Below are 144,179 nucleotides of genomic sequence, written 5' to 3'. Positions count from 1 at the left end.
GAAGGGAAATAGACAATTTATAAGTAGCTTATAAAGTAAAATACATGGCAAAGAAATTTCTGTTAGGCAACCCAAAAACACAGGGACAGAGGGGAGAATGCAGGAGAACATGTTTTTACATGGATCCTTCCTTTCTGCTATACTTAATTCAAACAAGGCTAAGATGGAAATCCTAAAGTGAATATGATGCTAAGGTGATTATGCTAAAGTTATCTTACTGAAACCGGATATTCTATCTGAATTCCTTTGAGCAGGAAGGAGGGTCAAAGGTTTTATTCTTAATCTTGTTTCTTAATAACCAGCTTAAAATTAATATTTCAAAAGGTACATTTTGGGAAGGCAAAATTTTGGTCTCCTTCAATATACAATTTAATCTTAACTCCACCCATGACAAGTTTATGCAAGAACTTACTTACTCAAAGAGGGTAAACCATTTTAACTTCAACTCTTTCATGTCTCACAGGTTTTAGCCTAGCTCCTTTCTGAGAATGCTGCAAATAATTCTAGGGGGGGGGGTTCATTTTTTCTCATCTGCCCTTCATTTCTATCTCTGTTCCTGATTTGTCATCTAAGCTTATTTCCTCTGATGTTCCAAAATTCTAGTTTTTAATTCTTTTTTTTTTAGTTTTCTAATTATCTCCAACTTGAATTATTGGAAACAAAGCTGTACATAATCTCAAAATCCTTTGACAATGAAACCTTACAAGTCAAGTTTGGGACAATCAGTTGAGAAATTGAACACATTTCAGACCAACAGACATGGAATGACACTTAAAGGCTGATAGAACTTGATACAATTAGAAAGCTGTAGGAACAGAAGCTTGTGTTTTCACTCATTGTTATAACATTGTGTGATTATGAATTTAAAAAGACCTAAATATTTTAGATTATTTTTAATTATTTCTTCTTATGCTATGAAATGAGTCTATTCAATCTGTTCAATATGCTATTGAATGAATCCAACCAATAGGTTACCAGCCTAATTCAATATTGTTATTGGCCACAGCAAAAGTACACTCAGGACAGTGAAACAAGGAAGGGATTAGCGTAGAAGAAGCAACAGGAGAGCCTAGGCTGGTAGGCTTTGGCTCACTGGGAAGTCAGAGAAAATGGGCGACCTTGTAGACAGGTTCTTGGGGTTAGCCCAGGGTGAGCTGTTACTGCCCATTGCTCCCCTGGTTGCAAGTCTCATGGGATCCCTTAGAGTTTAGGGGGTGCATGACCGTGGAGGAAGAAGAGGAGGGAAGGAATGGCACTGGCATGCTCCCCAGTGAGAGATTTGTGCACTGGGTCCTATGTCTTGAGGGTTTTTATCTCTTGTCAGCAAGAATATTAGGGGAAGTCTCATGTGAGTGTCTCAGTGGAATAGTCATCAGTTTTCCAAGTGTGTTTTTTCAAGGATTTGGTCTTTACCGATTGGTTGGTGTCAGAGCAGGAGGTCATTAGTCACTTCAGAGGGTCCTGATGTCAGCCAAGGCATCACTTATCTGATTTTGCTGCTTTTCTGGGCCTGGAGTTGAAATAAAACTGAGGCCTAGATGTTATTTTTAGGGAGGAAAGGTTAGTGGGTATAAACTGCATGACCAGAAATATGCTAGGAGAGGAAGTTACCCTGGGGATAAGGTGCTTATTTTCCCAGCTCTGCCCATTGCCAGGCACCTGGGGCTTTCAGTCCTGGTGACCTTTGGTACCTGACCCGTTGCTACTGCTCTGTTCATGTCTGTGTAACTGCCTACTGCAGTTTTACTGTGCCCAGTTGACACTTGTTTTCTCTTAATAATTGAAAATAATCTGTGTGACGTTTCTGTTTCCAAATTAGATATTTCACATCAGACAATGAATTACAGTGATCCTTGGGAGATGAGAAACAGTGATGTGAGTCGCACTTCTGTTTAGTGTCATGGGACTAAAGGAGTGGTGGTGCCTGTGTGCATCAAAGGCCAGTGAGGCACAAACAGGAGATTGCAGCAAAGAAAGTAAGGGTTTATTATTCCCAGAGTCACAGTTGAGTAAGTGCTAAAAGCACGGGCTCCCTGATAGTTTCCATGGTGTGGGTTATATAGAGGAAGAATCATTAATCATGCTGACTAAGGGAGTTAGGATTATGGTCTCTACTGATTGGGTAGGAGAAACTTGATCAGTGCATCTGGATATGATTTCACCACTTTTCTGGATCTGGAGTGGAAACACAACTAAGGCCTAGATGTTATCTTTAGTTTGACTGAAACTCTGTTTCTGTGGTCAATAGACCTGAGGCTCTGTTACTAAGATTATTTGATGCCAACCAGAACATCACTGTCTTGAGAGCTTAAATGATTAAGGGGGTGGATGCACAAAAGAGAAGGAAACAGGTGAGTCAGGGTGCTGCATGACACTAGCTTGAATCAAAGGGAAAGAAAGGAGAAAAGGTTGTATTAAAGAAATGAAGTTCCTGCAGTTACACTAGATAATTTACTTTATCAAAGCAAAAATTTGTCATATACAAAGTTAAACAGGCAATGATAACTTTATTCAAGGTTGCATCAATAGGGAATACAGACTTCAACTCAACTCTGCTAAATAAAAAATCCTGAAGAATTTTTTAACACTGGGATGAGCTAATGAAAAAGTACAGTCATGTGCAACTCAGTGACAGAGATACATTCTGAGAAGTGCATTGTTAGGCAATTTTGTCTGTACCAATGTCAGAGTATACTTACACAAACCTAGAAGGTACAACCTACTACACACTTAGACTATATGGTATAAGCAGGGAAATAATAAGCAGGGAATATATGAAGCTGCTACTTGATTAACACAGTACACTGTCTGACAGCTTTATAAGTAAAAAAAGTACACTCTAAAATAACAATAAAAAGTATAGCATGCTAAATGCATAATCCTATAAAATAGTTATTTCTTATGGTTATCAGTATCATGTACTACATGTAATTATATGTGTTGTACTTTAATATGACTGGCAGTGCAGCATGTTTACACCAGCATCACCACTAACATGTGAGTAGTATGTTCTGCTTCCATGTTGCAATGGTTGTGATGTCACTAGGTGACAGGCATTTTTTAGCTCCATTATAATCTTATAGAACTGCCATTGTAGATAGGGTCTATCATTGATTGAAACATTATGCTGTAAATTATTGTAAAGAGGAGGACATTAGTGAGAAGGTTGATCGATGGGATATAACTTGTGAGTTAATGGGAGTTATTTCTGAATATGCTTTTTTCTCTGTGATTAGGCCATTTATATCTTCTATTTGGTGCCCATTGGCTCCTACGCTCCAACAGAGACTGGGGCAATGGGGTACTATATACTTTGATGATTATATTTCAGAGAGATAATCTTCAAGCCCTAGTGAAAGATATTCCCTGGGTCCTAAAACTGCCAAGAGGCTCCTAAGGAGGTTTATATGCATTTCAAAGAGGCAGATAAAGAGTTTGCAGTTACACATTTTCTAAAGTAAATGCTCTACCAAAAGGGTGTCAGGGCTATAGTCAAGAAGAAACCTCCATAAATTTTAATTCAGCTGAGAGAAACTTTCAGATCATCTTGGTCACTGCCTTGAGTTTCCTTGCCAAGAAGCAGCGATGGAGAATCCATGCATATGCTTAACGATGTTGAACTCTGTCTGATCCTTAATAAGGTGAATGGAAAAATACAACCACAGACAAGACTACTAGTGGCCCAGATCCTTCAGGAATGAAAGTTCAGGTGTCTTTCTAAGGTTAAGACCCACAAGCAGCTGAGATGTTTGCTTATGGCAAAGGAAATACAAACTGAGGAGGTAGTTAGAAAAACCAGAAAAAACAGTTATGGAAATGGGGGGTGTAATTGTCATGAATACTTCTTGTTTTGTAAAGAATATGTTTGTGTATGTGTTTATATGTCAAATACCTTCATTTTCTTCTCTCCTTAATTCATTTATTATGTGACATAGCATTTATTGACCTTATATCATAGTATTTATTATTAATTTTAATTGATAGTATTTCAGTTATAGAATATCAAAAAGAAGAGTAAGTATCATGCCAAGACTTTACCTCCTTTTCTGGGGAAGGGGTTAATGTGTTTTGGTTGTATGCAGAATAGCTGTATCATGTTAGGCAGAATTATGACTTTGTTATTGTCTGTATTTGAAGACTAAGTATGCTTCAATGAAATGTGTATGTGTGAAGAGTTAAGGAGAGGTGGAATTGTGGTGATCAATTTTGTCAACTTGACTGAACCATGGGGTGCCCAGATATTTGGTGTGTCTATGAAATTGTTTGATTTAAATCAGTAGACTGAGTAAAGCAGATTACCCTCTCCAAGGATAGTGGGACTTCTTTAATTCACTGAAAGCCTAAATACAGTAAAAAACAGTAATAGAGAACTGTATTTTTCTCTGCCTCATTTTTTTCAAGCTAGAATATCAGTTTCAGCTTCTGGACTCAGACTTGGACTATAGCTCATACCATTAGCTGTCTTGGTTATCAGGTCTTTGGACTTGAACTAGAACTGTATTACTAGCATTCCTAAGACTAGTTTTCTCACTTCAGATTTTGGGACTTCTCAACTTCTATAAATGCATGAACCAATTTCTTATAACAAATTATATATATCTTTATATATTATAATATATATATAATCTTTTGATTATGTTTATCTGAAGAACCCTACTATATGTTGTCATTTATTTCAAAATAAAATAAACCATGCTCAAATTTAGGAGAATAATATTTAAATATAACAGATATAAAAAAATTTAAAGAAAATCTCAAAATGTGAACATATTGTGGTGTTTCAAGGCAAAATAATTCAATCCATTTAACAATATTTAGCTATGTTAGAACTGTTAGGTTATTTATGATAGTCTAACAAAATAAAATAATTTTATTTAGATAAAATCTATACAGTCTGCTTATGTCATGTCTGAGTTAATTATATTAATGTTTTTTAGATAAGTATAAGGAAAAACACAACTATTTGAAAATCATTAATAAATGCTTTTTAGCTGAACATTTACCAGATAATGGAAGTAGACAAAGGTATGAACAAACAAGTCCAGTTAGCTTACTTTACATTGAGGAAACTAAGACACTCTATTTCACACACACACACACACACACACACACACACCCCAGGCTTCTACAGAAAAAGGAAATATATAGATATATATGAGGAGATTTTAATAGGGATAGGCTCATGTTATGGAAACCGAGAAGTCCTATGATCTGTCATGCAACTAAAAACTAGAGAATTAGAAAAGCTGGTGTAAGTTAGTCTGAGCCCAAAGGCCTGAAAATTGAAGTACTGATGGTATAAGTCCCTATCTGAGTCTGAAAGCCCAAAAGCTATGAGTGTCTATGTCTCAGATCAAGAAAAGATGGATGTCTCAGCTCTCTGGCCTACTCAAGTTGACACGTAAAATTACCCATCTCATGCATATATTACGAAATGCATTGGAAACTTTACCATCTCTTTAGCTAAAGGGTTCTGTGGAATGCCTGTTGTAATATACAAGGTCAGTTGGGAAAAAAGTCCAACCATTGTTAATGAAATGAGAAAGATTTGTGCAACATCGATGTAATCTGGCAGCCAAGGAGAGTGGCCTATAATGCACATGTGTGAACAATGACAACTTCGATGTACTACTCAGTGGGGGTGGTAGACACCATTGAGGGAACATGTGTACTGTGTGGCCATTGCATTCTAAATGACTGTCCGAGTAGAGCAATGAACCTGCATGAAAGTTTGCATTAAACTTGAACATTCCTCCACAGAAACTATTGGGATGTTTCAGAAGGCCATAGCCATAGGTAACTGGTGATTGGCAGCTTCGGCATGACAACGCGTCCACTCATGCATCACGTGTCCACTCATGCATCATGTCTCATGCAGAATTTCCTGGTGAAACATCAAATCACTCAGGTGATTCAGCCCCCCTGCAGCCCATATTTGGTGCCATGGATTCTCACAAAACTAAAATCACCTTTGAAAAGGAAGGATTTCAGACCATCAGTGAGATTCATGAAAAGTACAATGGGTCATCTGATGGTGATTTGGAAAACTGTATGAGGTCCTAAGGTGCCTACTTTAAGGGGACAGAGGCATCACTGTCCTATGTACAATGTTTCTTGTATCTTGTATCTTCTTCAATAAATGTCTCTATTTGTCATAGTACATGGCTGGATACTCTCCAGACAGACCTCTATACTTATATTTTTATAAAATATGTCCACTCAAAATAGAGACTAGAAACAAATATAAAAACACTGACATTATTTGTCTCCAGGTGTTAAAACAATGGGCTAATATATTTAAATATTTCTACTTCTATATTATTCAACCGTTTAAAAAGTTAGCACATTATAAAATTTAAGTTTCAATCTGAGTATGAGTCCAATGGTATGAGAAAACCAATGTTTTAGCTTGGAGATAGGCAGGCAGAGAAAGTAAATTCTCCCTTACCCAGCCTTTTATGCTCTATTCGGGCATTCAGTGGATTACATGAGGCCCACCCATATAGGAGCCCTGGCTGGTTTAGCTCAGTGGATTGAGCGTCGGCCTGCGAGCTAAGTGTCGCTGGTTCGATCTTCCAGTCAGGGCACATCAGAGAAGGAAAACTCTGACTCCAAAAAACCTCCGCTGCCTTGCGGCATACCTCTTCAGGGCAAAGGCTAAGGGAGTAAACCCCGACAGAAAATCCGGAGCCAGAGTCCCTAAGGCGGTTTGATGTTGTGGTCAACACCGGCAACTCCTGCGGCGCACCTGAACCCAAGCTGTATTGACTCCGTCTTTCCCTTGGACCCTTCAGCTGCAAAGAGAGGGGGGGCTCTGCTGCATGGGCAACAGCAGACCCTCCATATTACCCTGCCCAGGCTCCGTAGCTTCAGCATCATCGCAAGATGTCGATTCAACACGGGAGGAGACAGATACCATGTCACTCCTAAGTCGGACTGCACAGCCATTCTCGGCGGTGCAGATAGACTCTTAAGAAGCTACACCATCGTCTCTTGAGACGGACGGCTGCCGACGACGACGACCCATATAGGATAATCAGCTTTACTCAGACTACTGATTCAAATGTTAACCTCTTCTAGAGACACCATCATAGATACACCCAGAATAATACTTAACTAAATATCTGGGCAACACTTGGCCTAGTCAAATTCACAAATCAAATTAACTAACACATTATATCATCTTTTACTTTCTCTTCAATAATCTATTACAAAAAATATTGTATTTTATTTGATTTAGTACATTTTTACTTTACATGCTTTTGGACTAATGTTTAAAATTATTATTATAATTCACATTTTTAATTTAAAAATTCTCTTTATAAACTAGGGTGTATTTACTGAATTCTGAGAATTTATCTATGACTTTATGTCCTAAAGCTTAATACATATATGATGAATTTAATCTTCTGAAGTATAATCAAAAGTCAGTTTTTATTCAGTGTGCATATCTGAAACAGACACCGATAAGGAAGTATATTTTGATATTCTAGAAGGAAACACTAAGGGGAGGCTATTCTCAGCAGGATTGTCTTCAAAAATGATTAGGAAGAAGTCGTAAAAATGAGTAAGTATTGAAGATAACTTTTCTTTAATGGTAATAGTTGTTGAAAATTCATTTTAGTTATGAGAAATGAAAACCAGTATTTTTAGTTTAATAGTCTGATGTTAATGTGACTCTAAGTTTACTCCATGGTGAAGGAAATTAAATGAAAAAAAAATTTTAGTAACTAAAAGTGTGCAAAAGCAAGTTATACCACTAAGAGGAACATGGACAGAAACCAGTTGGAAGTTTAGGTTATAATATAAATTTAGATTGGCTAAATATTAAAATACTCATGTGAGTATTCATTATTTTTCTTTCCTGAAGAAAAATTAATGGGTAAACTATGTTCTTTTATTTATTAAAAAAAAAAATTCCTGATGCAGAAATCATTATGTCTTAGAAATTACCAAACTGGTGACTCACATCTTTGAGACTGCCTGGACCTCTCTCCCATGTAATGCCACAAAAAAGGGACTGAGCCTAGAGCAAACCTGTGCTGGGCCAGCTGGTGTGTGTGGGTCCTTGACCCCATGCAGGAAAGATATCACAATTCGAGTCCAGGTGATTTTGAGAGTATATTTATTATAGTGGAGGGTAGTGAAACAAAGGAAGGGCTTAAGGGTAGAAGAAGGAACAAGAGAGAGCCTAGGCAGGGCTCCACTTTGGTTCCCTAGAAATGTTATCAGAAAGAAGTGAGCCAAGGCCGGGCTACTTTAACTCACTGAGAAGTCAGAGAAAAGGGGGCTTTGGAGACTCATTCAGGGTGTTAGCCTGAGACACTCTGCTGCTGCCTGTTGCTCCCCTGGTTGCAAGTCTCATGGGGACCCTTAGAGTTTAGGAGAGACAAGTAAAGATGCACACCTGAGAGGGAAGAAAAGAGTGAGCACACTCTAGATAGAATCTTTGTCTTGAGGGTGCTTATCTGTTTCCTAAAGGTGGGAATTTAGGTGAGGTTTTAGGAGAGGATCTCAATTGAATATCCGTCAGATTTATGCTGATGTGCCAAAATGAGATTTATTTTCCTGACTTTATGTCATTGGATGTGGTTGGCACAAATGGCATTAACTGGATTTCTGTTTTCTATCTCCCTGAGTAGGGTCACTTAGGCTATTTACCCTCTGTCAAGAAGGATAAGTGTAAACCTTTTAAGTGTCCTTGGTTAGGGAAGATAGGATTTTTCAATTTACTAGACGGGTGTAAATTGCTTAGACATATAACTATCTGTCTCAGTTTCCCTATTCAAATTGTCCTGGCTTACTAACCTGTCTCAACAAGAGATTCTAAATCAAGTTCACCTATAAAACTCCTGTACCCCTCAGAAAAGCCAAAATGTGGAAAGATGATAAGGAGTGTTCCCTATACTTATCATGATAGTGCCCCCTTACCCCCTAAAGTCTTCCTTACCATGCTTTAATAAGTGGCATTGAATTTTTTTCTTTAACAATGAATAATAAATAGAATTAATTTTTCAAAAAGGTTTTGTATGAAAGAATAAGGTGTTACTGTGTACTATTTGGAAAGAATGTAAAAGGTTAAGAAACTTCTGTTTAATTTTTTGGTTATGGCCTTTAAATACTAAAGAGAAGGTAACATTTAAATGGAAAATTAGAAATGTGTATGAGATGGCAGGGAGACTCAATAGTTCAAAATTTGCCAGAGCACCAGAGGTCTTTCCTAGGAGCTTGCCAACAATAAGGAGAAACTTGTGTTTTCTATTATGATGGCTTCTGTTTCTCAGGGAAGCAGAGATGGTGAGGTGGGGTGTTGAAAATAGATGAGGAAGGATTAAAGTCTGGGAGTTGTGAAAAATTTTTAAACTAACTTTTGAAGTGTTAATCAAGAAAGAGGTTTAAGCTAAAAGAGAAATAAAAAACATTTAGTGAGGGTCAGAGATTGCAACCTGGAGACACAGACTCGTGTAATGATTTAAATTGTACTCCAGGGAGAGCAAAGAAAGACAGGGCTTAGAAAGGCTCGGGCTGCAGATGCTGTATGTCCTCAGGCTGGTCCTCTTTATGTAAATGAAGAATTCTGCTAGGTTAATAGGGATTGGTTTAGCTCAATATGCAAACTAAGGATGCTGACTGGTAAAAGGGAATGACTCTTTAAAAGTAAGAAACACAGATGGCCTGGTTGTCATGGTGAGGAAGAGATAAGGTTCAGGCACAGCTGAAAAGTTCAAAAGTTCATGGAGAAACATGCTGGGTGGAATCTGTGTGAGACATGGCTTCCTGGCTCTATTTCAGTTCCCTCAACATAAATAACTCCACCCTGGCAATCTCCATTCACAAAAATGGCTTGAAGAGAAAGTCAGTTATGATATGTAACTAGCTTGGAACAGAACCAGAATTAGTAGCTGTCTCTTGAATTGAAATACAAACAATATTATAATTGCCCTCAGATCATAAGCTTAAATATCAGCAAAAGTGTATGTGTTAGAGATAGTGATATATCTTTTGTTTGATATATATAATGAGGCATTAAATGAGTAAAAATTGTGTACTATTGATGTCTTACAAAAAGGGACATTCTAAAATTTAGATATTGCTCATATTCACTTGATTCAAATAAAAGAAGTAAAATCTATTGAACTATCTAGAAGATTCTTAAAAATTATTTGACTAATTTAAAGAGATAGAACATGAGCTTAAAAGTCAAAGATGAAGATAGCTCCAAGTCCTGCTTTCCATTCTAGAATAATATCTTAGTCATACAGCTAATATGGATATATCTGGTTACCAAATTAAGGCTAATGTACTTGTATCAACTTATACTCTCATAAGTAAGGTGTGAGAGTGCCTATAACACTTAATTCTTGCTAATCATATTAATATTTTAAATGTTTTTTGAAAGATTATAAAATTAATATAGAAAGAAAAATTGATTTGTTTCACTTCTTTAAATTTGTATATTCTTTTTTATATAGTGTTTACTCTTTTGAGCTTAATATAATTTTCACATATATTATCTCAACTTAATTTTTAATAGTCCCATGATATAGGAAAGAGATTTTAAAAATAACTATGGTACCGACCAGCAATTTTCAACTAATGCACCACAAGAATTTTTTTCCAATATAATTAATAAAAATTTTTAAGTATATTTGATTGACTGTGTTGTTTCAGTAGTCCCCAATTTTTCCCCTTTGCTCCCCTCTGCCCAGTAACCCCCTTGTCCCAGCAATCCTACTCCCCTTAGTTCATGTCCATGGGTCATGCATATAAGTTGTTTGGCTTCACCTTTTCCTATATTATTCTTAACTTCCCCCTATTTTGTACCAACCAATTATGCTTCTTAATCCCTGAACCATTTCCCCATTTCTCCCCCTTCCCCCGCCCAGCTGATAACCCTTCAAATGATCCCCGTACCTACGATTCTGTTCCTATTCTGTTTTGCTTAGTTGGATTTTGTTTTTATTTTTTAGATTCTGTTGTTGATAGTTGTAGATTTGTTGTCATTTTAATGTTCATAATTTTGATCTTCTTTTTCTTAAATAAGTCCCTTTGGCATTTGATATAATAATGGCTTGGTGATGATGAACTCCTTTAGCTTTACCTTGTCTGGGAAGCACTTCATCTGCCCTTCCATTCTAAATGATAGCTTTTCTGGATAGAGTAATCTCAGTTGTAGGTCCTTGGTTTTTATCACATTAAATACTGCTTTCCAGTCTCTTCTTGCCTGCAAAGTTTCTTTTGAGAAATCAGCTGATAGTCTTATAGGCACCCTTTTGTAGGTAACTCTCTGCTTTTCTCTTGCTGCTTTTAAGATTCTCTCTTTCTCTTTAACCTTTGATATTTTAATTTTGATGCTTCTTGGTGTGATCCTCTCTGGGTCTAGCTTGTTTGAGACTCTCTGTGCTTCCTGGACTTGTCTGTCTATTTCATTCACCAAATTTGGGGAGTTCTCCTACGTTTTTTTTTTTCACATGTGTTTTCAATTTCTTGCTCTTCCTCTACTTCTGGCACCCCTATGATTCAGATGTTGGCATGTTTAAAGTTTTCCCAGAGGTTCCTAAACCTCTCCTCATTTTTTTAAAATTCTTATTTCCTCATTCTGTACTGGTTCACTGTTTTCTTCTTCCTTATGTACCAAATCATTGATCTGAACCCCATTTGCCTTCCCTTCACCATTGGTTTTGTGTGGATTTTCCTTCGTTTCACTTAGCATACCCTTTTCTTCTTCCCTTATGCGTTTGCCATACTCAACCATATCTGTCAAGCCTGTGAGTGTCTTTATCACCAGTGTTTTGAATTCTGCATCTGTTAGGTTGGCTATCTCCTTGTCTCTTAGGTTAGCTATGTCCTCGTCAGTTCTCCCACTGGAACCTTGATCAATTCCCATTTTGGGGCCATACCTCTCTGTCTCTTCATCTTGACAGGCTCCTGTGTTTGTTTGCCTCTGTGTCTTAGGAAGAGCTGTTGCTCCTGTTACCTTGTAAGGGGCGGACTCTTAGGGATTCATCAGTACAGGGCAACCCATTTCACCACATTGTGGTGGTATATATGGAGGAGGGGTCAGAGAGGGAGCAATGCCGCTTGCTCCGCACTTATCCCTTTTCCAGGCACTTCTCCCACTTTTGTATGGGCCTGGCATCTTTCTAGCTGTTGTCCTGGCTGTTATTCCCAGGATGGGGGGTGTTTGCAGATGTTCTGGGACCTTGGAGGACCTTTAAACAAGTGGACTCTGCTGAGAGACTGGCAGTTTCTTTCTCCGCCACAACCCCCTCTGGTTTGCACATTCATAATCAATGAGGGTTGATTTTCTCTGGCACTGGAACTATGAGCTGCACAGTCTGGTCAGAAGCTGGGAATGCTCCCCAGGTGTCCCTCCCCACTTTTTAAAATGTGTGATTGCACTTTCCGCTGGCCTGCTGCTGCCGCCACTGCCACTGCTGCTGCCACCACAACACCACATCTTCTCTGTCCCGGCTCCAGCCCTCCTACCTGTCTAGATGATTATTTCTTCTTTATATCTTTGTTTGCTGGACTTCCATGCAGCTTGGTTTTCTGGAACTTCTGGTTGTCTCTAGTTTTGAGGTAGTTGTATTCCTTCTTAGTTGTGGAAGGAGACACAGCGTGTCCATCTAGGCCTCCATCTTGACCAGAAGTCCTGAATTTGTATATTCTTTTGCTGTGTATTTATCTGAACATGTATGTACCACACAGCCCATTTGTCTATTGAGTTTTTGGTTATCTTTTAATTTATTTTAATGAGCTTTTATTATACTGAAGTATTTATCTTTTGTCAACACAAATAGACTACTTAATAGTATTGCTTTTTAACCATAATTCCTAAGAATATGGGACAATTTGCACCAATGTATCAGTATTGTTTATTTATGCAGTGAGAATCATGAATTGCACCTGGCCCTAGTAAGGCCCCAGAGGACTTTGCTTTTGAGGCTGGTTACATGCAAATCATTTGCCTAAGTAACCAGCAGGGTTCAAGAAATCCTGTCCTGGTTCCAGGATGTCCCATGCCCATGTCAGTGGTTCCCGATTTGAGAGAAAATAACACCTAGTACAGCCCTTACAGATATTTGGCAATCAGGAATCACACCATATCTGTCCAGACTCCTTGCTGTGAGGCAGTCATTGGTTGTGATTCATGTCCTTCCAGTAATGTTGCTGCTATGTTGTAATTTTTTTCTCCAGTAAAACTGTAGATTTGTAAACAATGTTTTCTTGGGTTCTATGAATCTTGATTGGCAATTGAACCCTGTATAACTGTCAGCATGAGTGCAGATTAATTTAAGAATTCAATTTCTGTATGCCAAAATTATTTATTTATTTTTGTAATTTTCTTCGTAGACATCACCTGAGATAATTGAAGAAGCAGCCCACTGCTACCATACACGTACACTTAAAGTGTGAAGGTGTTGACTGTACTTAAGGATTATGCATTGCTATTTTCAGATGACTAATGCTCAGAATATAGTACCTCGTCTATGAATTTATTTAGCTAAAGTTACCTTATTTTAATTACTTTGAACAGAAGTATAAAAAGATGCCTTTGAGTAGCTACATTTCAGGTATTAAAAGTTAGATATTTCTAAAAGGGAGCTTATTTTTTTTATAACTTATGACGTATTCTGATAGCTGGAAGATAAGACACAATGAGGTGAAATGTTTTCTCGAAGTGCACAATGGTAGAAATAAGGAACAAGGAACAGGTAAAAAAGTTTTTCTTGTTCTTAATGGAAAATAATGACAATAACTATTCTGTGTTCAGAGCTCACCTTGTTCTGGGCACTATACGTGCACCATCTCAACTAATACTTGCAGGTAACCAACTCAGGTAAACAATCAGATTCTAGAAGCCTAACTTTTAAGTATTCTCCATATAATATGTGCTTACTATGTTCTAACTATTTGTTAAATATAACACAAATTGAATTTTCATAATCATCCTATGAGGAAGATGGTATTATTATCCCATTTTATAAATAAGGTAACTTCACACTTTCAGAAAGTAGAGGAATTGGGTATTCAAATCTAGACTGTTTCAGAGTCTCACCTGTTTGTTTTTTTTTTTAAGATTTTATTTATTCTAGAGAGAGGGCAAGGGAGGGAGAAAGAGAGAGAGAGAAACATTAATGTGTGAGAGAAACATTGATCGGTTGCCTCTTGCATACCCCTAACAGGGGGTTTGGGGACCTTGCTTGCAACCCAGGCATGTACCCTGACCAGGAATTGAACTGGAAGCCTTTTGATTCACTGGCCAGCACTCAATCCACTAAGTCACACCAGCCATGACCAGAGTATTGCCTCATATATTGAGCTATGATGCTTCCCATTGACTGCACTGACCAGTAAAAACTCACTTTATTGAACATTCTCTGTATACTAGGCACAATGCTAAAAACTTTTACATCATGTCTTGAGAATGGTTAAAAATTACTCTTTTTTATTGATGCATTTTAAGGGATAATACAGAAACAAAATTACAATTAAAGCTCATATATAAGAATGTGTATTCCCTAGTTTTGTTCCTACAACTCTTGTTATTTTAGTGATTTATTATGCTGAAGGAAACAATTTTATAAGCATAATTATGGTACATGCAAGAACATAATAAGTGTTCAAAGATAGTTATGGAGGACAAAGGAGAAATTGATTAATTTAATTTGTGAAGAGTAGGGAGTAAAAGTACTACATAAACATGAGGTGGCTTTTGAAACAGAAACAAGAGTTGCCTTTTTTTTTTTAATTACATGATTTTTATTTTTAAATATTATTTATTTGTTTTTAGAGAGAGGAGAAGCGAGTGAGAAAGAGAGGGAGAGAAATATCGATGTGTGGTTGCCTCTCACATGCCCCCAACTGGGGACCTGACCCACAACCCAGGCATGTACCCAGACTAGGAATTGAACCAGCAACCCTTTGGTTTATAGGCTGGCACTCAATTCACTGAGCCATAGCAGTCAAGCCAAGAGTTGTCTTTATATTTTCTGTGAGAAGGTGCCTTGACTCAAGTCATAAAGATCAGAAATTATAGAAAATTATGAGTGATCTCATGTAGTTGAACTTGTTCTGTTGAGCATTTATGTGTGAGAAGAAGGGGAAAAGATATAATAGTAAGTTAAAGCAAAGAAACGAACATTTTAATAATTTGTCAGATAGGCTTGTTAGGTGCTTTAAATATTCCATCCAATTTATTCTGACAACTCTATGAGATAGATGTTATGTTTTGAACTTTACAGATGAAGAAACTGAACCAGAGAGAAGTTACATTTTCTGTCCAACATGACACACTTTTAAAGGACAGATATAGGTTTCAAAGACAAGACTGTCTGTTTCCAAAGCACACACACTTTTAACTGAAAGGTAATGCCCACTCTGATTATACAAGCAGTTAAATTGTTTGAACCTCTGTATGTAATGGCATATATATATGCAAAAGTAGGTTTACAGTTAGTATGCAAAACACAGTTTATTCTTGTATTATTACTTATTATTATATTATTTTCCATACAAACAACTGAAACCTACTTTTGCCCCACCCTATATGTATGTGAAGCAGGACATGATTTAAGACAGGAGTTTCTCATTTAATCATTAAGGCAAGAACATAAATTGTTTCAAACTTTTCAATAAAAAAATAAAACAATAGATAACTTTAAATAAATCACTGAAAAAATTTATAGCATGATCTGCACATGGTAAAACTCTTCAAATATAATAAATCATGGTAGTCAAGCAGTTTTAATGACAAACATATCATTCTCTAAATGCATGGATAAAAGCACTCTTCTAAATTGAATTATGTTGTATATTTATGTTTCAATTCATTCAACTGGTTACCATCTCATGCCTTCTTTTTCATGAATAACAAACTTTCATGATTCTTATTTATTGACAGAACAGCTCTTGGGAATAAACATGTACTTGTAAATAAAATAGAATGTAATATATTTTGAACTTTAAGTCCTTATTTTTTTTGTAAAAGAAAATTAGTGATTAAGTATATTGGAGATAAGGCTTTGTGTATAACTTCACATGGATTCATTTCAAAAGAAATACAAGTGAATGTAAAGGGTTTTTTGTTGTTGTTATTACAATTTTTTTGGTTAGAAGCAGGAGAAAGGATAATGGCAATTTTGTTGTTTGATTGACACTGTATTGCCCCCCTTCAATTTGAATTTAATTTTTCCTTTTTAATAATCACTATTCATATCACATTGATCTATGTGATATTGAATGATATCCACCCCACCTTCTAGATTTCTGAGGCGGGCTCATAACCTAGACTTCCTCAGAGCCTTCCTTCACCCTTGCTCTTGGATGCAAATACTTTATTTTCACTAATGAGATCTTTAATTTTCTGGTTTCAGCTGGAAAGACACATTCTGTCCATTTGAAATTTAGGTCATGCCAGAGCAATGGAGCTGTAGGCATATTTCTTAATGACTGTGTAAAGATGCCTAGAAATGAAGTCAACACAGAGCAGGTTACCACTGAGAGAAAGGTACAAAAGGTGTGCAGGGAAAACTCTTTGATACTGGTTCTGGCAGTGATTTTTGGGTATGACACCAAGAGCACAAGGAACAAAACCAAATATACAAGTGGAACTACATCAAAGATAAAAAACTTCTGCACCATGAAACCATCAATAAAATGATCAGGCAACTTATGGAATGGGAGGATGTATTTGTAAACCATTACATCTGATAAGGATGTGATGTCCTAAATATATGAGGAGTTCATACAACTCAACAGAAAGTTTTTTAAAAATTGATAAAAAATGGCATAGGACTGAAATAGACATGTTTTCATAGAAGATATAAAAATGGCAAAATAAGTACATGAAAATATACTTAACATGACTATCCTCAGAAAAATATAAATCAAAACCATAATGAGATATTATCATGCTCCTGTTAGAATGGCTACCATTAAAAAGACAAGAGTATCAAAGGCTGGCAAGGATGTGTAGGAAAGGGAAGCCTGGTTTGCTGTAGTTAGGAACATAAATTGTTGCGGCCATTATGGAAAATGGTAAAGAGTTTTCTCATAGATAGGTAGATAGACCCAGATATAATAAAGAGAATGTGATGGAGCATATTCAGAAGATAATGACTCAGAATTCACCGATAAATACCAATAAATAATTTAAAGGCAACTCACACTTTCACATGTAGTAGAACACTGAAAAACACTAAAAAAGGGAGAAAATACCTGCCAGAAAAATAATAAATTTTCTGTAAGTGAAAATAGGGGGACTTCCGGCCAAGATGGAGGCTTAGACGGACGCTTGGTCTCCCTCTACAACTAGAAAGGAATACAACTACTTCAAAACAAAAGATAACTAGAAATTCCAGAAAATAAAACTACACGGAAGCCCAACGTATGAAGTTATAAACCAGCGATGTCCTTTGGGCAGGTAGGAAGAGCGAAAGTGGGTGGTGCTGTTTGTGGTAGCACCAGGGACAGCGGCAGGGAGAGAAATCCCAGCGGCAGGGAGGACAATCCCGGCTGCAGTCGAACCCCAGCAGCTTGCAACCCCAATGCTGGGGAAAGCAGCCACCACATCGCCTTGAACAGTGAGGTCCAGAGGGAGGGAGGACAGATCCCGGTCTCCTAGCAGAATAACTGTGTGAATCCATCTTGGACCCCCACCCCCACACAAAGCGCCACAGCGCTGCGAAATAGGTTGCGGATCGCTGGTCGCTGGGTGGTGACCACAAAGCACCACAGCATGGTGGAAAAGGTTGCTGGACCACCGTTGGTCGCTGGGTTGTGACAACAAAGGGCCACAGTGCGGCGAAAAAGGTTGCGGATCGCCGCTGGTCGCTGGGTCGTGAGGAGTACACAGGCACTGCCCCCTATAGCTGGCCCAAGAAAAAAAACGCATCTGTCAAAATGAGGCAGACAACTATAGAAATCCCGGTGGCGCAGCTCACCAGGCAACAGATGAAGAATCTGACAGATGAACAAATAAGAAACCTGTCAGAGGCTCAGTTCAGGGCCATTGTTATCAGGTGGCTTACAGAATTAACAAAAGATCTGGAAAAAGATGAGAAAGAATTGAAAAACACTCATAATGAAAGGGACAAAACCACATACGAGACAGATGGTGAGGAAATAAAATCCAGAGTTCAAATCAACAAACCAGAACACAGAGAAGGAACAAACAGTCAACCAGTGCAGAGAGAGGAAACGGGAAGCAAGTAAAATGGTGAGAGGATCAGAAACCTCTGGGACAACTATAAAAGGCCCAACATAAGAATCATTGGTTTGCCAGAAGGCAAAGAAGATGAACTAGAAGTTGAAAAATTAAGTGAAAATATAATAAAGCAGAACTTCCCAAACTTGGGGAAGGAAATAGACTTACAGGTCCAGGAAGCACAGAGAGTTCCAAAACAACTGGACCCAGGGAGAACCACTCCAAGACACATTATAATCAAAATGTCAAAAGTTAAAGATAAAGAGAGAATCTTAAAAGCAGCAAGAGAGAAGAAAAGAATCATGTACAAAGGGATCCCAATTAGACTATCAGCTGACTTCTCAAAGGAGACCCTGAAGGCAAGAAGGGACTGGCAAGAAATATTCAAAGTAATGAAAATCCAAAACCTACAACCACGAATACTCTATCCAGCGAAATTGTCATTCAGAATAGAAGGACAGAGAAAGTGTTTCCAGGACAAAACAAAACTGAAAGAGTTCATTAGATCCAAACCACTGTTATATGAGATGTTAAAGGGACTGGTTTAGAAAAAGAAGGATCAAAGCTATGAACACTAAAATGAAAACTGCATCACAAGAACAACAACAGAAGCTAGGGAATTGAAACAAAGGCAAACTAAACAGGCAACGAGAGTGGAAAAAGAACTATAGGTATGGGGAGCATATTGGGGGGAGGTCAGCAGGGAGGGGGAAGGGGGAGAGGGAGGGAGATGATATAGGAATTAAGGATCATGGTAGGAGGGAATGGAATAGACAGAGGTTGAGAAGAACTATATGTACAACTAATGCACATGGTCTAAAAGGGGGGGATAACTGGAGGGAGGGCGGCCACCGGGTGGAGGGGAGAAGAGTGAAGGGAAATTGGGACAAATGTAACATTATAATCAATAAAACACATTTTTTAAAAATATGGTGAAAATTGACATATCATTAGCAAATTGATAGCCACATGAGGACAATATAAAAAATATTAGAAATTGGCTCCCGAATACCTCTCATGTAACAAAATGACTTAGTTGGAAAAGTGTTAGATTCACTCTCAGTAAACTTTCCTCCATTGCTATTTCATTATTTCATTATTTATTTATTTATTTTTGCACTTTATTTTTCATTGTATTTTTTACCATTACTATGTAGTCCCCTCATACTCTCCCCACACCACAATCACCACACTGTTGTCTGTGTCCATGAGTCCTTTTCCTTTGTGCTCAATCCCTCCACCCCCATTAACCTCCCCCATGCCTTAGCTGTCATCCTGCTCTCCATCTATGAGTCTGTCTCTATTTTGCTTGTTTGCTCAGTTTGTTCATTACATTCCACATATGAGTGGAACATAAGATATTTGTCTTTTTCTGGCTAGCTTATTTCACTTAGAATAATGTTCTACAGGTCCATCCATCGTCGTCGTCGTCGGCAGCCGTCCGTCTCAAGAGACGATGGCGTAGCTTCTTGAGAGTCTATCTGCACCCCCGAGAATGGCTGTGCAGTCCGACTCGGGAGTGACAATCCCTGCCGCACTTGTTACAGGTGAAGGCAGATGGCTGTTGTTGCTGCTGTTGACGCTGCTTCCGCCTCGATCTTTTCTGGACCGCCTCCTCCTTGCGTGCAGCCTCTGCGCGTGACGTACCTTGCCTGACCACGAGCCTCCAGGCTAGGCAGTCGTCTGCTTGAACTTCCCATGTGTTGAGATTGATGGAGCATTGTGTCATGTCCTTTTTGCAGATGTCTTTGAACCGCAGTTTTGGGCGCCCTGTCATCCTCTGGCCTTCTGCTAGCTCGCCGTAGAGGAGGTCTTTGGGGATACGGCCTGCATCCATTCTTTTGACATGGCCGAGCCACCTGAGGCATCTCTCATTAAGAACTGCATGCAAACTGCTCATGTTGGCTCGCTTCAGCACCTCGGTGTTGGGGACCTTATCCTGCCAGGCGACATGCAGGATGCGTCGCAGGCATCTCATGTGGAAGCTGTTGAGTTTCCTTTCGTGCCTTGCGTAGGTGGACCACGTCTCGCTGCCATAGAGGAGAGTGCTGAGTACGCAGGCTTGGTAGATGCGCAGTCTGGTTTTCTCAGTGAGGCTGGAATTGTTCCATGCTCGCCGGTTCAGTTTGGCCATAACTGTGGCTGCTCTGGCGATTCTCCAGTTTACCTCCAAGTCAACTGACAGAGAGCTCGAGATGGTGGACCCGAGGTAAGTGAAGTCGTTGACAACCTCCAGGGTGTATCCGTCGATGGTGATGCATGGGGGAGTCCCCGTGCCTTGAGCCATAACGTTCGTCTTCGTCAGGCTGATGGCTAGTCCAAACTCCTTGCATGCATGGGAAAGGCAAGTGACTAGCTGCTGGAGTCCCTCTTCGGAGTGTGATGTCAAGGCTGCGTCGTCGGCGAAGAGCATCTCACGGATGAGCACCTCTTTGACTTTGTTCTTGGCTCGTAGACGGGCCAGGTTGTAGAGCTTGCCATCGGATCTGGTGTGAATGAAGACACCCTCGCTGCAGTCCTTAAAGGCGTATTGGAGGAGCATGGAGAAGAAGATTCCGAATAGCGTAGGCGCGAGGACGCAGCCCTGCTTTACTCCGCTGCTGAATGGGAAGGCCTCAGAGGTTGCGCCGTTGTAGGACACCGTGCTGTGCATGTTGTCGTGAAAGGACATGACCACAGCAAGCAGATGTGGTGGACAGCCAACCTTCCGTAGCAAGCTGAAGAGTCCGCTTCGACTGCCAGATCAAACGCCTTTGTGAGGTCGATAAAGGCGAGGTAGAGTGGTTTATGCTGCTCATGACACTTCTCCTGCAGCTGGCGTAGGGAGAAGATCATGTCCACTGTTGATCGGCCAGCTCTGAAGCCACACTGGGATTCTGGGTAGATGCGGGAAGCAAGGGTCTGCAGGCGGGCAAGAGCGACCCGGGCGAATACTTTGCCGACGACGCTGAGGAGAGAGATGCCCCAGTAGTTGTTGGAGTCGCTGCGGTCTCCTTTGTTCTTGTACATGGTGATAATGTTGGCGTCTCTCATATCCTGAGGGATGTAACCCTCCTTCCAGCAGAGACAGAGTAAATGGTGGAGCGGCTGTAGCAGGACTGGTTTCCCGCTCTTTAGGATTTCTGGAGGGATTCCGTCGCTTCCTGGTGCTTTCCCGCAAGCAAGGCGGTCGATGGCTTTGCTGAGCTCTGCCGCAGTAGGTGGGGTGTCTAGCTCCTCCATGACTGGTAGGTCTGGGATGGCGTTAAGAGCAGTGTCTGTTACGGTGTTCCTCGTTGCGTACAGCTCGAGGTAGTGCTCGGTCCACCGCCGCAGTTGCTGTTCCTGGTCAGTGATGACCTCACCTGTCTTGGACTTAAGGGGGGCGATCTTGGAGGGGATTGGGCCTGTTGCCTTCTTGATACCCTCATACATTCCTCGTGCGTTGCCTATATCGGCGACTTCCTGGATGCTTCTGCACAGGTTTAGCCAATAGGTGTTGGCACAGTGGCGGGCGGTCTTCTGGACTTTGTTCCTGGCAGCCCGTAGAGCTTGAAGTGTACTGGGAGTGGGCGTGGCCTTGTAAGCCAGTAGGGCCTTCCTCTTAGCCTCGATCATGGGTTCCATTTCTTCCCAGTGAGCCTCGTAGCAGTCAGCATTCTTCTGCTCTTTCTTCCCGTAAGCAATAATGGCGGAGTTGTATATGGCGTCGCGGAGACGTGGCCAATTGGATTCGATAATGTCATCTGTCGCCATTCCCTCGCCGAGTGCATCTTTCATCCTGTTGATGAATTGCTGGGTCTTAACTGGGTTGCTGGCACAACTGGTGTTGATGCGTGGGCGACCCTTCATCTTGGAGTGGTGCAACCTCTTCGGCATTATGCGCACCTTGCTTACCACGAGGGCATGGTCCGTGTCGCAGTCTGCACTGTGGTAGCTGCGGGTGAGGAGGGTGCTGCCAATATCCGTTCTTCTGGTGATGACGAGGTCAAGCTGGTGCCAATGGCGGGAGAGGGGGTGCCTCCATGACACCTGGTGGATCTCTTTGCACTTGAAGAATGTGTTTGTCACGCACAGGCCGTGGTGACACAAAAGCTCAAGCAGTCGCTGACCATTCTCATTGATCTTTCCTCTCCCAAAGTTTCCGAGGCAGGTGGGCCAGGCCATGTGGTCGGCTCCTACTCTTGCGTTGAAGTCTCCAAGGAGATAAAGAGCATTACTTCTGGGGATCTTGGATAACGCTTCGTCCAGTGCATGGTAGAACTGTTCTTTCTCTTCAGTGGTGGCGCAGAGGGTTGGGGCATACGCGCTAAGAATGCTGACTGGGCCGAAAGTTGTTGACAATCGGAGGGTAAGTAATCTCTCTGTGCCTCCTGTGGGTGGCTCTATGGAGTTAACAAGCGTGTTCTTCACAGTGAACCCAACACCGTGCTGTCTTGGTTAGTCCGGAGACTTCCCTTGCCAGTAGAAGGTGTAGTTGGTTTCTCTGATAGTTCCGTTATCGGCCAACTGGGTCTCCTGTAGAGCCGCAATGTCGATGTTTAGTCGTGCCAGTTCCCTGTCAATGACGGCGGTTTTCCTGGCACCGTTGATCCACAGAAGGTCTGCAGTAAGTCCGGGACACATGGTCCTGATGTTCCAGCTAGCGAGGCGAAGAGCTGGAGGCTTCTTTCTTGTTGTTTGCTTGGAATTGCCTGGTGCGAGTGTTTTGTGGCCCACTTTTCAAGAGACGCCTCTCTGATCCCCACGCACCCAATGGTGCAGGCGAACCATGGCGAGACGGCACCTAATTGGCTGGGGGCTGCCCAGCTTGAGGCGGGCGGTAGCTGTCCAGTGAGGTGCGATGACCTCTCCCACCATCAGAGGAGACCCCTGGCACTCGTTTCCTTCGCCAATCGGATGAGCTTATAACCGGTATCTGTCTCCTCCCGTGTTGAGTCGACATCTTGCGATGACGCTGGAGTGTCCTCTCCAGTGAAGCTACAAAGCCTGGGCAGGGTGATATGGAGGACCAGCTGTTGCCCATGCAGCAGACCCCCCCCTCTCTTCGCAGCTGAAGGATCCAAGGGGAAAGACAGAGTCAATACAGCTTGGCTTCAGGTGCGCCGCAGGAGTTGCCGGTGTTGACTACAACGTCAAACCGCCTTAGGGACTCCGGCTCCGGATTTTCTGTCGGGGTTTACTCCCTTAGCCTTTCCCCTGAAGACGTATGCCGCAAGGCAGCGGAGGTTTTTTGGAGTCAGAGTTTTCCTTCTCTGATGTGCCCTGACTGGAAGATCGAACCAGCGACACTTAGCTCGCAGGCCGATGCTCAATCCACTGAGCCAAACCAGCCAAGGGCACAGGTCCATCCATACTGTCACAAAGGGTAAAATTTTCTTCTTTTTTATGGCTGAGTAGTATCCCATTGTGTAAATGTCCCATAGTTATTTTATCCACTCGTATGCTGATGGCTACTTGGGATGCTTCCATATTATTATTTATTTTCTTAAAAATCACATTTTCTGGCCCTGGCTGGTGTGGCTCAGTGGATTGAGCTCCAGCCTGCAAATGAAAAGGTTGCTGGTTCAATTCTCAGTCAGCGCACATGCCTGGGTTGCCAGCCATGTTGGGGACATGCAAGAGGCAACCACACACTGATGTCTCTCTTCCTCTCTTTCTCCCTCCCTTTCCCTCTCTCTAAAAATAAATAAAATCTTTTTTAAAAACCACATTCTCTTTTATTTAATTATTGCAAATTTATTTTCTTAGGAAGTAATATTCATATATTATTAAAAAACCCTTCCAAACCTATTGGCTTTCTTTTGTGTATGTCATATTAATACTAATAACGTTAAAACTCATTGGTCACATTTTGTGTCAAACACTTTTTAGAGTGTGATCTTTCTGCTCAGAATGTGCTAATTGACTATATAATGTTAAAAACTTTCATTTAACTGTTACTGTTCTTACATCTATGTCTAGGGAGTGGTTTTTAGAGGTTGCAGTGACAGCTTTGTACACAGATGTGGAAATGAAGAGCTTTTTGTTAAAGAAATATATTTAAGAAGAATAATTAGTCAAGTAGAGTTTAAGCTGGTGTGAAATGCTGTACTTTTTAGTATTTATAATATTTTGAGCTAAAGTGTGCATTATGCAATAATGTGTAAAATAACAATTGATTACAATTCCCTTGAGAATATCCTTCTAAAATGGACATTATCATTTGTGTTCTTGATATGAGAAGATGGTTTTATAAAACCCCTCATAAATCAAAGATTTCTTCCAGAGTACATAAATACATTAATATGTTTTTCTCCTAAATTATTATCTAGAACAAGTTCATGTAACCTTTGTTATCTTTATAACAACATAAATGCTTCACCTCCATGGTTCTAAAGTGGTTGTATCTGTTTACTTTTAATGAGACACAGAGGAATCACTCCTTTGATTTATAACATTCTGATAATTCCAGGAATTTCTTAAGTAGTCTAATAGTATTATTAACATTTTATCAATAATTTAAGAATGGAGCTCTATTTTCCTGACATTATCAAGCTCTATATTGAAAAACAAATTTTTTGTTAGAACCATTTAACCGTTTCCATAATTTTAATTGATTATGATATCAACATTTTGCTAAATGTTATATATTGTGAAGTTAAATGTGTGACATTTCTAATCTATACTTCTTTTTTCATACATTACCTTGCAGTCAGTGAAGTAACAAGAATTATTCACTGAAGCTTATTAAAAACAGGTGTTCAAGTGGATTATATTAAGCCTATTGGATAACATTATTTTTCTTTTAATTTTTCAAGCACCCTATTAAATAATTTTATTTCTAATGAAATAGAGCATGCAGAATCACTTCTGCCGCTATTATTAGGTAGCTGTTTATTTGTGAAGGGGAAAAACTAAATCAAAAACAATTAAGTAGGAAAAGTTAAAATTTAGACAAGACTAAATAGGAAAGAATGTAGGAAATGATAGAAGGAGGAGGAAAATAGAGATTAAAGAGAAAGGAGAAGAGGAGTGTAATCAAGCAAATTATTGGAATAGTGGTTAGAGTTAGAAAGCAAATGAGGATAAAGTGTGTGAGTACGTAGGTTGATAGGTGAGGAAACAATGAGGCAGAGTTGACCAAAGAACCACAGGTCAATTTAAACTCAAAAATATGACAGAAACTGCAGGCCTGGGAAGTTGAGTTTAACTATGGGAGAGAAAACAAGCTTATAAAACTTGTATGGGCAGTTGGAGAATTAGAAGTTCCACTATTCAACACTCATAAGCATATTTGGAGGAATCTAATTTTAAAAGGCAGTTGGTTAATAATTTGTTTAAAATTGTCTTTTGGGTGAGAGTAGCAATTAACTATTATGCTAATGAGGAGAATTCAGAGACCTGTATATGACAACATCAAATGTCAGGATTACCTAAACTCCCAAAATAAAGTTCCACATTTATATTAGTGTCTCTGTTAATGTAGGCACTCTGTGTAGAGTATCAAATAATCAGCATAAAAACTGAGCTGACGGTCTGTACTCAGTAAAATTACTGTTCTTATTACAAAAGCTTTCATTACAAAGATAATCTACAGCTACATATGTAGCATTATTAGCAAAATTGCCATTCTTATTTTCGCTGACTTCTAAAAGGACTGCAAACTGAATACACTGTAATATTTTACACTGAATATGTTCCTCTACTATCCCCAAAGGACATTTTTAATGCCTTTTTTATTCATTAATCACTTATTCTTCCACCTACCTTCATAATATTTTTTATGCATCAACTGTGTGTTAAGCATTGTGATAAATCCTAGTGGAACAGAAATAAACAGAATTGAGAAGGGTTTCTTATCATTAATTTACTTGAGGTTAGAAAGCTGAATTAAGAACTATGCTCACTAGCCCTAAGAGGTGTGGGTTAGTTGGCTGGAGTCTCATTCCATAAACCAAAAGGTCACGGGTTCAATTCTCGGTCAGGGCACCTGACTGGGTTGCAGATCCAGTCCCTGGTCAGGGTGCATAGGAGAGGCAACAGATCAATGTTCCTCTTTTTCATTGATGTGTTTCTCCTTCTTTCTCTCCTTTCCCTCCCCTCTCTCTAAAATCAATACTCATGTTCTCAGGTGAGGACAAAACAAAACAAAACAAAATCAAACAACAACAAAAAATAACTATGCCCACTAGAAGGAAATTTTACTGGGTAAAAATTCTAACTGGTTCACATTAAAGTTCATTTTCCTTAAGTAACTCCCTTTGGTTAGGGAAGTATTTTTTGTCTTTTATGAATTCAAACTGAGAATTTATGGACATGAGATGTGAAAAGATAATAAAATTTTTAGCTAAGTTGTCTACTATAAAGTGAATAAGCATATCAGGATATAACATCAAAAATGAGAAAAAAATAGTGATACATATGTGGGAAGAGGGAAGAAAGCAGAATAATAGGTTTGGAATCTGGTGCCTCAGTACACAGGGCTAAATACTTTTCTTAAGTCTTTAGCTTGGGATTTGGGTGTCATTTGAAAATTGTCTTCCATAGAATGCCGTCATTTAGCGTCCCTTATAGTTATATTTGAATCTCCAGCTCATGATATTTCCTTTCAGTAGTACTATTTGTGAGGCAGAAAAGAGGAAAGAAAGGGAATTGTATGTACCCATACTGGTCAGCACTACACCACTGCACAGAAAAGGAGTATAAGAATTCAGCAATGGATGCAAATTGCAGCCAGATGTGAACAAAGAATAGCAATCAAAAAAGAATTCTCAGTTTCACAAAGGACTTGTGACATGACTTGAACCAACCTTATCTGGAAGTTAAGGTGCACTTGCCATGCAGGCTGCACTAAGCATATTAGTATATCTGTTTTACTTCCAACTTTTATGTCTACAATAAACATTTTATAAAGTCACTGGTAAATACTCACTTTGGCATTCTTCTAGAAATAATACTTTTATCTCCTAAGTGGTCCCATTTTCCTTCCCTTCTAGATCTTCAAGGGTTCCATCTACTTTTAATTCTTTTTCTTGTCAATTGACAATAATAAAAGTCTTTCAGAATCAGGTTGAAAAGTTCTCCTCTTAAATGTGAGCTTCCATTTCCTTAGAGCTGTGATTTTCAACCTTTTTCATCTCGTGGCACACATAAATAATTACTAAAATTATGCGCCACACTAAAACATACATATTTTTAATCCATTCACACCAAATGGCTATTGTTTTGTTGGCTGTTGTGGTTTCTTTAATTTGACAATCTGAGGGAAAAAAGGTCAGTGCCCCAACTAAATAGTCTTGTGGCACGCTGGTTGAAAATCACTGCCTTAGCCGTGGCTGGTATGGCTCAGTGGATTGAGAGCCAGCCTGAAAAGCAAAGGGTTGCCAGTCTGATTCCCAGTCAGGGCACATGCCTGTGTTGCCAGCCAGGTCCCCAGTTGGGGGCATGTGAGAGGCAACCACATATCAATGTTTCTCTTCCTTTCTTTCTCCCTCCCTCCCCTTTCTTTTAAAACAAATAAATCATTTTAAGAAAATAAAATCACTGCCTTAGAGTAACATTTAATCAGTAATATGGAGTGAAATTCTTCTTGGCTCCCAGCTGTCCATACAATGGTGCTCAAGCCGTCAGAATAGGCATTGGCCCACCCAGGAGATGATTCTTTTACTGGGTTTATGGCATTTCTCCACTTGCATTATGCTTTAGAGTAAACTACTTTTGATTCTTCTCTTTTTGAGTAACTTTTCCCTCTTGTCACAGGGTTTGCCTATTAACTCTTTCTTTTAAAATATTGTAGTGAGCTCTATAGGAAATTATTAAGTGTTTTACTTGAGAAACAGCTCTGAGAAACTATAAAAACTGGAAACTTTCTACACATGCAAGATTTGTTTGGTTTTAATTTCTTTCAGACAAACATTTAACTGCTGCCATTTATCAATTCTGAACTATTTTTATTAAAAACATGATCAGTCTAACATACAAAAGCCTATGTTTCATTCGCTGAGGTCAATTATCAATAGTCTCTGCTCCTGAAACATTTTACAGAACATTTTCTAAAAAAACAAACAAATACGAATTATATAAAAGTCTGTTCCCAAGACTTTAATTGCCATGTGTATGTAGCATTACAGATATCAACAAATCCATATTTCCAGCCTATCCATTTCTCAGCTTGAAACCTCTGAAACTCACCTATTGGATATCTTCACCTGGAGGTCAAAAATATGTTTCAAACTCAGCATGTTTAACAACAATTAAATCCTTTTCTGGGCCTGAGACCTGCCCCTTTCCTTTTGTTTTTTTGTCTTATTATGTGGTATTGACAGTTTCCTAGTTGTTCAAGCCACAGACCTGAACATTATTAATTCTTCAATTTCTTTTTTTCTCTCTGCCCTCCCTCCAATGCCTGTTAAATCCATCACCAAGGCTGGCTGATTTTATCTTATTCTATCTGATTTCCATCTGTATTTCTCCATCCCCCTGCCTCAACTTCAGTTCACATCAATAGTGTCTCTTTCCTTGGTTGAATGATCTCTAATCAAATCCATTCCTCGCGCTACGGTCATAGTGACCTTGATAAACAATAGATCTGATCATAGCAATTTCTTACTGAATGGTAGTCAAAGACTCTCATTATCCTGAAATGAATTTCAAAACTGGCCTTATGTCTCATACATTGCAATCATTACTGACCTTCTATCCTTCTCTCTTTCCTCTTAGTTTGGATGTGTATATATATTGTTTGTTTCTATACTTGAATGATTCTGCGACCCTCATACCCATTCCCTCTTAATATTTGTCAGGCTAATTCCTAGCCTTCTTTCAAGTTCCACCTTAACTCTTAACTATAATTTTCCTCAGAAAGCTTTATTTCATTGTTATATACTACGTTAGGAATTTTACCTGTATATATCTGTAATTCTTTCATAGATCTAAAGTACATTTAATTATAATTGTTTACTCAAATGAATAGGTCTGTTTACCTTGCTCACTATTTTTGCAATTAAATATTTTAAATATAGTTTTAATTAGATTTAATATTTTTAATTTGAGTTAATTTTATTTCAACTTAATTTTCATACTATACTTAATCTTTATCTCTTGTCCTCATTTTTTGGGGGGGATGGGGGAGGGACTTTGCTTTAGGCTCCAGACTGTACAGTATTAGAGAGAACAATTCCAGGTGTTTTTACACCCTTTATTTATTCCTTCCCATTGATAGATTGGTGAGATATGAAGAGCTTGACAGGCTAGCATAACCCCATAAAACTAAGTTAACCACTTGCTGCAGTCACTGTATTGAAAAATATAATATATGTTTGTCTACTATTTTTTCAGAATTCTCTTTACAACATTATTCTATTGATTCATGAAACAGGCCTTGCTATTCTTTAATGTGGCTGGCTGGAATAGCACACTTTAGAATTCCCAAAGGTCCTCATAGATAGTTCTGAGTATCCTCAATTTGTTATTAGTTCAAAATCATATCCTTTAAAAGAGTGTTCAATAAAGACATTTCTTAATATAAATAGTTGTTTGTTACCTAAACAGAAGGAAAGCAAATGTTATGCCTTGATTTTTACTTAACATCACATATTTGTAGGTGAAGAACCTAGAGTCTATCATAGTGAATAGCTTTCACTAGCCTTTAATCAAAAATAGCAATTGGCAGCAGTTTAACCTTTAAAAGAGAATCCCCTTAGTTGCCAATATAAATCATAGTTGATGATCAATTATATAGTCTAATAACCTTATTATGATAGGATAGTTTCAGATTTACAGAAATGTTGCAAACATAATACAGGGACTTCCCATAAAACCCTCACACAATTGTCCCTACTTTTAATATCACTATATTGAATAGGAGAGGTAAAAGAGAATATCCCTGTCTTGTTCCTGATATTAAGGGGAATGCTTGTAGTTTTTGTTAATCAAGTATGATGCTGGCAGTGGGTTTGTCATACATGACCTTTGTTATGTTTAGATATGTTCCCTCTTTGCTCAGAGTTTTTATCATAAATGAATACTGGATTTTATCAATGCTTTTTTCTTCATCTATCAATATTAGCATGTGGTTTTAATCCTTCATTTTACCTATGTGGTGATTCACATTCATTCATTTGTGAATGTTGTACCAACCTTGCATTCCTAGAATAAATACAACTTGATCATAACATATGATCTTTTTGATGCATTGCTGTATTCAGTTTGCTATTATTTTGTTGAGTATTTTAACATCTATGTTCATCAGCTATATTGGCCTATAATTTTCTTTATTTTTTTCTTTTGAGTTTCTAATTTAATTTAATTTTACATGTAGTTATTAAATACCTATTGTATATCCAGAATTGTTGGACATATACATACAAAAGGAGAGACAACTAGGGAACAGTCTAAGGTGACATGAAATAAAATGTAAGGACAGGTGATGAAAGAATTCAGAGCAAAGACAGGGCCACTGTGGGTCTTCATGCAGTAAGAGGTAAGGCTCCTATGCTCCTAAGAACCAGGAACTAAGAAGGAGTTAATGGAATCATTCTGCTGAGTTTCTTCCTGCTGAAAAGTTGCAGAAACTTGTCTGCTGCAGGTTGTTAATTTTTTTTTTGTATATTTTTATTATGTTGTTACAGTAGTCCCAATTTTTTTCCCCTTTGCTCCCCTTTGCTCAGTACCCTTCTTCCCTCCAGCAACCCCTGCCCCCTTAGCTCATGTCCGTGGGTCATGCATATAAGTTCTTTGGCTTCACCCTTTTCTATATTATTATTCTCTTTCCCCTGTCTATTTTGTACCAACCGATTATGCTTCTTAGTCCCTGCACCATTTCCCCATTTCTCCCCCTCTCCCTCCAAACTGATAACCCTCCAAATGATCCCCATACCAATGATTCTGTTCCTATTCTGGTTTGCGTATTTGGATTTTGTTTTTATATTTTATATTTAGTTGTTGATAGTTGTGAGTTTGTTGTTATTTTAGTGCTCATAATTTTGATTTTCTTGTTCTTAAGTAAGTCTCTTTGACATTTCATATAATAATGGCTTGGTGAGGATGAAGTCCTTTAGCTTCATCTTGTCTAGGAAGCCACGATCTTATTTCAATCTTCTTAAATTTATTGAGACTTGTTTTGTGGCATAACATGTGGCCTATCCTAGAAAACACTCCATGTGCACTTGAAAAGTATGTTTATTCTGCTTTAGGATGAAATGCTCTGAAGATAACAATTAAATCCATTTCATCCAGTGTGTCATTTAAGGACACTATCTCCTTGTTGATTTTCTGTCTGGAATATCTATCTATTGAAGTTGATGGGGTGTTAAAAATCCCCAAGCATTACTGTATTTCTTTTGATCTCTCCCTTTATGTCCATCAAGACATGCTTCACATATTTAGGGACTCTTTTGGTTGGTGTGGAAATGTTTACTAGGGTTGTATTCTCTTGTTGGATTCTTCCCTTTATCATTATGTAGTGTCCTTTGTCTCTTACCCTAGCCTTGATTTTAAGTATATTTTATTATATATAATTACTGGTACCTAGATTTTTTTCTTTTCTATTTGCATGAAATATCCTCTTTCTTTTTCTTTTAGTATGTGTTTATCTTTCAATCTGAGATGTGTCTCTTGGAGGCAGCGTATATATGGGTCTTGTTTTCTTATCCATTCAGCTAACCTGTATCTTTTGGTTAAAGCATTTAAACCATTTTCATTTAAGGTGATTATTGATGGATAAATATTTACCTCCATCTTTCTTTTTAAAAAATATTTTATTTATTTATTTTTAGATACAGGGGAAGGGAGGTAGAAAGAGAGGGAGAGAAACATTGATGTGTGGTTGCCACTCACATGACCCATTCTAGGGATCTGGTCTGCAACCTAGACATGTGCCCTGACTGGGAATCAAACCAGCAACCCTTTGCTTTGCAAGCCAGCACTCAATCCACTGAGCCACACCAGTCAGGGCAAGTTCCATCTTATTGTTAGACTATTTTCCTCTGTGTTTTTTTTTTTTTTTTTCTTCTTCTCTGTCTCTTGTTCTTAGATCAAGGCCTTTAACACATGTTACAGTACTTGTTTGATGTTAACCAACTCATTTCACTTTTTCTCATCTGGGAAGCTCCTTATTTTTCCTTCAATTTTAAATGATCACCTTGCTGGGTATGGTAGCCTTGTTTGTAGGTCCTTGCTTTTCATCACCTTGAATATTTCACACCACTCCCTTTTGGTTTGAAATATTTTGGGTTGAGCAATCAGATAACAGTCTGATGGGTTCTTCCTTGTAGGTAACTACCTGTTTTTCTCTTGCAACTTTTAGGATTCTCTCCTTGTATTTATGCCTTGTCATTTGAACTATGATATGTCTTGGTGTAGGCCTCTTTGGGACCAAGTTGTTTGGGACTCTATGAGCTTCCTGGACTTGTGGGTCTATTTTCTTTACCAGATTAGGGAAGTTTAAAGTCATTATGTCTTCTAATGAGTTCTTGATCACTTGCTTGATCTCTTTCTGGTATTCCCATGATGCTGATGTTATTATGCTTCATGCTGTCCAAAATGTTTCTTAAGCTGTTCTCATTTTTTAAAATTCTTTTTTCTTTTTGCTGTTTTTCTTGGGTAATTTTTCTACCTTGTCTTTCAAATCAATGATTCAGTCCTCTGTTTTATCTAAGCTACTATTTATTATCCCACTGTATTATTTCAGATATTGCATTATTTATTTCTGACTGGTCCTTTTTAAAAGTTTTTGTCTTTTTTCATGCTGTTGAGTATCCTTATAATCACTATTCTATACTTTCTATCTAATAAATTGCCTCCATTTCATCTAGTTCTTCTGGGAATCTTCTTGTTCTCTCAATTGTGGTCTATTTCTTTGTCTTCTCATTTTAACTGATTCTTTGTATTTTCTGTCTTATTTGTTAAACTAATCAATTATATAGCTTCAAACTATAATCAGCTGCCCAGCTTAAGCACCATGGATAGGGAAAAGCAATTCCTGTGGGCAGGGCTATTGCTTTTCCTCAGGCTGATGCCACTTGGGAGAGAAATGTTCTGAGAAAGATGGCTTCTGCAGTATTAGAAATGACACAGCATAGGGATCTTTGTGACTATTCATTCAGTTCTCTCCTCAGAACCACCAGCCCCAGACTCTCCTCAGTTGTTCAAGTCCACTCTTCCCTTTCTCTGCTAGAATCCAGGTTAAGTGGCTGCAAGCAAAATTTTGTGCATTGGCCATTTAAGAGGCTCTTTGTATCTCTAGCTGTCTCTCCCTCACAATCAAAACCCTGCTACTTTTGACTACTGAATGTTATCTGGGTTCTTTTCTGGCTCTGGTACTGTAGGCTGGGGAGGTCATCTTGGAGATTAGACCCCCTCTTCTCAGAGGTAACCCCGTCTTCTGAAATATCACTCCAGAACTTCAGCTGCCACTCGTGGGGGCCCAGCCTGTCCTCTCGCACCTACTTCACACTCAGTACCAGACTCATTGTGGTGAAGTGGTTTCTTCTGTCTATACTTGGTTATAAGGCTTTTCTACAGCTACTGTTCTGTTGGTTATTCAGGATTATTGCTCTTCCATTTAGTTTTAATGCCAGATTGGTCCTGGAAAAAGGTTAGTGTACCTTCCACTTACTTCTTCACTATCTTGCATCTCTCTAGGCATTTTAACCTATGTTTAAATCTCGGGCTCAGCACTATCTAGACCTCTCATTTAATTAAAAAGTACTGTGGTGCTAGCAGGGATAGTCATTAAACCATACAGTTTCTTTTGTGCATTGTTGCTGGAATTTTTTAAAAGTATATTTTATTGATTATGTTGTCACAGGTGTCCCAATTTCTTTTCCCTTTACTCCCCTCTGCCCAGTATCCCACTTCCATCCAGCAAACCCACCTCCCTTAGATCATGTCTAAGGGTCATGCATATAAGTTCTTTGGCTTAACCCTTTCCTATATTATTCTTAACTTCCCTTTGTCTATTTTCTACCAACCAGTTATGGTTCTTAACCCCTGCACCATTTCCCCATTTCTACTCCTTCTCTCTCCCAGCTGATAACTGCCGAAATGATCCCCATACCTATGATTCTGTTCCTATTCTGGTTTGTTTAGTTGGATTTTGTTTTTATTTTTTAGATTCAATTCTTGATAGTTGTGACTTTGTTGTCATTTTAATGTTCACAGTTTTGATCTTTTTCTTTTTTTGTTTTTAATTTTAAAGTAGAAATTATTTTTGTAAGTAAAACTGAGAAACAGTTTCCTCTCTATAACCAATTTTTTAAAAATCATACATTAGTCCATGTTTTAAAATAGAGCATGATATCAGTTTTTCTTGCTCTACCTTTATATAGCCCTTGTTAATAAAAGACTGGGAATCCTATCCACCATTCTAATCATAAACCCCTCCTCTAATTTGATAACTATCAATTGAGTCAGGTGCATGATTACAAAGTTGGAGATGACAGAGTGACACAATAAGTGAAGATGCAAACTTTGGTTCTGACAGAATAGGTGTCATTCATTGTCATGAGCATTTTGAACATGTGCAAATAGGCTTTTTGGTAAAGACAGGGCTTTGTAAATATACTTCAAGAAGTCTTATTGAATATTTTTCCCCACATTATTGTAGGTGTTAATTTTTAATTTTTGATTTTTGATATTTTTGATTTTTTTAAATTCTTTTTCAATTACAGTTGTCTCATTTTCCCCCCATTGCTCACCCCAACCCAACCCACCCCTTCTCCCAAAGTCATACTCCCCCATTGTCCATATCCATGAGTCATTTATGCATGTTCTTTGACTAAACCCTTCCCTTACTTATCCCCCATCTCTCCCTCCCACCTCCAACCTGATAACTGTTATTCTGTTCCTTGTTCAATTTTATTCATTTGTTTGTGTTATTAGTCTCCTGTATTAGGTGATATCATACGGTATTTTTTTAATTGCCTGGATCATTTCACTGAGCATAATTCTCTCTAGTTCCATCCATGATGTTGCAAATGGCAGGTGTTCCTTCTTTCTTTCTGCTGCATAGTACTCCATTGTGTAAATGTATCACAGTTTTTTTATCTACTCATCTACAGATGGGCACGTAGGCTGTTTCTAACACTTGGCTGTTGTAAACAGTGCTGCTATGAACGTAGGGGTGTATAAGTTCTTTTGAATTGGGGTTTCAGGATTTTTTGCATATAATCCTAGCAGCAGAATCACTGGTTCAATAAGCAGTTCCATTTTTAGTTTTTTGAGGTAATTCCATACTGTTTTCCATAGTGGCTGCACCAGTCTGCATTCCCACCAGCAATGCACCAGAGTTCCCATTTCTTCGCATCCTCTCCAGCACAAGTTGTTTGTTGATTTGTTGATGATGGCCATTCTGACTGATGTGAGGTGGTATCTCCTTGGGGTTTTCTTTTTGCATCTCTCTGATGGTTGGTGATGTTGAGCATTTTTTCATGTGTCTATGGACCTGTGTATCCTCCTTGGAGAAGTGTTTGTTCAGGTCTTTTGCCCATTTTATAATTGGGCTATCTGTCTTCTTGGTGTTGAGATGTGTAAGTTCTGTATATATTTTGGAGATTAATCTTTTGTCTGAGGTATCATTGCCAAATATGTTTTCCCATATGGTTGGTTTCCTTTTCATCTTGCTAATGTTTTATTTTGCTGAGAAGAAACTCTTTACTTTGATATAGTCCCATTTGTTTATTTTTTTCTTTATTTCCCTCACCTTAGGAGATGTATCAGTGAAAATATTACTACATGGGATATCTGAAATTTTCCTGCCTATGTTTTCCTCTAGGACTATTATGGTGTCATGGCTTACATTTAAGTCTTTGATCCATCTTGAGTTTATTCTGGTGTGCAATGTAAGTTGGTGGTCTAGATTCATTTTTTTGCATGTCCCCATCCAGATCTCCCAGCACCATTTGTTGAAGAGGTTCTTCTCACTCCATTTTATTCTCCTTCCTCCTTTGTCAAATATTAGTTAACCATATAGGCCTGAGTTCATTTCTGGACTTTCTATTCTGTTCCATTGATCTATGTCTCTTCTTTATGCCAGTATCAGACTGTTTTGATCACAGTGGCTTATACTATAGTTTGACGTCTTATATTGTGATTCCTCCTACTGTATTTTTCTGTCTCAAGATTGCTTTGGCTATTCGGGGTCTTTTTTGGTTCCATATAAATTTTTGAAGTAATTGTTCTAGGTGTGAAATATGTCATTGGTATTTTAATAGGGATTGGGTTGAATCTGTAAATTGCTTTGGGTAGTATGGACATTTTGATGATGTTGATTCTTCCAATCCATGAACATGGTATATATTTCCATTTATTTGTATCTTCCTTAATTTCTTTCTTCAGTGTTACATAGTTTTCCAAATACAGGTCTTTTACCTCTTTGGTTAAGTTTATTCCTAGGTACTTTATTTTTCTTGTTGCTATAGTAAATGGGATTTTTTTTTCTAGTTTCTTTCTCTGATATTTTATTGTTGGTGTACAGAAATGCCTTATATTTCTGTATATTTACTTTGTGCCCTGCTATTTTGCCAAATTCTCTTTTATGTGGAGTAGTTTTTATAGTGGAGTCTCTAGGGTTTTCTATGTACACCATCATGCCATCTGTAAATAATGACAGTTTACTTCCTCTTTCCCAATTTGGATGCCTTTTATTTCTTATTTTTGTCTGATTGCTGTGGCTAGAACTTCCAACACTATGTTGAATAGGAATGGAGATAGTGGACATCCTTGTTCCTGATCTCAGGGAGAATGCTTTCAGTTTTTGTCCGTTGAGTATGATGTTGGCTTCAGGTTTCTCATACAGCTTTAGTTATGTTGAGGTATGCTCCCTCTATTCCCATTTTGCTGAGTGTTTTCATCATAAATGGGTGTTGTACTTTATCAAATGCTTTTTCTACATCTATTGAAATGATCATGTGATTTTTTTCTTTTATTTTGTTTATGTGGTATATTATGTTTATTGATTTGTGAATAATAAACCACCCTTGCATCCCTGGGATGAATCCCACTTGGTCGGGGTGTATTATCTTTTTAATGTGTTGTTGGATACTGTTTGCCAATATTTTGTTGAGGATTTTAGCATCTATGTTCATCAGTGATATTGGCTTGTAGTTTTCTTTCTTTGTTGTATCTTGACCTGGTTTTGAAATTAGGGTAATGCTGTCTTCATATAAAGAGTTTGGAATTCTTCCCTCTTCTTGGATTTTTTGGAATAGTTTGAGAAGGGTAAGAGTTAGTTCTTCCCTAAATGTTTTATAAAATTCACCCATGAAGCCATCTGGTCCAGGGCTTTTGTGTGCCAGGGGATTTTTTATTACTATTTCAATTTCCTTCTGTGTTATTGACCTGTTCAGGCTTTATGCTTCTTGATTCAGTTTTGGAAGATTATATGTCTCTAGAAGTTTGTCCATTTCATCTAGGTTTTCAAATTTCTTGCCATACAGTTATTTGTAGTAATTTCTTACAATTCTTCAAATTTCTGTGATGTCAGTCATGATTTTTCCTCCTTCATTTCTGCATTTGTTTAATTGGGTCCTCTCCCTTTTTTTCTTGATTAGCCTGGCTAAAGGTTTGTCAATTTTATTTATTTTTTCAAAGAACCAGCTTCTGGTTTTGTTGATCTTTTGAATTGTTTGTTTAGTCTCTATATCATTTAATTCTTCTCTGATCTTGATGATTTCCTTTCTTCCACTCGCCCTGGGCTTTGTTTGTTGTTGTTTGATCTTCTTTTTCTCAAATAAGTCCCTTTAACATTTCACATAATAATGGCTTGGTGATAATGAACTCTTTTAGCTTTACCTTGTCTGCATAGCACTTTATCTGCCCTTTTATTCTAAATGGTAGCTTTGCTGGGTAGAGCTATGTTGGTTGTAGGTCCTTACTTTTCATCACATTGAATACTGCTTGCCAGTTCCTTCTTGCCTGCAAAGTTTCTTCTGAGAAATCGCCTAAAAGTCTTATAGGCATCCCTTTGTAGGTAACTCTATGCTTTTCTCTTGCTGCTTTTAAGATTCTCTCTTTCTCTTTAACCTCTGGCATTTTAATTATGATGTGTCTTGGTTTGGTCCTCTTTGGGTCTAGTTTGCTTGAGCCTCTCTGTGCTTCCTAGACTTAGAAGTCTATTTCCTTTGCCCAGTTAGGGATGTTTTCCATTGTTATTTTTTCACATAAGCTTTCAATTTCTTTCTCTTCCTCTTCTCCTTCTGGCACCCCTATTATTCAGATGTTGGCACATTTAAAGTTGTCCCAGTGGTTTCTAAGCCTCTCCTTATAATTATTTTTTTCAATTCTTGTGTCATTCTGTACTGGTTCACTGTTTTATTCTTCTTTATGTTCCAAATCATTGATTTGAACCCTAGTTTTCTTTCCTTTACCTTTGGTTTTGTGTGGATTTTTCTTCATTTTATTTATCATAGCCTTCACTTCTTCCTTTCTGCATTTGCTGTACTTAAGCATATTTGTCAAGTCTGTGAGCATCTTTACCACCAACATTTTGAACTCTATGTCTATTAAGTTGGCTATCTCCTTATTTATTAGATTGGCTATCTCCTCCTTTCTCAGTTCTCTCACTGGAACCTTGATTCATTTCCTCTTTTGGGTCATAATTCTCTGTCTCCTCATCTTGACAGGCTCCTGTGTTTGTTTGCCTCTGTGTCTTAGGTAGAGCTGTTGCACTTGTTATGTTGTAAGGGGCAGAGTCTTAGGTATTCATCAGTACAAGGTGACCCATTTGACCACGTTGTGGTGCTGTATGTGGAAGAAGGGTCTGAGAGAGAATAATGCTGCTTGCTCAGCACTCGCTCCTTTTGCAGGCACTTCTCCACTTACCTTATGGTACTGGTGCCCGCGCTAGCTGTTGCCCTTGCGGTTGTTCCCAAAGTGGGTGAATCTGTGGACGTTCTGGTACTGTGGTGCCCTTTATACAAGTGGACTCTGTGAGAGACTGGCAGTTTCTTCCTCCACTACAACTGCCTCTGGTTTTCACTGTCAGAAGCAATGAAGCTTTATTTTCCCCAGTGCTGGAACCATGAGCTGAGAAGTCTAGTCTGGTGCTGAAGACACTCCCCTGGTCTCCCTCCCTACTTTCTAAAATGTGTGACTGCACTTCCTGTTGGTCTGCCACCACTGTTGCTGCTGCCATCACCACGCTGCCCTTCTTACCTGTCAGGATGAGTATTTCTTCTTTATATCTTTGCTGGACTTCCGCACAGCTTGATCTTCTGGAACTTATGGTTTTCTCTAGTTTTGAGATAGTTGTATTCCTTCTTAATTGTGGAGGGAGATTCAGCCTGTCTATCTAGGCCTCCATCTTAGCCGGAAATTTGTTGCTGAAATTCTTAAAACTGGAGACACATTTTGGGAGCCTACATTATGTTTGTAATGTGAATAAAGATACAAAGTAGATATGACAATGGTTATAACTAGAACAAAACCTAATTGCTGAAATAAACCTAGATATAATCATGCCTTTTCTTTAGGAGTTCAAATGGGAATCAGAAAGACTGAATCAGTTTAATTATGGTGGCTGTACTGGATGTAAATATCAAGTTAGCCATTCAATTCATGAAAGTGGGAAGAATATTATTTTTTGGTATTAGGGAGAATTAAACTGAAGGAAAGAACTTCATTGGACAAACTATGATTATATATATATATATATATATATATATATATATATATATGATAATAAGCATGACACTTTGGACAAGGTCATAGTAACTAAAAGAGTAAAAACCTATCTCTAACCCAAGAACTTGAGCATGTGTGTATTAACATGTTCTTCATGAGATGGCTACAGCAGTACTCTTCTTTAAAAAGAGTCAAGTTTAAGTTAAGTTTAGGCACTTGATGGAGCTTGTTTACCATAAAATGAGAGTTATAAAGAGTGTAAAATTCTGGAAGATATCTTCTATGCAGATTTCTTAATAAGAAATGTTTTAATGAATTCTGAGATAACCCCAAATATTGCATGGAAGACTTGGTTTAGTAAGAGGTCTATGTAAATTCTTTAGATTATAAACATTTGAAACTGGTTTCCAATGGAAGGAATTATTCTGACTATTTGAGGCACTTTACCTTGCCTCTCATTATTTTTATTGTGCTTTAATTCACATACCATAATAGTCACTTTTAAAGTAAATTATAATGATGTTTAGTGTATTCAAAATCTGTACACCCACCACCAATATCTAATTGCTGAATATTTTCATGACCCTAGAATAAATCTCATACTCATTACCAAGTGACTCCCCATTAATTCTTTTCTGCAGCCCCTGGTAACCACTAATCTACTTGGTTTGTATGAATTTGTTCATTCTAGACATTTCACATAGGTGGAATCATTAAACATTTGTCTTTTTATGTCTTCCTTATTCTACTTAGTACAAAGTTTGTCCATGTTGTAATGTGTATCAGCACAATGTTACTTTTTCTTGTTGAATGTATTTCCTTGTATGGTATATTTGTTTCCTAAATGGCCATTACCAAGTGCCACACAGTGGGTTACTTAAAATGACAGAAATGTATTCCCTAACTGTTCCAGAGGCTAGAAGTCCCAAATCAGGGTATCAGCAATGCCATGGTCCATCTGGGGCCCTGGGTAAAATCTGTCCTTGCCTCTTCCTAGCTTCTGTAGATCCTTAATTTCCCTTGGCTTACAGTTGTATATCTGCAATCTCTGCCTCCTTCAACACATGGCCATCTGCCTGTGTATCTCTTTTTATACACTGTTTCTTCCTTATATGGACACCAGTCATATTGCATTAGGACCTCATAATGATCTTATTTTTACTTGATAAAATGTGCAAAGATCCTATTTCAAAATAAGGTCATATTCACAGGTAACTTGGGTTAGGATTTCAACATATCTTTAGGGAGATATAATTCAACCCATAACATATAATTTATCAATATTTTGTTAATCTATTCATCAGTTTATGGACACTGGAGTAGTTTAAATCCCTTGGCCATTATGAATTATGCTTCTGTGAACATTCACATACAAGTTTCTATATGGACATAAGTTAATTTGGTATATAACTAATACCCCTACCTTGAAGTGAAATTGATGGGTCATATGGTAACTATGTTATGTTTTTTAGTAACTTCCAAATTTTTCCAATGTGACTATAAAATTTTAAACTTCCACCAGTAGTATATTAGGTTTCTAATTTCTCTACATTGTTGTCCTCACCAGTTATTGTCTGGCTTTTTAATTATAGTCATCAAGTGGGTGAGAAATGACATCTCATTGTACTTTAATTTGTATTTCTCTTAGCATATGATGTTAAGTATCTTTTTGCATGGTTATTGGCTACTGTTGTTTGAAGAAATGTCTATTCAAAGCCTTTCTCCATTTTAAAATTGAGTTACTTGTCTTTTCTCATCCCTTAATTTACTCACCAGGATGAGTGAGTTGTTTTGTTGGTGAGTGAGCTAAAACAAAGAACTGCAGAGATCTCATTACCAAGCTTCACTAATACATGTGCCTCTTCATGTGTATCTTTGAAATTGTTAGTGAAGCTTCCTAGTGAGTCACATCTCTAATATGGGAAGGGAGGACTTGAGGAAATACACGTGTCTCCCCAAGTCCTAACTTCTTACATTAGAGAACCTAGGTAATAGATATGGTCTCTAATGAGGTCTTTAATCACTCACATAAAAGAAGTAACATTTAGGTAATTACAATTTCATATCATACTCTAGAAGATCACTTATTTACACTATCTTTTCCAAGTATTTACTTCCATAAATCCATATATCATAGATTTATTTAGCATAAGCAATCCTGAATTAGAAATTTCTTACTAAGGTAATTCTTTTGATATGGGATTCCTTTAATTTTCATATCATTTGTCTATTTTAAAGGAAGAGCCCATTATCAACATATTTTCAGCATGATTAGACTGGGTCACCTGCTTTTTTTATTTTTAGAGGAGAGTTTCTATCCCCTACAAAGACAATTGGGAAATAATTAGATCTTAAGGTAGATATTTTAGCTCCTTTCTCCCCAGTGAATAACAATCATTGGTGTACAGTTCTTGAATGAGTAGGTTTAACTTTTCAATTTTAAAATTGTGTGTATACAGGGATGGGCAAAGTAGGTTTACAGTTGCAAGTACATAAAACACAGAGTTTATTCTTGTATTGTTATATATTAATTATTGTATTATTTGTATTATTCTTTTTCTTACTATTGCCATTTTTATTATTGTTATTGTTTTATATCCTTATTTATGTTTTATGTTTTAGGTAATGGTGGCTGGTAATTTAACCCAACAAGCAACCTGTATATCTTTCTCCATGCAAACAACTGTGAACCTACCTTTGTCCATACTTGTGTGTGCATGTATGTGTTCAAGTGCATATGTGCAATGTGTGCATTTTTATGTGTAGGGATGGCTGCAGCATATGGAGCAGGAGTTCTTTCTTTTGTTTTTCCACCTAACTAGTATGAGTACCCTCCCTAATTATGTTTGCTCTTCCTGTTAAATATTTCCTGAAATGAGCTGAACATGATCTAGACTAGTGTTTCTTAAAGGGTGTTCTCCAGAGCAACTGAATCAGCATCACCTAGGAATCTGTTAGAAATGCAAGTTATCAGGCCCCATTTCAGACCTATCGGATCAGAAACTGTACAGTTGAACACAGTCATCTCTGTGTTACAAGCCTTTTATGTGTTCTAATGCATATTCAATTTTGAGAAACAGTGGTTTAGATTGTGAGGCAAATATTGGTAGTCTCATATCATAAGTCATCATTATAGTTAGCCCCAGGTTCTAACTTTAAGTGAGTCCTTTGGTTTTTAATAATTTTGAGGGTAAAAGGTCTCTAGCCATTTTGGTTTTAAAAAATATTTTCTACTTTAAAGAAAAGCTATTATTACATGTTGAAAATAAATCTCTATTTTTACTCTTTTTGAATATCAAGCTTTCAATTTAGTATTTACCTTGATACTTATGTTAACTGCCTTTTCTGAGAATAACTTTACTCAATCTTAAAACTAGGAAAGAACAACTTTTATTTCAGTATGATGAGAATACCAGTACCAACTCTCCTCCAGTATTTGCATAAGTCTAGTCAATATGCTTGTGGTGATTTTACCTCTGTGTGTATCAATTTTCTTGTATTCCCATGGTCATCCAGTGGTTTCTAGAAGAATGGGAAATAGTCCTTTTATCTCTATATTATTGTCAATAAGAAACCTTGTTTTTTAAGGCATCTCCTTAACCTCTCCCCTTTCAATGCTTAAAACATTCAAGCTTATATTATTTGTCTATTTACAAAACTGGCTTTCCTTCCCTTGAAACAGAATATTTTAAATTTAAATGCAGCAGGAATACAATATTAAGCTTATATTGAGTTTATGCCAATACTTTAAAATATCTGGAGGAGTTTGAATGAGATACTTAAAGATATGTGTTTATCTGAGGGATTTTATTATAGTTTCCTTGCAAGAGAAAAAGAAACCTTACCTATAATAACTGAATAGATAAACCATACCTATAATAACTGATAGATAAATCAGGCCTGAAGATTACTAGAGAAATTTAAATAATTTTATTCATCAGCATTCTGCAGAGAAACAGAGCCAATAATTAGGTAGAAGGTAGGTAGAAAGATTGATAGATAGATATATAGATAGATAGATAGATGCCAAATACATGGTCTCATACAGGTATGGAAGCTGGGAAGTCCCATAATCTGTCTTCTGCAAACTGGAAACCTATAGAGGTTGATCCCTAAGATCTGAGAACTAGGAACACAGAGAGCAGGTAAATATCCGTGTCCCAGCTCAAGCATTCAGGCAGAATAAAAAAGAGGTTAGTTTATTTTTTCTTTGCCTTTTTTTCTGTTCAGGCCCTCGGCAGTTTGGATGTTAGTCACTCACACTGGGAAAGGCCACCTGCTTTACTGGGCACACAAATTCAAATGCTAATCTCATTTGTAAATGCCTTCACAGACACACCCAGAAATAATGTTTAATTTGAGTATACCTGGGGATAGTCTGGTTGACACATAAAATTAACTATCTCATCATTGGTGTATAAAAAGTTATGTATATATAGTTTTATTTTTAAAAGTATGTTAATTAAATTTGATGCATTTCTTAAGGTGTCCAATCTACATTTATAAAAACGGTAAAATACAAAAATTTACAGTTTATAAAGTAATAAAGAAGGACAGAAAAGTAGAGTAATAAAATACTGATTATAAAACAAGATCTTAGATATTGAATTTACAATGCTCATAGCAACTCACTGTTAGAGAACTTTTTAACATATAGATTAGACATACTAATTTGAATCTAATAATAAAGTATTATATCATATACCAAAATTTTTAAGAGAAATTTCATTTTATTTTTTTTCTATAATATTTACTAAAATATTTTGTCTTTTTCTTCTTTACATTTATAGAAAAGCAATTTCTTTTATGTAATGCACATTTAAGTTGTATTTAATTTTTTAAAAGCTATTAAATTTACACCATTTAAAATTAAAGTCAAAGATGAAAGATAAATTACTACTTCATGCAAAGTTCAACAAATATATAAACTATCAGACATAAAGCTCTGATGCTCATGTTTTAGTTTTAAGTTAAAAGCCTATAAAGACTTTGGGTACTTTCACTAAGTTATTGTATTTATCCAAGTAGAATAATAAATGTGATTAACACGTTAGCTTCTATTATGGATTTTTTTCTTTTTTTACTTATTATTACACTTATTTTTTAAAGTTGGGGTAATTTGTATTCTGTGTTAGCATAACAGCAAAATCTACATGGATACAATATGTCCTTGATTTTTATCAAAGTGTGGATTAGTGTCTGTTATTGTGCTCAGCTTCATTCTTTCATATGACAGCAGCTTCAATCCATTTAATGCTATTTTTTTTCAACACAGATAAGAACCTTTCATTTGATTTAGCACTTTAGCCTCCAAAGTCACTTTGTTTAATGGGTCTGGTTTTGACTTTTTAGTCATTTTATTTATAAGTATACCAATATTCATCATTGTATGAAGTTTATGATGAATTCAACCACAGATCACTGAAAATAAGGCACAGAGTCAGATAGAGGGGCATCTTATTAGCAGTTTTTTCCAGACCAATAATCATGTTACTGTTTGAAATTTAGCAAATTGCTGTCATATCATCTACTTCCAGCCCATTTTTTAATTACCTTGCCAGATTACTTTGCTGCTGGACGGAAGCCAGACATGATGCTGCTGCTAAATGTCAATTTTAGAACACACTGCTCTTGTTTCACACAATTGAAACAAGTATTTTCCCATCAAAGTACAATGGAGTGCTCTCTACATTTCTCAATTTTAATTTTTATTTGAAGATAAGTACCCCTTACTTGTTTTTTTTCCTTTAGATGGCAATCAAGTCTATATAATATTGGTATATGAGATCTTTCCAGAAGGTATACAGACATATAATGTGGAAAATGGGGACATTTCTTGAAGAAGATACAAGATACATTGTACATAGGACAATGATGTCTCAGTTCCCTTCAAAGTAGACACCTTGGGACCTCACACAGCTCTCCCAAGTGGCATCAGGTTCCCTGTCATATTTTCCTGAATCTCATGGGAGATCTGAAATCTCTTCCCTTTCAAAGGTGATTTTAGTTTTGGGAAAAGCAAGAAGCCCCAGGGCACCAAATCTGGGCTGCAGGGGGCTGAGTCACCTGGGTGATTTGATGTTTCACCAGAAGTCTCTGCACAAGACATGATACAAAAGCAGGTGTATTGTCATGATGAAGCTGTCAATCACCAGCTGCCCATAGCTGCAGCCTTCTGAATCATCTGGATAGTTTCCGTGGAGGAATGTTCAAGCTTAATGCCAGATTTGATGCAGATTCATCACTCTACTCACTCAGTAATTTTGAATGCATAGCCACACAGTACACATGCTCATTCAATAGCATTTCCCATCCCCACTGACTAGTACAGTGAAGTTGTCATTGTTGATGCATGTGTATTTCAGTCTACTTGCTTTGGCTGCCAGGTTATATCTATCAATGTTGTGCAAACCATTCTTGTTATATTAACAATGGACTTTTCCTAGACAGACCTCATATATGTTGTTTTTGAAAATTCATTGTCTTTTTGTTTTTTTATTTTCACTCATATTTTTGACTCCAAGTACATCCATATCTGAAAATTTAATTGTGCTCAAGAAATTAAAATATATGCATATGAAAGAGAAGATTAAAGGACATAATCTATAAAAATGAAATTACTTTCCTTGTATATTTGAAGATTATTAAAAAGTGAGAGAATTATGTTTAAATATAGACTTTGATTTATCTTAAGCTTCAGTAGTATAAATGGCAAATTTGTATAGAGAAGTACATTATTTTATACAAAAAGCAAACCTATTATCTGTTTATTAGAATTCTGGCAAGCAATAAAAATTATTTTAAAAATTGATCAATTACTAAATGTTTAAAATGTCAATTCAATAAGGCAAGATTTTAATTCTCAAAATCTGTTTATTGACTCGGAGCACAATCAGTGTACTTAGCACCTAGAACATTTATATAATCTATGAAATACTTTTTAATATTTATCAATTATTTAATGTTCACTGTATGCCTAACATTTTCCCCAGAGATTTAAATGCATGATTTCTATTACTGTGCAAAGAAAACATATGAGGTAAATATTAATGTCATTTAAAAAGTGGTGTCACAACTGGGATTGATTTCTTGCTGTGTGTTAGGAACATTCAATGTTATCTTTTAAAATCATCATTATAAGTTCAGACTAAAATAGCTGGATGTGCAGTTGGTTATGATAAAATCAGGATCACACATAAACTCACTCCCCAAATTCTACTTAAAATGCTTTCTCTTTGTAGGTTTTCAAAAACTTGATGACTAATTTATATTCAAATTGAGGAAATAATCAGACATTTCTTCAAATTGATAATAATCATGGAAGACATTTGGTAAACTGTGATTTTTTTTTGAAATTTTTATTTCCTTAGCACATTGCTTTAATATTTTGAATATATACATTTTCTTGTTTTGCCTAACAAAATTTACATTTTTTATCTCTCAAAGAATTTCCAATTACAAAGTACCCTTGACTGTGCCAATTAAGGAATTGTTTTCTATAGATGCAATAGTGATATTAAACTCTTTAAAGTTACTAAAAACAGAGTTATGTTCCAGCCACCTTGTTACGTTGTGCTTTCTCCAAGATTTTTTAGACAAGTAAAAAAGAAATAAACACCTAACCATGTCTCTTCCAAAATGATGCTTGTTCAGATCACAGCAATAATTCTAATAGTCTGAGGATCCAAGATGGCAGAGGAGTAAGTGGAAGCTACACTAACCTCCTCCAAGGGCCAATCTGGAATTACAACTTAATTGTGAAGAAATCATCTGGAACAACCAACTGAACACTAGCTGGAGAGAAGTTTTATAATCATGGAGAGACAGGAAATTCCACTTCAACACAACGTGACTGGTAGGAAGTGCAGAGACATGAAAGGGCTGGCTGGGCTCCCATGGGTGGCAGCAGAAGGGACTGAGAAACAGCTCAGCAGCCAGGGATTCCTGCTGAGAAGGGCAGGGTCTAAACCCACAGCTTGGCTTCCCAGCCTACAGCAAAAGAGCAGAAAGTAAAATAGCATCCAGCTGTGAAAAGCGAAGCCACAGGGTTTCTTGCTGGCCTGAAAGAAAAAGTTTGAGAAAAAGAGCTCTTAAATGGATCACGTACAAAAATATTTTGGCACCACTTCCCTGGGCATAAGCAGAGGAAGGGCAGAGAGGACTAGAGATGCTTAGGGAGAATTTGGAGCAATGGCTTTGAGGAGAGAACTGAGGGAGCAGTCAACCGGGTCCAAATGCTGACTCATTCCCCACACTGCAGGCAGACCATTCCCTTCCAAGTGGCCTCAGCCTGAAGGGAAGGAAAAGCCTCGCCCACAGGAACTAATCTCCCCTGCCCTCAGTGCTTAAGCCTGACAGCTGATCACAGATTGAATAGATTAACAACTAAAGGAGACAGACAAAGGCAGTAGATCTCTGGAAGTCTCCAACAGGCTGCCTAGGCCCAGCTTGGTACACAATATGACACCACTAGGGTCAGATCCAGGTAGTGCAAATCAATCTAAGAAGCAGCAACAAACAAGAAGAGTTACAAAAATGGGGAGACAGAGAAAGAGCCCCCTCCCCCCATAAAGAGTGCTAAATGATATAGAGGAAAGCAAACTATCAGACATGGAATTCAAAACATGGATTATAGGGATGCTCAATGAGCTCAGCGAGCTCAAAGAAAGCTACAAAGAAATCAAGGGAAATTACAAGAAACTTACTAAGAATTACACCAGCATGAAAAAAAAACATAGAAGCTATCAATAAGAGCCAGGAGAAAATGAAGAATACAATTTCTCGATTGAAGAACAAAGTAGAAGGAATGAACGACATGCTAGAGGAAGCAGAAAATCAGATCAGTCAGCTGGAGGACAATGTACAAAAAGATTTCCAGGCAGTGTAACAAAATGAAAAAAAAACTGAGAAAGAATGAAGAGGTTTTAAGAGAGCTTCAGGACAACATGAAACTTAATAATATCCATATCACATGGATACCAGAAAGAGAAGAAGAGGATCAAGGGATAGAAAACCTGTTTGAACAACTAATGACAGAAAACTTCCCTGACTTGATGACAGAAAAAGTCATGCAAGTTCAGGAAGCACAGAGGGTCCCAATAAAGGTGAACCCCAACAGGCTCACTCCAAGACACACCATAATTAAAATGGCAACATCGAAATACAAAGGTACAATCATATAAGCAGCAAGAGAGAAACAGCTAGTAACATACAAGGGAGCTCCAATAAGGCTATCATCAGATTTCTCAACAGAACACTACAAGCCAGAAGGGAATGGCAAAAAAATATTTCAAGCAATGAAAAACAAAGGGCTACAACCAAGATTACTTTCCCCAGCAAGGCTCTTGTTCAAATTAGAGGGTGAAATAAGGAGTTTCCCAGATGAAACAAAGCTAAAAGAATATATCTTCACCAAACCAGCATTGCAAGAGAAGCTAAAGGGTGTTCTTTAAGAAGATGAAGCAAGAGAGAGAGAGAGAGAGAGAGAGAGAGAGAGAGAGAGAGAGAGAGAGAGAGAGAGGAACACAAGTACAAAGAGGGAAAGTGACACTGAATAAATACCTATCGATAATAACCTTAAATGTAAGTGAATTAAATGCACCATTCAAAACATAGGGTAGCAGAAGGATTAGAAAGCATGACCCACATAAAGGCTGTCTACAAGAACACACCTCAGAACAAAAGGTCTACACAAACTGAAAGTGAAGTGTTGGAGAAAAATATTTTATCAAATGGACATAAAAAAAAATGTGGGGCTAGCAATATTTATATCAGACAAAACAGATTTCACAGCAAAGGTCATAAAAAGAGACAAAGAAGGACATTTCATAATACTTAAGGGAAAAATCAATCAAGATGATATAAGCCTTATAAACATATATGCACCCAACATAGGAGCACCCAAATAAGTAAGGAAATTTTTCAAAGACTTCAGGAAGGATATAGACAACAACACACTCATAGTAGGGGACTGTGACACCCCATTTTTGACAATGGACAGATTTTTGAAGCAAAGAAACACCAAGGATATTGAAGCATTGAACAACACTTTAGATCAGATGGACTTAGTTGATATAGATAGAACTTTTCACCCCAAAGAAGCAAAATATCCACTTTATTCAAGTTCACATGAACATTCTCAAAGATAGATCACATGGTAAGACACAAAACAAGCCTCAACAAATTCAAGAAAATTGAAATTATATCAAGCATCTTCTCAGATCACAATGGGTTGAAACTGCAAATCAACCTCAAGGAAAAAACTTAAAAACGTTCAACCTCATGGAAAATGAATAACATGCTATTGAATAATGAATGGATTAACAGTGACATCAAGGAACAAATCAAGGAGTTTCTGGAAACACACAACAACCCAAAACCTATGAATAACAGTAAAAGCAGTCCTGAGAGGAAAGTTCATAGCAATACAAGCCTACCTAGAAGAGATAGAAGAGTCTCTAATAAAAAATCTAACCCTACAGCTACAAGAACTAGAGGAACAGCAACAAACAAAGCCCAGAGCAAGTAGAAGGAAGAAAATCATCAAGATCAGAGCAGAATTAAATGACATAGAGTCTAAATAAATAATTCAAAAGATCAAAACTAGAAGCAGGTTTTTTGAAAAGATAAACAAAATTGACAAACCTTTAACCAGGCTCATCAAGAAAAAAAAGAGAGAGGTCCAAAATAAATAAAATCAGAAATGAAAGAGGAGAAATAACAACCTATATCACAGAAATACAAAGGATTGTACGAAATTACTTTGAACAACTGTATCAAAATAATTTCACAATCTAGATGAAATGGACAAATTTCTAGAAACATATAATCTTCCAAAACTGAACCAAGAAGAAGCAGAAAGCCTGCACAGACCAATAACACATAGTGAAATTGAAGCAATAATCAAAATACTTCCTGCACACAAAAGCTCTGGACCGGATGGTTTCACGGGTGAATTTTACAAAACATTTAGAAAAGAAGTAACACCTATCCTTCTCAAACTATTCTAAAAAATCCAAGAAGAGGGAAGACTCAAAAACTCTTTCTATGAAGCCAGTGTTACTCTAATTCCAAAACCCGGTCAAGACAGAACAAAGAAAGGAAACTACAGGCCAACATCGCTGATGAACATAGATGCTAAAATCCTCAACAAAATATCGGCAAATCGGATCCAGCAACACCTTAGAAAGATCATACACCATGATCAAGTGGGATTCACCACAGGGATGTAAGGATGGTTTAATATTCTCAAATCAATAAATGTAATACACCACATAAACAAAATGAAAGACAAAAACCACATGATCACATCCATAGATGCTAAAAGAGCATTTGATAAATTACAACACCCATTTATGATGAAAACACTCAACAAAATGGGAATAGAGGGAGCATACCTCAACATAATAAAGGGCCATATATGAGAAACCTGAAGCCAACATCATACTCAATGGACAAAAACTGAAAACATTCCCCCTGAGATTAGCAACAAGACAAGGATAACCCCTCTCTCTGCTCATATTCAACATAGTCTTTGAAGTTCTAGCTACAGCAATCAGACAATAAAGAGAACAAAAAGGAATCCAAATTGTAAAAGAGGAAGTTAAACCGTTATTATTTGCACATGACATAATAGTGTACATAAAAAACCCTATAGACTCCACAAAAAAACTACTTGAACTAATAAATAAATTTGGCAAAAGAGTAGGATACAAGGTCAATATTCAGAAATCAAAGGCATTTCTGTATACCAACAATAAAATATCAGAGATATAAACTAGAAAAAAAATCTCATTTACTATAGCAACAAGAAATATAAAGTACCTAGGAATAAACTTAACCAAGGAGGTAAAAGATACGTACTCCAAAAACTCCATAACACTGAAGAAAGAAATTAATAAAGATACAAAAAAAAAAAAAAATAGAAGCATATACCATGTTCATGGATTGGAAGAATCAACATCATTAAAATGTCCACACTACCGAAAGCAATTTAGAGATTCAACGCAATCCCTATTAAAATAGCAGACAGACTTAGAACAAATACTTTAAAATTTTATATAAAACCAAAAACGACTGCAAATAGCCACAGCAGCCTTGAGGAAGAAGAACACAGTAGGAGGAATCACAATACCTGATACCAGCCTATTCTTCAAGGCCGTGGTAATCAAAAACAATCTGGTACTGGCATAGGAACATACATATAGATCAATGTAACAGAATAGAGAGCCCAGAAATAAACCTAGGTCTATCTACATGGTCAACTAATATTTGACAAAGAGGGAAGAAACTGAAAATGGACTGAAAAAAGCCTCTTGAACAAACGATGTTGGGAGAACTAGATGGGGACATACAAGAAATTGAAACTAGATCACCAGCTTATAGCATTCACCAGAATGAACTCAAGATGGATCAAAGACTTAAAGGTAAGCCATGACACCATAAAAATCCTAGAGGAAAATATAGTTAGAAAAATTTCAGATATCCCACGTAGCAATATTTTCACCAATATATCTACTAAGGCAAGAGAGATAAAGGAAAGAATAAACAAATGGGACTACATCAAACTAAAGAGTTTCTGCTCAGCAAAAGAAAACATCATCAAGATGAAGAGGTAACCTACCATATGGAAAACATATTTGCCAATGATACCTCAGACAAGGGATTGATCTTCAAAATATATAAAGAACTTATAAAATTCAACACCAAGAAGACAGACAACCCATTAAAAAATGGGCAAAAGACCTGAACAAACACTTCTCTAAAGAGGACATACAGAGGGTCCATAGGCATATGAAAGAATACTCAACATCACTAGCCTTCAGAGAGATGCAAATTAAAACCACAATGAGATACCACCTCATACCAGTCAAAATGGCCATCATCAACAAATCAACAAACCACATGTGCTGGTGAGGATTCAGAGAAAAGGGAACCCTATTTAATTGCTGGTGGGAATGCAAACTGGTGCAGCCACTATGGAAAACAATATGGAATTTCCTCAAAAAACTAAAAATGGAACTGTCTTTTGAGCCAACAATTCCATTGCTAGGATTATATCCAAAGAATCCTAAAACACTAATTCAAAATAACCTATTCGCCCCATGTTCATAGCAGCACTATTTATAATAGCTAAGTGCTGGAAGCAACCTAAGTGCGCATCTGTAGAAGAATATATCAAAAAACCGGTAAGTTTATGCAATGGAGTACTATGTAGCAGAAAGAAAGAAGGAACTTCTACAATTTGCATCAATGTGGATGGAACTAGAGAGAATTATGCTTAGTGAAATATGCCACGCAATGGAAGACAAGTACCATATAATATCACTTAATACAGGAGACTAATGAACAAGAGAAACAAACAAGCAAAATTGAACAGAGGCATGTAAAGAAGGAGTAGACTAACAGTGACAAGGGGGAGGGGGCGGGAGAAAAGGGGGCAAGAAAGGAAAGGATCTAGTCACAGAACATGTATAAATGACCCATGGATATGGACAACGGGGTGAGGATTGACTGTGGGAGAAGTGGTGGGCAGAGTGCATGGAAGTAATGGGGAAAAGCTGGGACAAGTGTAATAGAAAAACAAATATTTTTAGTGGGGGGAAAAATGAAAGCAAAATAAACTAATAAATGAGCCAGCAAATTTCCCTTCATCCCCCCAAAAATAAACCTCACATGTAGGAAAGTGAACAAAAGAAAATGTAAAGTATGGAAATGCAATTTTAGTGAATATTAGAAGGACAAAGATTTTCATTCACAGTGTATATTTTTCTTCCTACCTGATCCCTCCAGAATTTGGCATTCTGAAGAAGTAATGACATAAGATTCTTTGCATAAAACTAATAAGACAAGTTGTTAATAGAGGTTTTGTTAACCAAGACGTTGACTGGAATGTCATGTCTAAAGGAGGTATGCCTGTGCTCTGATTTTTACCAAAAAGCCCTGAGGAACTGGGATTGACTTTCAAAGGTAATAAAAACCCACAAGGAAAAAGGCCTGGTACCTTGGTTGGTTGTGTGGTTCATGGCAGTCTTTCCAGGGAAGGAACGAAGGTTGCTTTCCTGAAAGATGGCTAGAAGGAACGAACCTTAAGGCACAATGGAAAACCTGAAGGACTTGGAAAAGACAGTTGTTTACTGGCAAGGCTGAATGGCAGGTATGTGGCAGCTACTGTGCCCTGAAGGCTAGACTAAAAGTCACCATGAAGGTTCTGAGGCGGATGTGCCTCACACACCTTAGGCTCGGTTGGAAGCTGCTCTGTCCAGCAGAGTCTTCATGACCACGGCGGAATACTTATCCAGAACATTTTATTATGTCTGGGGGAAGGAATGTGGCTGCCTCTATAGTGGAGAACAGCAATTAGTCCTTCCCTCATGCCTTTTATTGAGGAGGATACACATGAGAGATACAAGGTCAAGATTCATGAATCATCAATAGTTTGGAGGAATTAGGATTACAGTCGACAATAACAGATTACATGTAGTAGTACAGAGGGTACAGTGACTAGTCTGCATTAGGGTCTATCAGCCATCTTGATGCCACACTGACATTAGGTGCAAGGTTTCATACATTCCTATCTAGAGACTGTTTATGTTATACTACAGATAAAGAAAGCAGAGCAAGTTCTAAAGCATAAAAGCATAATAAGCATTTTTCAAATCTAATTCCCATGGCAACCCTCTGAGTGGTTTTCAGTCATCTTCCACACACAGCCTTATGTTGAGACTTAAAGACAAACATGGCTGAGATGCCAACAGCAGTCATGCTCAGGCCAGGGCTACAATTCCCTAAACCCGAAGAGCAGTTGCCCACAAGGTTTCTTGTGTAAGTTCCAGCAAAGCAGATTTAAAGGTCATATGTGATCATTTGCTGCTCTTGTTGTGTTCATGCAAATGAACATAATAAATTAAAACTGGGCTTTATGCAGTCCGTTTAATGACAAGAAGGGTAATCTTAAGTAGGAAAATTGTGATTCAAGAAAAATCACAATGCTCAGTTGTAGAGTATAAACTAGTGCAGCTAACTGTCTTTAAAGTTTGTTTTCATTTGAAAGTTAAAATAGGTGTGTGACATCATCAAAGATGCTTAATTTATAGGCAACAAGAATGTCAAATGTGTTGCAACTGGATGTTTTTCTAATAAGACGGTCTCACAGATTTAGAGACTGGTTAGTGGGTTATGTTGCATAAGTTAAAATGTGTGTTCTGTTTTCATAGGGCATAAGCCTATGACCTCATTACCTGAGTGATTGTCTGTACGTATAGGCCTCACTTAGTCCTGTCTTCATCACTGCCTCCTGAGACTCAACAGTTTGGCTAAACTAAGTGGTTGGGTTGGTCAAGTATGGGATGGTCTATGGGCTTCACTTTAAAACTGGTTTCTCCTTTCTATCCTAATGGCTTGGATAGAAAGGGCCCAGAGGTCTGAGAAGGGGGAAACCTAAAATATTCCCCTCAACCCAAACTAAGTATAGTGGGCAAAAGGTCTTTGGACAGGTGTGATGTGACTTGCACACTTCCCTCCAAAGAAACCTTTTTTTCCCCTAATGTGGGACATTGAAAAATCAATACCTGCCTTTTGTCATCTAGTGGTTATGGATTGAGTGATGTCTTTTAACCCTGTTGCCAAATCTGTTGCCCCCAGAATACAACAAAGATACCAGCCTATTAAACTGAGAATGCCATTGCCTGGGGACAGCCAACTGACCTGGAGTCTGCAAGCTCCTTCCCTCCACACCCCCACTCTTAGGGATTTCTGGACCCAAAGGAAGGTAGGATGACAACCATGTCCAGCTGGAAGCAGCTAGAGGAGCATGAGACCTTCACCCATTGTCCTTTATAAGATTATAAAGGGTCTTAAACCTTAGAGGGGGGAATTGTTACAGAATGGGGTTCCCCCCCAAAATTAATTAATTTAAAAATAATAATAATAGTCCAACAGCAATTTTAATGGATCACCTAAGGAACGCTGTGGAACCCGAGTAATAGTCAATATTCAGAAATAGACAACATTCCTGAATGATAATCTGGCTTTTGTTTTCATACCTGCAGTTCCTAATTTACTTATTTTTCATGTCTTAAAGAATAAAATGTCTCTGAAAGATAATCTGATTGGTTCCTCGATTGTAACTGCCTGTCTTAAACAGTGATCTTTCACATAGCATTTCAGGATACCTTTAGTTAGACACCCATTTCTTCTTTAATGAACTGAGACCAGAGTGACAGGATCTTGTGTTGACTAATGCCCAGTAATTAATTCAGGAAGCAATGTGGCCATTGAAATAATGAAGCAGTTTTCTAGACATAAATGTAGTTGCTTGTAGGCATTTCACTCGTATATACTGTACATCATTGCTGTCATTGTAGCATTTGAGTGCATTTTGATCTTATTAGGATTTGCTATCTAATCACTGAGTTTGAGAGGCAACTAAAATCATTAGAACAACATCGCATTATTTGATGGGCCCTAAATCTTGAATCAGCCTATACTCACATCATGAGTACAAGGCTAATGCTAAAAATCATCTCCATATAGTTTTATTTTCCCCTCTAATTTTTCTATGTAGCTTCTGTATTTCAACATGAGCATGATAAACAAATTAGAAATTAATGTGTGGCTGTTTTGTGTATTTTGTGACAATACCTGATGTAAAGTCTCTAAAATTGTCAATGGAATTTCTAGGCAAATGGTGGGTCTAGAGGAAAGAAGCAGGAATCCCTTTGCAAGGTGATTTCTACAGGGTTTGAAACCTCAATCTCTGGGATGTGATCTCCAAGTCCAGTGTAGCAAGTGCCAATATCCCTTGTTTTATATTAATTAAGAATTGGAAGACATAATTTCTGTTACTGATACATAAGCAGAGAAGGAAAACTCTGACTCCAAAAAACCTCCGCTGCCTTGCGGCATACCTCTTCAGGGGAAAGGCTAAGGGAGTAAACCCCGACAGAAAATCCGGAGCCGGAGTCCCTAAGGCGGTTTGACGTTGTAGTCAACACCGGCAACTCCTGCGGTGCACCTGAAGCCAAGCTGTATTGACTCCGTCTTTCCCTTGGACCCTTCAGCTGCAAAGAGAGGGGGGGTCTGCTGCATGGGCAACAGCAGACCCTCCATATCACCCTGCCCAGGCTCTGTAGCTTCAGCTTCACTGGAGAGGACACTCCAGCGTCATCACAAGATGTCGATTCAACACGGGAGGAGACAGATACCGTGTCACTCCCGAGTCGGACTGCACAGCCATTCTTGGCGGTGCAGATGGACTCTTAAGAAGCTACACCATCGTCTCTCGAGACGGACGGCTGCCGACGACGACGACGACGACGACGATACATAAGAGAGTGGGAAAATATGAAGCGTTAAAAAGTAAGGGATTTTGTAATTGTCCTATGTAAGTTAAGTTATTAAAATACTTCCTGATGAAGTCCCTAAAATTACTTGCTTATCTCCATTAGCTATATGTAGATTTTTATTGGCAATAGATGACAACTGTTCTTAATCCAGACAATGCTAATTAATGTATACTAAACATAATCCAATTTTTATGGGCCATACTGGTAAAAACTTAAGACTGGAACAAAAGGGGTACTGTCCCTCCTGAAAAAAATCTAGAGAATCTCCAAACTCTGGTTGACATGGATGGAAAACTCTAATCCTTTGTAGGGAATAACCCAGGACATTGATTTGAAGACTATCTAGGGGACAGCTCAGCATGTCCACATCCTCTAATTGCTCCCCATTCTCCACATTTACAGTGACTAGTGCTGATATTGTCACTCTAGCGTTAAGAGAAAGTAATTTTATAAATAAATTTTAAGATCTGCTGAGAACGGCTATTATGTCAAAGTGGCTTCTACATCCAACAGGTTTACAGCCTCTGGCTGTCCTCTCTTCTCACAGGGTAAAGGCTGCCACTCCATACACAGGGTTTTGTGGAGCTTCTGTAACTCAGAGGAGACCTATACAATATTAGAGGAACCTTACCTGAGCTCGCTATATTAATTACATTACTTTTTAAATAATTAGATTTTAGGAGTAACTCAGTAGAGTGAAAGAGAAAAACAAGATGAACAAACGATAGTTGACATGAGAATAGCCTGCAATTCTGTAAGAGAAAAGAAGTGGAAAAAATAATTGGAGAGAGGGAGGGAGGGAGGAAAGGAAAGGGGAAAGAAAGAAAGTGAATAGGTAGAAATGGGGTGGGGGTGATGGAAAAAGCAGATAATATAAGACATGATAAAGAGTTACACTTTTGTGAGTATATTTTTTTCTACAATTATTCCTGTTAGAATCATGTAAACATCACATTTAAAATAAATAAACAATTTAAAAAGTTTAGTTTGTTTTCATTTGCCAGTATTAGTTTGGGGAGACCTGTTATTAGTTTACTAGGGCTATCTAATAAAATGCTATAAACTGGGTGATTTAAACAACAGAAATTTATTTTCTCACAATTTTGGAAGCTATAGAATTCTAAAACCAAGGTGTAGGTATGTGTGGTTTCTTCAGAGGCCTCATTCCTTCACTTGCAGATGGCTACCTCTTTGCTGTGTCCTCACCTGGCCTTTTCTCTGTGTGCACACATCCCCAGGGTGTGTCTATGTGTTCAAATTTCTGCTTTTTATAAGGATATAGTGAGATTTCTTAGGGCTCACCCTAATGGCCTCATTTTAACTGAATCACTTTCTTAAAGACTATCCCCAAACAGTCTGTGGTAACAGGGGTCAGGGCTTCAACATATGAAGGGGCACATGATTTGGGCGGGGACATAATTCAGCCTGCAGCAGGACTCACTTGCAATACAAACAGCAATAAGTAAAATTGCATAATTGCAATGAACAGGCTGTGGAAGAAAAGCACTAAAGCTTTGGGACAAATGGTATTTTGGTTATGTACTCTAGGGCTAAAGACACTAAAAACTACTGTATACAAATGTTGGATTCTAGTTCACAATTTGTGTTTTATAAAGGTATGTGTTAGAAATTCCAAAATTATTTCATACATTTCCACGGATTAAGCAAATAAGTAAATATATGAGGATAATAAGAACCAAATTTCTTGCTTTCCAGAAAAGGAGTTACAAATGAACAGAGAAGGCTAGAATAAATTCTGCAGAGCTGGATTGCAATTTGAAGTATCAGTTTAAACTTGAGAGAGAGATTGATAACAAAATAGATATAAATAATTTTTATGTATAAATGTATATATTTTAACTCTAGCATCAAGTTACTCAGGTACTTTGATGATAAGAAGAATTTTATGTTTTTGGAAGTAAAGGTGTTCACCATCAAAAGGAAGAGTATGAGCTAAAACTGAGCAAGAAAGTGGTTGGTTTTAAGAGGAATGAGTAGTGTAGGATTATAGCAAGTATATGCCCGGAAATTTATTTTGAAATGGATTTTAGAAGCCATAAATATCAATCAAATAGTTTTGAAGTCTCTACAGTAGATATCCAGGAAAAATTATGCTTTGTAAATAAAAAAATAATAAATGAAAAGATGTCTTAATTCTTAAAATACATTTTTATTGTGAAAATTAACTTCATTAATACAACTTAATTTTAAAAAGCAAGGAAAATATAGTGGTTACAAAATGATACCTTCTAATTGTTGATTTAGAGGAAATATAAATCTCAGTTTGAAATTATAGATATGCCAGCCCCAAAGCTTCTTTTCAATTGTTAAGATTTTCAAAGCACCTCATTTGCCAAAACTAAATTCCAATACATTTGAAAACTTATTTCAATAAAGTTTTAGATCCAACTTCTCTTTTTATTTAGGTGACATCTATATTTTATGGAGCTTATGCAATATTAAATTTTCTAAGATTAGGGTAGGGTTGGGCAACTGGTTTTTGGTGTTTGGTGCACCAAATTTAATTCAATATTGTTCTTTATGCTTTTAACACTTTAGGAAGCCCACAGCAAGTTCCTATACATAATCCAGTTATTAAAGTCACAAAAGCCCAAAATACAGATTGAAATTCATAGTTTAAGAGCCCTTTGTACCCAATATGGCAAATATCCTGCCATAGTGTATACAGATACTATCAACAAGCAATCACACAGACCACAGCTCTACCAGCTCTCAGAATTCTTTATTCCTTTCCTAATTTCCCATCAGATATCATACTTGTTTGAATTACTAGTTATTTTTGAGCGACTGGATTGGTGTGGCCATTCACCCATTAAGAGGATAGAACAGGTGATTTTGCAGGGTTAGTAGCCAAAACGGAGAAATCACTTGATAAAAAATGAGCTATGAGGCTAGAAGAGTAAACTAACAACAACAACAAAAAATTGTCAGAGAGCCAACACCGAAACTTTGAGAGAGTTAGGATAAATAGCAGATTTTTGAGGAGCTTAAATAGATATTGAGCTACAGATAAAGTCAGTGGCTCTGTCCTGGGAGAATGGGAAGAAAATAATCTGGATAAGAAGAAAATGGGGTGGAGAGAGAGCGGGAGACAGATCAATGTGAAAGAGAAGCATTGACCAGTTGTCTCCCTGTGTGCTCCGACGGGGGATAGAACTTGCAACCCATATATGTGCCCTGATGGAACATCAAACCCACAACCCTTTGGTGCATGGGACAACACTCCAACCAAATGAGCCACCAAGCTAGGGCAGAAGGGTATTAAGGTAAATTTACAGCCTGACAGGGGCGTATTGGATTGTTTTCTTTTTTTTATCACAGCTGACCTTTTGATGATGATGACGTATCATTCCCACGTGTTTTTCCTACTCATCACAACCTTTCTATATAAAGGCTGATCTATTTGTATTATTGTTAATGGAAATTCAGACTAGAGACATTTTTCATTTCACTTTGTTAATATGCATGAATTTGAAAATAGCTGTTGTTTAACTGATGGTGATAATGTGAACTGACATTAATCAGTAGAGGTTATGGCTTTCATGTCTTGATGCTAAGCAGCCTGACACTTGTGAGTTTATCTGGTGTGAAGCAATTATTTTCTCAAAGGGTCTTATCATTGCCAATCAAGTATGAACTCTGCGCAAGGTAAACATATTCCAGTTCTGTTTATTTTTTCCAGCTGATGTTCTGGCTTTTAACAAATTAGAAAAAAACAAAACAGAACTATATATTTGTGTTATATCTTTTAAACTTTTTTTTGGAAATTCTTTTACCATCTTTAGTTTTCTTAAATGCTTACTAATAGAAATTCCATTTCTCTATGTGAGCTGCAAAACCCAGCAGGTGTTCACATCTCACTGATAAATACCTAACAAACTCCAGTAACTGCAAAAGCGATTTGCCAAGTTGCCTCCTTATTTTCCTCCAGTTAGCACTTTCCTTAGCTTCTGCATTATTTCAGTTTGTAGAAATGTATCTAATATCTAAACTTTATGGTCCATGCACCAAAATGCTTTGCTTTTCTCATTCAGGTTTTTTAAAATATATGTTATTAAATAAGCTGATGATCCAACTAAAACAGTAAGTCATAGATTTCTGTGAGTATGTAAGCATCTCCATTTGAGCCATCAGCTTTTTTGAGTCGAAACACAGCTTGTGACATGTGCTTTGATAAGAGACATACTGACGTCCTAAAAATCAGTGCAGCTTCCTAGGGTGCCAGATTTATGCCAAGGGAGTATTTTATGCACAAGGAGATCAATAGATTGAGCCATACTGGAATTTGAGAAAGAAAATAAACAAAAATTTTACACAGGTTTGCAAAGCTGTGCTTTCTGATTCTTAAGAGTTTAAACTGGGAACAAGTGGCAAAAGTGCACTGTAGGTTGGGAACTGCTGACTGAGAGACAATCTTTCATCATTAAAACAAAGGTTAAACAAAGATTAAGCTCAGAGCAGCAGCAAAACCCCTGGAGACTCTGGGTAGGCACAATGCCCAGATATTCTTCTTAGTTTCAGCCAGGTGATTAGAGGTGAAGAAGGTCAAGTGGATAGGGGACTGATTGTAGAGAAGATGACAGCATGGTCATCAGTTAATCTTTTGAAGTCAGAATAGAACTGCTACTGCGAACTAGTTAATGATTTCTTCTCCATAATTAAAGCCTTTTTAAATTGTATTCTTTCTTAGACACATCTGATCCCAACAGTGCTCCTTCATTCACCCTGAACTTTCACAATAATGTCAGTTATATTCAGAGCAAAACAATGTGATTAAAAAAAATACTAATAAAGCAGTTAAAAACTTGATTGCATGATTTCATATATATATATATAACTTGGCAATATGGATACTATTACATTTTATTAGTACAATATTCTAAGAACATAATAAATAATAAATATCCTGCATGCTCTTCTTTTGATTAATGAAGAAAGAATGCAAAGACATTTTCTTATGAACAATTTTTATTTATCCACTTATAAGGTTACCATCAGCATAAAGATAAATTAATGATTGAGCCAGGTCTGTTTTGAGGCTTTTTCCCATTTCCTGATGATTTTAGATTCATTACTAATCAGGGGATGAATTATGATAGAGTAGAACATAATACAAGTTCTTTATTATAAATGTATGCATTATTTTGTAGTCTTTGCTTTTTTTCCTGGTTAAATCACCTTTAAAAATAATTATAAACTTCGTTGACAAACAAATGGGTAATTAGTGCTACTTGATTTTATTATGGGGATCTCCAAATTTATGAGAAATTTCTTTAAAGTTTTGTGTAAACTCAAATCTCCAGAAAAAAAGTTTCAAATTCCAACATTTTTAACAGTTTCTGACACAGCACACAAAAATTTTAATTCAAAATTATTATGGACTCTAATTAAAATAGTAACTACTGTTTCCTCAATTATACATTTTTTTTGTGATACTTCTCCACACACAGTTGTTCTTAAAATGAAATTTAAACAGGTGACCTTGCCTCTTTACCTACATCTGAGATGAATACCAAACAAGTTGACTTAGTCAAATGCTCTTTTTTGAAAACTTAAAATCGGGACACTTAATAAATATGCCTGTTAGCTTCAATAAGCCTGGTCAATTTATGTATTATTAGGGTATTAAATGAAGCCATGACAATTTCAAAACTAAGCTCAGGCTGAGACTAAATAGTAGGGGAAACTAAAATCTGGTCCACACGTTACATAAGAGCAAATTGACAGAGATGCTGATAGCAGAGACCATGACAGAGGAAACATAAAAGATGACTCTGGGATGAAAGATAACAAAGAGGTAAAAAAAGAGGAAGAGAAAATCTATTGTTAGGTAGTATAGATAGCAAATCAAGGCAGGGTGGAGGGAGATGCGTCTCATCCGCTAACTCAGCAGTCCTGAGCCTGGTCTGATAATATTGCCAGGTGTTCCGAACATCACAGGAAATACCATGCTAGCACAGGAGAAGTGCAGTCCTTAAAATTCTATGTACCTTTTCCATTATCTGGGAAAGAAAGCCTTTGAAACTGCGCTTTCATCCCAAGGCCTGAAAGGCTAGAAGGGGCCCATACTGCCTAAAAGAAGAAGCACATTAACACCTTTGGGTGTTCATGCCTCCTTCCTGGAAAGCTAGCATTACCTTTACTTGTCAATCAATATGTAACTTCTTCACCCTCCCGCATCTCACCAACTATATAAGTTCTCAGAACAAAGGAAAGAGGTCTTGCTCTTGCCAACCTTGCCCTTGCCACACTTGCTCTTGCCCTTCTCCTTCATGAGAACAGATCACCAATAAACCCTGCCTGCTTAAATGACAATAGACTCACTGATTTGTAATTCTTTACTGCATTGGTGAGAAGAACCCAGTTTCTCCCATAACAATATGATGAATATTTCCATTTCTCTGAAAAACAACTGAAGTGGCTTTAACTGTATTCCATGGTATTCTTTGTGCTCCTCCTTCCAAATACTTAAATCTAAGTTTCAACGTCCTGGATACCCCTCAAACTTCCAGACTTCTGAGGTTCCTCTTCCCCTGAGTATTAAAACACACTACCCCATTTAGTGCAATAAGCAAAAGCTTCTAGGCCATATGCCGAGGAAACACTGGAATTTTCAAAGATTTTGTGTATGAAAAAAATGGGACCACATACTAAACCTGAAAACCTCAGGGGAGGCCTGCGTGGTGGCCTTACATTCTCAGAGATTGAAAGTAACCACACAGGATGGTCTGAAATTAAAGTTTCCTAACTCAAAGTGAGTCATGACAGGAAGGGATGTCCTAGGCTGGTATCTTCCCTGACAAAGGTCAGTCTTTAATATAACTGAAGCTATTGTTTTTTTGCATCTTTAATAACATACCTTTGGAATGTCGGGTAATTTCCTTTTCCTAGGCCACTCAGGGACAATCTCCCACCAGAGCAGGAGACCACAAAACCCTTTTATTGTTATTATTACCATGTTAATTGTTAACTGTTAACTATCCTATACCCACCAAGATGAAAGAAGTATGTGTATTTGTTTTAGTTGTTATCTAATCCAGAGATTTTCCCACTTTGCTTTCTCCCACCTCCCTAGTCTATCATCGGTGGATTTCAAGTAACCTCCTTACTCCCCCACCTTCGATTCTAATGTGTAAAGCAGGGTGCAAAACTGCTATTCTAAGGAGCATTTTCTCAATCTGTTGAAGTTTGTCTTCCTAGTAATTGTCATCAGTTGGTCTCAAAAAAACTCATAAAAATTCTCTACAGGTTTGAATGTTTCTTACAGTGACAATTTCAAGAGCTTGGAGAGGTCAGATTTTTCTCATGTGCTTTTGTTCCATTTCTGATGATTTTTTAAAATTTCATCTAACTTCTGGTTTCTTCAACTTCTTTTCTCAACACATGTTGCTACAAGCATGGAAGGCATCTTCTTTTTCTTCAGTTTCACCAAAGTAATCTAACAAAAGGCAGGACTGTTTAGCATCAGTTGTTGATGTTTGGAGAAAATAATTGGAGATTATGGCATAAACCAATGTAGGTTACATTTTACAACTGACCATTAGAAATCCTGGTTCTAAAACAAACAAATAGACAAATCCTGCAGCCATTTCTCCAGAGTCACTTTTACTGTCTGAATTTCCCCTTTAACAACTGCATCTCCAAGCTTATCACCAAAAAGTCCTTCCTTTTCAACTAAGACTAAAGGGTGCCTCTCCATCATTTTCTCTCATTTATGGCCACTCATTCACTGGCCTACTCCCAGAAAATTACAGATTTCCCCATTTTATTTTGCAAAACAAGTAATCTAAAAAACTGATACCTGGTATAACTAAAACTTACCATTACTGGTATGCTTATGAGGACAATTTTCTTAATAACTATTATTTTTTTTCTGACCCTTAATACCCCAGAGTTTTAATTTCTGTGCATGCTGTCAGTCCCAAATTCTCCTTCAAAGATTTTTTCCAAGAAGCCTAGAAGCAAAATACAATTAGAACATCAAGTAGCCAGTGTTGAGACCTCAAAATTCCTAAGGAAGAGATATAAATGTAACTTGCTGGAGTTGCAAAATAATTTGGAAGAATACAGCTATCTATCATCTATCTAACTAGCTATCTAACTACCTATCATCTATCTATCTGGGATGGGTAGCAACATAATAATAGAAATGTACATACATTTTCCATTACAAATACTTGGAAAAAAATAAAATAGGCTTCTTTGAGAATAGTTCCATGAGTGATTATGCAGTTAAACAAGACACAGTGGTTCTTAATTAGGTCCTGCACTTTATTACCAGTGAGAATGAGCATTGGCAGAAATCTGTCAATCTCTCTGATTTAGTTATGTTTACACATTAGTTAGTGCCACGTGGGCTGTATTATCTGGTTTGTATGTAAAATTAATGAATCTTTTCATTGTAACCAGAAGTAGATTTCATACAATTATTTCATAATTACCTCTTAATTGTATATGTTTGAATTTCTAGGAAAATTATGTTCCTAACTACTGGAATACTTCAGAAAGCACTTATTTTAAAATTACTTGTTTTATGCAAATATAAGGAATGTCTGATCTTTCACAGTAAATTGGTGAACTTTAGCTTTTAAAAAGACATAGTATATATACATATATTTGTAAATGCCATTATTCTGGAAACCTTACCAGTATTTTATTTTGAAAACTGTATTTGGAGTGACACATTTTATGCACAAATAGTTACACCTAGTATCAAAGAAACTGAGTTTATGTAGCTTAGATTCAGACCTATGTGACATGGGAAAGTGGGTTCCTTGTTGAATAAAAATCCTTTGAGTCAGCTCTCTGTGATGTCAAAAACGTTGTTCATGGATCTTGAGTCAGGGGATGGTTCCCCCTTTTTTTCCCCTTCTAGCTTACACTTGGAAATATTTGACACATTAACCTACAGGCAAAAATGTTAGACTTGGCAGAGGATGCCATTTAAATATTTTTATGTGAACTCAAATAGAAAACTGGTTTTAAAATTAATGCTAATTGCTGACAGTAATGCCACATTTTCATTTTCAGCCAACACTTTGTTCTTTATGTTAGATAGCAGCTAGGAATGCATGGCCAGAGGGGAAATAAAGGCAGGGCCCTCACCATTACAATCTAACAAAAAACTTAATATAGGAGGCTGGAAGCTAAAGGAAGACATGTCTCACCAATTAACTCAGCAGTCCTGACCTCTGGTTGATGAGATTGCTGGGTGTCCCGCATTACAAGCAAAATAGTCCAGGAGAAGGGGAGTCCTCGAGACTGTGCTGAGAAAAGGAACTTCTGTAACAATCTTATTAAGATTGCCAGGTATTCAAAACATTCCAAGTGGGAATTGCACATGATAAAGACGGGGGGGGCTATGTTCGTAAAGGGGGGGCCTCTGTAACAATTTTGCTAAGACAAAGGAATCTTTACTAACTGAGAAAGAAAGCATTTGTATAACATTGATCCCAAGATTTAGAAAGGAAGAAGGAGGGGTACCTCTAGAAGCCATCTGAGGTATATTACCCCCAAACACCAATTGTTGGGGCACTTGGATTAGCTGAGTGTCCACTTGAGCTTTTGCTCAAGTGCATAAATAAACGATCTCATTTCCACTACACGTGTTGGTCTCTAGCTTGAGTTCATCTCTTGCAGTGAGACAAGAACTGAGATAAGGAAGGAAGGCCTCCTGACTTGGGACTTTCTCTCCCCATCTGTAACTTTTATGCTTTCAAGTACACACTATTTCATAGTTTTAATAAATGATTTTTATTTTGCTTGCAGCTTCTCAGATTAAACACTTGAATTGTCATAGTAAGTGTCCCGCATAAGTCCTATAAACAAGGATATCAAATCAGAATCTCAATTTTCATGTTTTGCTTTTCATAGAAATATGATATATATAATATTTTTATGATCTACTTATTTATTATTAATTTTTATTCTACTTAGCTGAGACTTGTATTGATCTTAACTAGATGGCTTGCTTACTTGTTTGTTTAATTATCTTGCCTTTTCTTAACTACTTCTTAGGTTCTGTTAAACTAGTCTCCAATTTTGAGCATTCCACAGGTTTTTGTAGGCAGGCTCTCAATCCATTGAGCCACACAAGCTTGGTTTGCATTCCACAGGTTTTTAAATCTTTCTCTCCGCTCCTCAACCTACTTAACTCATTTGGTTAAGGTCTTTTGATTAAGATACACTGACCCTAGTGACATTTCCAAAACCACAAATACCTTAGATCACATATTTATCATTTCCCCCCACTAAACAATAAAGTATAACATGCACTTAATGGGTATGTAAATAAAAATTAAGATAATATTTTAAAAGACTGAAAGATTTTAAATATAATCAGCAGTGGCTATTGTAGAATAGCTTTAGTAATATTAACTAGAAAATTTTATATCTAAAAACCTGAAAATACAATACAAATATGGAACAATTAATGGTTTGAATGAGCAGCATAATGAAACTTGCAAGTCATAGAAAACAGGTGTTGACTTATGCATATCATAGGTTCTTTCTGAAAAAAAAAAAATCCCTGGTAGCTCTCTTGCACAAATATAATACTTTCTACAAATTACCAAGTACAGATCCAAGGCCAATATTATTTTATGCATGTTTCATTTAATTAATAGATTGTAACTAATGAAAATGTCATTTACCAAATTAAATCCCGACATTACTCTCCCCTCCTGTATTAATATGTATTCAAAGAGTCATTACATTCCATAAAGCTATTTTTGTTGATTTGAATATTTACTCCAGCTGATTACCCTTTATGTCTATGGGTATGCTTAGGTCTGTTGGAAATAATTTTGTGATGCCATCCCTCTTGTAGTTTGAGTTTATTGAAAAAAAAAAGTATTTCTTAACATATTTAAATTGACAATTACTCAAACTAATGTTCACTTTAGTGGTCTCATCTCTGCCTGAAACTTCATGGAGGTGTCTAAGATTTGTATTTTGTTTCCAAATCACATGTTGTTTTAAGTATCCATGTGCACACACCCTTATTACATGATTAATAATACTGAAAAGTTTTAATAAATTAATTAATAAAACTGAAAAGTTTTACTAAAGTTTTATCTATTAGTGACTAATTTACATATTTGTAGGCCCCTCCATAATTCTCATTATTTTAAAATAATAGCATATGCTCTACTTAGGAGGCCATCATTGTGAAATAGCTTTAGATGCATTAATGACATTCTGTCTTCAATGTATATAAAAATATTCTCTGGCTAAGAACCAATATTTTGAGCCTTGGCTGCTGTGGCTTAGTGGATTGAGGGTCAGCCTGTGAACCAAGTGTCGTTAGTTTGATTCCCAGTCAGGGCACACGATTAGGTTGCACGCCAGATCCCCAGTTGGGGGCACATGAGAGGCAATCACACATTGATGTTTCTCTCCCTCTCTTTCTCCTTTCTCCTCTCTCTAAAAACAGATAAATAAAATAAAATAAAGTAACAACAACAGAAAAAAAGAACCAGTATTTTTTTAGCAACCTTTCTTTGTCTTGTATTTGATAGGTGATTTTTTAAACTTTATCTCAGACTATTTGTCAGAGAAAAACACCATTTTTATCAATTTATAAGAGACTCTATTCTGTGATATATAAAAAATAAAAGTATGTTGAGATGTAAATGTTGAGCTCTAAAATGTGTTTATTTGTAAGGACACTCTCGAGGCCCACTTCCTCACCATACATTCTGGCTATGTGAGCTATTGCCCTTGCAACTAAACACAATTTAATTTTTGAAATTATACCATACACCTATAGTTATATATATATATATATATATATATATATATATATATATATATATAATTTATTTTATTCTTGTTTATTGTTGTTCAACTATAGTTGTCCCAATTATTCCCCTGTTGTTCTCCCTTGCCCCATCCCCCATCCCACAGTCAATCCTCACCCTGTTGTTCATGTCCATGGGTCTTTTATACATGTTCCTTGACTGGACTCTTCCTCTTCTTTCTCCTGTTACCCTCCTCCCCCTCCCTTCTGGTTGCTGTCAGTTTGTTCCTTATTTCCATGTCTCTGGTTCTATTTTGCTTGTTTGTTTGTTTTGTTCATTAGGTTCCACTTATACATGAGATCCTATGGTATTTATCTTTTGCTGCCTGGCTTCTTTCACTTTGTATAATACTCTCCATTTCTATCCATGCTGTTATGAAGGGTAGGAGTTCCTTCTTTCCTTTTGTGTAGTATTCCATTGTGTAAAGATACCAAGTTTTTCAATCCAGTCATTTACTGATGGGCACTTAGGCTGTTTCCAACACTTGGCTATTAAAAATAATGTTGCTGTGAACATAGGAGTGCATAGTTTCTTATAAATTGGGGTTTCAGGATTCCTCAGGTATAATCCCAGTAGTAGGATCACTGGATCAAAAGGCAGTTCTATTTTTAGTTTTTTGAGGAAATTTTAAACTGTTTTCCACAGTGGCTGCACCAGTCTGTCTGCGTTCCCACAAACAGTGCACTAATGTTGCCTTTTTGCTGCATCCTCACCACCATTGGTTGTTTGTTGATTTATTGATGATGGCCATTCTGACTGGTGTGAGGTGGTATCTCATTGTGGTTTTTATTTGCATCTCTCTGATGGCTAGTGATGTGGAGCATTCTTTCATATGCCTATGGGCCCTCTGTATGTCCTCCTTGGAGAAATGTCTGTTTAGGTCCTTTGTCCAATTTTTATCAAATTATTTGTCTTCCTGGTGTTGACACCATGTATCAAAATAAACTCAAGATGAATAAAAGACTTAAATATAAGTTGTGACACCATAAAAGTCCTAGAGGAAAAAATAGTCCATAAAATTTCAGATATCCCACACAGCAATATTTTTGCCAATATTATCTCCTAGGGTAAGGTATATAAAGGAAAGCATAAACAAATGGGATTACATTAAATTAAAAAGCTTCCGCACTGCTAAATAAAATATCAGCAAGATGAAAAGGAAACCAACCGTACGTGAAAACATTTGCAAAATATACCTCAGACAAAGTTTTGATCTCTATGCTCCTTTTTTTTTTTGAATAATGAAATAAAGGCAAAAGACAAGCTATATTTCTATCATTTACTTAGCATGTGATTTCTAATTCTATATATGAACACACACACACACTCAGAAACACAGATAATCACACCTTAAATTATAATTTCCTTATTTATAATTTATTCCAACAAAATCAACTTTTTAATTTCATTGTACAAATTAGGGCTGCGTCTGAGAATTGTACATTTTATCAGGATCTTCATTAATGTCTTATTTATGCTTCATATATTCATTATTCATTTTTTTAGCCAGTGTAATTCATTAGTCAGTAATTTTTGTTGATTTTTTACTTTAAAATAATTCTCAAATTATCTCTATTTTCAATGCCATTTCCATAATCTTAGTTGATAGTAGTTTTTACTCAATTTTATTTTTGTCAAAGCCATGTTTGTGTGGTTTATATTATATTCAAATTAAGTTTAAAATAAAAATTTAATATATGGTTTGCAATAGAGTAAGCAAGATTTGTCTATTTTCTCTGCATATAATATTGATTAAATTTCTTAAGCTACACATTAAATAGTCCATTATATTAACAGTATTTTTACTGTTGTTATTAATTTTTTTAAAAAGAGTGATCTGAGCTAATAGTGTTATAAATAGTGAAGAAAAATCTGTTTAAATAAATCAGTCACCTTTTTTAAGGTTCCCTGATGATAGTAGTATAATCTCCTTGTAATTGGGAAAATGTCAATGAGATGGGAAAGTGAAGCAAACATTAACATTTATGATTTTGCATGCATATCTAAGGGTAGCATTGATTTGATTCTCAAGGGCTATTGCAAAATCACCATGTTATATTTCTCCACAATGTAAGTAACCCTAATTGACTAAAGAACTTTTCCTACAGAGAGAAAAGATAAGAACTGAAATAAGTCAGTATGAAAGCCCCCCTTTTTTTTTTCCAAGAAACTGTGCACTGCTTAAAATGCAAGAACTAAAAACAAGTAGAATGTAAAAGTAAATATTGGACTCCCTAGTGAGATAACTTCCCAGAACACTCCAGTACTGGTTAAGTTTTTAAAAAATAAAATCTGTTCTATAGTAATTGCCCAACTTTTTTTTCTTTTGTTATAAAACAGGATCCACAGTTTCTTCTTGACAGAAAACTTTCCATCAAGAAGAAGTCTCAGGTTTTTATTACTTCTTCCTCTAAAATAGTTTTTAGATGTCCAACATAGTACAGAAGTAAACCAAAGCTTATTCACAAAATGCAATAGAAAGTTTTCGATGTTGCTATCTCTATTTCATGCTGTATCTATTCCTATTATAATGACTTTCTCCTTTCTTTTTCCATTTTAAAATCATTTTTATCTCTTAATTATAGTTGACATACATTATTATATTAGTTTTAGGTGCACACTCCAGTGATTACACATTATAAATTTACTAAGTGATAACCTAAATAAATCTCACATATTTGTGATACCATACCTAGTAATTAAAATATTATTGACTATATTCTCTATGCTGTATTTTACATCGTATTCTGTATCACCCAATCTGTACTTCTTAATCTCTTCCTTTTTCCACCTTTCCCCTCAAACCCCTCCTTTCTGGCAATCATCAAAATGTTCTCTGTATCTGAGTCTGTTTCTATTCTGCTTATTCATTTATTTTATTTTTTAGATTTAATTGTTGATAGATATGTATTTGTTGTCATTTTTTGTTCATATTTTTTATCTTTTTTTTTCTTTTTCTTAAAGAAAACACTTAGACATTTAATAATACTGGTTTGGTGGTGATAAACTCCATTATCTTTTTCTTGTCTGGGAAGCTCTTTATCTGTCCTTTGATTCTAAATGATAGCTTTGCTGGGTAGAGTAAATTTGGTTGAAGGTCCTTGCTTCTTATCACTTTGAATATTTCTTACCAATTGCTTCTAGCATGAAAGATTTCTGTTGAGAAATTAGCTGACAGTCTTATGGGAGCTCCTTCATAGATGACTTATTGCTTTTCTTTTGCTGCTTTTTAGATTCTCTCCTTGTCTTTAAATTTTTGCCTTTTATTATGATATGTCTTGGTATTGACCTTTTTGGGTTGATCTTGTTTGAGACTCTGCATTTCCTGGGCTTGTATGTATATTTTCTTCAATAAATTATTGAAGTTTTCTGTCATTTTTTTCAAATAGGTTTTCTGTTTCTTTCTCTTTCTCTTCTCCTGGAACTTCCATGATATAAATGTTGGTATGCTTGAAGTTGTCCCAAAAGTTCCTTACACTATCCTTACTTTTGGATTATTTTCTTCTTTTTTACTCTTCTGATTGGATGTTTTTGCTTCCTTATAGTCCAAATCAATGATTTGATTCTTGGCTTCATCTTCTCTACTACTGTTGATTCCCTGTAAATTATTCTTCATTTCTGTTTTTTTTATAACATTGTTAAAGTTTTAAGTTCATTGGACATCCTTATATAGCCATTGTATTGTAGTCTGCATCTAGTAGATTGTCTCTATTTTGTTTATTTATCTGAAGTTCTATTATTTTCTTTCATTTTGGACATATTTCTTTGCCTCATCATTTTGGCAGCCTCCCCATGTTTGTCTCTGTGTGTTAGAGCTTGGTAGAGTGGACTAAGGTAGCAAGTGTTCTATATGGTCCAGTGGCACAGTCTCCCTGATCACCCAAGCTGACACTCAAGGCACACCCTTATGTGGGCTGTGTATATTCTCCTCTTGTAATTGAGCCTTGATTACTGTTGGCATGTCAATGGGAGGGATTTATTCCCAGGCCAATCAGCAGAAAGAATTGGCCCCTGACCACTGACCTCTGACCACCACGAAGGGTCAGTTGTTGAGGAGCTTGTCCCACAGAGCAGAACTTACTTCAGCATGGATCAGGTGTCTCCTGAGTCTGCCTCTTGAGTATGACACTTGTGGAGGTGGTTGAGTGGTGATGCTTTGATGTGGTCTGAAGCTGTCCACCGGGTGCGCTGGCACTGGGGTCTCCTGGGATGTGTAGGCTTTTCTCTGCCACCACCTGTGCTCTGCTTGGGGCCATTTGGCATGAGCTACGGAGCAATCTGCAGGTGGCTGCTACATGTATTGGGCTTGGAGGTACCCCAGTGAGGCCAAGATGGGAACAAAGGTTTGTTGCTGCTAGTGCCATGGTTGGGGCCATGCAATGAGAGGTATGGAGCACACTGAGGACAGGTGCTGCTTTTTTAAGAGATTAGAAAAATTTAAATCATAGGCCAAGACAGGCCAGTCATTGAAAAAGCTTCTTGAGAGGTTTGAAGATGGCAGAAGAGTAAGGGGAGGCTGCACTTTCTTGCTCCCAAGACCTGTCTGTAGTTTGAACTAATTGCAGACAGAACATCTCAGTTAACATCTGGATACTGGCAGAAGTTTATCCTTGGCACCACTGGACCAGAGAAGACCATCTGGGAGCGACCTGTTTGGAAAGGATAGCGGAGGAGAAAGGGATGAGATGGGATTTCTGACTGGGTTGGCTTCCTGAGCTGCAGGTGGAAATATACAAAGACCTTTTAGTGACAACAGGTTTCTCCAGAGAGGAATTGGGAGGAGAGTGGGGTTCTGCCCACTGGCAGAGCCAGGAGTAGTCCAGGTGGCATCTGGCACTGAGAAGCAAGAAACAGTGTACTAGTGTGTATGTATGAATGTGTTTTTCCTTTTTCTTTTTCTCTTTCATTTTTTTGCAGAGAGGGGAGGAGAGGTTAAGGTTGGGACTAAATTCTTGAGGAGCGCAGGCACAGAAGCACACTCTCCCACTCCCCAACATGCCCCCTGGGTCACGCTGGCCACCGCGCCCAGGTGCCCCTCGAGCCCACCGCAACAGGCACAAAATCGACACACCAGCCACCAGGCACAGATGCTCACCTCTGCCGTGCTCAGGTGCCTACAGCCCCACCCCAACGGGCGCAAAATCAACTCGATGGGCATGCCAGCCACTGTGTGCAGGAACCCCTGGCCCGCTCCAATAGGTGCAAAACCAACTCACTGGCCACTTGACTAGGCGCTACTCAGGCACGCCCCAGTGGGCACAAGAACAGTGGGCTGGCCACAGATCAGAGATGCCTACCTCCATTGCGTACAGGTGTCCAGGGCCCTGCCCCAACAGGCACAAAACCAACTCCCCAGGCATGGCTCAGCAGGCATGAGGCTAGCGCACCAGCCACCATGTGCAAGCACCCCTGGCACACCCCTATTCTAGCCACTGCGCACGGGTGACAATAGGGCGCAATCCAGGGGTCGCGAGGCTAGCGCGCGCCCAACACTGAGCACAGACACACACCGCTGCTACGCCCAGACACCTCTGGCTCACCCAAATAGGCGCCAAACCAACGCGCCTGCAGCCATGCCCAGGTACCACTCAGGCACGCCCCAGTGGGCACAAGACCAGCAGGCCGGCCACTGCGCATAGGCGCCCACCGCCGCTGCACACAGGTGCCCATGGCCCTGCCCCAATGGACACAGAACCAACTTGCCAACCACCACACACAGGCACAAGCACCACCCAGACCCACCCCAATGGGTGTGAAACCAACATGCCACCCACCCCAGTAGGCTCAAAACAAACCCGCCCACCATGAGTAGAGGCCTCCCCCTCCACCAGAATAGGAGAGCAACCACTCTGCCTTGGACCCACCCACCCTGGTGCGCAATGGGAAAGCCCACCCCTGACCTTCACGAGGAATTCACTCACCTCTGGATGAAGACAAAGGACGGTGAAATGAACTAGAGGCACTTCGTAATAAGTTTTGGGTGCTGGCTCTTGAGAAACATCTGGGAGACTAGCAGACTAGGTCCCAGTACAGAAGCATCCCAAGTGCTACAGGAGAAATCACTTAAGCAGACTGCTCCCCACCAAGTGGCATCAACTGGAGACAGCAGCTCAACAACTGTATACAAGAAGTTCACATCAAAAAGGCAGAAAATAAAGCAGATCAATCTAAGAAGCAGAAACAAGAACAGTGCCCAAAATGGGGAGGTGAAATAACACCGTACCAAACAGAAACAACATTCCACCAAAAATAAGAGAGGAATTCCCAGAGGAGGGATAGACGACATAGAAGCAAGCAAGCTATCAGACATGGAATTCAAAACAATAGTAATGAGGAAGCTCAATGAACTTGACAAACTCAAAGAAAATTATAATGAACTCCAGGGGAACTATAAAGAACTCCAGGGAAGCTATAAGGAACTTACTGAGAACTACACCAGTATAAAAAAGGACATAGAAACTATCAACAAGAACCAGGAAGAAATGAAGAATACAATTTCTGAACTGTAGAACACAGTAGAATCAATCAAAAGCAGGCTAAATGAAGCAGAGGACCAGATCAGTGAGTTAGAGGAAAACATACAAAAAAATTCCCAAACAATACAACAAAATGAAAAGAGACTGAAAAGAGTGAAGAGGGTTTAAGAGAACTGTAGGACAACATGAGACAAAACAACATTAGAATCATAGGAATACAAGAAGGAGAAAAAGAGGAGCAAAGGATAGAAAACCTGATTGAAAAAGTAATGACAAAAAAATTTCCTAACTTGATGAGAGAAAAAGTCATGCAAGTCCAGGAAGCACAGAGAGTCCCAAAGAACATTAACCCAAAATGGCCTACTCCAAGGCACATCATAATTAAAATGGCAACATTCAAAGACAAAGAGAGAATCCTAAAAGGAGCAAGAGAAAAACAGCAAATAACATACAAGGGAGCTTTGATAAGGCTATCAACTTATTTCTCAACAGAAACACTACAAGCCAGAAGGGAATGGCAAAAAAAAAAATATTTAAAGCAATGAAAAACAAAGGCCTACAACCAAGACTACTCTACCGAGCAAGGTTCTCCTTCAAAATGGAAGATATAATAAGGCATTTCCCAGATAAAGGAAGATTAAAAGAATAAATCTCCACCAAACCAGCATTGCAAGAGATGCTAAAGGAAATGCTGTAAGAAAAATAAGAAAAAGAGAGAGGGAAAGGAACACAGGAACAAAGGGAAATGAATAAATACCTGTCAATAATAAACTTAAATGTAAATGAATTAAATGCTTCAATAAAAAGACATAGCATAGTGGAATGGATACAAAAACATGACCCACATTTATGCTGTCTACAAGAGACACACCTCAAAACAAAAGATCTACACAGACTGAAAGTGAAGGAATGGAAAAAAGTATTCCAACAAAATGGACATAAAAAGAAGCTGGGTAGCAATACTTATATCAGACAAAACAAATTTCACAACAAAGGCCATAAAAAGAGACAAAGAAGGACATTTTATAATACTTAAGGGAACAATCAATCAAGAAGATATAATCCTTGTAAACTTATATGCACCCACCATAGGGGCACCAAAATATATAAGGAAAATATTGGAAGACTACAAAAAATATATCAACTGCAACACACTCATAGTAGGGTACTTTAATACCCCATTGTAAACAATGAACAGATCTTCGAAGCAAAGAAACAGCAAGGATATTGAGGCATTGAACAACACTCTAGATAAAATGGACTTAGTATATATATATATATATATATAGAAATTTTCACCCTAAAGAAGCAAAATATACATTCTTTTCAAATGCACCTGGGACATTTTCAAAGATAGACCACATGGTAGGACACAAAACAAGCCTCAACGAATTTAAGAAAATTGAAATTATATCAAGCATCTTCTCATATCACAATAGCTTGAAACTAGAAATCAAACTCAAGGAAAAAACTCAAAAACATTCAAACTCATGGAGAATGAATAACATGCTATTAAATAATGAATGGGTTAACAATGACATCAAGAAAGAAATCAAAAAGTTTCTGAAAACAAATGATATTAAATAGACAACAGCCCAAAACCTGTGGAACACAGCAAAAGCAGTCCTGAGAGGAAAGTTCATAGCAATACAGGCCTTCCTAAAAAGGATAGAAGAATCCCAGATAAAAAAAAATCTAACCCCACAGCTACAAGAACTAGAACAACAACAAACAAAGCCCAGAGCAAGTAGAAGGAAGGAAATCAACAAGATCAGAGCAGAATTAAATGACATAGAGGCTAAGCAGATAATTCAAAAGATCAACAAAAGTAGGAGCTGGTTTTTTGGAAGGATGAACAAAATCAACAAGCCATTAGCTAGGCTCAACAAGAAAAAAAGAGAGAACCCAAATAAACAAAATCAGAAACAAAAGAAGAGATATCACAACAAATATCACATAAATACAAAGGATTGTAAGAAATTACTACCAACAACTACATGACAAGAAATTTGACAACCTAGATGAAATGGACAACTTTCTAGAAACATATAATCTTCCAAAACTAAATCAAGAAAAATCAGAAAGCCTGAATAGACTGATAATAGAGAGTGAAATTGAAACAGTAATCGAAAAACTCCTGGCACACAAATACCTGAACTGGATGGCTTCACAGGCAAATTTTACAAACTATTTCTGGAACAACTAACTCTTACCCTTCTCAAACTATTCCAAAAAATCCAAAAAGAGGAAAGAATCTCAAACTCTTTATATGAAGCCAGTATTACTCTAATTCCAAAACCGAGTCAACACACAACAAAGGAAGAAAACTACAGGCCAATATCATTGATGAATGTAGATGCTAAAATGCTCAACAAAGTATTGGCAAACTGGATCCAGCAACACATTAAAAGGATCATACATCATGCATCATGATCAAGTGGGATTCATCCCAGGGATGCAAGGATGGTTCAATATTTGCAAATCAATAAATGTAATATATCACATAAGCAAAATGAAAGACAAAAACCACATGATCATATCAATAAATGATAAAAAGGCATATGATAAAGTACAACACCCAATTATGATGAAAACACGCAGCAAAATGGGAATAGAGTGAGCATACCTCAACATAATAAAGGCCATATACGAGAAACCTGAAGCCAACATCATATTCAATGAGCAAAAACTGAAAGCATTCCCCCTGAGATCAGGAACAAGACAAGAATGTCTACTCTCTCCACTCCTATTCAACATAGTGTTAGAAGTTCTAGCCACAGCAATCAGACAAGAAAGAGAACAAAAACATACAAATTGGAAAAGAAGTAAAGCTGTCACTATTTGCAGATGACATAATAGTATACATAGAAAACCCTATAGACTCCACTAAAAAACAACTCGACCTAATAAGTGAATTCAGCAAAATAGCAGGGTACAAAGTCAATATTTAGAAATCAAAGGCATTTCTATACACCAATAATAAAATATCAGAGATGGAAACTAGAAAAAAAATCCCATTTACTATAGCAACAAGAAAAATAAAGTACCTAAGAATAAATTTAGCCAAATAGGTAAAAGACCTGTACTCTGAAAACTATGTAACACTGAAGAAAGAAATTATGGAAGATACAAATAAATGGAAGCATATACCATGTTCATGGATTGGAAGAATCAATATCATTAAAATGTCCATACAGATTCAATGCAATTTGTATTATAATACCAGCAATGTATTTCACAGTCCTAGAACAAATATTTCAAAAATTTATATGGAACCAAAAAAGACCCTGAATAGCCACAGCAACCTTGAGACAGAAGAATGCAATAGGAAGAATCACAATACCTGACATCAAACTATATTACAAGGCCATTGTAATAAAAACAGCTTGGTACTGGCGTAAGACCAGACATATAGATCAATGGAACAGAATAGAGAGCCCAGAAATAAACCCAGGTCTTTATGGTCAAGTGATATTCGACCAAGAGGGAAGAAACATAAAATGGAATGAGAAGAGCCTCTTCCACAAATGTTGTTGGGAAAAATGGACAGGGATGTGAAAAAAAATGAAACTAGACAACCAACTTATGCCACACACCAAAATAAACTCAAGATGGATCAAAGACTTAAATGTAAGATGTGACACCATAAAAACCCTAGAGTAAAACATAGACAAGAAAATTTCAGATATCCCATGTAACAGTATTTTCACTGACACATCTCCTAAGGCAAGTGAAATAAAGGAAAAAATAAACAAATCGGACTACGTAAAACTCAAGAGTTTCTGCTCAGCAAAAGAAAACATCAGCTAGATGAAAAGGGAAACAATCTTATGAGAAAACATATTTGCCAGTGATACATCAGATAAGGAATTGATTTCCAAAACATATAAAGGACTTACACATCTCAACCCAAAAAATACAGACAGCCCAATTCAAAAATGGGCAAAGGAACTGAACAAACACTTCTCCAAGGAGGATATACAGAGGGTTTATAGACATATGAAAGAATGCTCAACATCACTAGCCATCAGAGAGATGCAAATAAAAACCACAATGAGATACCGCTTTACACCAGTCAGAATGGCCATCATCAACAAATCAACAAACAAGTGCTGGCGAGGATGTGGAGAAATGAGAATCCTAGTGCACTGTTGGTGGTAATGCAGACTGATGTTGCCACTATGGAAAATAGTATGGAATTTCCTCAAAAAACTAAAAATGGAACTGCCTTTTGAACCAGCAATTCCACTGCTAGGATTATACCCGAAGAATTCTGAAATCCCAATTCAAAAGAACTTATGCACCCCTATGTTCATAGCAGCACTATTTACAATAGCCAAGTGCTGGAAACAACCCAAGTGTCCATCTGTAGATGAGTGGATTAAATAACTGTGGTACATTCACACAATCGAATACTATGCAGCAGAAAGAAAGAAGGAACCCCTGCCATTTGCGACAACATGGATGGAACTAGTGAGAATTATGCTTAGCGAAATAAGCCAAGCAATGAAAGAAAAATACCATATGCTATCACACAATACAGGAGAGTAATGAACAACACAAACAAATAAACAAAATTGAACAAGGAACAGAGTAACATTTATCAGGGGGGATGGGGAGTAGGAGGGAAGGGGGTTAGTAGGGGAAGGGTTTAGCAAAGGAATTAATATACATAACCCATGAACATGGACAACGGGGTTGGAATGGACTGTGGGAGAAGGGGTGGGGTGAGGATGGGTAGCAATGAGGGAAAAATTGATACAATTTTAATAGAATAAGAATAAAAATAAAATTAAAACAAAAAAGAAGCTTCTTGGAATAGGTTGGGTGGGCCTGAAAGTTGGATGCTGCAGGGCCCCATGGAATCAGCAGGTGGGGAAAACAGTGTTAACCAGGTAGATGAAGTCTCAGGTATGGCACGCATCTGCTGGTTCTGTGTGGGAAAGGCTCATCAAAGGAACAATGGCCTCTGCCAGGATTTCGTTCTGGCATATAAAGCTGCTTCCAGCTCTCACTCTGATGTAAAATTAAGTTCCTCTTTGTATCTCTCTTGTGCCTCTCAAGCTGCTGGCCCAGTGCTGGAGCTCAAAGGGAGTGAGTCTAAGTTCATGAGCCCTTTCAGAGAAACTTCCAGGGACTCCAGCTACCCCCCTTTCTCAGCCTCAACCTCTGCTGGACTTTACAGCTAGAATTTATGGGAAATTCTCTTCCTGCCACTGGAAACCTAGGATGGGGGACCTGCTGTGGGGCTGCAGCCCCTTGCTAGATATCCCTCTGTAGATATCATTCCCTATTTTTATCCACCACATGAGGATGTGAAACCAGCCTGTTCTCTGTCTCTGCCTTTCCTAACAGTCTTGATGTGGCTTCTTTTTTACTTTTTTAGTTGTAGGACTTACATTCAGCCAGATTTCAGGTAGTCCTGAATGATGGTTCTGCAGTTTAGTTGTAATTTTGATGAGGTTGTGGGAGCAGGTAAGTACCTTGTTTAATCTATGCTGCTATATTTCCTGGAAGTCTGAAATGTCCTTCTCCCTTCTCCAAAAGCATTATTCTATTTAATGCTCGGTAAGATTGTTTCCCTTTAGAAAAATAATATATGATACATAAAAACACTAATAACATAATAAGAGTTAGAATAATAATATAATTCACTTAACAACCACCTTGGCATGGAAAAATCACAGTCGAAGGCTTAAAAAATTAAGTAAATTTGATGTAAAAATAAAACTGAAATAAAGATAATATATATATATATATATATATATATATATATATATATATATATATATATATATATATATTTGTAATTATTGTAGAGGAATCCACTTACCCTGGGCTCCAGCAAAGGGGATGCAAAGTGGACTAGAGAGAAGGAGAATCTGGGGATGGTGGCTTTGGGTCAAGAACTGAGGGAGCAGCCACCAGGATCCCTGTGCAGAGTCATTCTTCATACTGCAGGAGACATCTTGCTCAGGCAAAGCAGTCCCATCCAGTTATCTCAACTTGAGGGGGAGAAATAGCCCTGCCTGCAGGAATTACTGATTACAAATTGACTAGGTTAACAACTGAAGGAGACAGCTGCAGACTGTGGACCACTGGTAGTCTTGAACAGGCTGCCTAGGGCCAGACTGAGACACCATCTAACATCACCAAGGACAGATCTGAAAAGAGAACACAGTGGTAAGCACTAGATTCTACTGAGACAAATTTCACTGCGATCTTCATGATTTGTATTATTTTCTCTTCTGCATAGCTTTTTAACAGTCATTTCTTGTCCTTCAAGTTTGTGCTGGTAGGTCACTAGTGTTTATATTATAGTTTATTTCAAATCTCATAATTGGCTCCTCCCTTCTCTTATTCCATTTTGCTTTCTTTTTAAATTTTAAATTTTATTTTCTTTCTAGCTTTGACTTGTTTCCACTCTGCACTCTTACTATTTCTCCCCCATCCAACCATCTAAGAACATTTTTCTTGTCATTAGTCATCTCACATTACTTTTACCAATCATAAAATACCTTTATTCTCTCTCTACCTTTATCAATTTTACTCATTTGTTGTGGATATATTGATTATTGTTGCATTTCTTCAATTTTATTTCTAGATCTTCACTACTTTTGTATTTCAGATATCAATTTTTATCATTTCTCCTCTCCCATTCCATTTTGCCTTCACCCTGCCCTTCCTTTTTAAGTTTTAAATGTTAATTGTACTCTGTCTTAGCCTGGTTTTCATTCAATTCTTGGTATTTTTCTCTCCCTCTATCCTCTCAAAATCACTTCTCTTTCCTCTAGACATCTCTTAAGCTTTCCTTTCTTTCTTTTTTTCTTCTTATTTCCCATTCACCAATATTAATCTTTGCTCATTTGTTATTGATAGTGCTGTGGTGGATCATTTTCTCTCATTTGGTTCCTATTTTTTCTCTCTCTTACTATATATGTTTTTAAAATTCTCTTTAAACCTAATGTTATATACTTCCCTTCTCTTATTCATTCTGCCTTATTTCCTCCCTTTTTTATTTATGATGTAAGCTTTATTTTCTTTCTCTCTTTGCCTTGTCCCTGTTCCCTATTTTATTCTTGCTTCTCTCTCTACTTTCTCAAAATAATTTTTCTTTCAGTTAGTCATCTCATTCATTTTTTACTTTCATATAATAGTCAATCTCTTTGTGACTTTATTAATATTGGCTCATTTGCTGTTGATAGTGTGATCATGGGTGGGGGGTATTTCTGTGAGGATGGGTTTCCTGGGCTATTGGGCTTTGTTCTGGCAGCACCAGTATAACAGTACATAAGACGTGATGGGAATAGTGACTCTCAGACAAACAGTTGGAGGAAAGGATTCACCAAAGAATGACTCAACAACAACCAAAACCCAGTTACAACCAAAGAGCTTACATAAATGGCATAAAAGACAACCCAAGAGCATCAAGTTCAGGATATAAAGGAGACTGAACCCCTGAATCCTACAGGTTTTCTACCACAGAAAGTCACACCACAAAGACAGGGAGTCAAGCAGATCAGTCTAAGAAGCAGAAACAAAAAAAGCATAGTTATCTAAAATGGGTAGAAAATGAAAAACTCCTCAACCAAAAGGAAAGGAGGAATCCTCAGAAAGAGTTCTAAATGAAATAGAAGCAAGCAAACTATCAGACACTGAATTCAAAAATATATTATAAGGATTCTCAATGAGCTCAGTCAGAACTACAAAGAACTACAGGAACTTACTTAGAACTACACCAACATTAAAAAGGACATAGAAACTATCAATAAGAGCCAGGAGGAAATGAAGAAAAAGCAAGGAGGAAATGAAGAATACAATATCTGAAATGAAGAACATGGTAGGAGGCATTAAAATCAGACTAGGTTAATCAGAGGGTTGAATCAGTGAGCTTCAGGATGAGGGAGGAACAAATCTGCAACAGAGCAATAAAACAGAAAAAGGCTAAAAAAGAATGAAGAGAGTTTAAGGGAGCTGCAGAACACCATGAAATATAATAATATCTATATCATAGGGATACCAGAAGGAGAAGAGGGGCAAGGCAAGAAAACTGGTTTGAAAAGTAATGACAGAAAAGTTCCCTAACCTAATGAGAGAAAAAGTCACACAAGTCCAGGAAGCACAGAGGGTCCCAAAAAGATGAACACAAACAGACCCACTCCAAGACACATTATAATTAAAATGAAAAAATTTACAGACAAAAAGATACTCTTAAAGGAAGCAATGGAGAAACAGTTAGCAACATAAAATGAAGCTCTGATAAGGCTGTGAGTTATTTCTGAACAGAAACACTACAAGCCAGAAGGGTATAGCAAAAAATATTCCAAGTAATAAAAAGCAAAGGTCTGCAAACAAGACTACTCAACCCATCAAGGCTCTCATTTAAAATGGAAGATAAAATGAGTTTCCCAGAGAAAAAAAGGCTAAAAGATTATATCTCCACCCAATCAGCATTGCAAGAGATGCTAATGGGACTGCTTTAAGTAGACAAAGAGACAGGAAAGAGAGAGAAAGAGAGAGAGAGAGAAGAGAACACAGGTACAAAGGGAAAAAGTGGCAATGAATAAGTACCTATTGATAATAACCTTAAATGTAAATGGATTAAATGCTCCAATCAAAAGACATAGGGTGGCTGAATGGGTAAGAAAACATGACCCACATATATGCTGTCTACAAGAGACCCACCTCAGAACAAAAGATCTATACAGCTTAAAAGGGAAGGGATGGGAAAAAATATTTCAAGCAAATGGAAATTAAGAAAATTTGGGGTAACAATACCTATTTCAGACAAAATAGATTTCACAACAAAGGCCATAAAGGAGACAAAGGAGAACACTACATAATACTTAAAGAAATAATCCATCAAGAAGATATGACCCTTGTAAATATATATGCACCCAACATAGAAGCACCCAGATATATAAGGAAAATCTTGAAGGACCTCAAGAAAGATATTGAGAGCAGCACACTCATAGTAAGAGCTTTTACCACCCTATTGGCAAAATGGATAGGCCTTCCAATCAAAGAATCAACAAGGATATTGTGGCATTGAACAACATTCTAGATCAAATGGATATACGATAATTGATATATACAGAATCTTTCCCCCCAAAGCATAAAAATATACATTTTAAGAAATATACATGAAATCTTTTCAAAGACAGACCACATATTAGGACACAAAGCAAGCCTCAACAAATTCAAGAAAATTAAAATTATATCAAGCATCTTCTTGGGTCACAATGGCTTGAAACTAGAAATCAACTTCAAGGGAAAAATCCCAAAACATTCAAATGCATGCTGGTAAATAATGAATAGTTTAAAAATGAGATCAGGGAAGAAATCAAAAGTTTTCTGGAAACAAATGAAAGTGAACACAGAGCAAGCCAAAACTTGTGGGACACAGTGAAGGCAGTGCTGAGAGGGAAGTTCATAGCAATACAAGCCTATATTAAAAAGATAGAAAAATCTCAAATAAACAACCTAACCCTACATCTACAAAAACTAGAGGAACAACAAGCCCAGAGTGAGTAGAAATAAGGAATTCATCAAGATCAGAACAGAATTAAATGACATAGACACTAAAAGAACAATTCAAATGATCAATAAATCCAGAACCTGGTTCTTTGAAAAGATAAACAAAATCGACAAACCTTTAGCCAGACTCATCAAGAAAAAAAGAGAGGGACCAAATAAATAAAATGAGAAATGAAAGAGGAGGAAACACAACTGATACCATGTAAATACAAAAGATTGCAAGAAATTACTATGAACAGTTACATACCAAGAAATGTGAGATCCTCATTGAAATGGACAAATTTCTAGAAACATAATCTTCCAAAACTGAATCAATAAGAAACAGAAAGCCTGAACAGACCGATAACAACTAGTGAAATCGAAGCAGTACAGTAATCAAACTACTCTCAGCACACAAAAGCCCTTCACTGGACAGCTTAACAGGTGAATTTTACCAAATATTTAGGGGAGAACTTAGTGCTATCCTTCTCAAATGATTCCAAAAAATTCAAGAAGAGGAAAGACTCCCAAACTCTCTTTATAAGGCCAGTATTTTTATTCTAATTCCAAATCAGGTAAGGACATAACAACAACAAAATACAGGCCAATATCGCTGATGAACATAGATACTAAAATCCTCAACAAAATATTTCAAACTAATTCAGCAGTGCATTAGAAAGATCATACACCATGAAAAGTTGGATTCATACTAGGGATGTAATAATATTTAAAAATCAATAAATATAATACACCACATAAAATGGACAAAATCATATGATCATATCAGTAGATTCTGAAAAAGCACTTGATAAAGTACAGCATCAATTTTATGATAAAAAGGCTCAGCAAACAGAATAGAAGGACTGTACATGAGCATATAAAGGCCATATACAAGAAACCTACAGTCAACATTATAGTCAGTGGGCAAAAACTAAAAGCTTTCCCCCTTAGATCAGGAACAAAACAAAGGTGTCTGCTTTCAACACTTCTGTTTGACATAATACTGGAAGTTCTAGCCACAGTGATCAGACAAGAAAAAGAAATAAAATGCATCCATATTAGAAAGGAGAAAGTAACACTGTCATTGTTTGTAGATGACATGATAGTGTACATAGAAAATCCTAGCTCCACCAAAATAGTATTCAACCTAATGAGTAAATTTGGCCAAACAGAGGGATACAAAGTCAATATTCAGAAACTGAAGACATATTTTTACACCAAAAATAAAATATCAGAAACAGAAACTGGAAAAAAATCTCATGTACTATAGCATCAAGAAAGTAAAGTATCTAGGGATAAACTTAACCAAGGAGGTATAAGACTTGTACTCAGAAAACTACAGAACACTGAAGGAAGGTACAAATAAATGGAAGCAGTGTTCATGGACTGGAAGAATTAACATCATTAGAATGTCCACACTATCCAATGCAATCCATATATTTAACTTTGTACTTATTAAAATACAAATGACATATTTCACAGATTTTAAAAAAGTTGAAAAATTTATACTGAACCAAAAGTTAACCCAAATAACCTCTGCAATCTTGAGAAAGTAGAACAAAGAAGGAGGGATCACAATATTTGATATCAAACTATATTACATTGTGATCAAGACAATCTGGTACTAGAGGACAGACACAGATCAATGGAACAGAATAGAGAGCCAAACAATAAACTCAAGTCTCCATGGTCAATTAATATTTGATGAAGGGAGACGGAACATAAAATGAAGTAAAAATAACCTCTTCAACATATGGTGTTGGGAGAACTGTAATGGTATATGCAAAAAAATGAAACTAGATTGCCAACTTACACCACACGCTAGAGTAAACTCAAAATGGATAAAAGACTTAAATGTAAGCAGTGATACCATAAAAGTCCTAGAGGAAAACATAGGCATTAAAATTTCAGATATACCATACATGGATATTTTCACTGATATAGCCTCTAAGGCAAGGTAATAAAGGAAATAATAAACAAATAGGACTATATAAAAGTAAGCTTCTGCATTGCTAAAGAAAACATTATCAAAATGAAAAGGCACCCAATCATATTTGCCAAAGATACCTCAGACAAGGTTTGATCTCTGAAATATATAAAGAATTCATTTGAATCAGCACCAGGAAGATAAAAAATTCAATTTAAAAATGGGCAAAGGACCTGAACAAACACTTCTCCAGGAAGAACATACAGAAGGCCCATAGGTGTATAAAAGGATGTATGCTCAACACCACTAGTTATCAGAGAGATGTAAATTAAAACCACAATGAGACAATGAGATACCACCTCACACCAGTCAGAATGGCCATCCTTGACAAATCAACAAACCACAAGTGCAGGCAAGGATGAGGAGAAAAGGGAACACTAGTACATTGTTGGTGGGAATGCAGACTTGTGCAGCCACTGTGGAAAACACTATGGACTTTCCTCAAAAAACTAAAACTGGAACTGCTTTTTGATCTAGTGATTCCACTGCTGGGATTATACCTGAAGAATCCTGAAACACCAATTCAAAAGAACCTATGCACCCCTATGTTCATAGCAGCACTATTTACAATATCCAAGTGCTAGAAACAGCCTAAGTGCCCATCTGTAGATGGGTGGATAAAAAAACTTGGTACATTTATACAATGGAATACTACATATCAGAAATAAAGAAGGAACCCCTACCTTTTGCGACAGTATGGATGGAACTGGAGAGTATTTTGCTAAGGGAAATCAACCAGGCAGCGAAAGACAAATACCATATGATCTCACCTATAGTGTAATGAAAAAAACAGACAAACAGGAGAAATAGAACCAGAGGCATGGAAACAAGGAACAGACTGACAGCAATCACAAAGCAGGATGGAGAAGGGTAACAAGGGAAAGAAGGGGAAGGGTCTAGTCAAGGAACATGTATAAAGGATCCATGGACATAGACAATAGGGTGGGGATTGACTATGGGGGGGCAAGGTAGAGTAACAAGGGACAATGAAGACAACTGTAATAGAACAATAAAAGATTAAAAATAGAAATAAAATGTAATATGATATGACTATTTTTATTAATATTTCTTATATATTTATAGATCACTCAATCCTTATTTGAAGTTTTGTCTTTATCTTCAGACTTTGCTTATACATCTTTTGATAGTATAATCCTCAAGGCAAAAGTTGTATTAATTACTCCCATCATATAACTCAGCCATGCAGTCCTAGATTTTCTGCCAAAAGAAATAATAATATACATTTTTGTAAAGACATGCAACAAATATTAGCAGCTTCATTTGTAACAATCCAAACACTGAAGCAACTGAAATTCATCATAAGATAAAAGATACACAACAAATCAAACTTATAGCAGTCCATGGGTAGCATGTTAGCATTATCATCTATCTTATTTTCTTTATAGCATTTATTTATCACTCTCTGAAATTAACTTATTTTATATTTTGAGTTCTCTGGGAGAATATTAGCTCTGTAGAGTGGTCGTCGTCGTCGTCGTCGTCGTCGTCGGCAGCCGTCCGTCTCGAGAGACGATGGCGTAGCTTCTTGAGAGTCTATCTGCACCGCCGAGAATGGTTGTGCAGTCCGATTCGGGAATGACAATCCCTGCCGCACCTGTTACAGGTGAAGGCAGATGGCTGTTGTTGCTGCTGCTGACGCTGCTTCCACCTCGATCTTTTCTGGACCGCCTCCTCGTTGCGCGCAGCCTCCGCGCGTGACGTACCTTGCCTGACCGCGAGCCTCCAGGCTAGGCGGTCGTCTGCTTGAACTTCCCATGTGTTGAGATTGATGGAGCATTGTGTCATGTCCTTTTTGCAGATGTCTTTGAACCGCAGTTTTGGACGCCCTGTCATCCTCTGGCCTTCTGCTAGCTCGCCGTAGAGGAGGTCTTTGGGGATACGGCCTGCATCCATTCTTTTGACATGGCCGAGCCACCTGAGGCGTCTCTCGCTAAGAACTGCATGCAAACTGCTCATATTGGCTCGCTTCAGCACCTCGGTGTTGGGGACCTTATCCTGCCAGGCGACATGCAGGACGCGTCGCAGGCACCTCATGTGGAAGCTGTTGAGTTTCCTTTCGTGCCTTGCGTAGGTGGTCCACGTCTCGCTGCCATAGAGGAAAGTGCTGAGTACGCAGGCTTGGTAGATGCGCAGTCTGGTTTTCTCAGTGAGGCTGGAATTGTTCCACGCTCGCCGGTTCAGTCTGGCCATAACTGTGGCTGCCCTGGCGATTCTCCGGTTGACCTCCAAGTCGACTGACAGAGAGCTCGAGATGGTGGACCCGAGGTAAGTGAAGTCGTTGACAACCTCCAGGGTGTATCCGTCGATGGTGATGCATGGGGGAGTCCCCGTGCCTTGAGCCATAACATTCGTCTTCGTCAGGCTGATGGCTAGTCCGAACTCCTTGCATGCGTGGGAAAGGCAAGTGACTAGCTGCTGAAGTCCCTCTTCGGAGTGTGATGTCAAAGCTGCGTCGTCGGCGAAGAGCATCTCACGGATGAGCACCACTTTGACTTTGGTCTTGGCTCGTAGATGGGCCAGGTTGTAGAGCTTGCCATCGGATCTGGTGTGAAAGAAGACACCCTCACTGCAGTCCTTAAAGGCGTATTGGAGGAGCATGGAGAAGAAGATTCCGAACAGCGTAGGCGTGAGGACGCAGCCCTGCTTTACTCCGCTGCTGACTGGGAAGGCCTCAGAGGTTGCGCCGTTGTAGGACACCGTGCTGTGCATGTTGTCGTGAAAGGACATGACCACAGCAAGCAGATGTGGTGGACAGCCAATCTTCCATAGCAAGCTGAAGAGTCCGCTTCGACTGACCAGATCAAACGCCTTCGTGAGGTCGATAAAGGCGAGGTAGAGTGGTTTATGCTGCTCGTGACACTTCTCCTGCAGCTGGCGTAGGGAGAAGATCATGTCCACTGTTGAGCGGCCAGCTCTGAAGCCACACTGGGACTCTGGGTAGATGCGGGAAGCAAGGGTCTGCAGGCGGGCAAGAGCGACCCGGGCAAATACTTTGCCGACGACGCTGAGGAGAGAGATGCCCCGGTAGTTGTTGCAGTCGCTGCGGTCTCCTTTGTTCTTGTACATGGTGATAATGTTGGCGTCTCTCATATCCTGGGGGATGTAACCCTCCTTCCAGCAGAGACAGAGTAGATGGTGGAGCGGCTGTAGCAGGACTGGTTTCCCGCTCTTTAGGATTTCTGGAGGGATTCCGTCGCTTCCTGGTGCTTTCCCGCAAGCGAGGCGGTCGATGGCTTTGCTGAGCTCTGCCGCAGTAGGTGGGGTGTCTAGCTCCTCCATGACTGGTAGGTCTGGGATGGCGTTAAGAGCAGTGTCTGTTACGGGGTTCTTCGTTGCGTACAGCTCGAGGTAGTGTTCGGTCCACCGCCGCATTTGCTGTTCCTGGTCAGTGATGACCTCACCTGTCTTGGACTTAAGGGGGGCGATCTTGGAGGGGATTGGGCCTGTTGCCTTCTTGATACCCTCATACATTCCTCGTGCGTTGCCTATATCGGCGGCTTCCTGAATGCTTCTGCACAGGTTTAGCCAATAGGTGTTGGCACAGTGGCGGGCGGTCTTCTGGACTTTGTTCCTGGCAGCCCATAGAGCTTGAAGTGTACTGGGAGTGGGCGTGGCCTTGTAAGCCAGTAGGGCCTTCCTCTTAGCCTCGATCACGGGTTCCATTTCTTCCCAGTGAGCCTCGTACCAGTCAGCGTTCTTCCGCTCTTTCTTCCCGTAAGCAATAATGGCGGAGTTGTATATGGCGTCGCGGAGACGTGGCCAATTGGATTCGATAATGTCATCTGCCGCCACTCCCTCGCTGAGTGCATCTTCCATCTTGTTGATGAATTGCTGGGTCTTAACTGGGTTGCTGGCACAACTGGTGTTGATGCGTGGGCGACCCTTCATCTTGGAGTGGTGCAACCTCTTCGGCATTATGCGCACCTTGCTTACCACGAGGGCATGGTCCGTGTCGCAGTCTGCACTGTGGTAGCTGCGGGTGAGGAGGGTGCTGCCAATATCCGTTCTTCTGGTGATGACGAGGTCAAGCTGGTGCCAATGACGGGAGCGGGGGTGCCTCCATGACACCTGGTGGATCTCTTTGCACTTGAAGAATGTGTTTGTCACGCACAGGCCGTGGTGACACAAAAGCTCAAGCAGTCGCTGACCATTCTCATTGATCTTTCCTCTCCCAAAGTTTCCAAGGCAGGTGGGCCAGGCCATGTGGTCGGCTCCTACTCTTGCGTTGAAGTCTCCAAGGAGATAGAGAGCGTTACTTCTGGGAATCTTGGATAACGCTTCGTCCAGTGCATGGTAGAACTGTTCTTTCTCTTCGGTGGTGGCGCAGAGGGTTGGGGCATACGCGCTAAGAATGCTGACTGGGCCGAAAGTTGTTGACAATCGGAAGGTAAGTAATCTCTCTGTGCCTCCTGTGGGTGGCTCTATGGAGTTAACAAGCGTGTTCTTCACAGCGAACCCAACACCGTGCTGTCTTGGTTGGTCCGGAGACTTCCCTTGCCAGTAGAAGGTGTAGTTGGTTTCTCTGATAGTTCCGTTGTCGGCCAACCGGGTCTCCTGTAGAGCCGCAATGTCGATGTTTAGTCGTGCCAGTTCCCTATCGATGACAGCGGTTTTTCTGGCACCCTTGATCCACGGAAGGTCTGCAGTAAGTCCGGGGCACATGGTCCTGATGTTCCAGCTAGTGAGGCAAAGAGCCGGAGGCTTCTTTCTTGTTGTTTGCTTGGAATTAACTGGTGCGGGTGTTTTGTGGCCCACTTTTCGAGAGGCGCCTCTCTGATCCCCACGCACCCAGTGGGGCAGGCGAGCCATGGCGAGACGGTAGCTGTCCAGTGAGGTGCGATGACCTCTCCCACCATCAGAGGAGACCCCTGGCGCTCGTTTCCTTCGCCAATCGGATGAGCTTATAACCGGTATCTGTCTCCTCCCGTGTTGAGTCGACATCTTGCGATGACGCTGTAGTGTCCTCTCCAGTGAAGCTGAAGCTACCGAGCCTGGGCAGGGTGATATGGAGGGTCTGCTGTTGCCCATGCAGCAGACCCCCCCTCTCTTCGCAGCTGAAGGGTCCAAGGGAAAGACGGAGTCAATACAGCTTGGCTTCAGGTGCGCCGCAGGAGTTGCCGGTGTTGACTACAACGTCAAACCGCCTTAGGGACTCCGGCTCCGGATTTTCTGTCGGGGTTTACTCCCTTAGCCTTTCCCCTGAAGAGGTATGCCGCAAGGCAGCGGAGGTTTTTTGGAGTCAGAGTTTTCCTTCTCTGATTTTAGAGATGTCCTTCCTCTTTCCTCCTTTACAGTCTTGAGGGCAGCATTTACAGGCTAAAATAGAAAACTGGCAGTGTAACCTTCTAAGCAGATACTACCAATACCCTGCTTGGGTATACTCACCCAACAATAAACATCTCTTAAATGTCCTCCAAGTGCCATGCCTCGAATTAGTAAATGGCAGTGCAATGGCAGCCAAACATTTGGATCAGTTTCACTAAGTAAACCACCAACACAAGTAGGTTTTTAAAACAATAGAATAGTGTCTCATTTTATTAAAAATAATAACTATTTTTAAGCAACTTACCAGCAACACTGAGTAAAAACCTGGCTGTGTTTCCCACTGTTTCAACTGCTCCTCAGCTGGCTTTAACACAGCAGTATCCTGACTGGTGGCCTGAGTTAAGACTTGAAGAACAACAGTGCTGGCACTATTGAGATCCATGGAAACCAATTGGCTCAGTCCGAATAGCCCGGCTCTCCAGCTTCCACTGTCCAACACGAAGCGGCGTCGGTTGGTCCCGCGCCCCACGCTTGCAAGTCCACGTGCCGCCGCCCACTGATGCCGAAAGCGGCTTCTAGGAACGCGCCATGTTCTGAGTCGCAGCTCTAAATGATGCGGACGCTAGAATATCGCGTCACAGACATCCACAGCAATAAAAAAGATCAAAATACTGATACACAAAGCAACACAAATGAATCTCAAAAAGCATTACGCTAAGTGAAAGAAGCAAAGCATAAAAGTCTACATGAAGTTCTAGAAAATGCAAAATTATAGGGACAGAAAGTAGATCACTGGTTGCCTTGGGCTATGGGGCTAGAGGAAAGGATGATACAACAAGACACAGGATAATTTTTAGGGAGATGGAAATGCTTTAATCTTGATTCAATAGTAGTTATGCTACCGAAAAGCAATTTGGGGTCCTGCTGCCCGCCGCCACCCTCTAGGCAAAATTCCAGAAGCAAAGGTTTGGTGATAAAGAAAGTCTATCCAGTCACAGCTTCAATTACTTAAGCCTATCAATTAAGGCTAAACTCTAACACCTGGGCCCTGCTATCATTTCCCCCTGTTTTAATCACCTTATTTCTATAGGGCTAGTTACAAACTAAAACAGCATAAAATACAAAAACTACACAACTTTGGAAGAATGACAGGCTTCTGCCTCATAGCCTGTTCCCTCTAGAACACCCAAAGAATAAACGAGGGACCCTCTGCCAGGCCAGCCCAATCCTTTAGAAAAATAGGAAGCCCCACACTTTGTTCTTCCACAGAGACACAAACTTAACAATATACTGTCTAAAAACGCTTTAAGAGAACTCCAGAAACCAGTTAAAAAGTCATAATATCCCAGGAAAGTGCAAAGCCAAAACCAGCTACATTAAAATGGTTAAAAAAATTATTTCACCCATGAGAGCCCCTCCCCTAAGCCAGCACAGAAACAACCTTAAAGAAATGAAGACCTAATAATTATGAGATAAAAATAAAAACGACCATCTTAAATAAGTTCTATGAACTCCGAGAGAAAACAGACAACTAAGGAAAATCAGGAAAATGATGCATGAACAAAATGAAAATATCTTTGTTTTTTTTGTAGAGTGGTACCTTGTTGCATTTTTATTAATTACCCAGAATAGTACTTGGCACCTAGTAGTTTTATACAAATTGTTGTCTGAGTGTATGTGCAAATGTTTTATATCTATAATTTTGTTTAATGATTATCTTTTTATTTTTTCTATAACAAAGTAAAATTACATTCTAAGCTGCTACATTGCCTGAAAAGAATATTTTCTCAATAAGTAACATCATATTTTCAAGTTAGTTAAATTAATCTCAAGATGCAGTGCCTTTACAAAGCTGCATTACCAGATTTGCTAAAAGTTGGCTCTTCTAAGCACTACCTTCATTAATTTTCTCTTCTCATTTTCCACTCATAATTGTAATAGTAGCCGCCAGAAGCTGAGATTTTTCAAGAGAATAATGTGCTGTTAAAGGCTGAATATATAATTAAAAAAATATAATACATTTACCAAATTACATGGCAAAAAAATCTGTTTCTTGACAGAAATTATTTATAGTTTTGGCACGTGTTTTTTGAGAGCTATGTATATTAAAAAATAAAATTTGTAAATATAATCATCTTTATATTAAGGGTTATAGAAATGATTGTTCATTTTGTGACTACATGAAATTAAAAAAATAAAATTATTTTATCATAAAATGACAATAAATTTTGAGTTTGAAAGAAGTATGAAAGGTGTTATAATATAGTGTTATTTCTTTATTTTTAATTTATATTTTTATTGTTACTACTCAACACCAGGAAAACAAACAATCCTATTAAACAGTGGACAAAGGACCTGAACAGACACTTCTCCAAGGAGGACATACAGAGGGTCCATAGGCATATGAAAGGACGCTCAACATCATTAGCCATCAGAGAGATGCAAATTAAAGCCATAATATAGTTTTAAATAGCATGCTATCTATAAGGTAATTAGGTCAATACCATCACTTTTTTAGGATAATACATTATTACTTAAACCCGAAGTGGTTTATAGAATTTTGTTTGCAATTCCATTTTAATCTTTTGTTAGCAATACCTGTAAACATGCATAGTTTATGATAGAGACTAATATCTGTTCTTAAAGTTATGTAAATAAGAAATAAATATGCCCTAAAAACATTTATGCTAACATTATGTTTTATCTGTTGTCTTTATACTACTTTATGAATGATTCACAAAAATAGACCATTTTGATATCTATATTGCCATCTTGGACAAACACTTTCTTTTACATAAATGTAAAATAGTGTATTAGTAATTCTCTTGTATTATTTATTAAGTACCCATCTTTTAACATTAAACTAAAAGAATTGATTAATGTTGCTATTTTATATTTTGTCTTTACCTCTTTATTTTTTAATATTCTTCTTTTTGAATTTTAATAATTACATCATTGTTATATGTTTAGTTATGTCCATTCATCACAGGCATTAACATCTTACCTCATTCTAGCATCCTTGCTCTGGCTTCCTGGCAACCTTAAAAAATTAAAAAGGAATTATCTTCACTCTGATCTAATCTCTCAAGGCCCAAGGTGTAAACTAGGTCATCTGGTGATGAAACTAATAAACATTTTTCATGTAAAAAAAGAAAAAGAAAAAAAAACAGGAAAGAAAGAACTTTACATGTTATTCGCCATCAACAAGATGTAAAACACTCTCTAGTGTATTAATAGTCTTAAATATTCAAACCAGTCCTAGGAGGTAGACCCATTATTCTCATTATGCAGATGAGGAAATTGAGTCACAAAAAAGATAAATGACTGGCTCATCATTAGAGCTAACAAGTAGCAGTGCCAGTGCTCAAAATCTAGGCTTTTGAAGAGCAAGTATTAAAAGTTCATGCTGTCAAGCTATGTAAATTTCCAGAAATATTGAAGCCAAGAGGGAATTTTGTTTTCCTTGTTAATGCTGTTTCTCAAACATTAGCAATAATTACTAATGTTTAAATACATGGAATGCTTGTTTTTACAAGAGGTAATATAAAAATAGAAAGATAACATTTAAAAATAACTTTATTTAAAGAATACAATTTGATAAGTTTGGACATTCAGATACTACACCTGTGAAATGATTACCCAGTCAAGACAATGAATATACTCACTCCTAAGAGTTTTGTTGTGTACCCTTCCATCCCCCTAAGCATGAACCCACCCCAACCCCAGGCAACCACTGATGCTTTCTGTCACTATGCATTAGTTCACATTTCTTACAATTTTATATAAACAAAATTATACAGTATGTACTTTTTAAAATCTGAATTCTTTCACTCAGCATAATGATTTTGAGATTCATCCACATCATGGTATATATTAATTGTTCATCCCGTTTTTTACTGCATAGTATTTCATTGAGTGGGTGTGCCAAAATTTCTTTATCCATGTACCTGTTGATTGACATTTGAGTTGTTTCAAAATCTTGGCTATTTCAAATTGAGCTGTATTAACAATTATGTACCAATCTTTATAGAGACATATGCTCTATATGTAGTGACTACTAATAGTATAAGGGAGTTCTAGTTGCTCAAAATCCTCATCAACACTTAGTCTGGTCAGTCTTTTTAAAAATTTTTTATTATTGTTCTATTACTGGTCAGTCTTATTAATTTTGGCCATTGGAGTGCAAGTTCAGTAGTACTTATTGTGATTATAATTTACAGTCCCCTAATGACTAATGACGCTGCTCATATTTTCATATTTAATTTGTCATCTGTACATCTTCTTTGGTGAAGTGTCTTTTGCTCTTTTTTTTTCTTATAAAGTCTTGAGGGTATTATATATTTGAGCACAAGTCCTTTGTCATATATTTGATTTGAAAGTATTTCCTCCTAATCTGTGGTTTACACTTTCATTCTCTTAATTAACTCTTACTAAGGGCAGAGATTTTATATTTTGATGAAGTCCAATTTATTGATTTGTTCTCATATGGCTTGTACTTTTGGTGTCAACTCTGAGAAATCTTTGCCTACCTCTAAGGTCACAAATGTTTCTCCTATGTTTTCTTCTAGAAATCTAACAGCTATAGACTTTACATTTTGATTTATGATACATTTTGAGATAATTTTTTGTGTATGGTGTGAAGTATGTTTGAAGTTTATTTTTTCATGTATATATCCAAGTCTTCTCAGCATTTTTTTAAAAAGACTATCCTTTCTCTAGTCAATTGTTTTTTGCACCTTTATGAAAAATCTATTATCTATATACATGGAATCTATTTCTAGATCTTCTATCCTATTAATTCATTTACTTGCTAGAATGAAGTAAGATGTTAATGCCTGTGATGCCCACCGCCCTCATAAGCTGGCAGTTCCAGCAACCTAGTTTCACATATTTAAATATGACATCAACATCCTCTTAACTTCTGCTGGAATCTACCCCTCACTCCAGCACCATTGACAAGCACAAATGCCAAAGAAAACCCCCCTAGATAACCTTGATTTATTTTCAAGGCCAGAGCTGAATTTTGAAACTGTTTTGTTCCTGGATAAAACAGAACTTATGTCCATTTAATAGTTAGCCTAATAGCCAGTATTTCCACATCAGACAGTGTGTCTCAGCATCAGCTGAGAGCTTGTTAGATATGCAGATTCTCATATCTCATTTTAGATCTACTGAATCTGAAAGGCTGAGGATAGGGGCCATAAGTTTGCCATTTAATGGTCTTCCCAAGTGATTCTGATACAGCCTAAAGTTTGAGAACCGCTGCTGTAATATATACTATTGAATTGTATACATTGACTATCCATTTACTAGTTACTGGAAAATTAAATAACTTCCATTAAAATTTTTTTATTTAAAAAAATTAATTTATTTTTCCAATTACAGTGGACATACAATATTATAAGCCCTGGCTGGTTTGGCTCAGTGGATTGAGCATCGGCCTGCGAGCTAAGTGTCGCTGGTTCGATCTTCCAGTCAGGGCACATCAGAGAAGGAAAACTCTGACTCCAAAAAACCTCCGCTGCCTTGCGGCATACCTCTTCAGGGGAAAGGCTAAGGGAGTAAACCCCGACAGAAAATCCGGAGCCGGAGTCCCTAAGGCGGTTTGACGTTGTAGTCAACACCGGCAACTCCTGCGGCGCACCTGAAGCCAAGCTGTATTGACTCCGTCTTTCCCTTGGACCCTTCAGCTGCAAAGAGAGGGGGGGTCTGCTGCATGGGCAACAGCAGACCCTCCATATCACCCTGCCCAGGCTCTGTAGCTTCAGCTTCACTGGAGAGGACACTCCAGCGTCATCGCAAGATGTCGATTCAACACAGGAGGAGACAGATACCGTGTCACTCCCGAGTTGGACTGCACAGCCATTCTCGGCGGTGCAGATAGACTCTTAAGAAGCTACACCATCGTCTCTCGAGACGGACGGCTGCCGACGACGAGTTATGTCCAATAGATTCTTGGAAGAATGTTCACTTTCTAATAAACTTTTTAAAAAATTTCCTAGCAGAGTAAGTGATCCCATTTTTAAAAAATATTAAAACAGGGCAGTGGTCTCATATGATAACTGGAAAATGAGAAAACAAAACAATGTATAATGTTTTACTAAATATTATTTGTTTAAGAAAGTCTCATTACTATAAAAGTCTAGCTTAAAAATCCATTCTTGCCCTGGCTGGTGTGGCTCAGTGGACTGAGTGCCAGCCTGTGAACCAATGGATTGCTGGTTCGATTCCCACACAGGCTACATGTCTGGTTTGTGGGTGAGGTCCCCAGTTGGGGGCAAGCAAGAGACAACCACACATTGATGTTTCTCTCCCTCTCTTCCTCCCTTTCCCTTTTTCTAAAAATACATAAATAAAATCTTTTTAAAAATTCATTCTTTTATAGTTATTAATAAGTTGTATATACTTATTGTAAATTAAATGATACACTCTACCAAAACCCAAGTCTAACAGCTAAGTTGACTTCTAATAGTCAATGAAAAATCCAATTCTTCTGTAATATACAAAAGGTATTTTCCTCTGCCTGAATCAATTTCTCTTTCCTGTAATTCTATTCTAGGTCCAGACATTATTTATACAATCTTGTGTGAAATAAACCCCCTAAAGTATGCTTAGATTTAAGCTTTTCAAAATGCATTTGTAGAATAAATGCATACTTTGGTTTTTCATATATAAATTAGAGTCACCTCAGAGGCTTTTGAAAAACACTGATTCTGAGGCACTTTCCCAGATCAATTAAATCAAAATCTGGCAGTGAGTCCCAGACATTAGTACTTTTTAAAATTACTCAGGTGATTTCAATGTGAGGCCAGTTGTTTTTATTCTTTTCTTTTTTTTTTACTTTTTTCTTTTTAATGTTGATTTATTTATTGTCTTTCTATTACAGTTGTCCCATTTTTTTCCCCCATTTCTCCCCCCAACCCCACACACTCCTTCTCCCACAGTCATTCCCCACTCCATTGTCCATGTCCATGGGTCATTTATACTAGTTCCTTGACTAGACCCTTCTCTTTCTTACCTTTCTTCTCCCCCGCCCTCCTCCCCCATGGTCTCTGTTAGTCTGCTCCTTGTTTACATGCTTCTGGTTCAATTTTGCTCATTTGTTTGTGTTGTTCATTAGTTTCCTGTATTAGATATCATATGGTATTTTTCTTCATCATTTGGCTTATTTCACTAAGCATAATTCTCCAGTTCTATCCATGTTGTTGTCACAAATGGTAGGAGTTCCTTCTTTATTTCTGCTGCATAGTATTCCATAGTGTAAATATACCACAGTTTTTAATCCATTCATCTACAGGTGGGCATTTAGGCTCCCTCTAGCATGTGACTATTGTAAATAGTGCTGCTATGAACATAAGAATGCATAGGTTCTTTTAAATTGGTGCTTCAGGCTTCTTTGGTTGTGACCCTAGTGATGGAATTGCTGGATCAAAAGGCAGTTTTATTTTTAGTTTTTTGAGGAAATTCCATAGTGTTTTCCAAAGTGACTGCACAAGTCTGTATTCCACCAACAATGCACTAGGGTTCCCTTTTCTCCACATCTTCACCAGCACTTGTTGTTTGTTGAATTGTTGATGATGGCCATTCTGACCGGTGTGATGTGGTGTCTCATTGTGGTTTTTATTTGCATCTCTTCAATGGCTAGTGATGTTGAGCATCCTTTCATATGCCTATGGACCCTCTGTTATGTCCTCCTTGGAGAAGTGTTTATTTTGGTCCTTTGCCCACTTTTAAATTGGATTGTCTGTTTTCTTGATGTTGAGTCATATGTTTTTTTATATATTTTGGAGATCAGTTCTTTGTCTGAGGTATCATTGGCAAATATGTTTTCCCATACAGTTGGTTCCCTTTCAGTCTTGCTGATGTTTTCTTTTGCTGAGCAGAAACTTTGGTTTGATATTTGTTTATTATTTCCTTTATTTCCCTTGCTTTAGGAGATATAACAGAGGAAATATTGCTATGTGGGATATCTGAAATTTTCCTGCCTATGTTTTTCTCTAGGCCTCTTATGGTGTCATGGCTTATATTTAAGGCTATGATCCATCTTAAGTTTATTCTGGTATATGGTATAATTTAATTTTTGCATGCCCCTGTCCAGTTCTCCTAGCACCATTTGTTGAAGAGGCTCTTTTCACTTCATTTTATGTTCCTTTCCCCCTTGTCAAATATTAGTAAACCTGGGTTTATTTCTAGACTCCCTCTTCTGTTCCATCGATCTATATGTCTGTTCTTATGCCAGTACCAGGCTCTTTTGATTACAGTGGCCTTAAAGTGTAGTTTTATATAAGGTACTGTGATTCTGCCTACGGTATTATTCTTCCTCAAGATTACTGTGGCTATTCAGGGTCTTTTTTGGTTACATATGAATTTTTGAAGTATTTATTTTAAGTCTGTGAAATATGTCATTCATATTTTAATGGGGATTGCATTGAATCTATAAATTGCTTTGCGTAGTATGAACATTTTAATGATGTTGATTCTTCCCATTCATGAACATGGTATATGCTTCCATTTATTTGTATTTTCCTTAATTTCTTTCTTTAGTGTTATGTAGTTTTCTGAGTACAGGTCTTTTACCTCCTTGACTAAGTTTATTTCTAGGTACTTTATTTTCTTGTTGCTATGGGATTTTTTTCTAGTTTCTATCTCTGATAATTTAAATGCCTTTGATTTCTGAATATTGACTTTGTACCCTGAGATTATTCCAAATTAACTTATTTGGTCGAGTAGTATTTTTGTGAAGTTTATAGGTTTTTTTATGTACACTATCATGTCATCTGCAAATAATGACTCTTTACCATTTTGGATGCTTTTTATTTCTCTGTCTTGTTTGAGTGTTGTGGCTAGAACTTCCAACACTATGTTGAATAGGAGTGGAGAGAGTGAACATTCTTGTCTTGCTCCTAATCTCAGGTGAAATGCTTTCAGTTTTCGTCCATTGAGTATGACGTTGGCTTCTGGTTTCTCATTTATGGCCTTTATTATGTTGAGGTATGCTCCCTCTGTTCCCATTTTGCTGAGTGATTTCATCATAAATGGGTGTTGTACTTTATCAAATGTTCTTTCAGCATCTATTGATATGATCATGTGGTTTTTTGTCTTTCATTTTGCTTATGTGGTGTATTATGTTTATTGATTGGTGAATATTAAACCTTTCTTGCGTCCCTGGGGTGAATCCCACTTGATTGTGGTGTATGATCCTTTTAATGTGTTGCTGGATCCAGTTTGCCAATACTTTGTTGAAGATTTTAGCATCTCTGTTCATCAGCAATATTGGCCTGTAGTTCTCTTTCTCTGTTGTGTCTTTGTTGGAATTAGAGTAATATTAGCTTCACAGAAAGAGTTTGGGTGTCCTCCCTCTTCTTGGATTTTTTATAATAGTTCAAAAAGGAGAGGAGTTAGTTCTTTCCTAAATGTTTTGTAAAATTCACCTGTGAAGCCATCCAGTCCAGGGCTTTTGTGTGCCAGTAATTTTTTATTATTGCTTCAATTTCACTAGTTCTTTTTTATGTATTCAGTTTTTCTGTTTCTTCTTGATTCAGTTTTGGGAGATTATGTTTCCAGAAATTTGCCCATTTCATCCAGGTTGTAAAATTTCCTGTCATACAGTTGTTTGTAGTAATTTCTTACAACCCTTTATATTTCTGTGGTATCGGTTGTGATTTCTCCTCTTTCATTTCTGATTTTGTTTATTTGGGTTCTTTCTCTCTCTCTCTCTCTCTCTCTCTCTCTCTCTTTTATGAGCCTGGTTAAAGGCTTGTTAATTTTGTTTATCCTTTCAAAGAACCAGGTCCTGGTTTTATCAATCTTTTGAATTGTTTGTTTAGCCTCTATGCCATTTAATTTGGCTCTAATCTTGATGATTTCTTTCCTTCTACTCACTGTGGGATTTGTTTGTTGTCGTTACTCTAGTTCTTGTAGCTGTAGGTTTAGATTTTTTATTTGAGATTCTTTTATGTTTTTAGGTAAGCATGTTTTGATATGAATTTTCCTCTCAGGACTGCCTTCACTGTGTCTCATAGGTTTTGGGCTGTTGTGTGTTCATTATCATCTGTTTCCAGAAACTTCTTGATTTTTTCCTTGATATCATGTTAATCCATTCATTATTTAATATCATGTTATTCACTCCCCATGGGTTTGAATGTCTTTGAGTTTTTTCCTTGAGGTTGATTTCCAGTTTCAAGCCATTGTGATTTGAGAAGATGCTTGATATAATTTCAATTTTCTTAAATTTGTTAAGGATTGTTTTGTGTCCTGCCATGTGGTTTATCTTTGAAAATGTTGCCTGTGCACTTGAAAAGAATGTATATTTTGCTTCTTTGGGGTGAAAAGTTCTATATATATCAACTAAGTCCATTTGATCTAGAGTGTTGTTCAATGCCTCAATATCATTGGTATTTCTTTGCTTTGAAAAATCTTTCCATTGTTGATAGTGGGGTGTTACAACCACCTAATATGAGTGTGTTGCTATTGAATTCCTTCTTGTAGTCTTCCAGGATTTTCCTTATATATTTGGGTGCTCCCATGTTTGGTGCATATGTGTTTTCTAGGGTTATATATTCTTGATGGATTTTTCCCTTGAGTATTATGAAATGTCCTTCTTTGTCTCATTTTATGGCCTTTGTTGTGAAGTCTGTTTTATCTGATATAAGTATTGCTACCCCAGCTCTTTTTTCATGTCCTGCTTGAAATACATTTTTTTTTTGTTTCTACACCTTCAGTCTATGTAGCTCTTTTGTTCTGAGGTGGGTCTCTTGTAGACAGTATATATGTGGGTTATGTTTTTGTATCCATGCTGCTACCCTATGTCTTTTGATTGGAGCATTTAATCCATTTACATTTAAGGTTATTTTTGACAGGATTTTATTCCTGTGACTTTTTCCCTTTGTACCTGTGTTCCCCCCCCTCTCTTTTTTCTTCTTTTTAAAGCATTCCCTTTAGCATCTCTTGCAATGCTGGATTGGTGGAGATGTATTCTTTTAGTCTTCCTTTAGGAAATTCCTTATTTCAACTTCCATTTTGAAAGAGAGCCTTGCTGGGTAGAGTAGTCTTCATTGTAGGTCTTTGTATTTTATTGCTTGAAGTATATTTTGCTATACCCTTCTGGCTTGCAGTGTTTCTGTTGAGATATTAGCTGATAGCCTTATGGAGCTCCCTTGTATATTATTCGCTGTTTTTCTCTTGTTGCCTTTAGGAGTCTCTCTTTATATTTGTTGTCATTTTAATTATGATGTGCCTTGGAGTGGGTCTCTTTGGGTTCATCTTCATTGGGACCCTCTGTGTTTCCTATACTTGTGAGACTTTTTCCTCTGCTCATGATCAGGAAGTTTACTGTCATTACTTTTTCATACAGGTTTTCTATCTCTTTCCTCTTCTTTTTCTGGTATCCCTATGTTATGGATATTGTTATGTTTCATGTTGTCCCACAGCTCTCTTAAACCCTCTTCATTCTTTTTCAGTCTTTTTTTTCATTTTGTTGCACTGTCTTGGGGTTTTTTTCCATGTTGTCCACTAGCTCACTGATCTGATCCTCTGCTTTTTTTAGCCTGCTTTTGATTTCTTCTCCTGTGTTCCTCAGTTCAGAAATTGTATTCTTCATTTCTTTCTGGCTCTTATTGATAGTTTCTATGTCTTCTTAATGCTGGTATAGTTCTCAATAAGTTCATTGTAACTTCCCTGGAGTTCTTTGTCGTTCCCTTGGAGTTTGTTTAAATTTTCTCTGAGTTTGTTGAGTTCATTGATCTTTTTATTATCATTGTTTTGATTTCTAAGTCTGTTAGTTTGTTTGCTTCTATTTCATCTATTCCTCTGTCTGGGAATTCCTCCTTTCCTTTCAATGGGGTGTCATTTCTTCATCTCCCCATTTTATGTGGCTCTTCTTGTTTGTTTTTGCTTCTTAAATTGATCTGCTTTAACTTCCTGCTTTTGTTTTGTGACTTTCTTTGGGATTCAGTGGTGCAGACTCCTTGACATCCCAAACTTGATGCTCTTGGGATGCTCTTTATGCCATCTATTTAGGCTGTCCAGTAGACTTTTGGTTTTGCTTGTTGTTGTGTTGCCCTTTGTTGGGTCCTTCCCTGCAGCTAGATGACTGAGAGTCATTTTGCCCACTTTATTTTGTAAACAGTTGTTGAGCTGCTGATGAAACAAAGCCACCTGCCCAGTCAAGAATCCCATAGTCACAAAGATATCCCCCATCGTCAGTCACCATATCATCTGCTAATGAGCTAGGGTTATTAACGGTGTAATAGATTGAGACTATTATAGGAAAGGAAAAGCAAATAAGACTTGGCTAACTGAAAGAAAAATGATTTTTGAGAGGGAAGTGTGAGGAGCAATAATAGTAGTGAGTGAGGACAAGGTAATGAGAGAAAGTAAAATTTATATCATATATTAAAAAGGGAGGGAAGAAGGCAGAATAAATTAAGAGAGGGGAACTATGTATTATTAGGTAAAGCAGAAGTTGTAAATATATATATATGTATATATGTATATATGTATATATATAGTGTGTGAGAGAACCAATACACACACACACATGCACACAGAAAAAAAATGAATAAGAAGAGAAAAAAGAAAAGAAATATGCCCCAGATTAGAGAAAAAATTTCACCATGGCACTAACAGTAACCTATGAGCTAAGATTAATGTAGGTGGGATGAAAGTAAGAGGTAATAAGAAAGAAAGAGAAGCTTAAGAGATGTCTGGAGGAAAGGGAAGTGATTTTAGATGTTAGAGGAAAAAGGAATACTTAAAGTGAGGAATGAAAACCAGGGCAAGACAGAAAAAAATTCAAATTTAAAGTGAAAGAAGAAAAGGGGTGGAGGAAGGTAAAGATGGGTTAGGACAGGGGAATGACAAGATTTGAGATTTGAAATACCAGAGTAGGGAGATCTATTAATAAAGTTGCAGGAATGTCACAGATTCATCAAAGTGGAGAGAAAGTAAGTGTATTTTATGCTGGGAAAAACAAGAGACTAGAGAGGTGAGGAAAAATGAGTGCAAGTTGGAAATGAATGATAATAAGAGAAAACATAGAATTTAAAACAAAAATAAGAGGAGGAAATCAAATGATAAAATTGATTGAGAAAGGGAGGAACAAAATATGTGATTCAAAATAAACTATAATATAAAGACTAGTTATAATGCATAGACTCGGAGGACAAAGAATGATTATTAAAAGGATATGTAGGAGGCAAATCCTATAGAAGGACACAGCAGAATTTGTCTCTGTAGTTTCTGTATTTTTTCCACTTTCTTCTCTTTCTGGAATTGCCCTATTGACTTCAACTTGTGTGCAAGTCTTGATCTAGGCAACCTAATCTCAACTCGGTGCTCTTCTGCCAGGGTCTCTCTCTTTCATTGTTTATCCTAGTTGCTCTGAAATCTGCCATTAGACTTAAGCACCATGGGGCAAGGCCAAATACCTTCTTCAGGTGGGCTACTGTTTTCTCTCCAGCTGTTGTGACTGCGAGGGGAGCAATCTCCCCAAGTGATTTCTCCCACAGCACTCAAGGTCCACCTCATGCCCCTACAGGAGCCTGGAGCAAGTGCACACATGTGTTCCCCTTAAGAATCTCACCACACCTCCAGCTGTTCCTCCCAAGTGGGTGAAAACAAACAAACAAGCAAACAAACAAATGTTGATTTATATCTCTTAGAGCCAGACCCCTCCTGGCTTATTCTCAGTTCTGCCAGTGGGACCAGCCTAAGTTTCAGCCCCCAAACCTCTCAGGGAAAATCTTTTGGGTGCTGTAAAATCTCTCTGTGCACAGAGCTGCCGTTCCTGGGTGCCAACCCACCGGAGTCTCTTCTGCAATCTGCACATGACAGGTAGCTAGGAAGCCCACAGCCACTAAATTCAACTGCAGGCAGTGTCCAGTGGTTGTACATATGATTTATCAACAATTAAGCCAAATATCCAGACCCAGGGAAGGCCAACACACCTTTTCATTGAGTCCCTCCCAAATATCACTGGACAGGGCACCCACAGCAGAAGAACAGCCTCCAGGCCTCTGCACTTCCCCAACCATCACTCTTCACTCTCTTGGATCCCTGCTACTGAGCTGATCTGCCAGCATCCCTTGTGGGTGCAGCCTGAGGGGCTGGGATGGGGTGGGAGTCCCACTGACTCATGTTATAAAGTGCAAGCCAGGGTTCCTTCTCTCCCAAGCTGTTCCCATTTTCCTGTCCCTGTTTTCCCAATCTGACAGCCACTCTCACCCACTCTCTGCTCTCTGTATGTCCTCCAAGCCTCCTCCACAAGAGGAGCACATTCAGCAGGCTGCTGACTACCCTGCTGCCATTTTCCTCTCCCCTGATCCCAGTCTTGAGAATCACTGATGGATGGAACAGAATTAACCAACCTTAACATACATTGAGAAATCAAAGGTGTCTTGATAAAAGTCATATTTTGATCCAATAGGTCTAGGGTTGGGCATGAGATTTTGCAATTTCTAACCAGTTGCCAGATCCTGCTGTTGCTGATGGACCATGAACTATACTTTTTGTAGCAAGGAAATAGAACAGCGAAGGTTGCTAAAAAAAAAAAAAAGCTCCTGATCTTCATGTAATCAGGAAAAAAAGGAAGGAAGAACCAAGACAAAGGAAATGGAAGCTAGTAGAGGCAGAAACTATCTTTAAAGAAGATTGGTCAGTGTTAGTTTTCATATTTATTGACTTTGTTTAATGAGTATCTACTATACGTGGAGATTAATTGTTATTCTAATTATGCTTTGTTATATCTTTGTATATAGCAAAGTTCCTGAAGAATAAGTTCTATTCTAAAGAACTTTTATTCATACCCAATGCATACATTTCTTTCTTATTAGAAATACTGAATAAAATGAAACAGCAAAGAAGCCTTTGTTTACCTTTACACTGATTTACCTGGTTATTTACACTCAGTGCTTTCTCAGCCCTGCTAGTCTCTGGTGCCAGAACGAGCAATCTCCAGAAGGGCAGCTGGTGAGTTCTGCTTTATAGCTCCCAAGAGAATGAAGCAGGTGAGGAAACTGAATAGTGAATGGTTAGCTGGCAGAAGGAACAGGCAGGTTTTGGCTCAGAGTCAGAAATTATTTGAATGTAGGCACTTCTTTCATCAACATGCTTCAGTGGTAATCATTGCCACCTGCCCCCATTCCCAGGGGCTAATTTTCCTGCTGCCTAGTCAGTTTATAGTTCAAGAGGCTGTTAATGTCTACAATATGAACAGCCTGGAGGCATGCTCTTGCTGCCCAGATGGTGGCTCCTGGACATCAGGTACAGTACATTTAGACTGGCAGTGTCCTACACTTAGCTTTTGCTGTTGATACTGTTTGGTGACAGGTGCCCAAGACATAATGAGATCAGCACATCCCATAAACACCTGAAAAGTCTTATGCATAGACTTGTCAACTTAGATTTAGTTTTAAATAGAATAACACATTTCTGTTCAGAAAAAAATACAACCATTTCCTGTGACAAAAAATGATAAAATGTGTGAAGATAAAATGTCAAAATTACAATAATAAAAGGTTATGCAATTTATTCTCCTTATTTATATTACTGTTTTTATATACTTCATACATGCACATACACTTACATAAATGAGTGGATAGATTTTTAAATATATATATATATATATAGTTTGCATTTGTTAATATACATGAGGCTTATCCAGAAGGTATTCAGCCATGTAATATTAAAAATAGAGACATTTCTTGAAGAAGGTGCAAGATACAAGAAACATTGTACGCAGGACAATGACACCTCAATCTCCTCCAAAGTAGGCACCTTGGGACCTCACACAGTTCTCCCAATCACAATCAGCTGCCCTATTCTATTTTCCCGACTCTCACAGACAGTCTGAAATCTCTTCCCTTTCAAAGGTGACTTTAGTTCTGGGAAAATCCAGAAGTCACAGGGCACCATATCTGGGCTGTAGGGAAGCTGAGTCACCTGGGTGGTTTTGTTTTGCCAGAAAACTGCATGAGATATGATGCATGATCAATGCAGTTGTGATGAAGCTGTCAATCACCACTTGCCCATAGCTGCAGACTTCTGAATCATGGAGGAATAGTCAAGCTTAATGCAAAATCTGATGCAGATTTGTTGCTCTACTCACTCAGTTATTTTGAATGGGATGGCCACACAGTACACATGCTCACTCACCACTGTCTACCATCTTCACTGACTAGTACAGTGAAGCTGTCATCGTCCACACATGCACGTTCCAGTCCACTCTCCTTGACTGTCAGGTTACAGCGATGTCGTGCAAACCTTTCTTGTTATATTAACAATGGCTGGACTTTTTCCAAACAGACCTTATATTTATATATTCATAAAACATAAAAATATGCTATGTTATGTCATTGTTTTAGAATACCTACCCTTTCTAACTGGCATAAATTTGCTATTATGATTTTACAAATATTTATTGTCATTGAACTTGTGAATAATACATCTCTTTCATGTATACATAAGACAGAATACTTTACAACTATTGAAGAGGAGGTATGTAAAACAAGAAGACCGATTGGTTAACACAAATGCATACAAGTTTATGTAAGAGATGATTAGGACCTTAACAACTCTTGGTTCTGAGGTAAAGAAGAATGATCAATTGTAGATTTTATAACAAAAATAAACTTTGCAGTTCATGGGTCTATAAATATAAAAATTCTCAAGGAAGAGACTTTGACTCAGAAATTTCTGGTCATAATTACCCAACACCCTCTTTAATTCTCTGGCCCCAATGTATTACTTTGGATCTAGTAAAGTATTTATAAAATAAGAGAAGAAAAAATTAATGTTTTCAGCAGGATTTATTGATGTGTAAGCTTTTCTATTATATGAATTTCTTTTGTCACTTATGCTATACATGTGTACATAAAAGGCAAGGTCTTATCATTAACTGTTATGAATTTGGGACAAAGTAGAAACAAATATGGAGGAACTAAAGACTTTACCAGGAACTGATAGCACCAACAATGTGCTTACCAAATAAAAACACAAAACAACTCCTTTAGTATCTCTTTAAAACGTCCATTACAACAATAGGAACAACTATTACAGTAAGATCCAAGCTCACCATAGATAATGTACTTTTTAATAGCACTACAATGAGATCACTCCAGCTGCCACCTTTCCTTTCCAGCTGTTCCTAGCTAAAGAGAGCTAATTAAATAGTTGAATAAGATAACACAATGATATTATTTGGCAGATTTTTTTTCATCCTCCTCTTTAGGAAGAACTTTAGGATTATAAATGATAACTTATAAGGGTAAGAGTAGGAAAAAAGAAGGAGAAGAAAAACAAGGAGAAAAGGTAAATCAAAAGTGAATATATAGGAAGATAGGATAAAAGAGAACTTTTTCTTCAATTTATTTCTAAAATGCTTCACAAGGTTAAGAAACATTTCTGTGTTACTTAGTGGCACTTAAATTTATACTTTAGGAAACTTTCAGATGTTCTGGTCCAACAAGTAGTTTTCTTATCAGTGATTAGACTACAAGAAAATTCATAGGAAGTCCAGGTTTCGATCAGATATGTGAGAAGGTATGGAACTTTGTGACCCTGGTGCTTAGCGCAGAGGAGAATGTTGACATAGCCCAATAATAACAAAACCACCATCTTAAACACTAAACTTTTCCTTTTGAAACAGAATTTTGAAACAAAAACATACAATGAAAAGAATATGCTTACCAAGAAAAAAAAGATATATTACTAAATATTTACACCAGGATTTACTGGTTTGGTTGTTCTAGATTTATTGTTATATAGAAAACATGTGAAATGTTAGTATAGAAATGATCTTTAGTTAATAACCACATTGTATAATTTATATGGTACGAGAGATTTAAAAGCACTTGTGATTTTAACTGTCCTCTATATTTATTTCCAATGTGACTTTTTAAATTGAAATATAACATTTATCTTATAGCAGATTGATTAAGGAATAGAAAATTATACAAATTCTTACAGCTATTATTTAAATTTTAAAACAATGTAATGATTATTTTGAGCAATATTGCTAAAAGCACTTTGATATTATTAATTTACATGTCAATATAGTCAATAAAATTTAACTTACATGTTCTCTAGGTAAATGAATGTTAATCTTTTCCATAATCAAAATTAATTACTCTGTATAACACATATAGTAAACCCATATAAGTTCCATTTTTAGTCCATGTGAAGTTATGGCAAAGCCACATTTTCTACCAAATCTTGAAAATCATATGCTACTGAAAATACCATTCTGCTTAAAAGGGCATACTTTCAGAGTTGTAAGAACAATTGAAATGGTTATATTATCAGAGAAACCATTGTTCCTCTCGCCAATACAGTAAAGAATTACAGATCAGTGAGCCTATTAGCATGCATGCAAAATTTATTAGTGGGAGGGCAAAAGCAAGGGTGGCCAAAGGCCAGGGTGGCAAGTTTGCCCTAGGGTGGTCAGAGGCCCTGCGGCCAGAAGGCCAAGAGCACCAAAAGCACCAAGAGCACCATGAGGGCCAAGAGAATCAAGAGAGCCAAGAGAGCGAGTCCTTTGTTCTGAGGACTTATATAGCTGGTGGGACGGGGGTGAGAGAGTTACATATTAATTGAAAGATAAAGGTGGTGCCAGTTTTCCAGGACTGGAGCATGATGGGCTTCTTCCTTTGGGCACTATGGGCCCTTTCCTGTCTTTTGGGCCTTGGGATGTAAACACAGTTTCAAAGGTTTTTCTTCCCAGATAGTGGAAAGGACACAGAATTCCAAGGACTTTCCTCCTCCTAAGCTAACGTAGTGTTTCTTGTGATGTTGGAACACCTGGCAATATTATGGGACCAGGCCCAAGACTGCTAAATTAGGGGGTAAAATTTATCTCCTTCTGTTGCTAATTTGACTGTAACATTTGTGGTCATTTTTGGATATGTTTGAATGATAAGAAGGGGATGCTTAAAGAGGAATGTGTTAAATACAGCCATTTGAAAAATTACTTCTTAACAGACACATTAACCAACAGTTTAATTAAATTATTTGACTGTCCATGGTTCCCCACAAAAAATAATTTTATGGTGATCAAGTTGCACACTTCATCCCTTCTTCAAGGATTTATGTTATTTCAAGCCTAACTTTTAACTCATCTCTCATTCATTAAAATCTCTGCTTATATTGTCTTCAACTCAATCTGAATATAATTACATGCAAATCTGAATATTATTTTATAACACTTCTATTTTCTAAAATGTTCGTACCTACTTTGCCATGTATCATTCTTTTCCTAATAGATTTAGTAACATTCAATCCTGAGAAAAGATGCATTTGCTCATTATAAAGTAGACATCTCCATAATTGTCAGCAAAACTTGCTAAGATATTTCACAGACTACTCTTGGTCTAGCTTTTCCCTTTATTTGTGAGATATTTCTAAGGCTACATTCCTTTGGGGAAATTGTAACCTGAACATGGTGTAGCACAGTGTATGCTAAATAGCTGTAAAAAATTCATATAGAGGAATTCATCCTATCACCAGTTCTATTTAATTTTAGTTAAACTTTGTAACTGCTATATATTTTTTTGATTTCCTTTAATGTCCTTGTTTGTGCTTTAAAGATCAATGTAATAAATGCATATGCTACCATTTGATGTGGTTTATAATATAATTTCATTTTATATGTGAGCTCAATGAACACTCAAATAAAAATAAATCATAATAACTGAAAACTCTTCTTTTAATAGCTTTTCTATATTTCCCTGGGTTTATATTCCACTTTTATTATTCTTTTTTTAAGTATATTTTATTGATTATATTGTTACAATAGTTCCAATTTTTTCCCCTTTGCTCCCCTCCACCCAGCACCCTCCTCCCCCAGCAATCACCCCCAAGTCCATGCCCATTGGTCATACATACAAGCTCTCCTGCTTCACCCTTTCATATATTCTTCTTTTTTTAAATAAATAAATGATTAATTAATTATTTTAACAATAAAAAATAACAATTCCTCCTTCTCAGACTTAAGACCCTTTATAATCTTATAAAGGACAATGGGCAAAGGTCTCAAGCTCCTCTAGCTGCTTCCACTTTTATTATTCTTATGTTTTTATAAAACCTTTTGCAAAGTAAAAAAAATCACCACAAATATAGAATTTATTTCAAAGAAGGTTAAAGATTTTGTTTTTAAATTTTTGCGTATTTTCTAATGCACCAAAATATTTTTCAGTAATCTTACTGAAAATCCTGAAAGCATGTCTTAAACCTAGAATAGTTTATGACTCAATGTCTAGAAAACCTGTCAAAATATTCTAGCAGGTAGAACAGACAAACATTATGAACCATTAATTTTACTAACAAGGAAGGTAGATTCACTCATATATATTTAGATAATCAGAAGAACAAAAAAGGATTACAAAATTGCAATTGGGGGAATATTTTTAGATATATATCAGAAATATTTTCATCCAAATTGAGCTGCAGTAATTGTTTTAGGTAGACAATTAGTGATCAACATATTTTAATATATAATCTTAATCTTAATATCAGGGGCCTTTTCTACTCAGAATGATGCCAATTATGATTTCAAAAGTTGAAAAACTTTCATTCCTTTCTAATTTTGTAAGTCCTGTGGGGGCTTATGCTTTCATGATTGTCTTGGGTTCTGTGCTCCTAATTCCATCTGTTGACTTTAGCTGATAAATTATCTCGCTGTTTTGCTTTATGCATCTTGTCTACCATTTTTTACAAAAAAAGTGGTACTTAGACCGTTCAACTTACATGGATATTAAGCAAACAAATAAGAAAACACATTAATAAAAATATGTCAAGGCTATGTGTTCTATACCATAGATAATGCTGCAGTAAAAAGTGATCTTCTGACATCAGGGGTTTATAACAACAAAGTTACCTCTCATTCATGCTGAGTGCCTATCTCAGGTCAGCTGCAGCTCCATCTCACACCTTTTTTCCTGGACACAAGCTGTCAGAATAGCTCATACCAAGAACATGTCAAATGACAGAAGGGAAGATACCTGTGTGAAGCACAACTTGGTTTGTATAATTTTTGCTCAGAAATGATGCATCATTTTGCTCAGATTACATTGTCGGCCTGCGAGCTAAGTGTCGCTGGTTCGATCTTCCAGTCAGGGCACATCAGAGAAGGAAAACTCTGACTCCAAAAAACCTCCGCTGCCTTGCAGCATACCTCTTCAGGGGAAAGGCTAAGGGAGTAAACCCCGACAGAAAATCCGGAGCCGGAGTCCCTAAGGCGGTTTGACGTTGTAGTCAACACCGGCAACTCCTGCGGCGCACCTGAAGCCAAGCTGTATTGACTCCGTCTTTCCCTTGGACCCTTCAGCTGCAAAGAGAGGGGGGGTCTGCTGCATGGGCAACAGCAGACCCTCCATATCACCCTGCCCAGGCTCTGTAGCTTCAGCTTCACTGGAGAGGACACTCCAGCATCATCGCAAGATGTCGATTCAACACGGGAGGAGACAGATACCGTGTCACTCCCGAGTCGGACTGCACAGCCATTCTCGGCGGTGCAGATAGACTCTTAAGAAGCTACACCATCGTCTCTCGAGACGGACGGCTGCCGACGACGACGACGACGACGACGACGACATTGTCCGAAGTAAACCAAATTGCATGACTCTACCTGAGTTCAAAAAACTTGGAAAATATTATCTTCCTACATGGAAAGACATGTATAACTGATAGTAAGGAGCTTGTGGGAAGATTATATCTCAACATGCAAATAAATTCCACTTACTGGCTCCCCAATCTTTCTCTTTCCATTCATATTTCTTTCATATTCTATCCCTATTAGATTTGACCTAAAACTATTTAGTATTTTATCCCTCAGTTTTTCAGTAAAATATATTGTGACCCATTAGTGTGAGTAGATCTGTACTCATGAGAACATAAGCATTTTCAGGATCCTGTTTAAAAATTATGTATAGGAAGAAATGCAAAATATAGCTGTAATAAACCTTCATTAGAGTCCAAGGAAGACCTACAAAATATAGTTGAACATCTATAAATCTATATTTTAATTCCACTAAAATTGATATTTTAAAAAAGGAATATAAAATTATATGTGGTAATTTAAAAATGTGTTATCCATGATCAGAATATTTATAATATTTAACATTTCAAGGCACTCCTGACATCAACATCACATATATGTAAAATCTAATAACTTCTCATGTAAACTGGTTTGTTTTCACTCTGTAGTAACTGGGTGAATATGGCTTGATTGGATTGGATTAGGATTTACATTTTTCATAGATAAGTAGATAATATGCAAAATTATATATACTTTTTGACATGGGCTGCTTGGAAAACTCTGGTATTAATAAGAGAATAATTTTAACATCTCACCATCTCAAGGTAATAATAACATTTTCCTATTTAAACTTTACATATACCTCATTGTTTACAGCAAAATAAAAAGATAGAATTTTTTTTTAAAGGCCCGGAAACTTGTTCTTTCCTAATTTATCTGCATTTGCAAAATGCTGAATCATGTTAATATAATTGTTGATATGAGTACATAATCCAAGATCCTCTAGCAAGAGGGTAATAACCCATATGTTTCTCTATCTCCACCTCCACAATTATTTCAATATCTCTAAATCTATAGTTATATCTGTTTAAAGTTGAAAAAAGAAACCAAAGTCATAACTTCAATCTTGATGAAATTGAAGTTAAAATTAGTAGAAAAAATATTTTTACACTTCAGTCCATGTAAAATCAGGAGAAGAAACATCCATCTGCAAATAATCGGTTGACAATGTGAAATTTTTGTTAGAGGTCTAGCTTCTTTCCCTTTACTGTTTCTGAATGCTGGATTGATTTATACTGCACAACACTAAATGGTGAATGCAAAGGTGGAACACCTACGAAAAAATCAACTGTCAAACTTAATTCAAACATTATAGTAACTCTGATGTCAAAAAAATTTAGTACTGTCATACCCAAACACTTGTAAGTTTGAAAATATATTTTTGCTGTTTTTCTTTTCTTCTTTAACAGTTTTAAAATGCTGAAGTATGTAGTGTCCTCACAGTCTTACTAGTTTTGTGTGGGGTCAAAGTTAAAAAAGACTGCTGGGCTTTCTACATGGTATGTTTTCTGGTATCTATAGGCCAACAATACAGAAAAATCATAGTGATCAAATATTGTTATTTTGCTCTCAAAAAATTGTCTTGCTGAGCACAACAGAGAAGGTTAACTCCCAGGATACACAAAAGCATTTTGCAGGATTACTGTTACTTTAAACAATGTTTTAAGAAGAAAGTGCTGAAAAAAATAAAGAAGAACATGCTGAAAGTTTCAGAAATTATCTACATAAAAAATAAGCAAGAACTTCTGGCCAAGATGGAGGTCTAGACTGACACGCTCTATCTCCCTCCACAACTAAAAAGGACTACAACTACCACAAAACCAGAAATAACCAGAAGTTCCAGGAAATAAAGCTACATGGAAGTCCAACATATGAAGTTATAAACAAGTGGTGCTCATCCAGACGGGTAGAAGGGGCGAAGCTGGGGTGGAGATCAAACTGTGCTGCAGGCAGCAGCTGCAGCGATGGGTGGTGGGACTGCGATAAGCGCAGACACCCGTATTTAAGGGGAGGAGAGAAGCACCCCTGGCTGCAGTCCAGACCCATCAGCTCACAATTCCAACACTGGGAAAGGCAGACCCCCATTGCCTCAGACTGTGAGGCCCATAGGGCATGGGGATGGAGGAGGAGGCTCCTGGTCTCTCAGCGGAGAGTAATGGCAGGACTCCATCTTGGACCCCCGCCCCCACACAAAGTACCAGTGTGGTGAGAAGGGTCACCCGGTAGTTACGTGTGCACAGGGCTCTGCCCCCGATAGCATTGGAGGTGTGACAGCCCTGCCCAAGAAGGAAAGATAAATGAAAATGGTCAGGATGGCAGGAATGATGATTAAAATACCAATGATGCAGCTGACCAAAAAGCAAATACATGAATTAACTGATGAACAAATAGATAATCTTCCTGAAGCTCTGTTCAGAGCTATAGTCATAAGGCAGCTTACAGAATTAACAAAAGATATTGAACAAGACAGGGAAGGAATGAAGCTAGTCATGCTAAAATGAACAAAAACACATCTGAGACAAGTGATGAGGAAAGGAAAACCAGGGATCAAATCAACAAATCGGAACATAGGGAAGGAACAAACGATCAGTGCAGAAAGAGGAAACAAAAAGTTAAAAATATGAGGAGAGGCTCAGAAACTTCAGGGAGAGCTATAAGCAAATGAACATTTGAATTATAGGGTTGCCAGAAGGTGAAGAAGAAGAACTATAAATTGAAAAACTATGTGAAAAAAATAATGAAGCAGAACTTCCCTAACTTGGGGAAGGAACTAGACTTACAGGTCAAGGAAGCACAGAGAGTTCCAGAAAAACTGGACCCAGGGAGAACCACACCAAGACACATTATAATCAAAATGTCAAAAATTAAAGATAAAGAGAGAATCTTAAAAGCAGCAAGAGAGAAGAAGAGAATTACATACAAAGGGGTCCCAATTAGACTATCAGCTGATTTCCCAAAGGAGACTCTGCAGGCAAGAATGGATTGGCAAGAAATATTCAAAGTAATGAAAAGCAAAAACCTACAGCCATGTTTACTCTATCCAGCGAAGCTGTCATTCAGAATAGAAGGGCAGAGAAAGTGCTTCCAGGACAAAGTAAAACTGAAGGAGTTCATTAGATCCAAACCACCATTATAAGAGATGTTAAAGGGACTTGTTTAGGAGAAGAGAATCAAAACTATGAACATTAAAATGAAAACTATCACAACAACCAACAACAGAAGCTAGGGAATTGAAACAAAGACAAACTAAGTAGGCAACGAGAGTGGAAAAAGAATTATAGGTATGGGGAACATATTGGGGGAAGGTCTGTGGAGAGAAGGAAGGGGGAAAAGGGAGGGAGATGATGCAGGAATTAAGAAGCATAGTAGGAGGGAATGGAGCAGATAGGAAGATGTTGAGAAGAACTATATGCACAATGAATGGGGAGGTACAAATGGAGGGAGGGGGGCACTGGGTAGAGGGGAGCAGAGGGAAAAGAAATTGGGACAACTGTAACAGCATAATTAATAAAACATATTTTTAAAAATCAATAAAAATATTTTTAAAAATTGAAAAAGCAAGATATACACAACTGAAATTAAGAAAAATAAAAAGCTTAACCAAACTCTAGCACCATCTCCTAGGCCCAGTGCTGGTAAAGCCAGCCTTCATGTGTAGCCTGGTTCATTCTGCACACACCTAACCCCAGTGGTGGGAACCACCAGCTGTGGATTGTTGATAGCTCCAAACAGGTTGCCTGGGGCCAGTCACAAGCATGTGCCAGAGTCTTGCAGATCTACCTCATAAATAGAAACAAACATAAAGAGGCAGCCCAAAATAAAAGAAAAAGAAACATGCTCCAAATGTAAGAATAAGAGGATTCTTCAGGAGAAGAAATAGATGAAATAGGGGCAAGCAATTTATCAGATAGAGAGATTAGAGTAATGATTATAGAAATCCTGAATAGCATGAAGAAAGACATGGAAACCATAGAAAAGGACCAGTGAGAAATAAAGTGTGTAAAAAGGAATCACCAGTAAGTTAGATGAAGCAGAAGATCAAATCAGTGATTTGGAAGAAAAGTTAGGGGAAAAAATGAATTAAAAGAAATGAGGAGGGCTTAAGGCATTTTGTATATATTGAAGAGTAACAGCATCTGCATCATGGGAGTACCAGGAGAAAGAAGCGAGCAAGAGATGGAGAACCTATTTGAAGAAATAATGACTGAAAACTTTCTTAGTATGTTGAATAAGAAAGTCACACAAGTCCAGGAAGCTCATGGAGTCCTAAACAATTTGGACCCAAAGAGGCCTACATCAAGATAAATCATAATTCAAATGACAAGGTATAAAGACAAGGAAAGAATCCTAAAAGCTGCAAGAGAAAAGCAGATAGTTACCTGCAAGGGAGCACGATTTAGACTGTTATCTGATTTCTCAACATAAACATTTCAGGCCTAAAATGTGATGAAATCGAGAACCTTCAGTGAAGGCTACTTTACCCAGCAAGGTGATCATTTAAAGTCAAAAGAGAAATAAGGAGCCTCCTAGACAATAAAAAGATAAAGAAGTTTGCTAACATCAAACCAGTACTGCAACAAATGTTAAAGAGCTTGTTTTAAGAAGAAGAGACATAAAAAACAAACAACCAAACAAAAAACCAGAATAGTCTAACAAGAAAATGGCATAAATATGTATATATCAATAATTACTTTAAATGTAAATGGTTTAAATGCTTCAACCAGAAAACATAAGGTAGCTGAACGGATTAAAAAAAAAAAAGAACAATATATATACTGCCTTCAAGAAACATACTTCAGGTCAAAAGATACACACAGACTAAAAGTAAAGGGATTGAGAAAGATAATTCATGCAAATAGAAAGGAAAAATATCTGGGGTAGTAATACTTATATCTGAAAAAAGTGACTTTAAAGCCAAGGCTATAGTAAGAGACAAAGAAGGACTACATAGTAAGAAAGAGAAGAATCTAACAAGAGGATATCAGCCAGGTACACATTTTCATACCCAATAAAGGAGCACTGAAATATGTAAAGCAAATCTTAATAAATATAAAGGGGGGGATTAACAGGAATTCAGTCATACCTGGGGGTTTTTATACCCCATTGAATAGACTTTTTAGGCAGAAATTCAACAAGGAGATAGGAGCCTTGAATAACATTAGATCAAATGAATTTATTTCATATCTTCAGAACATTTCACCACAAAGCAGAGAATATACATACTTTTCAAGTGCACATGAAGTGTTAACTAGGATAGACCACATGTTAGGACACAAAACAAATCTTAATAAATTTAAGAAGTTTGAAATCAGATTAAGCATTTTCTCTGACACAGTGCTATGAAACTACACATCAATCACAAGAAAAACACACAAAGAAATGGAAGTTAAATTACATGTTCTTAAACAATAAATAAATCAGCAAAGATATCAAGGAAGAAATCAAAAGAATTTTGGAACAAATGAAAATGAGGACACAACAATCCAGAATCGGTGGGACACAGAGAAAGCAATGCTAAAAGAAAAAATTATAGCATTATAAGCCTATCTCAAAATAAATAAATAAAAAGCTCAAAAAAACAATCTAATTTCAACTTAAGGGAACTTGAAAAAGAACAACAAAAAAAGCCCAAAGTAAGTAGAAGCAAGGGAATAATAAAAATCAGAGCAAAAATAAACAAAATAGAATTTAAGAAATGTATGCAAAAGGTCAATGCATGCAAGACCTGGTTCTTTGAAAAGATAAACAAAATTGACAAACTTTTAACTGGATTCGTTAAAAAAAGAGGATCCAAATAAAAAAGATCAGAAATGAAAAAGGAGAAATAACAACTAACACAAAAGTAACACAAAGGATTGTAAAGAAATATTATAACAATTATATGCCAACAAAGTGGGCAACCTGGACGACATGGATAAATTTCTAGAAATGTACAATCTTCCAAAACTAAATCAGGAAGAATCAGAATCTGAATAGACAGATTACACCTGGTGAAATTGAAGCAGTAATCAACTCCAAACAAACAAAAGTCTTCAACTAGATGGCTTCACAGATGAATTTTACAAACATTCTGAGAACTAACACCTCTCCTTCTCAAACTATTGCAAAAAATTCAAGAGGAAGTAAGGCTACCAAGCTCATAGTGTAAGGCCAGTATTATCCTAATCCCAAAATGAGAAGAAAAAAAAATAGACACTAAAATCCTCAACAAAATATTAACGAACAGAATACAGCAATACATCAAAAATATCATAAGCCATAATCAAGGAGGATTTATTCTGGGAGTGCAAGTGTAGTACAACATGTGCAAATCAATAAATATGATCCATCATAAGCAAAGTAAAGGATAAAAACCACATGATTTTATCAACAGATGCAGGAAAGCATTTGATAAAATCCAGCACCTATTTGTGATAAAACTCTCAGCAAAGTGGGATTAGAAGGAACATCCTCAACATAATAAAGACCACATATGACAAACCTACTGCCAGCATTGTATGCAAGAGTCAAAAACTACAAGCATTTCCCTTAAGATCAGGAAAAAGCAGGGATGTCCACATCACCTCTCTTAGTCAACATAGTACTAGAAGGCCTAGCTACAGCAATCAGACAAGAAGAAGAAATAAGAAGTATCCGAATTGGAAAGAAAGGAGTAAAACAGTCTGGTTTTTTGTTTGTTTGTTTGTTTTCAGATGACATGATACTGTACATAAAGAACCCCGAAGATTCCACAAAAAACCTACTAGAACTGATAAATGAATTCAGCAAGTATCAGGATACGAAATTAATAGCTGGATATCAGTTGCATTTTTACATGCCAATAATGAACTAACAGAAAGGAAAATTTTTTAAAAATGCCATTGACAATTGCTACAAGAATAAAATACCAAGCAATAAATCTAACCAAGGATTTAAAAGACCTGTACTTGGAAAATTATAAGACACTGAAGAAAGAATTTGAAGAAGATACAAATAAATGGAAGTACATACCATATTAATGGATAGAAAAAATTAATATAATTGAAATGCCCATAGTACCCAAAGCAAACTATAGATTCAGTGCAATTCCTATCAAGATTCCATGACATATTTCACAGAACTGGAACAAATATTTCAAAAAATATATATTGAACCACAAAAGGCCCTTCATAGCAACACTGATCCTGAGAAAGAATAAAGTTGGAGGAATCAAGCTACCTAATATCGAACTACTATAAGGCCATGTAATCAAAATAGCATGGCACTGGCATAAAAAAGAAACATAGATTAATGGAGCAAAATAGAGAGTGCAGAAATAAACCCACACCTTACAGTCAATTAATATTCAACAGAGAAGACAAACACACACAATGGACTAAAGATAGCTTATTCAATAAATGGTGTTGGGAAAATTGGACAGATAGGTGCAGTAAAATTACGCTAGACTATCTTCTCACACCACACACAATAATAAATTCAAAATGGATCAAAGACTTAAATGTTAGATCTGAAACCATAAAAATCATAGAAGAAAACATAGGCAGCAAAATCTCTGACATGGCTCATAGCAATTTCTTATCAAATATATCTCCCCAGACAGGGGAAACAAAAGAAAAGAAAAGAAAAAAAAAAACCTAATGGGAGTATTCAAACTAAAAAGTTTTTTCACAGCAAAGGCAACTATCAACAAAATAAAAAACAGCCCACATAATTGGAGAACATATTTTGCTGATACATCTGATAAGGGGTTAATATACAAAATTTATGAAAAACATACAAAACTCAACACCAAGAAATGAACAACCCAATTTAAAAGTGGAACAAGAACCTGAATAAACATGTCTCTAAAGAGGACATGCAGATAGACAATAGACATATAAAAAGATGCTCAACATCACTAATCAGAGAATTGCAAATTAAAACCACGAGATATCATCTCACATCATTCTATCGTTAATAATCAGAATGGCTATCATCAATAAATCAACAAACAAATGATGATGAGAATGTAGAGAAAGGGAGACTCTTTTGCACTGTTGGTGGGAGTGCAGACTATTGCAGCTACTGTGGAAAGCAGTAGGGAGATACTTCAAAATATAAAAAATGGATCTGCCTTTATGACCCAGTGATTGCACTTCTGGGAATATATCTGAAGGGACCCAAAACACTAATTTGAAAGAACATAAGCATTCTTTTGTTCATTGCACTGTTATTTACAATTACCAAGATACAAAAGCAGACCAAGTTTCCATCAGTAAATGAGTGGATAAAACAACTATGTGACATTTACACAATGGAATACTACTCAAACATAAACAAGAAGAAAGTTCTAACTTTTGTGACAGCATGGATGGACCTGGAGAACAGTAAATGAAATAAGTCATTCAGAAAAAGACAAATACCATATGATTTCATGCATATATGGAGTCTAATAAACAAAAAACTCAGAAGAAAAACGGAGACAGACCCACAACAGAATGACAGCTAAATCGGGGGAGGTTGGGGTGAAAAGACTAAACATAAAGGTAAGAGGATTCATCGATATGGACAACGGTACGATGGTTTCAGGGTGGAGGGAATATAAGGGGACTGATGATAATGGAAAAATACAATAAAAGTTATTATTAAAAATAAAAAACAATAAATAAAAAGCCTAATTGTATTGAAATCTTTTATCCATAAGCTTTGAAAGGATGATTTTATTTTCTTGCTTTGCATTTGTTTTCAGTTTAGTTACTCTGTGAAAAGGCAACTAAACTCATAATTTATAATCATAGTTTTATATATTTATGTTTATACTATTTGATATTATATAAATGTATGCATATATGTATTTATATATTTGTATGTATGTGCTTATGTATAATATATATGCATTAGGTACTCCATTAAATAGCTCCTTTTTTCATTTCTTTACTCTTACCCTTCTCTTCCAAATGGGCTATTAAGAACTTTTAACATAAATCAATTTTTGTGACTTAAAATGAATATTCTTGACTCTAAATAGGCATTTTGTCATGACAACAAAACTCAATTTGCTCAAATGGTGTCTGTGCAAAAAGTTGAATTAATGAACAACTTTTAAGTTCTGAAAAATAAACTTTAAACAATATTCTTTATTATAGGAGTTGTCTATAGGTGTTATGTTTTTAGAAGGGTGAGACAAATTAACATTAAAAATTATTAATTAAGAATACTATCACAATTTAGGCTTATACAATTGTAAATAGATTTACAATTGTGAGTATGCAAAAACAGTTTATCTTGTATTATTATTTATTGTATTATTTTTCTTATGAATAACTGTAAACCTACTCTTACCACACCATGTATAATTGTAAGGTTTCTAGTTTCTGCTGTCTACATTCCAGTAGCACCCCTATATCACTTCCTTATTTTATAGAAATGCATTTTCTATGTCATCCAATCATCTATCCATTTGTATATCCATCCATCCAATCATCCACTTATCCACCTATCCTCCATTTAATCATCTATTCATGGTCATTATTTGGCACAACCATGTTTTATTGGGCAACTAGCTGCTGGGGAATCCCTCCCATCTCCATCCAGGAATTTATGGATGTTTATGGATGACACACTTGCATCAAAAGATGTAAAATAAAGCTACTTGTCACATAGTAAACAGGAAAAGGATTAACAAAAGAGAAAGGCTCAACTTCAGTCAGAAGTAAAAGAAGAGAGAGAGGTGTGGGCAGGAAGGGGGCGAGTCAGAGTGAATAAGTGGTTTTGTTTTTTTAATTGTGTTTAGGGGTAAAGTATGGGTTGTGGTGATCTCCTGTGAGTTGGGTCTCACGTGGTTTGAAACATCAGAAGATGTCAAGGTAAGAATGGAAAATGCACTTTTTTTTCAGATTGCACAAATGTGGGACAAAGGATGAAGGGGAAGTTTGGGGCCATGACAACTCTCAGAGATCAAACATTAGTAACCAACTCTTTCTCTTTATTACAAGTGACATTTCGATTGCTGTTCTGTGATGCTAGTTTGATTTCAGCCCTCCATCCAATCAGAATAATGTAATTCCTGATTTTAGATAACTTTCAGATATAAGGAAGTCAGTCCAAAGTCAGTCAGCTCATTGCTATAATTATGGTCTTGATTAAGTTGAAATTATGGGAAAAATAAACTGTTTAATTTTTAATACATTTTATGTTGAGAATTCTGATTGACCTAACAAGACATTGATTAAGGTGGTAGTTGTTGGAGTAGTTCTAATGGAATTTGGCTAGAGAAAAAAAACAAATGTATGAATGATAATCTTCCAATAATCTTTCTCCACTCATCTTCATTATGCCTAACCAAATTTGGTAGAAGTTACAGAATAAAGATGTAATAATAAGAGGAAATAAAAATAGCACTTTCATTTTTGAAGGAAATGCCGATGCTAGAACAAATGATTGCTTATGCTTAATTGTAAATCTCAACGATATTCAGCTACCAGTAATATATAAGAAGTTAAATAATGGCCAGCATGTTAAAATCCTTTTATAATAGAATTTCATATATGCTTATTTCAAATATGCCTACTTTTTTTCTTTATAAAATTAGTTGTTGAAGCAAAAAAGACTTTCCTTAATTGTCTTATTATTGGTCTGTTTCCAACCCATTTCAAGGGTTGCATTCACAATTTTCTCATCCCAATCCCCTTCTGGGATTTATTCAAAATGTTCACTCGGTGTATTCCTTCTTCTCCCATAATTCTCAGTACTTGTACTCTTCCATGACCTAAAGTGAATGGGAAAAATACTCCTTTTTCCTATCCCATTTTAAAAAATCAGTTAAGTATAGGTTATGAAAACAAAAAAGAGATATACTCATTTCATTGCTAGTCTGTTAAATATGAATTTAGTATAGAGACACGGGCCCACAAGGAGGACTGGGAGCTACCTTTCCCCTATTCCCTTGCTCCTACGGGCCCACGAGGAGGACCGGGAGCTACCCCCACCCCCTCCGCCACCGTTTTCCTACGGGCTGTTGAGTCAGCCCCGGGAATTGCTGTTCCCCTTAACCCCCTGCCCCCTTCCTTTGTTCCCTCAATAAACCAGTTATCTGTTCCCACAGCAGTCTCTGGGCAATTTCTCAGAGCAAGGCTGCCCTGACAAATAGGACCAATTTACCAGAAAAAATATTTTTTCTATATTGATATGCACCCAGTAATATAGCTCCAGAATATCTGGGTAACAAAATATGAAGAGAGAAAAAGAATATGACATCAAAACCATTCCTGGCTGCGTTCGTGGCTGCGTGTCCCTCTGGCTGAGAGAGACGCTCACCCTGTAAAGGAGGAAAGAGGAAGGACATCTCTAAAATCAGAGAAGGAAAACTCTGACTCCAAAAAACCTCCGCTGCCTTGCGGCATACCTCTTCAGGGGAAAGGCTAAGGGAGTAAACCCCGACAGAAAATCCGGAGCCGGAGTCCCTAAGGCGGTTTGACATTGTAGTCAACACCGGCAACTCCTGCGGCGCACCTGAAGCCAAGCTGTATTGACTTTGTCTTTCCCTTGGACCCTTCAGCTGCGAAGAGAGGGGGTGTCTGCTGCATGGGCAACAGCAGACCCTCCATATCACCCTGCCCAGGCTCGGTAGCTTCAGTTTCACTGGAGAGGACACTCCAGCGTCATCGCAAGATGTCGACTCAACACGGGAGGAGACAGATACCAGTTATAAGCTCATCCGATTGGCGAAGGAAACGAGCGCCAGGGATCTCCTCTGATGGTGGGAGAGGTCATCGCACCTCACTGGACAGCTACCGTCTCGCCATGGCTCGCCTGCCCCACTGGGTGCGTGGGGATCAGAGAGGCGCCTCTTGAAAAGTGGGCCACAAAACACCCGCACCAGTTAATTCCAAGCAAACAACAAGAAAGAAGCCTCCGGCTCTTCGCCTCGCTAGCTGGAACATCAGGACCATGTGCCCCAGACTTACTGCAGACCTTCCGTGGATCAATGGTGCCAGGAAAACCGCTATCATCGATAGGGAACTGGCACGACTAAACATCGACATTGTGGCTCTACAGGAGACCCGGTTGGCCGACAACGGAACTATCAGAGAAACCAACTACACCTTCTACTGGCAAGGGAAGTCTCCAGACCAACCAAGACAGCACGGTGTTGGGTTCGCTGTGAAGAACACGCTTGTTAACTCCATAGAGCCACCCACAGGAGGCACAGAGAGATTACTTACCCTCCGATTGTCAACAACTTTCGGCCCAGTCAGCATTCTTAGCGCGTATGCCCCAACCCTCTGCGCCACCACCGAAGAGAAAGAACAGTTCTACCATGCACTGGACGAAGTGTTATCCAAGATCCCCAGAAGTAACGCTCTCTATCTCCTTGGAGACTTCAATGCAAGAGTAGGAGCCGACCACATGGCCTGGCCCACCTGCCTTGGAAACTTTGGGAGAGGAAAGATCAATGAGAATGGTCAGCGACTGCTTGAGCTTTTGTGTCACCACAGCCTGTGCGTGACAAACACATTCTTCAAGTGCAAAGAGATCCACCAGGTGTCATGGAGGCATCCCCGCACCCGCCATTGGCACCAGCTTGACCTCGTCATCACCAGAAGAACGGATATTGGCAGCACCCTCCTCACTCGCAGCTACCACAGTGCAGACTGCGACACGGATCATGCCCTCGTGGTAAGCAAGGTGCGCATAATGCCGAAGAGGTTGCACCACTCCAAGATGAAGGGTCGCCCACGCGTCAACCCCAGTTGTGCCAGCAACCCAGTTAAGACCCAGCAATTCATCAACAAGATGGAAGATGCACTCGGCGAGGGAGTGGCGGCAGATGACATTATCGAATCCAATTGGCCACGTCTCCGCGACGCCATATACAACTCCGCCATTATTGCTTACGGGAAGAAAGAGCGGAAGAACGCTGACTGGTACGAGGCTCACTGGGAAGAAATGGAACCCGTGATCGAGGCTAAGAGGAAGGCCCTACTGGCTTACAAGGTCACGCCCACTCCCAGTACACTTCAAGCTCTACGGGCTGCCAGGAACAAAGTCCAGAAGACCGCCCGCCACTGTGCCAACACCTATTGGCTAAACCTGTGCAGAAGCATTCAGGAAGCCACCGATATAGGCAATGCACGAGGAATGTATGAGGGTATCAAGAAGGCAACAGGCCCAATCCCCTCCAAGATCGCCCCCCTTAAGCCCAAGACAGGTGAGGTCATCACTGACCAGGAACAGCAAATGCGGCGGTGGACCGAGCACTACCTCGAGCTGTACGCGACGAGGAACACCGTAACAGACACTGCTCTTAACGCCATCCCAGACCTACCAGTCATGGAGGAGCTAGACACCCCACCTACTGCGGCAGAGCTCAGCAAAGCCATCGACCGCCTCGCTTGCGGGAAAGCACCAGGAAGCGACGGAATCCCTCCAGAAATCCTAAAGAGCGGGAAACCAGTCCTGCTACAGCCGCTCCACCATCTACTCTGTCTCTGCTGGAAGGAGGGTTACATCCCCCAGGATATGAGAGACGCCAACATTATCACCATGTACAAGAACAAAGGAGACCGCAGCGACTGCAACAACTACCGGGGCATCTCTCTCCTCAGCGTCGTCGGCAAAGTATTTGCCCGGGTCGCTCTTGCCCGCCTGCAGACCCTTGCTTCCCGCGTCTACCCAGAGTCCCAGTGTGGCTTCAGAGCTGGCCGCTCAACAGTGAACATGATCTTCTCCCTACGCCAACTGCAGGAGAAGTGTCACGAGCAGCATAAACCACTCTACCTCGCCTTTATCGACCTCACAAAGGCGTTTGATCTGGTCAGTCGAAGCGGACTCTTCAGCTTGCTACGGAAGATTGGCTGTCCACCACATCTGCTTGCTGTGGTCATGTCCTTTCACGACAACATGCACAGCACGGTGTCCTACAACCGCGCAACCTCTGAGGCCTTCCCAGTCAGCAGCGGAGTAAAGCAGGGCTGCGTCCTCGCGCCTACGCTGTTCGGAATCTTCTTCTCCATGCTCCTCCAATACGCCTTTAAGGACTGCAGCGAGGGTGTCTTCATTCACACCAGATCCGATGGCAAGCTCTACAACCTGGCCCGTCTACGAGCCAAGAACAAAGTCAAAGAGGTGCTCATCCGTGAGATGCTCTTCGCCGACGACGCAGCTTTGACATCACACTCCGAAGAGGGACTTCAGCAGCTAGTCACTTGCCTTTCCCACGCATGCAAGGAGTTCGGACTAGCCATCAGCCTGACGAAGACGAATGTTATGGCTCAAGGCACGGGGACTCCCCCATGCATCACCATCGACGGATACACCCTGGAGGTTGTCAACGACTTCACTTACCTCGGGTCCACCATCTCGAGCTCTCTGTCAGTCGACTTGGAGGTCAACCGGAGAATCGCCAGGGCAGCCACAGTTATGGCCAGACTGAACCGGCGAGCGTGGAACAATTCCAGCCTCACTGAGAAAACCAGACTGCGCATCTACCAAGCCTGCGTACTCAGCACTCTCCTCTATGGCAGCGAGACGTGGACCACCTACGCAAGGCACGAAAGGAAACTCAACAGCTTCCACATGAGGTGCCTGCGACGCGTCCTGCATGTCGCCTGGCAGGATAAGGTCCCCAACACCGAGGTGCTGAAGCGAGCCAATATGAGCAGTTTGCATGCAGTTCTTAGCGAGAGACGCCTCAGGTGGCTCGGCCATGTCAAAAGAATGGATGCAGGCCGTATCCCCAAAGACCTCCTCTACGGCGAGCTAGCAGAAGGCAAGAGGATGACAGGGCGTCCAAAACTGCGGTTCAAAGACATCTGCAAAAAGGACATGACACAATGCTCCATCAATCTCAACACATGGGAAGTTCAAGCAGACGACCGCCTAGCCTGGAGGCTCGCGGTCAGGCAAGGTACGTCACGTGCAGAGGCTGCGCGCAACGAGGAGGCGGTCCAGAAAAGATCGAGGCGGAAGCAGCGTCAACAGCAGCAACAAGGGCCATCTGCCTTCACCTGTACCAAGTGCGGCAGGGATTGTCACTCCCGAGTCGGACTGCACAGCCATTCTCGGCGGTGCATATAGACTCTCAAGAAGCTACGCCATCGTCTCTCGAGACGGACGGCTGCCGACGACGATAGAGAAATATTTTAGTTGTTATTGGATTAAAAAGTAATGTGAAAATAACTAGTGTCAAAGGTTGACCATTTCTACCTTGACTTCTTGCAGCCTTGACCTCTACCAAGGAGTCATTCTTAATTTTTCATGTTCATAATCTACTTGTAGAGCTAGAATATTTTAGAGACATTATTTTCTCATTTTTCTGTGTATTCCTTGCTTCAAGAAAAATCTTTTTCATTTAAACTTTTATTTCCCATATATTTTCAGAGGAAATGATATAAATCTCTATATAAAAACTCTCATTTTCCTTCGTCCATTCATTCAAAATACCCACAGTACTTAAATACACTGGAACCCACAACCTGTCTCTGAGGATTATTTCCATGATGACTCATATATCCAGGAATGTATTTCAGAATGAGATAACTAAGAATACAATTTTTCTCCCAAGTGCTATACCCTGTCCAGGGTGTTGTGAGAGAACATTAATACGATAAGGCTATTAGTGGAGTTTTTATCACATGCCTGTATCTTACCCTGCTCACAGTTAGACTTTCTGTACATTGACATATTTATTGTCAACTCAAATCTTAATCTAGCTTGAATTCTAATACAACAGGGAATAAAGAGAAAAATGCATTGTTTAGACTTTCTAGAAGAGCAAACATATATGTGTGATTCTGCCAACAGAGGCACCATGAGAGAACTTGAGGGAAAAATGTGAAACGTTTGTTAGTATTGGTTTTCTACCAAAACAACAGAAACAGCCTGCCCTATTTGTGTGTGTGTGTGTGTGTGTGTAAGAGATCTTTACACACAAGGAATAAAACTATCGGAAAACAGCAAATACTATATGATCTCACTTATATGTGGAATCTAATGAACAAAATAAACTGATGAACAGAATAGAAACAGAAGCATGGACACATGGAAGAGACTGACAGATCTCAGAGGAAAGGGAGGAGGGAGCACTGGAGGAATGAAGGTGAAGGCATTAGCCAAAAAGCATATATACATAACACATAGGCAACTATGTGGTGATAGCCAGGGGGGAAGGGGAGGTCGGGGCTAGGTGGAGGTGATCGAAAAGGTGGGAAATAGGGATGGAAAAGACTTTGCTTGTGGTGATGTGCACACAATGCAGATGATGTTTTATTGATTTTGCAAACCATCATCACCCCAATAAATTAAAGAAAGAAAGAAAGAAAGAAAGAAAGAAAGAAAGAAAGAAACTATAGGAAAACAAAGTGCTTCATTGACAGATACACCAGTGCTAAATGGTGAATTAAGCCAAACAACTTGGTCTCACAAGTTAAGTGAGACCATACTCTCCCAATTAGTCAAATTTTAATTATTCCATCAGCTGGGATAGAAACTTAAAACATTGATGATCAAACATATAAGTGGGTAGATAGGGAGAATGAGTGGGAGCAAAAGGAAGAAAGAATAAAGAGTCTCTTAGATGAGAGACAACTGAGAGATAAATATGTGAACTTTTAAGATGCATGACCCTTCCACATGTTCAAGGGGCTATGATATTAGGATCTTTTCCTCCATTCTAGAAAGTTAGGTGGGAGGTGGGGAGAAATAAACAGACCTTTTTGCAGTAATTGGTTAAGCTGTAATAACCTTCTTGGGGATATTTATTTTTAAAAGAGGACTTATAAAGAATAAAAGACATTTAAAATGGCTTTAAAAATGAGACGAGATGCAGAGAGATCACAATTCTCAGCACAGAGAGTGCACATAAATTATCAGATACTAAATCACCTACTAATCAGTTCAAGGTGCATATATTGTTCTCAAACTTGAGTAGTTTGCATTTTGAGTTTTCAGTGCAGTAATTATCATCAAGTAGGAAATTATTGTTTTTCAAGAAATCACACTTTAATAACTAAAGTGCACAATCTAGCTTAATTTGGAGATATCTAAACAAGGCCACTTATGAGAGGCCTTCAATTATGTAAACATTTAGAAACATTATGTTTGTGATAGTTGCTAGGGAATGCCTAAAAATGAAACAAAATGAGACCAATATTTCTTATAATATGGCATTATTTTTGATAAGAAGAAACTGTTTATATTAGTAAATACCAAGAATATGGAAAAATCACAGTATTTTAAAACTTTTCTCATTTAGCTTGTCATACTTAATATTTTCAGAGAAGGAAAACTCTGACTCCAAAAAACCTCCGCTGCCTTGTGGCATACCTCTTCAGGGGAAAGGCTAAGGGAGTAAACCCCGACAGAAAATCCGGAGCCGGAGTCCCTAAGGCAGTTTGACGTTGTAGTCAACACCGGCAACTCCTGCGGCGCACCTGAAGCCAAGCTGTATTGACTCCGTCTTTCCCTTGGACCCTTCAGCTGCGAAGAGAGGGGGGGTCTGCTGCATGGGCAACAGCAGACCCTCCATATCACCCTGCCCAGGCTCTGTAGCTTCAGCTTCACTGGAGAGGACACTCCAGCGTCATCGCAAGATGTCGATTCAACACGGGAGGAGACAGGTACCGTGTCACTCCCGAGTCGGACTGCACAACCATTCTCGGCAGTGCAGATAGACTCTTAAGAAGCTACACCATCGTCTCTCGAGACGGATGGCTGCCGACGACGACTTAATATTTTAAAGTAGCAGTAAATGGAGAGCAAAGGGGGAAAACCAGGAGAACTGCAATAGCATAATCAATAAAATATAATTAAAATAAAAATAAATAAATAAATAAATAAAATAGCAGTAACTGCTCAAGATGTATATGAACTTTCCATTATGAATGTTCCAGAGAACTAATCACTTAGTCAGGTGTCATTTACACATTTAGGTTTCCTTTTATAGTATTTTTCTGTGGAATATCCTGAATAACCTAATCAGGACTCATGTAGATAGATTGTATTATTATTTAGATTATACTTCTATGTAGTTACACAGCAGTAGCAACAATTTAAAGAAAGAGAGATGCATAAATTCAGACATAAATATGAATACTCAGATATTATATTCAGAGCCAAAATTATTTTCTTAATAAATTTTTTCAAGGGAAAAAATTATGCTCAGCCCCCTAAGAGTTTCTTATTCATCTTCAACGGTTATCATTATTTTTGCATTCATCCTACTGGTTTAATCTTCAGATAACATTTATGTGCCTATCAAAATACATGAACAGATTAAATACTAATGGTCTAAATCTAGATATAATTTTTTATTTTGAATTTTTAATTACTTTTTGAAATTAAATAATATGACCTCGAAAATTTGTTGGCAGCCGTCCGTCTCGAGAGACGATGGTGTAGCTTCTTAAGAGTCTATCTGCACCGCCGAGAATGGCTGTGCAGTCCAACTCGGGAGTGAAACGGTATCTGTCTCCTCCCGTGTTGAATCGACGTCTTGTGATGACGCTGGAGTGTCCTCTCCAGTGAAGCTGAAGCTACAGAGCCTGGGCAGGGTGATATGGAGGGTCTGCGGTTGCCCATGCAGCAGACCCCCCCTCTCTTCGCAGCTGAAGGATCCAAGGGAAAGACGGAGTCAATACAACTTGGCTTCAAGGTGCGCTGCAGGAGTTGCCGGTGTTGACTACAACGTCAAACCGCCTTAGGGACTCCGGCTCAGTGGATTGAGCGTCGACCTCGAAAATATTGTTAAGGTAAACAATATTATTACTCTTGTTGGTACTACCAAGCAGCATTATCATCTTCCTTTTTTCCAAAGATTCTGGAAAAAATAAGTTTTAACCTTTTTTGATAAGAAGCTGTGTGATTCTTTTCAGAAAAGTTGGAAGGAGAGTTTTGAAATAATTTGAGACTCTCATCTCTGACAAAACTAATGTGGCACAAGTGAAAGCATCTTGACCCTGGCCAGGTAGCTCATTAAGTTAGAGCATCGTCCAAATACACCAAGGTTGCAGGTTTGATCTCCAGTCAGTACACATACAAGAAGCAACCAATGAATGCAGAAATAAGCGGAACAACAAAATCAATCTCTCTCTCTCCCTTCTTTTGTCTAAGATCAATAAATAAAAACATTTTTTAAAAAGTAAACATATCTTTTTTAGCCTTTTATCAGGAAACATTATAATTACCAGCTGATATGTAAGAACGGGAGAGTTTGGACTTTTAGCTTACATAGGAGGATACCATATTGAATTTTAATGTCTACTATTTTTCATCTTCCAGAAAGATTACAGCTTCTTTGCTTCTTATAAACCATCATATTGACAACTGTGGCTCCAAGTTAGCTTGTTGAAACCAGGCCAAGAAGCATTTTAAATTATTAGCCACCCTATTTCTAGCTCTACTGCCAAATGATTATGTAATCTAACAGAACTTGCTTAATAACATTATTGCTCTCTTTGCAAGTAGCAAATCACTATAAAATGTACGTAATATTTTTAACAAGGATAAAACGAGATGACAAATTATCAAGGGACTTTTAACAATGTCTTATATATTATTTTCCCTTCTTTCTGTCATGTTATGCAGAGAGGAGACCCATAGAACTTATTTAGTTTTGGCTGATAGATATGCACCTTTTGACTGTCAGTGAAAGCGATTAATCCTTCCATACAAAGATAAGTTTACGCATTAGTAATCATCTAGACTGCACAGAAAGAATCCTGACTTATATTTTCAGTGGTATGTTTATATTGCCAGGGATAAATTAAACCATATAAACTACTAAATAAAAAAAATAACATTTATTCCTATAAAAATATTTAGAACATAGATTTTAAAAATCTTATGCAGAAAGCCAGAAAATCACTGAAAACCAAAGCTAAACAATCAGATTCATTACCAAAAAAAAAAAAAAAAAGCAAGAAGCAGGGATATATACCTCTCAGACTATTAATAACAGAAATCAGCTTAAATTCTAAGTTTATACTATGAAAAAGCGTTGAAAGTATGACATAGAAAGTACAACCATTCTTCACATTCTAAAAAGAAAGCCCAATGCAATGTGAGTGTGTTTAGTGAAGCAGTTAACATTCAGTGCCCCCTGATTGGTAACAAAACCAAGAGCACATTAATAGGGAATCCTGTAGCAATGGATTATCAGAGGAAAAACAAGAAGGAACTTAGAATCAACAAACACATTTTGTATATGAAGAATGTCAGCAACTGGAATGGAGTCAGGGTAGGATAACTGTCTTTTTTTTTTTTAGTTAGAATTGTTTAATTGTTTTTCTATTACAGTTGTCACATTTTCCCCCCATTGCTCACCCCTACACCCCCCATTCAATCCCCACCTTGTTGTCCATATCCATGGGTCATTTATACTAGTTCCTTGACTAGATCTTCCCCCTTTCCTTCCTTTTCCCTCCCCCCCACCCCCCTGGCAACTGTTAGTCTGCTCCTTGTTTACATGCCTCTGGTTCAGTTTTGCTCATTTCTTTATGTTGTTCATTAGTGTCCGGTGTTAGGTGAGATCATATGACATTTGCCTTTTGCCGCCTGGCTTATTTCACTAAGTATAAAACTCTCCAGTCCCATCCATGTTGTCACAAAAGGTAGGCATTCCTTCTTTCTTTCTGCTACATAGCACTCCATTGTGTGAATGCGCCACAGTGTTTGATCCACTCATCTGCAGGTGGGCACTTGGGCTGTTTCCAGCACTTGGCTATTGTAAACAGTGCTGCTATGAACATAGGGGTGCATAAGTTCTTTCGAATTAGTGTTTCAGGGTTCTTCAGGTGTAATCCTAGCAATGGAATTGCTGGTTCAAAAAGCAGTTCCATTTTTGTTTTTGGAGAAAATTTTATACTGTTTTTCACAGTGGCTGCACCAGTCTTCATTCCCACCAACAGTGCAATAGGGTTCCCGTTTCTCCACATCCTCGCCAGCACTTGTTTGTTGATTTGCTGATGATGGTTATTCTGACTGGTGTAAAGTGGTATCTTATCATGGTTTTTATTTGCATCTCTCTGATGGCTAGTGATTTTGAGCATTCTTTCATATACCTAAGGATTCTCTTTATGTCCTCTTTGGAGAAGTGTTTGTTCAGGTCCTTTGCCCATTTTTTAATTGGGTTGTTTGTCTTCTTGGTGTTGAGATGTATAAGTTCTTTATATATTTTGGAGATCAATCCCATGTCTGACGTATTATTGGCAAATATATTTTCCCATTATGATTGGTTCCCTTTTCATCTTGCTAATGTTTTCTTTTGCTGAGCAGAAACTCTTTAGTTTGATGTAGTCACTTTTATTATTTCCTTTGCCCTAGTGTTTCTTCGGCTCTATTAATTTTTTAATTTTTTGTTCTTTTTGCTGTTCTGCCTGGGTGCTTTTTTCTACCATGTCTTCCAAATCACTGATTTCATCCTCTGCTTTATTTACTTACTGTTTATTCTTCCTAGTGTATTATTTATTTCAGATATCACATTCTTTGTTTCTGACTGGTCTTTTTTTATTGTTTCTGTGACTTTTTTTCATGTTGTTGAGTAGCCTTATAATCATTACTCTAAACTCTTTATCAAATAAATTGCTTGCCTCTATTTCATCTAGTTTTTTGAAGAATTCTGTTCTGTTTTGGGAAGTCTGTTTCTTTGTCTTCCCATTTTGGCTGCTTCTTTGTATTTTCCACCTCAGTTGTTAAACTAAGCAGTGCTATAGCCTTGATCCATAATCAGCAGCCTGGTTTAAGCACCACAGATTAGGGCAGATTAGTTCCTGTGGGTGGAGTTGTAGCTCCCTCTCAGATTTATATCCCTTGCAGAGGAGTGTTCTGCCTGAGGAAGATGCCATTTCTAGTATAGGGAATGACTCAGCACAGGGATCCTGGTGGCTGTTCCTTCAATTCTCTCCCCTGACACACCAACCACATACCATCCTTAAGCATCTCTAGTCCACTCTGCCCTCCATCTGCTGGAGCTCAGGGCAAGAGGTTACAAACAAAATGGTGTGTCATGGCCATTAAGAGGCTCTCTGCATCTCCAGCCATCCTTCCCTCACAGACAGAAACTCTGCTGCTTTTTATAGCTGGGTGTTATCTGGGTTCTCTTCTGGCTCTAGTGTTGAAGGCCTAAGAGCCAAGCTTGAGGTTTAGACTCAAAACTTCTCAGGGGGAACCCCCAATACTGAAATAACCCTCTGGCACTTCAGCTGTAGCCTCTGGGAGCCCAGTCAGCCACCTCATGCCTCCTCCACACTCCCTACTAGTCTCAGTACCTTCTTCTCTCTGTCCATGGTTATAAGGATTCTCTCCATCTAGTGTTCAGTTAGTTACTAAGGAGGATTTATCTATAATTTAGTTGTAATTCCAGTTTGGTGTTGGGATGAGGTTAGTATAGTTTCCATTTACTCCTCCACTATCTTGGATCCCCCCATTCAGTTGACCTTAAAATATGGATATTATTCCAGGTTATCCTGGTGGGCCCAATCTAATCACATGAGTTTTAAAAGAAGAAGAGGGAGGCAGAAGGGAGATGCATATGTGAAGTCAGTCATAGTAATGGGGTAGAAGGGGATGTCAGAGCGAGTCAAAGCTTGAGAAAAATGGAACCCTCCATTGCTGAAGGGGATAACATGAGAAGGAATGAAGGCAATATATAGGAACAAAACATGACAGACAGAGAGCAAAGAAATGGGATCTCAGTTTAACAGCCAAGAAAAACTAGGATTCTGCCAACCAGAGTAAGTTAGAAGCAGATTCTCTCAGAGCCACTTGACAAGAGTCTGCAAGGCTAACATCTTTTGTGGGTCTTCTACGTCTCAGAACAGTCAAGCCACTCGACACTTCTCAATTGTAGAACTGTAAGATAAGAAAGAATTTATGTTGTTTACACTGCAAAGGTTGTGGTAATTTAATACAACATAAATACATCACTAATAGACTTCATAGTCTGACTCCACCCTCTCAAACTGTAACCCTAAAGCCCCTTCTCTGATTTACTTTGAGGTATTCTGAAGTATCATTTGTTTCCATATTACCCAGTCTCTTTTGTGTCTCAATGTGCTTATATCTAAAATCAATACTTTCTAACCTTTCTTTTTTGTCTTGTCTAAGTTCCACTTTTCACAACTCACTTGTAGGTATCATCTTTTCTAGATACCACTTAAACAAGAAAGTTTATGCTGAGTGCTTCATTTATAATTTTGCATATGCTGATTTATTTCCATCAGAACACTTAAGACATCTTCCAGTAATTATCAAATTGTATGTCTACCCATCTCTAAATGTAAGTTCTTTGAAGACAAAGACTATAAGTCATTCATTTGAATTGCCCAGGCCAAAACTGCCTGCACACAATCAGCACTGCAGATAGCATTTATGCACAATTTATTAGATGTATGTCATAAAGATTGTTCTGCAGTTTGCAATAAATTGTTAGGAATAATTTATTAACTATCAAGTATATCAGTTGAAAGGAAACTATTCTTTCTGTAAAATTATTTTGTCAGTAATGATTAACCTAAAGTTTTTTGGCTGTTGTTTGTTTACTGTATCCTGGCAATTTATTATTTTTTCTCAGATAGCTCATTTTAAATGAATTGTCTATAGTTGACAATGATAATATTTTTTCTATTTATTCAAAGACATATTATTTACCTAAAACTATGACCTTTTTAAAAAGATAATTCTTGTCACACTATATTTGCATGTTCTTGTTCTTGGTAGAGGAATATTTATGTTTATTATTTTTTTCACAGAGGTATGATTAATTGCACTGCCCTTTAAGGAGCAATATTAAAAGCTTATTATCTGCCCTAATTTTTCTTCACATTCCTAAATTGATTCTCCACAAATTTGAGAAATGCTTGTAATTGTAGTGAGCCTGAAACAAGTTGACCACTTGCTTTGTGATTCTCATTTCATTAACTAGAACCTGCCTTCCTAAAACAATACATATTATTATTTCCATTATTATTATTAATGGTACTAGCTTACACATACTGCTGGGAAACATTACATTTTCCTAATTCTTCTATTTGTCACAGGTTATACAAGAAGTTTATTACTAAGGGGTAGGAAGTTGTAGAAATTTCATGTTGGCCTTAGGGCAAAGCAGGACAGTCACATATTTTTACATAAGTTCACCCTGCACTATGTATTTGGTCTACAGGCCATTTAAAGGCTGAAATATGGTCCAGGCTTTACTTTCCAAATCCTATGTCCTGTAAGGCAATTCTGGGAATATATGTACATCCCTATGTTTAATCTACCGTCCAGACATCTTTGCCTATTTTCATTTGGTTCAGAACCAATATTTAAGAGATCTCATTAGTTAGCAATTTAAAATCCCACACCAGACAATAAAACTAAGGAAAACATAATTTTAGGACCATGCCATTTGGTTCAGAACCAATAGTTAAGAGATCTCATTAGTTTGCAATTTAAAATCCACACCAGATAATAAAGCTAAGGAAAACTTAATTTTAGGGCCATGTCATAGTCTACAAATGTCTTTACTCATGTTTAATCTTAGACATGCATATTTGACCATATTACTTAATAAGTGTATAGGATCTCTATGCTAGTCATATGCATATACTAAACATCCACATACAGTCATGCTCACTTTAGGAATGGGAATACCTCATAAGAAATGCTTCATTAGGTGATTTTTGTCATTGTCTGAACATCATAGAGTGCACTTACACACTAGATGATATAATCTACTATACAACTAGGCTAGATGATAATGCCTATTGCTCTATATGGGAAAAAAATAATTTTCCTTCTAGCTTCTGGGTTCTTGCTGAGAATCCCTATTATTTAAAAAAAAAAAGATTAATAGGAGAAAAATAAGTAAAAGTTTAATAACATATGTACCTCCTGTATAGATGGTAGAGAACCAGGAAAATGGAGTAATCACCAAAATTGGCTACAGCCACTACCTTAAATATTATCTTGAGCTGAAAACAAAATAAGATTTTGGTGGAGGGAGTTAGAAAAAGCACAGTAAATCAGAGTAAGATTATTATAGAGATTTAAGTCTTTGTGTTCTGCATTTTAAGAGTTTCCAACCTCTCCCTGGTACAGCCAGGAAATTATACTTACAAATGAGCATTTCCCTTAAAAATGTAAGAATCTTTTACAAAGAGTACTTGATCTTTTTTGAGTTATTTATTTACTTATTTTTAGAAAGAGGGTAAGGGAGGAAGAAATAAAGGAAGAGAAACATGGATGTGAGAAACATCAACTGGTTGCATCGTTTGTACCCAGAACAAGGACTGAACCTACAACCCTGACTGGGAATCAATCCAGTGACCTTTCACTTTGCAGGGCCATGCCCAACTAACAGAGCCACATTGGTCAGGGCAAGACTACTTGGTTTTCATAGCTTCTCTCATGTCTCCTGTTTCTTAAAATTAATCAGCCTAAAATAATCATTATACCAACTAGATAAATTTTGAGGTGACGATTCTGTTTCCTTACAGTTCTAAGGGTACAAACCTGTACAACATTTACAACAAAATGGTATTTGTGTAATACATTGTGTCGTGACATTATAATAACTATAAAGTTTAGTAGGTGATAGGAAATTTTCAGCTTCATTATAATCTTATGAGACCATCATTATACTAGTTTATGTGGTCCATTGTTGACTGAAGCATTGTTATGAGGCCCATAACTGTATATTTATATAGATAAGTAATCTTGTGTGTTCTATTTTTGATCTTATACAGTTATAAAAGGAAAATTGTGGTCTATTGTTTACAAATAACCATTCCCTCTTCTTAGAAATGTAATAATATCAACTTAATGATATATTGCTCTATTTGAAATATATTTATCCTTTTTCCATAAGAAAGGGCAACATTTTGCAAATTAATCTGATTAAGGATGAAGATAAACTTTATGGTAGAATCTCACAATAAAATGCTCATGCTTTTGGATGCTACTTTTACTCATCACCATCTTTTAAAGTTCTGAATTCCCTTTACAAAATGTTTGGATAAGGAGAAACAGTGAGGTTGAATGCCAGACGTTTAATTAGCACCACTTCATCTAGTCCATTTCAAATACCATAATGCTCTCATAGAAGAGGGAATTTTCTGTCAGAATTTTATTTAAAATACACAGTAAATACTTGTAAGTGATTTAATAACTCTACATGACAAATCAGTAAATACATAAAATAAACAGGAAAGGAATATATTTATTTCCAAGTTGGTTTTACAAATCATGATAGGTCAAGAAAACAATCTTGGGATATTGTAGGATAAATAAACACAATGTAAATAAGACCACATTCACATATTTGTCTACAAAACTAGTTATTTTGTTTTCTTTTGATGTACAAGGTCAGACTGAAATTTACTTGTCAACACAGAGGATATGCATAAACATTTTTCAATTAAACTCTCTTATACTGCCTTTATCCTTAACACCTCAATTTATCAATTATGGAAACTTAAACAATAAATCTTCAATTCCCTAATTTCTAAAATCAACATAATACTTGAAATTTACCTCCCAGGCTATTGCTGATAGTGGGAAGAGATTAACTGAGATAAGCACTGTAAATGTTTAGCCTGGAGAAATGTGTAGGAGAGGAAAAAACTTTATCTACCCTCCATGGTTCTTTTGGTGGTCTAATAATTAAATTACTGGAGACAGATTAGGAAGAGCTAATAGCCAAGTTAAAGTACATATGTACATTTTGGACCCCTGCACATTAGAGGCTTAGATACAGAAATTTAAAGAAGCATATATGACATTCTGAGCTAAAAATGAGCTAAATGAGGTAAAGCGCCTTAGTGCTTCCGAGGATAGCAGGAAAATAGAAGGAGCAGATGTTCAGTAATTAGCAGTTTGTCCTGCTATACAGGAAGGTCAATAAAATCACCTCTGATAATCTTTTATTATGGGCAAGACCACTTATTTAAATTATTCTAGAAAGTTTAGGAGTGAGGGAGGCAACAGTTTCTTCTGTGCTTATAGAGTCTTGATTGCCTTGGACTCAAAATAATCCACATACAACAGAGGCAAATCTTGAGGTGATTCCTTCTGAACCACTATACATGATTATTTCTGAAAGCACCAGTTAGCTATTGTTAATCATATCTTATTGTGTAAACTCCTATTTCCTGCTAAAAATTGAAATGCATCAGAAATAACAAAATGATGATCCAACCTTGCTTCTACCCTTTGCAGTGATAATAAATGCCTTTGTAAGAGAGAGCACACTCATGCAATTATATTTTTAATGAAATAATTTTTGGTCCTTTGCTTAAAACTACTCTTTTCTTTAAGAGATGATTAAAAGTTCCTTACATATTTGTATTAACATTAGAGCCAAACCACGGTCTTTGAATATCTTCCATCTTGAGTAATTATCAACCAAGTTTTTCAAGGAAAAAAATGTGTTTGTTGTCAAAAAACTTCAGTTCTAGACCTGACAACACCTTCATGCTGATACAGTATCTCTAATGGGGAAAAATGATTCACTTAAAAAAAATCATAAATCACCTCTTAAAAAGCCTCTGGAATGAATTAAGTTCGAGAACTGAGGTTTCGCTGCATATTTAATTAAATCTTTCCAAAAAAACAACAACAACAGATTATGTTACTTCTCTTTAGGTTTGCCATAATTAAGATGTTGATATTTAGCACAGAAATATTGTCATGGCAAATTTGTCATTTTAATAGATCATTTAGCCACAATAAGAACCCAAACCAAAAATAATACATTAATATTCTTAGATATTTTTAAAATATTTAAATATCTAGTTTGGTTTTTTTTCCCACTAGTTATATTTTATTATGTTATTACAGTTGTTCCAATTTTTCTCTTTTTGCGCCCCTCCACCCAGTATCCCCCACTCCCTCAGGCAATCCTCCCACCATTCTTAATGTCCATGGGCCATTCATATAAGTTCTTTGTCTACTCAATTTCCTATACTGCATTTCATAACCCCATGGCTGTTCCATAACTGCCTATTTGTACTTCTTTATCCCCTCACATCTTCACTCATTTCCTTACAACTCTTCCTATAAAAATGCTCTGTATCCATGATTCTGTCTCTTTTCCTTGTTTGCTTCATTTGTTTTTTAGATTCAATTTTTGATAGATATGCATTTACTGCCATTTTATTGTTCATAGTTTTTCTATTATTCTTTTTCTTAAATAAGTACCTTTAATATTTTACATAATAATGGTTTGGTGATGCTGAATTATTTTAGCTTTTTCTTGTCTGGGAAGTTCTTTATCTGCCCTTTGATTCTAAATGATATCTTTGTTGGATAGAGCAATCTTGACTGTAGATCCCCACTCTTCAGGATATTGAATATTTCTTGCTAACCCTTTCTAGCCTGCAAAGTTCCTTTTGAGAAATCAGCTGACAGTCTTATAGGGACTCCCCAAGTACATAACTAACTGCTTTTCTCGTGCTGCTTTTGAGATTCTGTCTTTATCTTTAACTTTTGGCATTTTAATTATGATGTGTCTTGGAGTGGGCCTTTTTGTATACATCTTGTTTGGAACTCTCTTTGTTTCCTGTACTTGCATGTCTATTTCCTTCACCAGATTAGAGAAGTTTTATTTCATTAATTATTTGGATAGAGTCCCAATATCTTGTTCTTTCTGTTCTTCTTCAGGCACTCCTATGATATAAGTGTTGGAATGCTTGAAGCAATCCTCTCTCTTTTTTTTTTTTTTTTTGTATTCTATATCCTTCTACTTGTTCTGACTGGTTACTTTTGCTTCCTTATATTCCAAATCATTGATATGATTCTCAACTTCATCCATTCTACTATTGTTTTCCTGTGAGTTATTTATTTCAATTAGTGTATTTTTTGTTTCTGATTGGATCTTTTTTATACTGTTGAGATCCTCACTAAGTTCCTTGGACATCCACATAACCAATATTTTGAATTCTGCATCTGATAAACTGCTTATCGCCTTTTCTTTATTAATTTTTTTTTTAGTTCTTTTCCTGTAGTTTTGACCTGTTCCTTCATTTGGGTCATGTTTCTTTGTCTCTTTTATTTTGGCAGCTTCCCTGTGTTTGTTTCTATGTATTAGGTAGAACTGCTTTGACTCTGTCTCTTGGTAGCATAACAATGTAGTAAGTGTCCTGGCATAGCCTCCTCGATAACCCAAGGTAGGTACTTGAGGTGTGTCCTTTGTGTGGGTGAGTACATCCTCCTCTTATAGTTGAGCTTTGGTTGCTGTTGGCAGATCAATAGGAAGGATTTACTCAGGCCAGTTAGCTGCAAGGATTGGCTGTGACCACTGACCACCAATCTCCCACCTTTGTGGAGGATCAGCTGTGCAGAGACAGGGTGGTGGTGCTCCAATGTGCTCTGAGTCTGTTGACTATGTGTGCAGGCCCTGGGGTTTCTCAGGTGGTGCAAGCCAAGGTCAGCCCACACCTTATTTTGCTCAGGACCACCCTGAGTTAAAAAGCAATCTGAGAGGGCTGCTACTTATACTGGGCTTGGAGATTCCCAGGCAAAGTCCAGTTGTGAATCTAGACTGGCTGCTGCTAGTATAGTGCCTGGGTCCACTTAGCAAGAGGTATGGGGGATGGGGAATCACTGGGGCCAGGTGTTGCTTGTTTGAAAGGATTTAGGAAGTTGTGAAGCTTGAGCCAAGACAAGCCAGTCATATAGAAAAGTATTTAACAGCTATAAATTGGGTGGGAAAGAAATTCATGAGATAGCCAAGGCAGGGCAAATAGTGTTAGCCAGGTTGATAGAGTCTCAGATATGGCACCTGTCTGTCAGCTCTGTGCAGGGAGGTTTCAGAAAAGGGATAATGGATTCTGCCTGCCTTTCTCTCTGGGATTAAGCTGTCCCCTACTCTCACCTTGATGTCAGACAATTCAGTTCCTTCCCATATGCCATTGGTACATTTTAAACTGCTATCCTAGTGCCGGAGCTCAGAGGAAGTGAGGCCAAATAAGTCTGTGCATGGGTTCTTTAATGGGTTCTTTAAGAGGAACTGCTTGGGACTCCAGATGTTTCTTCTACTGATTCAATCCCCATGTTTTTTTGCAGCTAGGAGCTATGAGGACTTATCTTCCTGGCACTGGAACCCTGGGCTAGGGAGCCTGGGACTGGGGCTCCTCCCTCACAAGATAACCTTCCTGAATTTTTATCTACCAAATGTGGGACCAGCCCATTTTGCATCTCTGCTCCTCCTACCAGTCTGGATGGATGTGGTTTCTTTAATTTTGTGGTTGTCAGACTTCCATTCAACTCAGTATCTAATGGTTCTGAGTGATGAGTGTTTTATAACTTAGTTGTAATTTGATGTGGTTGTGCGAGGAGATGAATTGTGTTTACCTGTACCGCTGTTGTGACTGAACTACCTAGTTTAATTTAAATGGGTATAAATGCAAGTAAGTACCAAAGATCAC

This window comes from Furipterus horrens, unplaced genomic scaffold (genome assembly GCF_987537825.1).
Source record: "Furipterus horrens unplaced genomic scaffold, mFurHor1.1.pri manual_scaffold_3, whole genome shotgun sequence".
NCBI classification, from domain to species: Eukaryota; Metazoa; Chordata; class Mammalia; order Chiroptera; family Furipteridae; genus Furipterus; species Furipterus horrens.
This window is presented reverse-complemented; position numbering follows the sequence as displayed.